General features: G+C 36.7%; 4 protein-coding genes across 9 annotated transcripts in view; 2 read left to right on the top strand and 2 right to left on the bottom strand.

The window, feature by feature from the left end:
• Positions 1 to 29,220, top strand: part of LOC127659061 (NGFI-A-binding protein 1-like) — a 29,638-nt gene extending 418 nt beyond the window's left edge. The window contains exons 2-8 of the mRNA XM_052148692.1: positions 6,789 to 7,594; positions 8,995 to 9,128; positions 11,891 to 11,942; positions 17,780 to 17,899; positions 20,606 to 20,771; positions 24,949 to 25,089; positions 26,556 to 29,220. Of these exons, the coding sequence (XP_052004652.1) occupies positions 6,791 to 7,594; positions 8,995 to 9,128; positions 11,891 to 11,942; positions 17,780 to 17,899; positions 20,606 to 20,771; positions 24,949 to 25,089; positions 26,556 to 26,638 (1,500 nt within the window). The 5' untranslated portion in view covers positions 6,789 to 6,790 and the 3' untranslated portion in view covers positions 26,639 to 29,220. The remainder of the gene's footprint in view (positions 1 to 6,788; positions 7,595 to 8,994; positions 9,129 to 11,890; positions 11,943 to 17,779; positions 17,900 to 20,605; positions 20,772 to 24,948; positions 25,090 to 26,555) is intronic.
• Positions 29,221 to 38,645: 9,425 nt separating this feature from the next.
• Positions 38,646 to 100,531, top strand: glsb (glutaminase b). Of its 3 annotated transcripts, XM_052147907.1 has the most exons (18): positions 38,646 to 39,037; positions 62,980 to 63,076; positions 63,448 to 63,569; positions 70,468 to 70,597; positions 70,729 to 70,808; positions 74,212 to 74,375; positions 74,759 to 74,817; positions 82,147 to 82,179; positions 82,279 to 82,337; positions 82,748 to 82,814; positions 82,985 to 83,035; positions 84,000 to 84,176; positions 84,321 to 84,452; positions 87,321 to 87,413; positions 96,374 to 96,435; positions 98,293 to 98,369; positions 98,827 to 98,890; positions 99,056 to 100,531. In XM_052147907.1, the coding sequence occupies exons 1-18, from the start codon at positions 38,745 to 38,747 to the stop codon at positions 99,210 to 99,212; spliced, it is 1,917 nt and encodes a 638-aa protein (XP_052003867.1). In that variant the 5' UTR covers positions 38,646 to 38,744; the 3' UTR covers positions 99,213 to 100,531. The 3 variants fall into 3 exon arrangements, with proteins under 3 accessions (XP_052003867.1, XP_052003870.1, XP_052003868.1); XM_052147910.1 differs by lacking the exons at positions 96,374 to 96,435; positions 98,293 to 98,369; positions 98,827 to 98,890; positions 99,056 to 100,531 and adding an exon at positions 88,840 to 91,664; XM_052147908.1 differs by lacking the exons at positions 96,374 to 96,435; positions 98,293 to 98,369; positions 98,827 to 98,890; positions 99,056 to 100,531 and adding an exon at positions 88,837 to 91,664.
• Positions 100,532 to 100,678: 147 nt separating this feature from the next.
• LOC127658559 (signal transducer and activator of transcription 1-like) lies at positions 100,679 to 118,401 on the bottom strand. 2 transcript variants are annotated; one of them, XM_052147912.1, is made up of 20 exons: positions 118,236 to 118,401; positions 117,910 to 118,125; positions 113,096 to 113,186; positions 112,943 to 113,021; positions 112,502 to 112,587; positions 112,188 to 112,339; positions 108,644 to 108,802; positions 108,284 to 108,376; positions 108,115 to 108,174; positions 107,898 to 107,927; positions 107,617 to 107,707; positions 107,445 to 107,483; positions 107,280 to 107,366; positions 107,046 to 107,144; positions 106,502 to 106,637; positions 106,050 to 106,105; positions 102,462 to 102,556; positions 102,022 to 102,161; positions 101,729 to 101,917; positions 100,679 to 101,242 (listed from the first exon to the last, which is right to left on the bottom strand). In XM_052147912.1, the coding sequence occupies exons 3-20, from the start codon at positions 113,153 to 113,155 to the stop codon at positions 101,193 to 101,195; spliced, it is 1,701 nt and encodes a 566-aa protein (XP_052003872.1). In that variant the 5' UTR covers positions 113,156 to 113,186; positions 117,910 to 118,125; positions 118,236 to 118,401; the 3' UTR covers positions 100,679 to 101,192. The 2 variants fall into 2 exon arrangements, with proteins under 2 accessions (XP_052003872.1, XP_052003871.1); XM_052147911.1 differs by lacking the exon at positions 117,910 to 118,125 and having other exon boundaries at positions 118,197 to 118,401.
• A 5,318-nt stretch (positions 118,402 to 123,719) lies between these two features.
• stat1b (signal transducer and activator of transcription 1b) lies at positions 123,720 to 140,113 on the bottom strand. Of its 3 annotated transcripts, XM_052147905.1 has the most exons (25): positions 140,012 to 140,106; positions 139,579 to 139,704; positions 137,728 to 137,855; positions 137,374 to 137,518; positions 137,192 to 137,287; positions 136,984 to 137,073; positions 135,864 to 135,942; positions 135,470 to 135,564; positions 133,370 to 133,521; positions 132,626 to 132,784; positions 132,292 to 132,384; positions 131,917 to 131,976; positions 131,790 to 131,819; positions 131,549 to 131,639; positions 131,391 to 131,429; positions 131,217 to 131,300; positions 129,556 to 129,654; positions 129,327 to 129,462; positions 129,156 to 129,211; positions 128,769 to 128,863; positions 128,037 to 128,176; positions 127,748 to 127,936; positions 124,660 to 124,750; positions 124,467 to 124,528; positions 123,720 to 124,312 (listed from the first exon to the last, which is right to left on the bottom strand). In XM_052147905.1, exons 3-24 carry the CDS (start codon positions 137,853 to 137,855, stop codon positions 124,498 to 124,500), a joined length of 2,178 nt encoding a protein of 725 aa, XP_052003865.1. In that variant the 5' UTR covers positions 139,579 to 139,704; positions 140,012 to 140,106; the 3' UTR covers positions 123,720 to 124,312; positions 124,467 to 124,497. The 3 variants fall into 3 exon arrangements, with proteins under 3 accessions (XP_052003865.1, XP_052003866.1, XP_052003864.1); XM_052147904.1 differs by lacking the exon at positions 139,579 to 139,704 and having other exon boundaries at positions 123,721 to 124,312; positions 140,012 to 140,113; XM_052147906.1 differs by lacking the exons at positions 139,579 to 139,704; positions 140,012 to 140,106 and having other exon boundaries at positions 137,374 to 137,531; positions 137,728 to 137,854.
• Between the last annotated feature and the right edge of the window lie 2,851 nt (positions 140,114 to 142,964).

The following is a 142,964-nucleotide window of genomic DNA, read 5'->3' as shown; positions in this document are numbered from 1 at the left end:
TTTGGATTGGTTTTGATCCATGTGGCGCGTCTTGCCGTGCAGACCGGACAGCGCTCGGTTCCGTATGTGAATGTGCCCCGTGGGCGTCTGTTCGTCGGCAGCTGTGCGGATAGGACAGCATCCTCAGCGTTTCCTCACTTCCAAATGAAGTATTCCCAATGGTTTCAGTTGTATTTGCTCTTGCAATAGCTTTTGAATGTGTGCTAATGATAGATGAATAGAAAAAAACATTGTCACGATATGTCAAAAGAATTACAAGGCATTTCTATAAATATTTTGAAAACAGTTTTAAAGCGTTTAAGTTATAAAGGATAATAATAATAATAATAATAATTATTATTATTATTATAGTAAAAATAATATGTGATAGACTGATACCCATCACATTATATATCGTTTACATCTTATATTAATATTAATTGGCTGCATTAGGTCATTTGTGAGTTTATCGGCATGTAAATGTGCACAATTGGCAGTAAAACAGAAGTGATCATTGCACCCAGTGTAAGTTTCCAAATATATATAAAGCCTTGGAAATGTGTAGTGCGCTATATATATATATATATATATATATATATATATATATATATATATATATATATATATATATTATTTTTTTTTATACATAAGCCATTACAACTCCATATCCATTCAACCTCTATATTTTAACTGGCTGATATTTGGCCATTTATGAGATGATTGGTACTTTGCCTGATTGGCAAACTTACAGAAGTTGTCATCGCACCTAGTGTCAGTTGGAAAACAATTCTGGAGTGGCTTGTAAATATATAATGTATATTTTCTGTTTTCTTTTTTAAGTATTGAGTAAAAGAAGTGTTTATTTAAATTAAGCAATTTTACACATATTGTACAACTAATCAACAACAATAATAGTCCCATAAATTCCCATAAACATTAGTAATAGTTGATGATGCATCGTGTTTGGGTCATTATTTGAATAATATTTTGAATGTGGTAATGGGACATTTTATTTTGAATTGTGTTTTCTGTATTGTGAAGATATGACTCATTGTTTGCCACCTCACTATATATACACTAAGCCCCCCAATATACCATCTCAGATGTTACTAATATTAAATGCAGGGTGGTGAACTTTGGTCATGCCTGTTTTCCTTCACTAATATTTTCCTTTACTCTTCAAAAGACCCTGCAATTAATCACATTTAGGTTAAAGGCACTGTCACCATTTAGAGTCTATTCGCACCCATCCGTTGAAGCGCTTTTAGACTTAAGAGTGAAAAGCATCAAGTCAATAGGTCTCATTAGGAAATGAAAGCATTGAAAAGGAAACATTGAAGACATCTGTATCTGTGAGAAGGCAGTGTGTGTAGGGGGAGCAGTTGTATTCTATTGGGATTTGTTGTATGCAGTTAAAATATTTTACACTTTGTGATAATCTGTAAGGAAGGAATCTTGATCTTGATCTTCTTTTTGGAGCTTCAAAGTTCTGGCCACCATACACGTGTATTAAATGGACCTATAGAACTTAGAAATTCTTCTAAAAATCTTTGTTTGTGTTCAGCAGAAGAAAGTCAAACACATCTTGGATGGTATAAGGGTGAGTAAAGGATGAGAGAATTTTTATTTTTGGGTGAACTATCCTTTAATTGGCCAACATTTAAAGCATTTTATTGTGTAGCCCTCTACTTAAATGGATAGTTTGCTCATAATTTACTTGCCCTTGTTCCAAACCTGCATGGCTTTCTTCTGTTGAAAACAAAATAAATTTTAATGAAAGTTATTGCCGCTCTTGTCAATACAATGAAAGTGAATAGCAAAATTCAGCATTTTGCCTGATAACATCTCAATGTGTGTTCCATGGCAGAAAGAAATTCAAATGGGGTTTGAACAACATGAAAGGGAGAAATAATGACAGAATGTTCATTTTTGGCCAAACTATTGGCCATACAATCCAAGTATGTAGATTGTATCCCTCCTAGTAGTGGTGCACGCAGTATGTTCATATGGAAAACAGCTGTCCTTCAAATATTTGGTTGCTATTTTAGCACAGGATGATAGGTTGCTTACACTTCAAGTTAAGCTCCTTGTTAATAGTTTCATCCCACGATATTGGACAGATCTCAATGTGAATCCATTATTCATTTAGATTGATAAGCGTCCGCTGTGGGGCACCATAAGTACATGCTGTGAGTGCTCTCAGCATGTTGCGTGAAGCCCTGGCCTTAGATCTCCAGCGTTAGGAGCCCAGCTTGCTGGGGGGAGCGATAGCTCTGGATAAATTGCTGCCTAAGTGCCATCCATGCTGACACTGAATTGTTTTCAACAAGGCACCCTTCACTTGGGCCTAGGCCTCAGTCATCCATTAGTGCTGTGCAGTGGGGCATGCTCATTAGAGTTCATACACTCACTCTTCAATACGTGCTCTCAGCCTAGCTGGGTGGCTGTTCTTACTCACTTCTAGTGCACTGACACTCATGAAGACTTAGCAGCATCTGTCATGATTTACTGCCACTAAAAGAATATTAATTGAGACCTGGCATTTACATTGTTTAAATGTTGAGTTTACGAATGTTCTCTGGAGTGTCACATAGCATAGATGTCATAAAAGACAATGTGTTTTAAAGGGAGAATGATCCTACACTGTAAAAAAAATCCTGTTAAATTGACGGTAAAAAAATTGGCAGCTGTGGTTGCCAGAAATTCACCGTAAAAAATACGGTAACCACGTTTCAGGCTTTACAGGATGTAATTTTGATGCCTGTATTTTACGGTGCATTTCTGTCGTTTATGTTATTAAATAATAAACTTAATATATTAACCTTCTGGAACTGTAAAAATTTGCTTTTCACTTAATGTATTGTTAATCACCATAGTTATTACTGAAGGGCACATGATGACATGTAGTTCATCAATAGAGGCACTTCCAGGAGAAATGACCAACAAACATGTAGAGACAGAGCTCAGTGTTACTCACACAATCACTAAACACCATCAGGGTAACACATGTGAAATTAAAATAATGTAATAAATATAAACTAAACTACATCAAATATAACACACAACACTGATAACTGATATTAAACATTTGAAGAAACATATCTATTCCCATAAAATATAATGAAATGAACCGGGTCAAGCAGGGAATTCTGGGAATGCCCTATTATTGTTTTTTACTGTAATTTTATCAATAATTTACCATAAAAAGTACATGTAGTCTCTTGTTAAACATAATATAATTGTTAATTAAACAGAAAATCATACTTTTTACATTAAAAAATATATATTTAAAAATGTTACTGTATATTTTAAGGTTACTCATTAATCAATTATTAGTTTTTTACTGTAGTTAATGGTGACTGAGGCGGTACAATACAATACAATGCAATACAATACAAGTTAAGCTCAATCAACAGCATTTGTGGCATAATAATGATTACCAAAAAAAAATATTTTGACTTCTTTAAAAAAAGCATGTGTAGGTTCCAGTGAGGCATTTACAATGGAAGTGAATGGGGCCAATTTATTAATAAGAAAATACTCACTTTTTCAAAAGTACTATAGCCACAAGACACTGCAAATGTGTGTGTTAACATGATTTTAGTGTGAAAACATCGCTTACTAACCTTTTCTGTGTAGTTATAGCCAGTTTTACAATTTCGTAGGAATGATGATTTGTGTCAACAAACCCTAAAACCCTAAAATTAAGATATAAACAACATTATAGCTCAAATAATACATTCGTTTTAACAGAAGAATTGATGGGAGTGCCTTTATAAAAATAATAAGCTTCACATTTCTGCCTTTAAACCCTCCAAAATTGGCCCCATTCACTTCCATTGTAAGTTCCTCACTGTATACTCGATTTTGCTTTTTTTTTTTTAAAGAAAAGGAGGATCGATATGAAATTATTTTTTTGTGGTAATAATCAATGTTGATTGAGCTTAACTTTTATTGAACCCAGAAAATTCCTTTAAATGAATTAATCCAGAAAAATGTATTTGGTTAATTTTAGTTTGTAAAAATGCAATTGTTCATTATCATTTCATGTATTAACTAATGTTAACACAATCACAGCTAATTTAAAAGAATATATATATAAAAAAAAAAAGAATAAAGAATAAAAACTGCTGTAAAACTAAAGTATTCATTGTTAGTTCATGTTAACTAATGTAGTTAACTAATGTTAAAGAAAACAACCATGTTGTAAAGTGTTAAAAAACAACAACATAAGCATTGTATGGATAAGCATGCTTTTAATGTAGAACACCTCAAAACATGACTCTCAAAACACATGTTCAATGAGATATCGTTAAGGTCAGAATGGTCTCAATATGAATATATTCACAAAATATGATTCACAAATGCGTAACATAATTCACATTAACAGAAAAATGTATATGTTAACAAAACACGAATCATATGCATAACCACATTCACATTCAAAAGATATGATTCACAAATGCAAAGTGCAATTCATAAATATACAAGCGTGTTCACACATTTTTTTTAATGTCTTTACATTTATCCATATTATACATTTGTGCAACCATCTTTTTTGGATCCCATAAATACGTCATGGAGATATATTTTTTATGTGAAATACTGTAGGTTACACATTTTTTAATGTTTATTTTGAGTCTATTTTAACCCCATAGATGTATAGACCCTCACATCAAATGTTTCTGTGGCTATGACATGTGGGCCTTTTCCCCATCTCAGGCTCATTATTCATAGAATTTCCAGACTGTCATCTCACATAACAGACAAATGAGCAAAGTGAGCTCGGTAACACATTAGTATGCATTACGGTGTCTCTGACAAAGTTTGCAAAAAACATTATGTGCGTGTGTGTTTGTGATCATCGTACATCCATAATCCTTGGATCCATTTAAGGAAGCAGTGGGTGAATTAAAGTGAAATGCAGAAGTAGATCTTCTAGCATGCACACCTACCATCCCACTCCCACACACAGCTCCATTACCCCACCTCCCTCCCTCCCCTGCAGCCAATCTGGCTTTTATCACTGCTGCTGCTGTGGATGCAGATCCTGACAGTGGCAGCTGTAAAGGCAGTATCCCGGCAGAAACAAATGAGGCCTGTGCTGTGAGAGGCCACCTACGCGTGCTGCAGAGGTGGAGTGTGGTATTTGACTCTCCCAGCAGCCCAGGAGCCTGACAGGCACTCTCTTATAGTCGCCAATCTTGGATCCAGCCACACATTTCTGTCTCCCCCTGCTGTGGCAACCAGTGTTGGGGAGTAACTAACTAAAAGTAGCCATGCTTCTAACTTCAAGAGATAGTTCACCTTTCCTCCGTGGAACACAAAAGGAGATGTTTGGCAGAATGTTCAGTCTCAGTCACCATTCACTTCTATTGCATTGTTTTTCCATATAATGAAAGTAAATGGTAACTAATGGTAAAATATTCTGCCTAGTGTCTGGTTTTTTGTTCCATAGAAGAATGGCATACATTTTTGGTGCAACATGAGGTACATGTTGAAAAAATCTTCATTTGTGGATCCCTTTTTCAGCGATTAGCTGTGCACTGTGACAAAAAAACTAAATCGCAGTTTTTTCATCACATTTTATTGCACCTACAGCTTTACAGCAAAGCAAAACTGAGATTAATAATCAAAAGCAATCACCTAAAATAAACACTCTCATGAAGCATTTGAAGGTCGTTTAGATGGCTAATTTCAATGAACCAGTTCAAAAAAACAATTTACAGATTCATTTGAGTTTCAGGACAGATGGCAGCACAACATTTTATGCCTTTTTTGTAGCACTATTCTAATAACTTTATTATAAAATTTAGTTAAATTATGTTTTTCATAACTATGTTTTCGACTCTATTTTATAAATGATATTGTCTATCAAAAGTGCCATGTAATGATGTCACTCTAGTTGAGATCCTCATTATTTTTGTGACAGATAAACACTGCTCTGATATGGTAGTTGCCGTTGTATAAATTCGCTATTCACAATCAGTCATGATTAATTTAATCCAAGAGTGAAAATGTGCAATAAAAAGATGGTTACTCAGATTAAGTGAGTAGTATTCTGCTGGTCATGTGATTCTAAAATGGCAGCACCCATGAGGGCGCCCCTCCCCCGTGTAGAATAAAGCAGCATTTGTAAGGTTACTGATATGACTAGAGTCCTCATCTCATGTGAGTGGTCACGATTTTATACATATGTTTTAAAATTACAAATAATTTCTTTAGGAGTAAAACTTTTTAATATTGAAAAAAATTGCTGAGTGCACCTTTAAAGCACCTTTTAATTTGCAGCTTGTGGTGTAGCTAACAGTTTGTGGCAGGGCAGAGGGCGGGGCCAGGTCGTGATCATACACACCCGGTCCTGTATTAGGCTAATTATGCCTCCGTGAGGGTTAAAGACTGACTGCAGAGTATCATGCGGGAGAGAGAGATCGTTTACGGGCATGTCCGTCATGTGTGTGTTTATGTTGTCTTTTAAGTTTACTATTAAAATATGATTTACATCGTCAAGCCGGTTCTCGCCTCCTCCTTTCCATTGAATACCTTTACACAGTTGTTTTTAAAGAGTAGTGTGACTGCAGTCACAACCATTTTAAATTATCAGTAAAGTAAAGGAATGTTCCGGGATCAATACAAGTTAAGCTCAATCGACAGCATTCGTGGCATGATTTTGATTACCACAAAAATTTATTTCCTAACAAGCTACAGTTTTTAAGTAGCTTCCCAATGTGCTCTCTTTCTCTCTAGTTCTTTTGATTCTGCCCTGTTTTATTTCCTGTAATTGCTTAGTTTGTTCCCTCCTTTCTCAGGTATGGCAGCGACTTTACCCAGAACCCTTGGGGAGTTGCAGCTCTACCGCATCCTTCAGAGAGCCAACCTGCTCTGCTACTACGACGCATTCATTCAGCAGGGTGGCGATGATGTTCAACAGCTCTGCGAGGCTGGCGAGGATGAGTTTCTTGAGATCATGGCACTCGTGGGCATGGCTAGCAAACCACTGCACGTCAGACGCCTACAGAAAGCTCTGCGCGACTGGGTCACAAACCCCGCCCTTTTCAATCAACCTCTCACTTCCCTGCCCGTCTGCAGTATCCCAGTCTACAAGCTGCCTGAGGGGTCACCTACATTGTTGCCAGGTAATGGTGCCCGGGGTGATACCCAAGTGAAAGTGCCCAAGTGTTTGGCAGCTGCTTGTGTGGACCCAGGAAAGGGAGAGCCAGGCAATGGGAGTTCTTCGGCTACTGTTTCACCCCTCCAAAGTGGCAGCGAGCCACGGTTTTGGGCCAGTCATGGTACGGAGAGCGAGCACAGTCTATCCCCGGCAGAACTGGGCTCCCCGTCTTCCCCTCGAGATGGGCTTGAGGCACTTGATGCGGCCGCTGTTCAGTCTGTGGCAGAGTGCGTAGAAAGAATTGCACAGACTTTGCCCAAAAGTGACCCAGGAGAGGTTAAAGAACAATTAAAGGGCAATAAAAAGCTAGCCAAAATGATCAGTCACATCTTTGATTTAAGTGAAGAGGATCCCCACAGAGAGGAGGAAATCCGCAAGTTTAGTGCCATATATGGCAGATTCGACTCTAAGAGAAAAGATGGAAAGCATCTGACTCTGCATGAGGTACGTAATATGGTGCTCTCACCTCTTTGAGTGGTTTTGGTGTTTAACCCTTATGCTGCATTTTTATTTTCGTTTTTTCTTAATCCAACTGGAATAAAATTCCTTGACTTTGTTCACATATGGTATCTGAAAACACACCAAAAAAAGAATCGGACCATTTTCTTTACATTAATTTGGTTATATTTTACTTTGTTACACTTGTTGTTTTCCCGGTCAAAAATTACCGGCCACTGGAAATGTATGGATTAGACTACGAAATACAGAAAATTTTTTGTTCAGGAGCATCCCAATCCTTTGGTTGAGCACATATGTGGATGTGTGTTTGCACACACAAAGTCCTCGAACATGTGCACATACACAACACACACACACATACACTCACACACACACACACACACACACACCCATTTGTTCATCGTCTTTCCATGTACACACTGAGGAATATTTCAAGATCTACTTATATTATGTTGTGTTTGGGCTCGTTTGAATCGGGATAGTCTGCTGTAAATTACAATATGTCATTGTCTATGTTATATATATGTTTCAGGAATAGTAAAGAAAACAAATAAGTGAAAACGAATTTGCAAATGATGAGAATGAAACAGCAAAACAGCTATATGCATTGAAAAAGTCCAGATTCTAAGCTTTAAAATGACACCTACATTGCTTAGATCAAGAATGTAGTTATTAATTTATTATTAAATTATTATTATTAAAAAAAATATTAATAATTGGGAGTGCCCCCCCACTGGCCCAGTATAAGCTCAGTTAAATGAATCCTTCTATCAATAAAAGTGTATATAAAAGAAAACACCTGTCATAATTACTAAAAAATACGTTGATAAAAAGATCTAATGCAATAGCTTGTGATAATATACGCAATATGAGAGATTTACAGTATAAACAATCTTTGTGGGCCGTTCATTTTTGACCGGGAATACAAAGTGTGCTGGCACACAACGAACGCAACACAAGGGTTAATAAATATTGGTCATTTTTTTTAATGTTAAAATACTTTCTCCTATACCAGCGTAATGTGCAGAGACATCTATATTACTTAAATATCAGATTTTTTTACTGAAAGCTTAGTGTAAAGAGTGCACTATAAAAACATTACTCACCTTATTTGAGCTTATCATGACCAGCCGAAACAGCAACATTGTCTCAACCAGTGGCATAACTTTGGGGTGGGACTATCTGTTTGTTTGGCCAATGGAAGATGGGGGGAGTTTCAAGCAAATCTGTTTGAAAATCATTATTTTTCCAAATCCATTGGCTGATGCTAGTGGTTCAGAAATGACACACTTCAGCTATCTTTTTAGCATTAAATTCTGTTGCGTGTAAATTACATTGCTGTGTGGCTTTATCAAATAAATACATGTCTCCTCCCATTTCTATAGCTGACAGTAAATGAGGCCGCAGCTCAGCTTTGCATGAAGGAGGTGGCATTGCTGACTCGCAGAGATGAGCTTTTTGGACTGGCACGTCAGGTTTCCAGAGAGGTCACCTATAAATACACTTACAGAACCAGCAAGTAAGAACTTTTTAAGAGTGACTCCTCAAATCATCTAAAACCTTCACTACTACTTTGGATATTTGGTTTAAACTAGACCCATAGAATTCTGCAGTAAGCTTAGCAGAATTGGAACGCTGTCATTCACAAAGATCTACATGTCCTCTGCAACTTGCATGTTCATTTATGAAATATTTTGGCTAATTTGATTATGCTTTCAGATAACAATAAGATTAGAGTGTTCTCAGCTCTTTCTACACATTTTACCATTCTGAAGAATTTTCTTCATAATCAGTGCAGAAAGTGTGATCAAAAAACTGCAGATTATTTTGGGGCCTTGAAATGAAGGTTTAAAAGATATGTTGAAAGGGAGGTTGTTTGTCTGTGTTGTTATAATGGATTAAAACTCTGCATGCAGCCTTTTCTACACCTCACATGTGACTGGAGTAATCAGTCATGATGTTTAACCTTTAAGCCAAGCAGAGAGATAGCTAATACTAATGCATTGTGAGCAGCTTAGTATATGCTCTCTGGTAGTCTGCTTTGAGCCAAGCCAAGATATCAAGTCGGCTTTGTGCGTGGCTTTTGTGTAGAGGTGTGAAGTACTGCACTGAAGTCTGTGGAGACATTAGAACACTCCCACTTCTTTGCATCTAAAGGCACACAGGCCTTATCACACAGTCAAAAGCTGGCATCCAAAGAGACCGTACAGGTGTCTCCTGGATAACCAGGCTTGCGTGTCAGAGGATGGAAAATTCCATCTGCCGTTACGTAATTGCAGTCACTCATTCAAACTTTTCAGACAAGATTGCATCACAGTCATGGACTATGTGTTTCAAATGTTATCTAGGTCAAGTTTTCCTACAATGCATCTTACGTCATAATGAGATTTGCTAAGGACACTCATGATTCAGTATGCAGGTGAAAAGCTACAATGATTTGAGAAACATGTTTTTACTATAAGGTTATTTTTCCTCCCATTGTTTTAGAGAAATTCAGCCTAGCAAATTTTTCCTAAAAAAGATAATTGTGAGTTTAGGGTTGCATCAAAAGTTTATTTAAATTCCTTCTTTTATGCTATTTAATGCAATTCATATCAATCCATACCGAGTAAATCTGACTTCAATCATTTGTCCATGATGATGATAATCTGATTATGCTCTCTGTTAGGTGGATATCAGACATCAATCTAATCACAGTATAAAATCAGCATCATGTTATGATTTTAAAATGTTTGTGAATAATTATGATGTGTGTAAATTCTTTCGATGTTACAATACTTTCCCCTATCCCAACTTAAAGGAATATTCTGGGTTCATTACAAGTTCAGCTCAATTAACAGCATTTATTGCATAATGTTTATTACCACAAAAGATAATTTCGACTTCTCTCTCTGAGGTTACAGTGAGGCACTTCTAATGAAAATTAATTTTTGGAGGGTTTAAAGGCAGAAAGTTAAAGCTTATAATTTTATAAAAACACTTACTTTAATTCCCTGTTTAAGGGATAGTTCACCCAAAAATTTAAATTCTCTTAATATTTACTCACCCTCTTGCCATCCCAGATGTATATGACTTTCTTTCAGCTTTGTAGCTCCAAAAATCACATATAGGAAACATAAATGTAATCCACATGACTCAAGTGGTTAAATACATATATTCAAACGCAACATAATATGTGTGGGTGAGAAACAGAACAATATTTCTTTTTTCACTCTAAATCTCCACTTTCACTTTTATATCTGAAAGTTATATGTGCTGCCTGTTTAGTTTCACTTTAAAATCTGAACGTTAAAGTGGATATTTAGTGTAAAAAAGGACTTAAATATTGTTATTTTTCTCACCCACACCTATTATGTTACTTCTGAATATATGGATTTAACCAGTGGAGTCATATGGATTACATTTATGTTTCCTTTATGTGATTTTTGGAGCTACAATCACCATTCACTTGCATTGTGGACTATGTCCTAGCTATAACCCTATCCCTATTGACCTACAGAGCTGAGAAATTTTTCAAAAAATCTTTGTTTGTGTTCTGCTAAAGGTAAACTATCCCTTAAAGACTTGTAAAGTTGTTTTACTCATAATTTTTTAGGGTCGTTTTAGGGTTTACCGTGTTACATGGCAACTATGTTGTAAAATTGGAAATAACGTTACACAGAAAAGTAAGCAATTTTATCTCACTAAAATCATGTTAACTCTATACTGGCTATACTTTTGAAACTGTATTTTAACGTTTATGGATTGGCCCAATTCACCTCCATTGGAAGTGCCTCTGTAATCCAGATCTTTGCTTTTTTTAAAGAAAAGGAGAGACAAGTCCAAATACATTTTTGTGGTAAACAACATTATGCTAAAAATGCTGCCGATTGAGCTTAACTTTTATTGAACCTGGAATATTCCTTTAATATGGATAGACAACTGCATGTAAGCAATTCGTAGGCTGAACTCCCCAAAATATCTAAACAGAGTGGTTCTGTAGCGCTTTTAAAAACATTGCTGTGTTTGTTTGAGTGTCCTGAGCGGCCTGATAAGGAAACATTGGTATAACCAATAATGTGAGGTTGGGGCAGAACAAGCTGTTTGTCCAGCAATAGAAGATGATGGGAGTATTCTAGAAACCTGTCTAAAAAAGTTATTTTGCATAAGCATTAAGGTTTTATTTATTCATGCTCTGTCAGGAAACATTGTTGTGAAAGAGTTAAAAATTTGTGTTGTTTCAGTGCTAGTGTTTTTTTCCCAGCTTGTTCAGAGCTAAATATTTCATTTCCTTTGTTACAGATCACGATGTGGCGAGAGAGACGAGTCCTCCCCTAAGAGAATCAAAACTGAGGTGAGAACAACTGCTTCATAATTTCTCAACGTGAACAGTCTCTTAATTTCAAATAATCAAATGGGGTAGATTTCTCTACAAAATTTAAGAAATAGGTTCACACTAAAATGAATATTATATCATTATTTACTCACTCTCAAACAGTGTACAGTTATTTTTCTGTGGAAAAGAGCTGCCTTTGTGTTGCTTAGACAAAATCAAAACATACGGGTTTGGAACAACATGAAGATGAGTAAATAATGTCAGAATTTTCACTTTTGGGTGAAATATTCCTTTAAGGTTCCAATGGAATCGCTCAAGTCTGTTACTGATGCACGCTGAATTGCAGTGTTAACACCAATATGCGAGGAAACAGTTGTAGGAGGCTGGATTGACACTGGGTGGGTCCAGTGGATTTTGTTTGCATAGCTGCCTGTCAGCATACTGAACTGTGTGGGAGGGCTTTGCAGGAGCGTGTGGGGTAGCTCCATCAGGACGGCATGTCATGATGTAGGGTAAAGGGCACTGTTCAGCATGCAGAAATTACAAAGGGCTAATATTCACGAGCCCATGCCTTCGATCACACCTTAAATTCATATTTAGCCGGCCCACAACCATTATCTTTCTACTGTATAACCTACGTGTATGTGATCTGCCCTACACATAGTGATCGCATTGATGTGGTCTGATGAAGAAGCCTTTGTGCTCTGCTTTTGTATCTATGGCAGCTGTCCATTCATAGCTCTCTGGTGACATATTTGATGATTGTCCAGTCGTTAGATATTCTGGAAACTTCTAATGTCCCACATCAATGCCATGGGCTAGGTTGATGTTTCAAGATGAGCAGGTGTTTGCCTGTCTCACTTCTGCCCTAGTTTCAGTCCACATATGCAGGCACAGACATGTGACCATCTTGGAAAATCAGTGGTCTTCACCCACACTAGCTCTAATGAGAAATGAGTATGTCTTTATATCATTATCAGGTAGTGGCAAATTACCAAGCACCTACTTTTCCCCCTAATTTGCATTGTTGCTCACTTAATTTCACATTTGACCTCACTTTGCGTCACGTTCCTACACTAGACCTATGAATGAATAGCAGTGATGGGAAAGCTATTATGAAGCTATAGCTTCTCATGCAACAAGCTACTCATAATTGACAAGATCTAAACTACAGTCAAACATCTTAGCCATACGTCAAGATGTTATATAACTACATTTAAGCTATTTAAGGGGGAAATATATATTTATTTGTAAATTTAGATAATAGATTTATTTTTACAGTCAGAGCAGGATTTATCTAGCGCAAAAACAATATGATTTTTGTCAATTAGAGTGACAGCATTAAACAAATGCACATTTACTCTATATATTAAATTACATTATATTACACATAAATGTTAAATTTCTTTTTTTAAATATTTCACTATAAAGAAATGGACCTAAATGCCACACATGAACTTTGCACAGTGCAGAGACTAAAATCAATCAGTGAATAATTTTATGAAACAAACAAACAGATTCACTAAAACGAATCAGACTTTTCACCGCTACATTAAAGAAGAGGGCATATTTATTAGACTGCATTTTATTGTTGCCTCAACTCAAAATGCAGCAAAATACATGCAACAAAATACAGCAATGGAGAATTTTGTCGTGCTAATCCGCTACTGGTTGTAAAAAGAAGCTTGTTTTTGGAAAAGTTAGTCTATTTGAAAACCAACTTAACTACTGTGATCCTACTGAAAATGTAGATACAGTTGTAGTTGCTACATAAGTAGTGTTAGTTACTCCTAACACTAAAGAACAGTTGCAACAGTATTCTTTAAATTGCTCATTTTTATGATGCAGTAAAGTGGACAGCACTCAACTCGCTCAGCTCTAGCATGGATTTTCCATGTTTAACCGTATCAAAGTGTCTCACGGTTAATAGCCTTGTGTCTCAAAGGCAAAAAACAAAAACTTCCCTTCCCACAAACCCCCTCGCTGTCCCTGTCTGGCCTCGACTCTACCCACACTACGCTCCCATCCACACCAATGAGAATAAGCCGTCCACCCACACGCACCCAGACAAGGTCCAAATGAGTTCAGTTGCGCGCCTACCTATATTCTTGAGGTAGAAGTGACATCATTATGTGGGTGCACTCGGAATCACCCACGCCTTTGCATTTGCGCAGATACCACAGCGTGAAAAGGGACAGTCTAGTCTAAAGGCACATGCGTATACATGCAGGCACACTGACATATGCACACACCTTCTTCATCTATAAGCCCTTTAAGACCAGTCTCTATTTCACAATCACAGCAGTATTTATCTGGAACAAAAACAATAAGGATTGCATTTAAAACAAAAACTTGAATTGAAAGCATGTTGATGGACCGCAAAATTTAATTACATATTTTGCTTTTAATATAAATTTAATATTTGCCGTATTTATCAGTTTATTGAGGATCTTAGAATACTTTCATACTAGCACTTTTGGTGCATACCCGAGTTCAAATGGCGTCAAAGTTTGGTTCGTTTGGGTGGTGTGAACGCTGTTTTCCGAACTCGGGTATGCACTCGCAAACCGCACCCGAGTCCGCTTGAGAAGGTGGTGTGTGGTACGGTTCATATAAACTCTGGTGCGCAAGCGTACCAAATCACAGAAGAGAACCGCTATTGATGACATATAATTTGTGTATTTGTAGGCTCCCTATCGCAATTATTATGTTTTCATAAATTTCCCATACCAGCTTGTGTCCAAATACTGCAAATCACCTTCAGAGAGCAGTTCGCATTCTTCAGATCTCTTGCAATGCATCCGTGGGCTCGTGGCAGACAAATGCTAATATTCTTAACAACATTGCACATTCAATGCATCCGTGGCAGACAAACATAACTGTTGTTTTGTGCATGTAAAGTTTTGGTGGTAAATCCAAAGAGATGAATACTTTAATAGCACAGCAAAGCTGATGTCTACTTGAGTAGACTAGTTACAGTGGTAAACAGCTGCCTCTTGTACGTTGATGACGTAATCGGACCATGGTTCGGACACAAAAAATATGATGTGTACAGAGACCAGGGGGCAGTGGGAAGGGGGAGGAAACAAACTCCGGTTTGGTCCAAGCAATTGAACCAAGTGTGAAAGCACCATTTATTAAACATATACATTTAATAGCACACTAACCAATCGTTAGATCTGAGTTGAAAACATAGTGATTGACAGCAAGATTTAACTGACTGTTTTGCTATAAAATAGAAGACCTAAAATACCACACAGGAACTTAGAACTGTGCTGAGACTTAAATGAATCAGTGAATATATATATATATTTTTTTTACTGAACATAGTGATTCACTTAAATTAATCGGACCTCTCAGGGTTACATTAGACAAAGAGCCTATTTAGCAGAGCGCAACAACCAAAAACACTTTAAAACACAGTTATGGACAGCAACATTTCATTTAAGTAATTCGCTTTAAAAAGAACTAAAATATTTTATAATTTTTTTAACTGTTAATTTAGTTTGTTTGATCGAAATGTCTCACTGAAAATAATCAAAATTCCCACTGCTATATATATATCATATGAGAGAGAAGGTGTGCTTAGCAGAGTGTATTTCATTGTTGCCTCAACATGCTGCATGCAAGATACAATGGGACATAAAACAGCATTGTACCGTTTTGTCGCAAAACTATGCTATTTGTTGGTAAATATGATCTTGTTACTGGAAAAGTTGCACTGTTTTGCTAAACATCTAATCTGAAAAATGTAATACGTTAATAGCATTGTTAGTTTTACTCAATTAATGTTCTCCCCAACACTGATGAACAGGTGTGCAAATTGAATTTGGTTCTACCCATATTCTTGAGGTAGAAGTGACATCATTATGTGGGTGCACTGAGAATCACTCACGCCCATGCATTTGCACAGATATCACAAAGTGAAAAGGTACAGAGTCTGAAGACACATGCGTATACATGCAGGCGCACAGACGTATGAACACACCTTTGTCTATAAGCTCAAAAAGTCATGGAAGAACGAGAGCTGTAATGATAGGAGTGGCTCAATGACCTCATTGCTGCTGCGTGAGCGTTGGCAAATTTGCGTCAGAACTGTTACCACTCCACCTCAAATCCAACACCCAACTAGTAGTGAAAAGAGTGGAATGTTTTGGTAGTATGTAGCCATGGAAACGTATGTAAACATTTAAAGTTTTGAAGCTCATCCTTCATCTAGTAATTTAAAACGTTGTGGCACATCAAACAAAATGTTCAGTTGTTTAATCTGTCTGTCCAGTGATTATACCTCGTTTTACGAGGTATAATTATATTTATATAATAATCCCGTTTTCATCCTCAGGGGATTCTTAAGCGGGATGTCATTTATTAAGTATTACCTGACCTTTTCAGTTTGGAGGAATTAAGCTTTTTCGGTCTCCATTATTAAAAATGTGTGCCTTTGTTTATGAGAAGTGTTTGAGATTTAGCTCATGGAATTGTTCAGGTTTTCTTCAAATGCCACTTTAAACTTAGCAAGCACCAATCTGAAAATATTGCTTAACATATCATATTTATACCTGATACCAGTTTTCTGACCATTACAAGCGTAGTTTGTGGACCCACTAGAGGCGGTCACATTTTCGGTAGTTATTACACATATAGTGCTGTCCAAAATTCTGAGATCACTAGTAAAAATGCTTCTATTTTTATTTAGCATTTTTTTCTATTTGAATGCAAAATGATTCATTAGACATTATGTTAGCTGCCTGAAAGTTTCAGTAAAAAATGTACATTCATTTTTGAATTTCTTATTATTGGAATGTGTCCCCTTTTGCTTTAAAGTGATAGTTCATCCAAAAATGAAATTTCTCTCATCATTTACTCTCCCTCATGTCATCCCAGATGTGTATGACTTTCTTTCTTCTGCTGAACACAAATTAATATTTTTAGAATCATATTTAAGCTCTTTTGGTCCATACAATGCAAGTGAATGTGTGCCAAAAGTTTGAAGCACCAAAAATCACATAAATCAGCATAAAAGTAATCCATAAGACTTCAATATCAATATCTTCAGAAGCGATATGATAGGTGTGGGTGAGAAACAGATCACTTTCACATTCTTCTTCTTGTGTTTTTGGTGATTCACATTCTTCATGCGTATCGCCCCCTACTGGGCAGGGAGAAGAATTCCATGAAAAAAAAACGTATTGCAATAATATTGATCTATTTCTCACCCACACCTATCATATCGCTTCAGAACATATGTATTAAAACACTGGAGTCTTATGGATTACTTTTATGATGTCTTTATGTGGCTTTTGGAGTGTCAAATTTTTGGCACCCATTCAATTGCATTGTATGGACCTACAGAGCTGAAATTTTCTTCTAAAAATCATTATTTGTGTTCTGCAGAAGAAAGAAAGTCATTCACATCTGAGATGTCATGAGGATGAGCAAATTATGGGAGAATTTTCATTTTTGGGTGAACTATCCCTTTATTGACAGCATGCACTTGAGCTGACATGGACTCCACAAGTTTGTGCAAAACCTGATAATACATGTTATTGATTTGAGAATTTTCGGAAGACCATTTTTTATTTTATTTTTTGCTTACACTTGCTTACACTTATTTAGTTACCTATAAATAGTGCACAATTGGAAATATTCATTTTTTATTTCACATCATAGTTTTTCTTTTCTAAAACTTTTATTTATTTCCAGGTTTAAATTTAAAATAATATATGATTATATTAATAATAAAATCCCAGATTTCCAATGTGGACACCACTGTATGATCTGTAAATTTACTGACTCCATATCTTTAACCTCAGATTTGATCAAAGAGAAATAACAATTGCATGTGATCTGTGCAGGAGGGCTGTTTTGACCTCCAGGAGGCGCTACAGGCCATTCACATGCGCCAGGAGACCCTTAAGGAGCAGCTAGCCCACGCCAGGTCCAAGGGTGAAGAGACAGTTGGGCGGAACATCCAGGTGACTAACAGCATTATTATAGTTAGTGTGTGTGTGTGTGTGTGTGTGTGTGTGGGGAGAGGAATGCTCATAGGCGCCAAGCTGACTCCGTCTTCATGTCTGACTGTCTACATTACACGACTCACTCTGGTATCCTATCACACAGGTTTTCAGGTCAGAGCTGCAAGTATTTCACCTGTCTGTCTCACCATACTGTGTGAACTGTTTTGGTTGTCTAATTAAATATATAAAGAGCCAATGGTTATACTATATTTTTTGAATGCATATGTCATGCCATAACTGATCAAAAAGAGATTGTTTTTTTAATGATCTGTCCTCCCATAAGAAGGAGAACTCACCAAGGAGATCTCTTTTGCATCTCAAATGATAGAGGTTAAAGGCACACTCTATAATTTTTTCCTCATTAAAAAAGTTGTACTACTAAAGAAATGGATAGTTTTACAATATGTGCATGAAATAATGTCCACCATGAGATTAAGACTCTAGTCTAATCAGTAACCTTACAAAAGCTGCTTTATTCTACATGGAGAGGGTCCCCTCTTGGGGGCTGCCATGTTAGGATCACATGACCAGCCAAATACTACTCATTTAATCTCAGTAACCGTCCATTGGACATTTTCACTCATGGAATAAATTAATCATGGCTGACTGGAAACAGTGAAACTATGGTGGCTGTCAATTCTACAATGGCATTGGTAACTGAAAACTATAGCTGCGTTCACACTGCCAGCTACTTTGTCATTGCATGTCGCCAGTGGCTGGCAGTTAGGTCGCTAGTGGTGTGTTTGGAGAGTCTAAACAGCACTGTTTCTTTACAATTAAAATTATTATTAAAATATTAGGATCACGTGAGCTCAACCATCTTCTCTCGTATTGGCTGTCGCTCCTGAAAGTCGCTCTTCATTTGCATAAAGTTAAACATTTAATTTGTCGTAGGACACGCCCACATCCGGTCGCCAACGGTCGCCGTTGCTCGTGTTGCCGGAAGTCACCAGCTCTCATTGAAAATGAATGAGATGAGGTTGTTTTGTCGCTGCGTGTCAATGGCAGTGTGAATGCAACTTATGGATTTTGAATGTTGCTTCCTCCAGGCCCCTAGGTGTCAGTGTTAGTATGAGATGACATAAACAAACGATTACTGAGTGCACCTTTAAAATGAGAACAAATGGAGACTTCTGCATATGTCTCAGGTTTTTCTCCTGAAGAAAAGACCTTAGCTATCTCTCACGTGTCTCCATTTTCAGATGGGATTTCAACAATAAGCTCTATATAATGAATAATAAGTTAAGTCACGATGCCAATAGGCTACGTTCTAATGGTTTTTCAAAATAGCGATTTACTATTTCGATTTAATTCAAAAACATATTCCAGAAAAATGCTAATCCTCTTTTTGCTGAACAAAGCTCTATGAAACTGAACAGCTCTATAAAACACTCTGTGATTTGCCAAGATACCAAACCTGCTACTAAAGATCTAAGATTATAAAATGAACTCTTATTTGAATATCAAGTTATGTGAGCTATACTATCCACTACTTTTGTAGCTCTACACTCTCTTTCAACAATTGTCACATTTGTGTCTATTTTTAATTAACTCCTAAGGAATTTTAAGAGAAGCATATGAGACCAAGTTGGTAATCAAATTGCTGAGCTATGAAAAAGCAACCTCTGAGCATTTAATATTCTCCAGACTGTCTGTTCTCTATAATCATTGTCTTGTCACTAGACAGACTGACACAATGCCTCCCAAATGTCGAATGGCGAATGTCTCAGAAACATCAGTTAATTGTGCCACTTTTGTGTTCTTTTATTTATAGTGAAAAAGTGTCATTTTGTAACTGTGAAAAACATCTTCCTGTGTAAAAACCACCAGTAAAAGTTTTGTTTGTTTGCCACTGTAGGTAGCATGCTATTGCACATGTAGGAGGGGTGTTAATAGAATGAATCAAGCTCCAAGCTTTGTGCTGTTTTTAATAATAATCTTGATCATCATTAGCAGAATCGTGTCACTTTTGGAAAAAAAGCAAGAACTGTTGGAAATGAGATCTTTTGTTTATTCTAGACTGCAATACGATTAAAGAGAGCAAATTGATATTGAAGTATTCAGATTTTCAGAGGAGATCTCAACAATTTCCCAAACTATGCTCAGATTTGCCAGGATACCAAAGTCTTCAATAACAATTCAGATATGTCAATATGAACTCAAACATTTCTTATCAAATTCGTCAAAGGCCAAATTGTCTAGGCTGTGCAATCCACATTCAATTTATCACCCTATACTTGGTGTTCTGGATGTCAAGTTGTCTCATTTGCACCTATTTTTATTTCTCCAAAGAATTTTAGAAGACACATATGAGAAAAAGTTACAACTTACTGTAAATGAAATATAGCCCAAGTGACTATTTAGCTATGAAAGTGCAGCCTCTGAGCAATAAAATGTTCCTCCTATTAATGTAGTCTATTCATAATGAAAAGTTTCTAGAAATTTCACACCCTGATTCACATTCAAATGTGAATGATGAACATTTAGAAATGAGATATTTAGACTGTAGGTTTAGGGATTTGTTTATGGTTAGTTTTGTTTTGTGTCACTAGAGTTGCGATATGTTTGTGAATGTTGAATATCTTAAATCATTTCTGTCACACTGTACTTATGACAGAATACACATCTGCCTGTCTGACTCCCTGCTGTCTGAACATCTTATAGATTCAGCTGGAGCGTCTGTTGGCAAAGCAGATGGAGATACTGCATGACGCTGCAGCACAGGACAGACTGCAGGCTCTAGAGTGGAGGGTCCCACCAGGTCCGTACAAACACAATGCGGACAGGCAAAAGAGCAATGGGGTTTCCACAGACAAAAGTGCTGAACATGGTGAGTTAGTGCTAGCAGATGCTTTTTATTCAAAGAATCTCACTGTACATTACTTGCAAGGATAGTCCTTGTAGAGTAATTCCCAGTGGACTATTCTTTATCCAGCAAAGCAATTTAAAGCAGTGGTTCTCAACTAGTAGGTTGCAATGCAAAAATGGGTCGTAGGTGTTTTCTGATAGCAATAGGTAGGAAAAATAACAGATGAGATCTCTTTAACATCTCAGTTATTTCTCTTAGACAGTAATGAGATTACATGAGGAGCAAATGGAGACTTTTGAGGGATACCTTTTCTCTTCCGGCAAGTCTGCATTCAAAAGTCTGCAACCAAAAGTCAAAGATTTCAGCATGAACTCAAAGGTTTATCAACATATTTGTCCAAAATCAAATTATCTGAGCTACGCTATCCAGATTAAATTATAGGTCTATTCTGGTTTCTTTAAACTACAATTGTCAAACAAAAGATTTACAATTTAAAAATTTGTAAGTTAATACACAAATGAAACTGAGATCCCCATTAATTCTCCTGAGATATGAAAGAGCTTTAGTTTTTAGGGAAGAGAAAACACTGCAGAAGTTTTTTATTATTATTATTATTGTTGACACCAAAGGCCTTCGTCAAATCAAACTCTTTGGAATTTTTGCACAAATTCAACTGTCACTTGGTAGAAGCTAGCAAAATTATGCAGATGCCAACAATGAGAGGTTGCGTGAAATGCCCACGTCCTCGAAATCCTATGCAAGGTACTGTAAAAGAAAGACTAGACTAGAATATACCAGACTATATTAAAGACAGATTCACTTGAAGCATGGATAATCATGGTTTGGGTAACCACTTGAAATCCAATGTAAAAATCTTGGTTCAACAGAAGCTAAACCACCAAAGAACCACTGGTTTATTACACACTATGTAAGAGTTGTTACATAGTGTAAAAAAAGCATTTTCATGATGATTTAAAAAAAAAAACACACAGCTATTATTACCACAAGAAAAGCAAACAAACTGTCATTCACGCTTGATTGACCATCCACATTATTTTTGTACTGCTTAAGCGTTTCAGTTGTTATTTCTCAGATAATTCAGTCACTTGCATCACCTGTTCCAGACTTCTTTTCTTTTTTCTCATTTCTTATTGGCACTCTCATTTCTGGGGCTCATCTGCAGCTGCAGGTGGAGGCTGGATGGTGGGTGTCAGGGAGGGGATGAGAGGGGGATGCAGAGCTCTGCGTTTTGCTGCTAATCTTGTGCCCTAGAATGCTGCCTCAGACTGTTTATTTTGACCCTTGTGCTGGTTGGTACATGAGAATAATTACTGCTTGTACACTGAATCTGAGCACTGATTATCCACATCACAGCACAGGTACAAATGTTTACAAATGTTCAAGGGTTTTTGCATTATAAAGTAGTTGCGGTTGACCAATATGCTTTTTTATTTGCATCTAGATAGCAGAGTGGCCGATGACCAATATATGCGTACAAGTAAGGGATAGTGTAGTCATTATCGCAAAATGAGGGCAATCGGGTCTTGCGTCACCCTTAAGGTTTTATTTTGCAATAATGTCCACACAACTGGTTGTAAAATATCCTGCTTATGAAATGGATAATTACCACATAAATAATAAATACTGATTTGAAAATATTTTGTTGTATTATGTTCATTTAAATGATTTAAATTATTATATTTTATTTATTTATCATGTGAAAAAGAAAGACCAATGAGTGATATGGGCATGAGCGTACTAGCAAAGCTATGTAGAAAATTGGTTGCCTTGACAACAGTCAATTATACAGTTTAGTGGTCATTATACACAAATATTTAGCTGAAGAATGCCACCAATTAAAATCAAGTGTTCCAGAGAGCAATGTAATAATACAATTAAATTAATTAAATTAATGCTTATTTTATACAATTTTTAATTTAATTGGCCAAATGGGCACAGTGATAATCTGCAAATATTGACCAATTGCTGGAAACTACATAATCAGCCTTTATTTCTCCAGTTTAATGTGACACTCTGCTCAGTATTTTTAATGATTATTTGTCATCCTGTTTTACGGTTTCATATTGCGCTAACAGAGTGCTCTCCCTCCCCATCTCTAAGAATAACTCCTTCATGAACTCTTTGAGTACATGATCTCTCTCAGCTCCCTAATATCCCATGTGTTCTCAAAACTCCAGAGTGGGCGTACAATAGCTGCAGAGAACAGTGGGAGAGATAGAGAGAGAGAGAGAGAGAAGGGCAGAGCAAAAGATATTCCTCTCTGGCAGGTAGGGTTTACCAAACTGTATCAATGTTGTTGTTAATTAAATAGTATCGGATTAAAGGGATATCTCACCCAAAAATGGAGATTCTATCATTTAATCACCCTCTTGTCGTTCCAAACTGGTTTATCCTGTTTTCATCAGCCACACTTAAGCCACACTTATAAATGCACAAATGTCTTTACATTATAAAACAAAATATAAAACCAGGTGGCATTTATTTTGACCAAAAGTGGCGCGAGAACACTTTTCAAGTATTAGATTTTTCTAAATAAAGTTTAGGCTGGCCCTTATACCATTCACTTTCATTATATAGAAAAGAGGAACTTGTACATTCAGCTAAATAACCCCACTTGTGTTACATGCAAGAAAGCAAGTCAAATGGGTTTGAAACATGACAACATCATGATGATTAAATTATTACAACATTTTTATTTTTAGGTGAATCTTTAAGGTAAAAAGCAAAGACTAATATTGACAGTGTGCTGTGCTGATGTTGTCGATAGACCCAAATTAGATCAGCCAGCCAGGGACAAAGGAGGTTAATGTGCTTTGTAAAGAAAGGAGGAGACAAACACAGAGGTGTAAGCACAGAATGTTACCAGCATTCAACGTGCTTTAAGCTACATCCGTTGTCCTCAAGGAGCTATTACGCCTTGTGCGTTGGCAGGCTGCAGTTGAAAAAAGGTGCATTCGTATTAAATGAAGATCAGTTGCTTGCATGAGTGAGAATATTGTGCTGAATGTTTCTGGTAGGCGGAATTCTTGTCTTGTAGCATTAGTTTGTTACGAGGCGTTCGGTAATGGACATAATGATTGAGGTTTGCATTTTGTTAACCGGCAATCATGAATACAGTAGCAAGGTGAAGAGAGTTAAAGATGCACTCAGTAATTAATTCCTCAATAAAAAAGTTTTACACATAAAGAAATGAATAGTACTTTTTATAACTGATGTACACATCAGATAAAGACTCCAATCATATCAGCACAGTCATGGAAAACCTGGAAATATCAGGCAATTTTTAAATTGTGATTTCCAGACCTGGAAAAGTCATGGAAATTGATACATGCTTGTGGAAAAGTTATGGAAATGTAAATATTGAATAGACATTTTTCTAGTCTTCCTCTGCTTAAAAATATCACAGCAGCTAGACAGTAGAGTAAAACTTACAAGCCATTTGTGAGAGAATCCTTCTTTTAAATCCTGTTTACATGCATTTAAGAAACTGCTTATTCCAAGGTTTTTGCAGAAAGCGGAATTCTGAAACAGTATATTTACACAAACAGCATTTTCCTCACGCTGTTTAAGAGATTAGGAGAAAGTGTTTTATCACACCTAGGTTTCTGCCGGAGAATGCTGCTTATGTGGCCATTTAAATGCATAAGCACCATTCTTGTAGGTTTTTAAAGAGTGTGCATGAGCGTATGCACTTAAGTGTATGGCAGAAGAGGGAAACTCCACTATTGCAGCACAAAGGCAATTAAAAGTTAAGGAAACAAACACGGCAGCAACTGGGACATCTGGAAATAAACCCTAGCGACCAAGAACAAAATATGGCAAAGTCATCCTCAGATGCCATGTTCGTTATTTAAACCAGCTCCCGGGAAATTGCCTTATTCCTAAAGCTGCTTTCTGACCGAGCCACATGTACTGTAAACAGGAATAAAGAGGAAAATATTTACACATTGCATTTTATTTTTTGCTCTTTTTAAAGAGAAGAAGAGTCAAGTCAAAATTATTTTTGTGGTAAATCAACATTATGCCACAAATGCTGTTGATTGAGCTTAACTTAAAAAACTAATATTCCTTTAACATGGAATGACTGCCTGCACCTTTAAAATGAGGGGTTTGTTTTTTGTATGTTGTGTTATCTGACATTGCTTACATATGTATGTGTGTGTGTGTGTCTTTGAAGGAGAGAGACCGCTGAATTTAAGGGTGACTAGCCAGAGAACATGTACATCAGAGGGGGAGACGCCTCTTGGAAAGCAGCTGGCCAATGAGTTGAAGAGGCACCACCAAGCTAATACAGAAAGCAAGACATCAGCAGCCACAGGTGTGTATTAAAAGGAACCTAGTGAAGTGCTGAGCTCATTTAGTACTGAAGAAATAATGATATCTGATTTAACCCTTGTGCGTCAATTTAAAAAATGTACTCTTAGAGGACAAAAATGTCAGTGTCAAAAAACTGCCTTTATAATGTTATAAATTAATATTATTTTCCACTTTCAATTAGTAAATTTGTTTTACCAACATCAGTCCTTATCATAACTACCAAATATTCATTAATTTTCAGAATTTTAACTCTTGTAAATGCCAGTTTGTTTACATAATGCCACTGTTGTTTTTTACACACACACGCACACGTACACACACACACATGTTGTGTTTCCATGTTTTATGGGGACTTTCCATAGACATAATGGTTTTTATACTGAACAAACTTTATATTCTATCCCCTAACCCTAAACCTAACCCTCAAAGACAACTTTATGCATTTTTACATTATAAAAAAAAATTATATAGTATGATCTAAAAGATGTTTTCCTCATGGGGACTGACAAAATGTCCCCACAAGGTCAAATATTTTGGGTTTTACTATCCTTATGGGGATATTTGGTCCCCACAAAGTGATAAATACACACTCACTCACACACACACACGCACACACACACTATTTCTCAATACACGCATACAAAACACACTCTGACATCCATACCAACACACCCACATAATTTTAGCTACATAATTTATTCAGTTGGCCTGCAGTGCTCTATAATACAGAAAACAGGAAAAAAGCATGCATTTGCTCCATAGGCTAAACATGAGAAAAATGCCGCCATCTGGTGGAAAATATATTTATTATAAATAAGAAAATAAAATATTGCAGTTTTAATGGGTTTCTTTTGGGACATTTTTGTCCTGAAGGTCCTGAGTGTAACTATTTTGTGTACACAGTGTATTATAGATGTATTATAGGAACTGAGGTTGAAATATCGCAATAAAATACAGACCTTTGACAAAATTAATGCCGTTGGCATTAACACAGCCAAAATGATCGAAAAACTAAAATGAAAAAGACAAAAATGTCCCGAAGGCCGCACAAGGGTTAATGCTTTTTAGAGCATCTCATTATTAGCATAGTAACATGCTAACGCCAAACTCTGTAGAAATTAATTGTGAGTCAGTCTCCTGTGTCTTCCTGTTGATGCTTTTATTGCACATTATCTCTCAAGCTTACACCCTGAAACCATAAACACAATAGTGCTCCATGGCCAACCAACTAGAAACTTGATTTTCATATATCGTATTTTCCATTGGCCACTTAAAGGGATAGTTCACCCAAAAATGAAAATTCTGTTATCTTTTACTCACCTGTATGACTTTCTTTTAAGGAACACAGAAAGAGATGTTAGGCAGTATGTTAGGGATTGACAACCTTAGTCACCATTTACTTTATTCATTGCATGGAATAAAAGGTGCTATTAAAGTGACTGAGGCTAACTCTTAATCTTTTTCCAGAAAATGGAGCTGACAAATCTTCACGAGCCCTCAACCTTTCCGAGAAGAAGATCATCAAATCAGAGCCGGAGGATTCCAGATAGCAGTCCGGAATTCTTTTTTGTTTTGCAACCTATAACAATTTACGTCCTCTGTCAGTGAATACTAAACAAGCACAACTACAGTAGAGCCTTAACAACCAATGTTGCCTCAAAAATAGTTTATTTTAGTTTCTCTCCATTTTTGTTTTTGCCAAAGCACCTAGAGCCCTTATTTCCATTCTCTTGAGTAGATTTACTCTGTTTGTGCTGTCACTGACTCTACTCACATGTTTTTTCTGTTCATGATTTCTATCTCCAGTTGGTGTGGACCACGATGTCCGGTATTTGTACATATATTTGTTCATACAAAGAAAATGTCTGTTTGAAAATGATGTTATTTAAATACAGTATGTGTTGTATGTATATATGAATGCATGTAAAATCAGAGAAGGGACGCAGTGTTGTTGTCTTAAAACGTTCAGTACGCAGCTGTTTATTGTCACCTATTTAAGTGAGCCTTCTGAATTGATTTTCTCGTTAAAGGAGAATAGCTAGTTGACTTTTCCTCTGTCAGGGTTTCTGATAGCAATGCTAATGAATCTGAATTTCAAAGTATACTATGGTGCTATGGTTGTATTTAATTACTCACAGAGAGAAACTGTGGTACTAACACATTGCTATTTAAACACTGAAATCTTTGAACACACAAAACAATATAATTTTCTTAATCAGTATTTTTGTCTTTTTTTCTGTAAAAAGAAGCTAAATTGTGTTAAGATAATAAGACTTGTTATTTTCCTTGTTTAAAGCTTAGACCTTGTGCTTAAAACAAGAAAAAACTATATGCAAGAAAGAAAAATAAGTCTTAATATTTAATGCACATTTTCTCAAGTATGTTTAAGGATGTTTAATTATTTTTACTGGAAAACAAGAACAAAATACTGAAATATACAATTATGATGAACCAGATATTTGGTTTCCTTGTTATCTTAAGTAGTAATGCTTGATTTATTCCTAATGTAAGATATTAAGCACAGTTAATATATTTCATCGTACTCTCTACATTCTTATGAGTGAAACCAACAAAATACTAAAATTGTAAAGCATGTCTGTGAAATAACAATTCCATTCCTTAACATTAGTAAAAATAGTAGTGTAAATAGGTTCAAATGACTGGATTTGAGAACAAGACACCATTTCTGTCTTTATCATAATCACGTAATCTATTGTAATTCTGAATATTTAGTAGTAGAGCAATACCGGGTAGCTGTTGTCATTCAACTCAGTGAAAGTGTCTAGGTGTCCCAATCTCAGAGGACATTCACTGTACAGTATTTCTACTCTGTTTATTAGTGTAGCTAACGTGCAAATGTATGTGAAACTGATATGCACTAGTGTTTTATTCTAAAGGCATTTTTAGAATTTGCATCCTTTTGCGCAACATTTCTCGTGTTTCTCAATGGTGATACATGTTTTTGTAGGACTCGTACAGTGATATCTGCCTATCATTGGTTTGGCCTTGATTCTCACTCTGTGTGTAGTTTTAGAGTACCACGTATGGTGACATAGACACAAGATAATCAGGTTTTCACAGTTATATGTCTGTAATGTACCGGTCAAGCTGTTATAAATAATCTGTATGCGTTGATGACAAATACCTCTTTCTATCTATTTAACATCCTGATCATACACTTCAGTATTTTGAGGGAATATGTGGAGTTGTTGTATTTGGTTTTTATTTTTTTAGGATTACTTTCAGAGACTAAAGAGACCTTAAGTATGCAAAATCTTTCTTAATTTAAGTGCCATTTTAAACCTGTTTCTGAAATTGTGGTTGGCATGTGATACATGTGGTGATATATTGGAGGATTACATTGCAAATGCTAAAGTCAAGCATTATTATGGTAGATTATATTACATTTCTGATGATTGTGTTAAGATTTATCTGCATTTTCAACATTTTGCCTTAGTTAAAGCATTCCACATTAAGATGTTCACTTAACGGAGTGCTGTTTCGCTGGACGTTTATTATGGATGTTTGTTTTAGGTGGAATGGACAATGAGAATTGGAAGTTGCATGACAATTGAGAGTTCAAGGGATAATTCACCCAAAAATGAAAAGTTTGCCATAATTTAGTCACCCTTATGTCCTTGTGGCAGTCTGTTTAATATCTCCTTTTATGTTCCGTGCAAGAAAGCGAGTTATACGTGTGAGTAAACAATGACTGAATTTTCATTTTTTGGGTGCTAAACCTTGGCAATATTAAGTTCTATGAAAAATCGAACAAATTTGATTGTTAAAAAAACTTTGCTCAGTTTCACAAAGAAGAAAGCTCATATCTGATTGGACCTCACTGATAACAACATTATAATGACCTATATAGCAAGACATATCTGGACGCCTACCTTTGTTCTTTGCTTGTTACTGTCTCTAAACACTCACAGAAAATGATCAGTCTTTCTCTTATCTTTGTATTGCTTTGTAAAATAGACTTATGCATCTTGGACTGTGGGATGAAACTGTGTTGTCAGTAGAACTTATTCTCATCACCTTTGAGTAGAGAGTACATTAGCATATGCATACAGTAGTCCCGCACATATTGTTTTGTACACTAATATATTTAATTTGTTATACAGCACATGAACATTAAACTCTATTTTTTTGAAATCTGATTGTGAAGTACTTCATTTTCACCTCCATCTGATACCTTCATCATGCAAAATGCTTTTAGACATTTAAGTGCGTACAAGTGCCTTATTATAATAGCTTTCACTAAATGTGCACACCAAAGCCTTTTTCGCCCTTTCCAGTGGCACAAAATTTTTATTTGGACACTTAATAATGGATAAATGTCATTTGCTTTAACTTATCAAAGCAAGTGGCATTTATTTTAAAGAAAGATGGTACACTTTTCAAGCGAAACATTTCACAAAAGTTTTAAAATTATAACAAAATATATATATAAAACTCCTGAAATTTAAGACAAAGTATTTGGACAATTTGTCAAAAGGTTAGTGGTTAATGTGATGGACTACATTTGTGGTTAATTTGCTAGGACACCTGTGTGAACTTGAGGTTAACTGACTAAAAATAAATCCACTAAAAATGGATGTTATGAGGCCTTTAGGCCAGTTGATTAAAAGTCATTTCAAAAAGGAAAATGAAGTTAGTTCAGAAAAAAGCTTTAGCATCATTTGTTTGTGGATGCCACTTGGATTTATATTTTGTTGACTTTTGTATTTTTGCATTTTCTTGTCTAATGCGATGATATTTTACATTTTTAAGTGTAATTTATGTGAACTTTTCAGTCTGTTTTATCTGAAAAAGTATGAAAAGGTCTATGTCCTTCTGTTCCTGTGGGCAGGAACAGATGCTAATGGACCAAATAAATTTACAGGATCACTATTAATATTTTTCAGATTTTAGAATAATAGTAAAGTCATCAAATGTAGCCAACAAAAATATTGGAAGTATGAGAGGTATGTTGAGACAGAAAGTTACATTTTGACTAGGAGTGTACAAGAAAAGGGGGTCACGCTTTATGTGACAGTTTTTATGTTACTGGTGTAATTTCTGAGTAATACTAATGGCCTATCATGTATTTACTCTGTAATTATTTTCTTTACTTACATATTGTATTGTTATTACTATAGTAATTAATATTATAAATAGTCATTTATTTGGCAAAATAAGCAAGTGTGGGCTAAAATAAATGATCATTTGCATCCTAATATTATGCATAGTACAATAAGTGCATCAGTGATCTTCTTTCAAGTAAGTGCCTTTGATGACATGCTTACAGGCAGATGACAGAGAGGGCAGTATGTGGGTCGATAAGTTTTCACCTCTATTCATTTGCATCTACATCATATTTACACATTTCGTAACTGCAGAATGACTCACACACATTCACTATTGTACTTCCATTCTGTTGTGCGTATGCAGTGACTCTGTGGGTCTAAACTTTGAGCTGATAAACACCCCACTGGTCGCCCACAGTCAGCCAAGACTGATGCCTTCCCCACAGGGATGATGCAGTAAGGTGCTGGTGTCTCACTGAATGACGTAATTCAAATCAACATGAAATCAAATGTGACCCTTGTTACTTTAAAACACATTCTTAGTCTTATTGTGAATGATTCTTTGGTGCACGTTATTTTCAAGAAAAAACATGTGGCTAATTAGCCTAAAAGTGGCTAATTAGGCTAATTTCACATTTGCAGTAAGTACAGTATGTGTCAGTGTGGTTTAATTGGGGCACTGTGAAAAAAGTCACATAGTTTTACTGCTTTAGTGTTTATTTTTATTTGATTTATTTTACAAATTTTATCATACAAGTATGATAATATACACACCACCCCATACAATGAAAAAAAATAATAATACATTGAGGAAAACAAACCATTTCCATTGTGGTCTTACATGAGCTTAAAAGATGGGAGCACAGGTGAGAGAGTCTAATAATAACATACTTTACTAAACAAATAATAAATACTTATTATGACCTATTATACAAAATTCACTTTTAAATAGTGTTTGAACATAAATGTGTGTTGGCAGTGTGTGTACAAAGCCACACTATAATGATAAAAATCCCCATCATAAGAACTGTCTCAGAACAAGCCGTTCACAGATTCTGTGCAATGTGATGTCACTTTGTACAGGCCCTGCCCACGACTGTTGACGGACACTGCCGATGGACATGTTTGTTTGTGTTGTTTCGTTGTATCGCATAGCGAACACTGTAACAGTATTTGTGTGTGTGTGTTGCTCATCCATCGTAGCAAAACTGCTGAAAATAATCTACAATAAATAAATTCATTTATCAAATAACCATTCGGAAACGTCCTGGTTCTTTCTCAAAGTTGTTACTTCTGAAGGAGTCTCTCCCTCATCAGTGTCTGACTCTGGTTCAAACATATAGGGCTGAACACCACTATTTATATATGCTGTCAGTCATATTGCTTATGATGTCTAGTTATCCAAAGCAGAGATATCCAAACTCCACCCTATTCTGGATACCGGGCTGGGAGCATTAGCTCATTTGCATTTAAAGACACACACACACAAACAGCTCATTTTTATTCCCACCCAAAAATTGGCATTTTCCACATGGTATAATAAATTATCTGTAGGGTATTTTGAGCTGAAACTTCATAGACACATTCTGGGGACACCAAAGATTAAAATTACATCTTGTCAAAAGGGGAATAATAGGTAACCTTTAAATTACCACTAAAAAAAATGTAAATAAAAAAATAAAAAGCCAGAAAGTCATTGTCATCGATTACAGACAATTGTACTTGCATTTTTCCCCACTGAACTCTGAAATCTACATAGATAAATATTTGTATTACTGCCTTTTGAGGCATATTTATGATGATCCCTTACCAAGTTAAATAGTTAGCCAAATACCTTGGAACAGAATTATTTATTTTGTTAAAATAACCTTAAAACAAAGATCCTTAAAACGTTTTGTACCATGATGAGTAACATTATGTGAGTTATGTTAAAGGGATAGTTCATCAGAAAATGAAAATTCTCTCTAAATGAAAAATAATTTACTCATAAGCAGATCTATATACTTTATTTTTTAACTATAAATCTCTAGTTTCACTTTCACGTGTTTCTTCTTTTGTTTTAGGAGATTCACAGTTTTCATGCATATCGCCACCTACTGGGCAGAGAGGCGAATTTGTAATAAAAAAGCATTTATTTTATATTTTTATCTGTTTCTAACCCAAACCTACAATATTGCTTCAGAAGACATGGAGTTAACCACTGGAGTCATATGGATTACTTTTATGCTGCCTTTATGTCATTTTTGGAGCTTAAATGTTCTGGCCACCATTCGCTTGCATTGTATGGACCTACAGAGCTGAAATATTCTTCTAAAAATCTTCATTTGTGTTCAGCAGAAGTCATACACAACTGGGGTTGCATGAGGGTGAGTAAATGATGAGAGAATTTTCATTTTTGGGTAAACAGCAAGATTGTGAATGCTGATTTCAGCAAAAGACTACATAACTTAACTGAGTCAATGCTTATTAGCAGACACAGATTAGTTCATTTTGTTCATGCAGTAAAGAGCACAGAAGAAAGTGTCTATTCTAGCAATCTTTGAAGTAAGGGGGCCACAGAGGGGCCAACATGTGCAGAAAGGGTTTCTATTGAAATGAGAACGTAAGACCTAGTACAAAATGAATGTAAAAACAAACTTGTTAAAATATACTTGCATTGTTCTTTTATATATTCTTTTACATTGATTAACTCGTTGAATAATGAACACAAATTCTAAAAAGGTTATCAGGAGTGGATCGTTGAGAACAATTGTCATGAAATCTAATTTACATGAAGAGGTGGATCACATTTACATCCAAATGGTAAGTAATTCACACAGTGGGTCTGTGCAACCTGGATGTTATTCTTTCAAGCACTGCAGTATTGCAGAAGTGCTACTTTTGTGTGCAACATGAAACAGGCATGTTGAACGTAGGGGTCTCGAGAGGTGTTTTTAAAAGCTGAACTGCTTTTAGCTTGACGAAGTGCTCCTGGCACAAATTATTTTTTGATGCTGTGCTGTTGATGTTCGCACTGAGCACTAATGCCAAAAATGACAATTCTCTCATTATTTACACACCCTTATGATATCCCAGGTGAGTATGACATTCTTTCTTCAGCAGAACACATTTTAAGAAAAACAGACAAACATCTCAGCTCAGTAGGTCCTTAAAATGCAAGTGGATGGTGATACGACTTTTGAAGCTCCAAAAAGAACAGACAGTCAGCATAAACGTCATTTATACTACTTCAATGGTTAAATGTATGTCTTCTAAAGTGATACTGTCACTTTTGGTGTGAAAAAAGATAAATATTGAAGTACTTTTGAACTATAATCCAATGCTTCTGGTAAGTTTAAGACGTGATGCAATAGTGTACTGAATTACTGTTCATTTATACTGTTGTTATTTACGTTTAACAAATACTTAATTAAGTGGTTAAAAGTATATTTCACCCACAAATGACAATTCTGTCATCAATTATTCACCCTCATGTTGTTGCCATCTTGTATGACTTTCTTTGTACTTTGGAACTCAAAAGGAGATGTTTGGTAGAATGTTAGTTTCAAGTCACCATTCACATTGGCTGCATCTTTCTCCATACAATGAAAGGAAATGGTGAATGAGACTAACATTTTGCCAATGTTATAATTTCAATCAACGATCCAATGACTCACTCATTCACAAACGAGGCTCATTTTACTTCTACCACCTATTGATGTTAAAAATGCAATCTGCAGAAATGGTGAATGAACGTCAGTGAACAATTCGGAATAAATCACATGAGTGAACAGATTCAGAAGACTCGAGTCAGTGTGATGAATCAAAATCCCAGAGAATCTAAAACACCATAATCTTGCCTTCACAGAAAAAGGGAGGCATCAAAGGCATTATTTATGCCTGGAACGGGTGGGACATTTCCCAACCACTTTTTGCCTTGACTAGTTTTGTCCACACCACTTTTTGAAAAAGCTTTCGTCATACGTGTCTAATACAGAAGTTTCCATTTCGTTCGTGTGTATTATAATAATTTGAGATCCGGTGCTGGATTGTGTTATTTTGTATGTTATGATGAATGATCATAAGTGACATTGTTTGACAGGTGACAGTGGCAATGTTCTCTTGTGCACACAGATGCGTGTTCTATTCTCGCTTCCTCAACTCATGCTCCTTTCCAGTTAAATTGCAAAGAAGAAGAAATAAAAGCCTCCCCGCTCACATCCACTGTCGAACAGATGCTGTCTTGGTTTATGAAAAGACAAAATTATATTAGGGCAGAATAGAACCGGGGACTCCTTATATTTGAGAGGAAAGTTTAAGCACAATACCAATCAGTCACCATGTATAACAGTTTGTTGATCCTTGCATTTATCCACTGACTAACAAATCCCAAAATTAATTACACTGGCAGCTAAAGGTTTGGAATAATGTACAGATTTTGCTCTTATAAAGAAATTGGTATTTTTATTCACCATAGTGGGATTCAACTTATCACAATGTATATTCAGCACAAAAATAACATGAAAAATTAAACTACTTTAAAGTTTTCTCATCAAAAAATCCTCCATGTGCAGCAATGACAACTTTGCAGATCCTTCACATTCTATATGCCAGTTTGTCCAGATACTCAGGTGACATTTTATCCCACTCTTCCTGTAACACTTGTCATAGATATGACTGTCTTGTCGGGCACTTCTCACGCACATAACAGTCTAACTGATCACACAAAAGCTCAATGGAGTTAAGATCCATAACACTCTTTTCCAATTATCTGTTGTCCAATGTCTGTGTTTCTTTGCCCACTCTAACCTTTTCTTTTTGTTTTTCTGTTTCAAAAGTGGAAGCCACTTTTAAGGCCTGCATCCATGAGTCTTCTCTTTACTGTTGTACATGAAACTGGTGTTGAGCAGGTAGAATTCAATGAAGCTGTCAGCTGAGGACATGTGAGGCATATATTTCTCAAACTAGAGACTCTGATGTACTTATCCTCTTGTTTAGTTGTACATCTGGCCTTCCACATCTCATTCTGTCCTTGTTAGAGCCAGTTGTCATTTGTCTTTGAAGACTGTAGTAGTGTACACCTTTGTATTAAATCTTTTTTTCAAGCATTGTATAGTCTTCATTCCTAAAAACAATGATTGACTGATGAGTTTCAAGAGAAGCTTTTTACCTAATATTGACCTTAAGACCTGCCAGTCTCTTGCATACTGTGGCAATTAAAGAAAAACCAAAAACAAACAACAGCAAGAAAAACTCAAAGACAATGGTAAGCTTTATTTAATTAACCAAATAGCTATCAGCTGTGTTCGATATAATGGCAAGTGGTTTTCTAGTACCAAATTATCAATTTAGCATGATTACTCAAAGGATAATGTGTTGGAGTGATGGCTGCTGGAAATGGGGCCTCTCTAGATTTGATCAAAAATTACTTTTTTCAAATAGTGACAGTGCTGTTTTTTACATCAGTAATGTCCTGAATATACTTTGTGTTCAGTTGAATGCAACTTTGGTGAATTAAATTACAGATTTCCTTCAGAAACAGAAACAGCCAAATATGTACATTATTCCAAACTTTTGGGTGCCAGTGTGTGTGAAATATTAATTTGAGTGCTTGAATTTCTCATTAAAAATTACTATTAACAATTATTTGACATTATCTTTGACATAATTTATATTAGTTTATGCACAGATAGTGCGGGACTAATGAAATGTTCCACAAAGTCGTCACTGCTGTATACACATTTTCCACAAGATGGCAGCAACACACTCTCTAAACAACAAACATCTGGCTTATATTCCAAAAGCTCACTGGACACATTTTAAAAACAACGTCTCACCTTTGGTAGTCTTGGAAACAGCTCTCACACGTCTCTACAGGATCCAAAGATACATGGTCCCTCAGAAATATGTCCTGCATTTATTAACCTCATACCTGTCTGAGCAAGAACAGAGTTCCTCACTGCACACTATATAAAGGCATGGTGAAATGTCATGTCATTCCTCCTATATAGTTACAGAAAAACCTAAACCAAACAAATACAATTAGTATGTTTTATTTTAAAGCATTAGCATTTACAAAACATTTCCACTCTCTCAAACATTTCTTTTGCGAATCAAGGGAAATATTTTAACAGATCTCATGTGCAATACCACTCTGTGATGGTAGGGGGTTTGAAACATTACATTTTGCTTTAGTTTTAGCCACAGCTGAACTAAAGAGAAGTTTCCAGAATGGGGAGGCTCTTGGTTGATGACTCATATAATAACTCATTATTTCTCTCAAATGCTAAAGGCACGTGATATAAAAATAATTGCCATACAGGAAATAAAAACTATTCTGTTACTGAACAAAATGTACAATTAAAGTTCTTGCATAGGCCATCATATATAAACTGAACATGTGTTCTTTGTCTGACTTAATGATTCAAACAGACATTTCTCACTTAAAAATAAATAAATAAACAAAATCAGTTTATTGGAGTTTAATCTCCAATTTGGTGGCCTTTAACTTCTGACAATAACAGTTGGCCATTTCAACCGGGTGGCTCCACCCCAATGTTAATAAACAGAAATATATTTTAACAGATCAATCCCAAAATCCCAGAGTGAAGATTTCTAATTAGCAGAGGAAGGTCAAACCCACACCTAAATTGATTGGAACAGCTGAATCCTTCTCTATTATCTTCTAGTTCACATATGGGGGCACAGGGCTATCAGCTGAGAGAATTTTATCATGTGCTCTATGCAGGCCTGACCTCTTTACTTTAGAGCCATTAGAGATAAGCAGCTTTCTCTGAAGCATCCGACAATCCAAAAACAAGCTTCTCTTACATTGACATACAGTATGGCCCTAAATTCAAAAGTAGAGTTCATAATGACATAATTGCATCAAGCACATTTTTTTAAAGAATGCTACCCACACTCTGCAACAATTCCTAGTTTTATTTTTTATTTTTTACAAAAGTGACTGGAGATATAACATCTCATCAAATTTGTCCACAAAGATTCTTCTCATGACTCTTCAATTAGAATGTTTCCATTGAAGTCAGGCTGTTTCAATTGAACAAGCCCACAGAAAGTGATATGGTATGTTAAATGACAAATTGAGGAGCATAAATGACTTCCAGGCTTATATTACCATCAATAAATGTAATTCAAGAAAAACTCCAAAAGTAGTTTGCCTTACCATGAGCTTCTATATACTTATTATGCACTCAAAAATGTTTTAACATATTATTCAGATTTATACATTTCAATTTCATAAAACAATTCCAGCAATTTGAATTGAGTGATGTTTAACAAAATTAAATTAATTAAAATAAAATAAATGTTTTTATTTTATTAAAGATTACATAATTCAGTTTTATGGAATTTTGTTATTAAATTGAAATGCATTAGAGTACATTTGCAAAATAGAGACTACAGAGTTAAAACTGACATTAGATTAAACAGTATTGCATTAGACAGTTATTACATTTTATTTAGACTCTTTCTTATTTAAGAAAGCATTGCAAGAATAATTATTTCTGCTCAAAACAACAATTACTCAACAATTACTTATTATTTAAATCTAATTAGTACCTAATTTTGTACTTAGAAATTAGTGGTTATAAATGGCGGTGGTTGTTATTGTTGTTATTGTGTGTGTGTGTGTGTGTGTGTGTGTGTGTGTGTGTGTGTGTGTGTGTGTGTGTGTACACATACTTAATGTTTTAGGCTACATTACAGTTTTTTTTATGTAGTTTAAATGTCTTAAAGGGATAGTTCACCCAAAATTAAAATTCTCTCATGATTTATTCACCCTCATGCCATCCCAGATGGGCATTACTCTTTCTTCTGAATATTTCAGCTCTGTTGGTCCATTCAGTTCAAGTGAATGGTGGCCAGAACTTTGAAGCTCCAATAAGGACATAAAGGCAGCAAAAAGTAATCCATAAGACTCTAATGGTTTAATCCATGTCTTCAGAAGAAATAGTACAGGTGTGGGTGAGAAACAGATCAACATTTAAGTCCTTTATTTTACAAGAAATCTTCATCATTTTCACTTCCACATTCTTCTTTTCTTTTTTCTTTTTTACGATTCACATTCTTTGTGCAACTACTGGTCAAAGGTTGAGGTTTATAGTAAAAAATGACTTTTAACATTTTTTGTATCTGTTTCTCACCCATGGCTATCATATCTCTTCATTTCTGTTCTGCAGAATAAAGAAAGTCAAACACATCTGGAATGGCATGATGATGAGGAAATAATGAGACAATTTTAATTTTTGGGTGAACTATCCCTTTAATCAAATGTATGCGCTAAATGAATGGATCTCTTGAGTTTACAGGAACATGTGGATCATACATAGGCCTACTGTGAGTCATGCTTCAAGAATGAAACATGATGTTTCCAGCCAATAATTGGAAGAATGTTTTTTAACAGTTTTCACTTTGTCCAATAGGACGTTAAGTGGGCGTGTACGTAGGCATTTTACCCGGTGAGCCTCTCCAGTCAGAGATCATAATCACAAAGTGCGCAGAAAGAACGGTATTTGACTCTGCTGTAGCTTTCAGAAGTACTATTAAAACAAAAGAGATTCAACTCAATTAGCTCGACACGACTGAGATGTTACAGTTTAGGGCTTCATTTGTGCTGAAGGAGTTGATTCATACCAGCCCTAAGCGTTCGCTGTCTGACATTTTAAGGCATAAAAAGACTTTACCAAACGCGTACTGCTTTGCCACTACTTATCCGGATAGTAAAATATCTAAGTTAAAAACTGTCCACAATGGAATACATCTGCCTTTCATGCGACCTTCACCTGGGAGAAGATTCCTATGTACAAAGACCGAGGGAGCGATTGAACCTACAGAGCCAGCGAAAAAAGATGAAACCGTCCAGGAAGCCGCGCCAGACAAGTACGATATTTACATATGCCGTTTGGTCACGACTCGTGTGTTTACTGATCATAAATGTACAGCATGTGTTCAGGTTAAGCGCCAAAATACTCCTGAATGAGGTCGACTCTCTCGAGCAGGAACGCCGCTGCGTGTAGCGGTTTTTAGCGAATACACGCGTTCGGTGTGAACTAAGTTTTGTTATGTCAAATAGTAGAATAGATCGTTATGCGTATTGACCTAGGCCAAATAGACAGTGTTTCTTCTGGCAGTCTAACACTGTTAAACGTGTCATTTGAAGAAGACTTGAAGTGCAGCATGCTGTGGTGGTGTAGATCCACGTTTCCTGAGTGGAAGCTGAATAGGGGAGGGCGCCATCTAGCGGTCTAATATCTCTGCGTAACAACCGCACATCTGTGAATTAAGATGTATCAAACCACTCATCCGTGTATTGCAAGTCATCTTTCCTGCTTCTCGGATCACTGTGCAATCTCTACAAGCAAGTCAGTAAAATTCTCAAATCAATGTTATCAGCTGCTGTATTATGACACCATACGTATGATAGCTGTGGAATGTCAATAACCTAGATCCTCATAGCGTTGGGAGACCATTAAAATACTACAGTTGGATTTGTTTCAAAATATGGGTGTTTTTCCCATGTAACAGAACTTACATGAATGTATTATATATTTGTAGATAGAGATATAAATGCTTTCTCGTGTTTTTAGAATGGAAAATAACTTGCTGTTTCTCTCACGCTCTTCTGTTTCCTGCGGTTCACATGGTGCGCGTGATTCATCGCTCGTCTGTCCACATGGATTATTTATAAGATGAGGCAGGAGGTTTGTGCTGTGCCTGCAGAGAGACTTTAATCGAGAGCTTGATCCTCATACTCATTTTTTTTGGTTGGTTTGCCAGGCATTTCTCAGGTATGGATGAGGTGATTGTCATGTTCCAGATGGTCACCTGGGACAAAGTGTAGCCTAAAATTAAGGGCAGTTTTCTGTAAAGTTCTTGGCAATCTCTTGAATTTGTACCTATGACCAGGTAAAAGTAGCTAATAACCTCTCCATTTAACTTAATTTTTTTAAAGTTATGTTTTGGGGTGTATGTTTTTATTACTATAAGTGAAAAACTGGGCATTTGTTAAACTGGGTTAAATACTTCAATGTATAATACTGTTTAGGGATTACTAAAGAGTAAAATGTTCCTTTACAGCATACAGTCTGGTCCAATTTGCTGCTTATTTTGGCCAAGCACAAGACCATTCAGAACTTTTACGTGCACGTTATAAAGGCCAAATTATATTGCGGCTGTCCGTGTTGCTGATCAGAAAGCACACAGAATGTGTGACGGAAATTTAATCGTCAGCACAGTCTGTCCCACATCTGACAGTGGACAGACAGTCCACATTTGTTTGCAAACAGTGCATGTGTCGAACATATTCGCTTGTGGTCAAAAGAGTATACTTTGAAGGGAAACGTGGTCGGCCGAGTGCAATCTGATCCGGAACACAGAAAAAAGTATGTTTGATTTCAGTTGGACTGAAACAATTTTGTCTTTTTTTAAATGTTTTGTCCGACTTTAATCTGACCACTAGAATATTTTCTTCTTTGATTTTTGCCCTATTGGAGGCCATTTACACAGAACGCCATCTGCGCTTATATTTCCAATATATTTGTATATTTCAGCATCTTACGTAGAAGCACCTCGTAGTTGGTTTATCAAACCTATATAATGGGATTGTAGCTTGGCTTCGTCCAGCATGTTTAAACGTTAATCAGACCCCTTTTTGTGCACAACATGCAAGAATGACGCTTTTGTCATTCTTATCAAATATGACATGCAGAAATGGCTATAGTTAAACGTAAAGATGCATCATCTTATTTTCAGGTTACTCTCTCAAAGTACCTCTGTAATAAGATCATTTTCGCTGAGCCTGACTTCTGTGAATGACCTTGCATTGTTCACTCCTCTTATTACAGGGCTTGATACAGTGAAAGAGAGAAGCCGAGGGCTACCATGACTTGGCTAGTTTAAAGCAGTCAAGTTTATATACCTATGGAAATGAGATATTGAAATTCATATTGTTGTGTTGCCAAGGGGAGATATTATGTGTGTTCCCAGTGTTCAGCTGTGTTTAAACCAGTCTGTTGATGTTATGGGTGAAATTGAGGAAGCTGAACATAGACACCAGATTGCATGCTGACTCAGAAGCTGAGAGCCACACTGATGTTACCTTGACAACAAGACTATCAGGTCATAATGAGAGAAGGAGAACTGTGAGAATTATTTGTAGAATTGCTCTCTGATGTTCGAACCTTTATGTAGTGGTTGACTGATATGGGTTTTTAATGGCTTATACTGATAAGGATTTGTATCTTGACATATATTGGCCACTGAATGCTGATATAAAATGAATAATACAATTTAATGACAGCTAGTGAGATGTACACAAAAAGCATACAGTGTATCTACTTGACAAGGCTGATAACGATATTAAGCTCATAATATATTATATATTATAGGCTTAAACAGTTTAAAGCCATAAGCACACTTAAAATTAAGCATTTCAGTGTATTTACTCAAAATTCTAAAAATATTTGAAAACATAATATGTCCATTTTTCATTGCCGTTGATGTATTCTGGTGGATTTTGGAACTTCTAACACTTCTGTTAATCGGCCAAGTGGAAAAGGTCATTGGCCGATATGTTCATTTCAAAATGGCCAAATATCAGCTTATTTATCAGCCTGGCTCGCACTATGCTGAACCTACATTTATTTTAGTTAGTATCGTTTGCATATTGTCAGCAAAACATTTAGGAGTTTAGTTCATTTAGTTCAAGTTGAGATTGAATGGCTCTATTCCTAAACCTTGTGAGCTACCCACGAGTAGCATTTTATGGAATCGTAGGTGCACTTGGTAGGCAGCATTATGTTGCATTCTAAGCTACCTTCTTTCGAAGGTAGCATTGTTTTATGCATGTCCTTCATGGAAAAGGCAATCCAGTAACACAGTACATTGCGACAAGCTCTTTAATAACAATACATCAATGATGATGCGTGAAACAAGAGAAAAATTGATTTTACATTTAATTCATTCGTATAATGAGAAGTATAAAAATCAAATGTAATATTTTAGCCACTATTTGTGTGCTATGCATTTTATGCTTATAAGAGTATCTCGTTGTAAGCTTAGCAACATGCTATACATACAACTCGATTTAAATCAGTTGTTAATCTCTGTGTGCCTCCCCTAAGAAACACTATTTATATGTCGTTTTGATGTCATTGATTCTAGTAAATGGTTTTGGAGTGGGAGCGGTTCAAAATATAATATTCTCCAATTAAAACTTGTTATAACACCCTATAATGCTAAAACAAATGCTATAAAATTGCTATAAAAGGCATTGATCAGAGCTGTGCATTTACTGACATTCACAGCTTTGTTATATTTAACATATTTTAACACATGTTGACTGCAACCAGTTATTCATACATTTCGAAATTTTATAAACAGTAATTGAAATATTTTTATGAACATAAGATTTAGGCAAGATTTATGATCATAAAATAAATAACATAAAAAAACTGTCCATGTGAAAGCCTGAGCTCCTGAAATAACAGCATACCAAAGTATTAGCTAGTATTAGTATTAGCGTTTTAGAACTTTTATAAATTTTCTGTGTTTTTATGGAAACAGCGTTCACAATGCATTCTAATTTAGTTCAAGTTCACCTGTGTATTTTCTTCTCTGTTTGTGCAGATGTACGTTGTTTTAATTGTATATACAGGTAGATTGTAACAGTATTGGCTAGAAGCTAAATTTCAACCGCAGTCCCTCGGTGGCAGTTGCAGTACTGCCCTGGAAAGCCATGTGTATCCCTAAGGCCTCAATGGCGGGACTTCCTTTTCTACATCCACCACACTGAGCATTCCAATTTCTCCCATTAGTTTTAAGAAGTGCTCTGTCTTGGGCTAAATAGTCTCTGCCTAAAAAAACAACAGAAGGATGGAGAATTCCTGGTATGAAAAATACGGCCTGTGCCAACCCACTGACTGGTGGAAAGTCTACCAATGAAGAGTTTGACAGCATACTTCCTGTCTAATGAGTTAGACAGGTACGCATGAGCTCTCTCCAAAGGTTCAGCTAATTGTGTCCAAGGTGACAGAGTGTGAAAAATTGACTGAGCCCTTTTCTTTGTCTGCCAGGGCACTTGTTTTCCAAATCAATGAAGATATTGCTAAAAGCTGTCAAACATAGCTCCATCTGGCCACAGAGGACATTTAGCTTCAGTTCACAGACTATTCATGATTGTCATCATTGTTAGCTGTTGATGGTAATAGATGGACACATTTATACACGTAAACTAGATTTGAAGGTTTCTGAAGAAAATGTGAATGGTGCTTACTCGTGCAAAACACGTCATCACAATGCTCTTGGTGGTTGCTAGGTTATATGTGATTAGAGGTCATCTGATATATAGCATTTACAGATTAATAGTTGCCGATAGTTGCGTTTTTTTAATCGGCTGTCGAAAAAACAACTCTGCTTGTTTCAAATAGAAAAGAAAAAAAATGTCACTTATGAATTTGTGCAGATCCGTTGAGTTTTTTTTCCCCGGGGTTGAAGGGTGTCCAAATTGTTCTAGTTAGATTATAAACATGAGTGCCCTGAAGAGTTTTTTTTCTAAGTTAACTTATAAGTTAATTATCAGTATAGTAAATCAATCATTAATGACAGCCCTATATGAATATGTTGCGTTTTTGCCTTTGCTTGGCCAATCGCATGCTTCAAAAGACCAAGCGCAAGCACCGTTCATTGTGTGAATGCATGCGCACAGGTACAGTTTTAAAGTTTTCCATTTTTCAATTATCCATTTTCTCTGTTCTCACAAAATTTACTTATGTCCAAGCTTCCTAATTTTATGACGTAGTTATGTACAAAAAACTCAAGAACATGGCAAAATACATCCATCTGAAATAAATGTGATTTGAGTGGAAAGTTTTCATTCACATACATTTTTAAACTATCGGCCGCCGATTAATCGGCTATCGTCCCCTTTCCCACCTTAGTTATCGGTATCTGCAAAACCCACTATTGGTCGACTTCTCTTAGTGATAGCCTGATATATTGGCCAGATGGATTAATCAGCCGATGTTTGGCCATAACGGTGTTCGCTGACTTTATCAAGTGCAAATGCATTTCTCTGCAAGCAATTAGGTAGCACATATTTTCTGAATCAGTCAGACTGGTTAGTCTGCAGTTTGCTTAAAGTTTTCCTCTGTTGCAATACATTTGATACCTTTTCTTGCTGGTTTTCTGGCCTGTCATTAAACTTAATCCCTTAATCACAGAAGATGTTCAGATAAACAAATTGCTGCATATAAAAGGTGAATAAACATGAAGATATGATACCTGGAATTAAAGTCTTTATGTTGAGTTGATCCACCAGCTCTCTCTCTAACTGGTGGGTAGAATAAAGTTATGTGATACCTGAAACCTTCACTGTTTGTTCCCCTGAGCAGTTTGCGCAGCAGTGCGTGGTTTCTTACCCCCAAGGGCCCCACAGAGGTGCAACAAAAGTTGCCACAATCCTGTGGTGAGCTTCACTGACAGGCACATGGCACTTTATAGTTAGTACAATACTGTAAAATGTTTATTAAAATAAAATAATGTATATAGGAAGGGTAAATTTGGAAAAAAAAACTCTTACATGCACAAGTAATAGTATGCAATGTTGTATTGTTGTACTAAAAATGATCTCAATAAGTGGTCAACCGATATATCGCAGAAGCCAATAAATTGTCAGATATTCTGACTTTTTTCATTATCGGCGGGTACATTTTCCTGTTTAGCCATTTTTTTTTTTCTTTTCTTGAGGGTGCTGAAAATGTCCTGCTTGGATGTGAAAGGAATGAAACATCTAAACGACCAGTCACGGTTCGTTTTGTTGTTACGTGCCATCGTGTTATTAAAATAATAGACCAGTGTGCAACACCGTCTCATTTAAACGGTCTGCATATCAGAGACACGACAGATGCGTTTGAGCTCATAATGTTAAAGTGCTCACTTGTTTCATTCCCCCTCTCTCTCTTCAACAGTTCCCTGTAACTTTTAACTGTCTTATCTAATGATAAAAATACAAATATAAATAAAAGTAATATCATATACCGTCTGCAACTATGCACACATCTCGTTTTAACAGATGTAATAAACCAACCTCACACAACTTCAGCAGATCCAGCATCCTGTGGAGGGCTCATAAATCTTCCTCTGAAGCATGTATTCTATAACGTTTCTAGTGATAACAGGCAAAAATAAATATATGCAGATATCTCGTTTAAACAGATGTCAATCATGAACTTCATGAAAATCCAGCGTTTTGTTCCCGTTGAGCGCTGCTCTAATATCTTCCTCTGAAGTGCATATTCTATCAGCCAGAAACAAAAACTTCAGGATCAGGATCAAAAGTTCCTCTGATTCACAAATCATGATGACAATCCAAGCAGACAATCCAGGCTGTTTAAACTGTCAGGAGATTGAGGCTCACACTGGAACTGCACAAGCGCATGAGTGCAACTTCAAGGCTGTGTCCGAAACCAGGAAAATGCTGCCGCCGGAGACTGTATATATAGGTACGATGAAAGTAACGTGCTTATCAAACTTCATCCAAAACAGATGTCAGTTATGCAAATAACTGATTAGGCAGCAAAGTAGCAAGTCATCTGCCTAAGTTTTCAGATGCAGCCCAAGGTAAAATCTGTGCTATAAGTAAATGCCTTATTCACTATGCACTGTACAGTTTTGAAGACAGAAGTCTACATACACCTTAGCCAAATACATTTTTGCAATTCCTGACATATGATCTTAGAAAACATTCCCTATCTTAGGTCAGTTAGGGTCACTACTTTATTTTAAGAATGTGAAATGTCAAACAGAGCGTATCCAAACTATGATCTGTAATAATTTAATTTACAATTAGAGCTTTGGTTGAAAGAGATATAATGGTTAGGATCCCTACCTTTATATGATGTTTATCTTCAATTTAAAATGTTTTTCAAAGTTTAACCTTTTTTCTGAATTATATTGTGAGGGATTTGTATTTGGTAGTTTGGAGAACAGACACAGTATCTATATGATATCTCGGTGATACAGTATCTATGTGTTGCAATTTGTGTAAACTGTTTGACGTTTCAAGACAGCTAGCAGACGCTCAGATTAACCAGTTTGTCTGCTTCCTGACCTGGGCCCCAGTTAGTCAAATACTATCACTATTAAGACTATGATTACTAGAGAGGAGAGTGGCACCTTCCCTGGAGGGATGGAGTCGTTCTCTCTTTAGCAGGTCAGGTCTAATCAAGGAAATTGAATCCAAGACATCAAGGGAATTACAAGAACATGTAATTGACACATCGCTGATCCCGCCTTAAGTGTTTCTGACCAATCCTGGCTTAGCAACTGTTGCCATCCGCCATTTCTCTGACGTTTGCTGTTTTCCAATGAGAGCCTGTGGGATTAATGTGGGTTGGAGTAGTTTTAAGCAGTATCTTAATGAAATTATAAAAAAAACAATGAAAACACTTGTAAAGTGACACGAGAGAGGATACATGCATGTTTTTACTTTCTTTTAAAAAACATCTTAGGGATGTAGATGCACAATATATCGGTGGCCAATACATTATTGGTCGATAACTGGGAAAATCTGAATATTACTATCACGCCGATTAGGGTTGCGATGTTTACCGGTACTAACGAAGTATCGCAATAACAAAAAAATATAAATGGTATGATATCATCTTGTTCCTAATTTCAGTACCATATTACAGTATGCTGTCATTAGCAGACTGATATGAGATGTGACAAATTTGAGATGAAATCAATGGCAATTTGAAAATAAAAAAAAGCTCTGGTTATGGCCAAGTGTGACCTTTAAACAGTAGAAGGGTGTCATTTAATTAAATAATATACAGTCACATGCGCTGCACACTACAGAATGAACTGCTCTGCTCTGCCATATGATTTCCACACACATGCGCATGCATGCGCACTCTCTCACACAAACACAACACACACAGCTGGTGCTTCACTTTCATGCAGTATGTTTAGAGTATAAATGGTTAACACTTAAATGAATTCCTCGAGTCGCAAAGGGAGTATCCCTGCATTAATGGGAAGCTTTATATAACTAACCCGTAAAAACAGGAAGAACTCAAAGGTCTGTCAAAATAAAAGTTCTGCTAACATGAAAGCTCTATTCATTTTTTGAAGACAGAAAAATATAATAACTTCTGTATAAAATATGTGTATTCAAAAAGTAGCAATAATACTCATTATATGTAATACTAAATGGTTGTATTATTATTATCTGTAAGCAATATCACAAATGCAATCAGTCTTGTGCTACAGTTAATCGTATTTTTTTCATTAATGTTTTTGTTAATACTGTGAATCTCTGCTGTGCAGCATTTTATTTGACCAAAAAATAAAACCGGCATTTTTTGTAAAATAAGAATAATTATGATATTTTTATTTGATTAAAACAGCATGTATAATTTGATTAAACAACAATTGATCATAACATTTAATTAAAACATTTAACATAGAATCCAGAAAAAATCTAACGGAAAACGCATCATTTTAATGTGTAAAACTTTATGCAAAACATTTATCCTGTAATTTTCTGTGTAATTTCATTAAAATCTAAGGCTTTTTATTTATTGATTATAGTATTGGTTTAGTATTGATACCAAGGTACCAGGGCTGGTATCATACCGAAGCCAAAATATTGGTATCGAAGCAACCTTAGCTCCGATAATGGAAATGCAACCGATATTTTTGCTGATAATTTGTTACGGTTTATTTACTCAAGGCTGAAATTTTCGGACGGCCTGCGGCATCTTTCTTTCAGGCAGTATCGAGCGACAGTGCACGTGTTGTGAGTGAAAGCCAAGCTTATGTTGCTCATTTCTGCACCTTGTTAGGTTATTTTGGGGCTGGTTTTAGTCATCTGCTGTAAGGATGGAATTTTCCATATTCTGTTTGTTTCATGAGGCAATAAACGAAACGTGACAAAAACATGTATGATTGTTACTTGGGGGATATACTTATACTTCATGAAACATAAACAGAATGTGGGAAATAGCACATCGTTACATACATGGCAGCATTGTGATTAAAACAAGTCAAAGCACAACCTAAAATGGCACATTAAATAAGTTCTAAAGTGGAACTGTCACAGATGAGCACTGTAGCAAACGTTTGTGAGTGGGACGTGCATCAGCACAAGCATGCGTATTCATAACACACTCATACCACCACTGTACTTGCAGACTGGCTGCCGACATTAATTATACACAATGTATACAGAGATTAGGGTTTGTTTTGTGTCTTTTTGCCATTTAATATTCATTACATGTAGTTTATTGCCTCATTTTGGTTTAATGCATTATTACAGCAGTTTGAAGTTCAATATTCTCTCTCTGTGAGCAAGTCACCTGGATCACCGTAAACACCTATATACAGTTGAAGTCAGAAGTTTACATACACCTTAGCTAAATTACATTTAATCGTAGAAAACATTCCCTGTCTTAGGTCAGTTAGGATCACTGTTTTAAGAATGTGAAATGTCAGAATAATAGTAGAGAGAATGATTTATTTCAGCTTTTATTTCTTTCATCACATTCCCAGTGGGTCTGAAGTTTACATACACTTTGTTAGTATTTGGTAGCATTGCCTTTAAATTGTTTAACTTGGGTCAGACATTTTGAGATCAGAATGCATCTCTTTCCTGAGCGGTATGATGGCTGCGTGGTCCCATGGCGTTTATAATAAAAAGGAAAATGTATCGGCCGATGTGATAAATAAAAAAGGCTGATTTATTGGCCTCGGCAATATATCGGTTGACCACAACCAAACAGTCATTAGCTGAGCGTGTATTTTCAGTTCATTCCTATGGAAATGGAGTGACACTCTCGCAAGGTGGATTGTGGGATTGACAGCGGAGTGGGGCAAGCGTGGAAAGCAGCCAAGGACATCAAAAAGTTGAGAAATGCTCGGGTTTAATCAAATGAAAGAAAAGCGGCAGGCGGCCGCCAGTCACTGTAAGCTGAAAGCAGTGACGTCTGTCATAAGCACTCCAACATGTGAAGATAATGCTTAAGTTTCTGCTGGATTCAGTGCTTTAATCACAAAGAGACTGCATGCATTAATTGTGAAAATACCCTGGCTGGATGAAAGGGAGGGTTCAGCGGTAGATAGATGCGTCGCCGGACCCCCGGTGTGAATCAGATTCGACTACGTGAAATGGAGCATGCGTCGCGGCCAACGAGCTGGGATGCTGGGCTGGCACTCCCCTACCACGCCACGGCACAGGGAAGCCGGGTCGCTCCTAAGAAGACGCCACCACTCATGATCAAGCAACCAAAGAGGGGGGGCTCGCGTTGCGGCTGCCGGACCTCACCCATGTTAACTGGACATTACCCTCTCATCACTACCCATCCTTCAGATAAACCCATTCACCGCGAGGACGCCAGATTCCCATTTGTTATGTACACTAGCCCCATGGACACTTTATTCCCCCTTCTCTGTTTAGTATTATCTCAAATATATGCCTCTACACTATCCAGAATAGATATTTCCACTTGGCACATGGACAAAATAAAGTGCTGTATCAGCAGCACTAATTGTAGAATACAGTTAGTCCTATCCTCCACTCCATGTACTCTGAAGAACAAACACTTAACCATAAGCTTAGACAGCTGGATTTACAAACGGCTAATGCATTAGGTTCATTTTAGTCTTCACTGAGAGCTGTCAGCTGAAGATAATTTAGATAGCAGCTTCAGGTTGTAGCATCTGTCAATGGAAAGAGAGTACCTGAACTTAAAGAATTTTTAGGGATATTTTTTGCAAGAAAATTATTAAGAATACTAGTTATGTAAAGAAAATAACTGTCCAAATATTTTTTTTTTTTAAAAGCTCATACATTTGCAAGACTTTGCATTTAGACTTTATGCCTGATATCAACATGCAGTGAAGCAGATCATGTGAATCAAAGCATGGACATTGACTAAAACAACAATGAACATTCCGCTTAAAGCGCCATGTTTGCAATGTGAGATTAAAATTAAAAAGTATATTTGAGAACAACAGTGTGCAGACTTTTTTGTCATTTTTGTTCTTGATCAGCATTTAACAACACACTGATTTAGTGATACATGTAGCACACAATCAGAAAACCACCCCTTGAAGAAATCCAGTTAAAAATGGTCACAGGAGACGCATGTGAATACCAGTTTTAAATTACAATCTATCTTAGCTAACCACTTGTGACCAGATCTTTCGAAGCAGAGGTTTATACCAGGTGAAAATGGGGCTGTGGTCTTTGGAAGAAGCAATTAATCATGGGTTGACTAACTTGTGTCTACCAAATGTTGAGGCATTATTAACACTTCCTATACAGCAACTGGGCTGAAAGGATCACTCTCTTAAGGACCGTAACACTACCAGCAGCACGTAACTCATGGAAATGGGGGTTACTCATCAGGGGGTTTGGACCATTCATTTCTAAATGACATCCTGCTGTTCAAAGGAAAACACTCTGTTTCTTGGCAACTAAACAAGTGTATTCTCCACTTGGTCAATATACTTTTAATTCACCTGATCTCACCTGATCTCAATTTTGACATGAACTTGTCAACATCTAAAAAAATATGTGGCAATAATGGCCAGCTATATAGTTTTTTCTTCACTCAATTAACATAGACTTTCCCGTGTTTTTTTTGTTTGTTTGCTTTGTGTCACTGCTAAAGCAAACATTGCTTATTCTGATGTCACAATAGTCCTCTCAACTTTATTGTCAACCAGATCCAGGCCTGCATCAAAATCTCTAGCAACATAAAATGTGAAACCACTTAACAATTTAATGGATGCAATGCATCTTCAAACCGTAAACTTTTAGTGCAGCATTTCTTTAACTATGGGTCACAACGTATTTTAATATATATGTAATTAATTCCTTAGTAAGAGTAACTGAAATTGCTAAGAGCAAATGCGCTTTGTTCAGCACAATTTTTTAAGTTGTCGCGCTAGCCGGGACTGCCTTTCGGCTGTTTTCCAAAATATCATTTGATAGGCAGTCTCTCCTCTGCAATTTGAAGTGAGGTGATGGCACTGTCAGGTGCTGAGGTGATGTGATCAACGGGCTGGAGAGTTTAAAATTTTTCATGGCGCCAGTAACCAGTGGTGGACAGTAACGAAGTAAATGTAATTCGTTACTGTACTTAAGTAGCTTTTTTGTGTATCTGTACTTTACTGAAGTATTTAAATTTGGGGAGACTTTTACTTTAACTCCACTACATTTCAAAGTCAAATATCTTACTTTTTACTCTACTACATTTTCAAAATCAGTCGTTCCTTTTTATTTATGAGTGGATAAAAATGTAACTGGTCAAACGAGCCACCAATCACAGTACAGCGGCGCTTTGTTTTGAACTTGCCTTGGCGGCATCTACTAAGCCTGAACCAGGGGTGCGTTTCCCAAAAGCATCGTTAGCCAACTATGGTAGCAAGTTCCGTCGTTATCATCATAGTTCAACGAGTCGGTGTTTCCCGAAACCATCGTTCCAACGAACATTCGCAAACAGCATCGCAGAGTTGTGTGGTTGGAACGACAGCTCTCGACCTGTGGTTAGAAGCAGAGTTTCTTGTTATTATAACATGTGGGCTTAATAAATTATTATCTTGAGCCAAATAAGCAAGATGACATTCAGTAAAATCAGTATCTTTTATTTAGAAGACATACAAATGTCCTTTATGTCTTTTAGTTTGTCAATAGATTTAAAGCACCGTTTTTGAAGAGTGCGCATGTGTGAACGTGCTCTAGTGCGTAAGAACGAGCCTATGATTGAATCTGGAAATAAAGCAAATAACTGAGAAAAATATGAGAGAGTCCTCAGATGACATGTCCGTAATTTATAGCAAAACATCTAGCATTAATTCGATCATTAATTCGAACAGATTCATTAAAAGTAGTTTTTAATCCACCACATGTGTGACATCATTAACCAATGTGGTTGAACAACCAATTTGCGACAATACGGTTTTGGGAAACAGTCGTGACTAGCAAGTTGATTTCTTCAACAGTGCATCGTACTACGGTAGTGGAGCAGCAAGTTACGTTGTTGTACGGGAAATGCACCCCAGAGCCGTTAAATATGAGAGTTGCGAACACGTTTTTGTGTTTAATTTTGGAGGAAAATTGGCTGCTCCCATAACATAGAATATATATATATATTCTATGTATGTGTGTGTGCGTGCGTGTGTGTGTGTGTGTGTGTGTGTGTGTGTATATATATTTATATTTAATGGCATTGTGCAGGTTTATATGAATGTATCATAACATTAGGATGTTAATAATTATGACCATAGACGCTCGAGAAAAATATATACAGTAAATACTGTAAATGTATTATACCTTATGGGAACAGTCCCTTCCCTCCAAAATTAAACACACAAAAAATGTATTCAATTCAAATATATATATATATATATATATATATATATATATATATATATATATATATATATATATATATATACACACACACACACACATATATATATATATATTAGTAGTATATATATATATACACACATCTGACTAATTAATGTCATATTATTAATAGATTGGTGTGCCAAGAGTGACATTAGTCTTCATGTAGACTGAGTTAAGCAAGAGCCTTGTGACAAATTATAATAGGACATTATGGCCATAAAAAATCTTGAGTACTTGGTACTAGTACTTGGATACTTAAGTACATTTGAAGGCAAATACTTTTGTACTTTTACTCAAGTGAATTTTTAAAGGCAGCACTTCTACTTTTACTTAAGTAATATTTTACCTTGAGTATCTTTACTTTAACTCAAGTACATGGTATGTGTACTTCGTCCACCACTGTCTATGTTATACTGATTTACTAGATCTCAATATTTCCAAGCAATGCATGGCTTACACTATTTTTCTACAAAATGCAATACAATCAGATTTTACTTTCGCAACGTATATACATATTTATTTTGTAGTCTGTATGCTACTAAACATTTTCAAATAGCCTACAATGTGTTGTGTTTAGGCTAAATGTATGTAGGCTAAGTTGTATACAATAACTTGGCATTATCATGGATGAAGCTTATCATATTACACCTTGATTAAGAATGCAAACTTTTGTTGAATTTTATGAGAAATCTACAGACGCAAACAGACGAAGTGTAGTAAAATAAAGACCTAAATGTGTATTTCGGACTTTTTTCACCACAAGTCTGAAAGAAGACATGTTATTGAAGACAAATATCCAAAAATCTCAAAATTGACCAGTAAAAAAAACCTATGTTTTTGCCTGCCGTGTCTCGCCTTAATATAAACACACACTGTTATCAGTAGCCTATTATTTTGGACAAAGTTTTGCACATTTCACTTCAATGTACACTTAAGCATGCGTCGTGAATTAGCAATGTGGAAACGGTGGTTTGTTACTGCAGTAATATCACGTTCAGTGCTATAAATCTCTCCGTTCCAGAATATTTGGTTCATAACATCAATCTTTGATTCAGGTGTTTGTGCAACCGTGCCCTGAAGATTTAACAAAAGTCTGGGTAGGCCTAAGTTAAGAAAAAAGTAAGTAGGAATTAGGAAAGTATGTGAGAAGTGAGATCAAAATTACCTTGCTTGCTTCTTTCCGCCATTTCACCTCAGTGCGAGAAAAACATGCATCGCTTCTTCTGTACGGAAAACGAGCAATTTTAATTGGTCGTCAATTCACTGTGAGTCTGTGTATCGTAGCAACGGGCACAAGACTGCGCTGTTATGAATCCAGTGGGAAAATAGATCTCGTGTATTGTTTATATATTTCGTGTGTGTATGTCTCTATGTGATATAATTATTATTTGATGCAAATAATTCTAGCCGGCTCAGCCAAACTTTATCAGATGGTGGCTCAATTTGGCTTACGAAATTATTGGCTGGCGGCGGCTGACATTCTAAATGGCGCAAATGGCGGCGCCTGGCGGCGGCTTCGGGGTCTACTGTGTACACAAGACAAACAAAAAGATGACAAATCCTTACTCAAAAAAACATCAAACACAACATTTCTATTTTGGTTGCTGGGGTGAGAAAGTTTAAGAAACCCTGCTTTAGAATCCATCCATCCATCCATCTTCAACCGCTTATCCGAAGTCGGGTCGCGGGGGCAGCTGCTCCAGCAGGGGGCCCCAAACTTCCCTATCCCGAGCCACATTAACCAGCTCTGACTGGGCGACCCCGAGGCGTTCCCAGGCCAGTGTGGAGATGTAATCTCTCCACCTAGCCCTGGGTCTTCCCCGAGGCCTCCTCCCAGCTGGACGTGCCTGAAACACCTCCCTAGGGAGGCGGCCAGGGGGCATCCTTACCAGATGCCCAAACCACCTCAACTGACTCCTTTCAACGCAAAGGAGCAGCGGCTCTACTCTGAGCTCCTCACGGATGACTGAGCTCCTCACCCTATCTCTAAGGGAGAAGCCCGCCACCCTTCTGAGGAAGCCCATTTCGGCCCCTTGTACTCGCGACCTAGTTCTTTCGGTCATGACCCAACCTTCATGACCATAGGTGAGGGTAGGAACAAAAATTGACCGGTAGATCGAGAGCTTTGCCTTTCGGCTCAGCTCCCTTTTCGTGACAACGGTGCGATAGAGCGAGTGCAATACCGCCCCTGCTGCCCCGACTCTCCGGCCAACCTCCCGCTCCATTGTCCCCTCACTCGTGAACAAGACCCCGAGGTACTTGAACTCCTTCACTTGAGGCAAAACCTCATTCCCTACCTGGAGTACGCACTCCATCGGTTTCCTGCTGAGAACCATGGCCTCAGATTTAGAGGTGCTATTCCTCATCCCAGCTGCTTCACACTCGACTGCCAAGCGATCCAGTGAGAGCTGAAGGTCACGGACCGATGATGACATGAAGACAACATCATCTGCAAAAAGCAGCGATGAGATCCCCAGCCCACCGAACCGCACACCTTCCCCACCCCGACTACGCCTCGATATCCTGTCCATGAATATCACAAACAGGATTGGTGACAAAGCGCAGCCTTGGCGGAGACCAACCCCCACATGGAATGAACTCGACTTTGTGCCGAGGACCCGGACACAGCCCTCGCTTTGGACGTACAGGGATTGGATCGCCCTAAGAAGGGACCCCCCCACCCCGTACTCCCGCAGCACCTCCCACAGTCTCTCCCGGGGGACCCGGTCATACGCCTTCTCCAGATCCACAAAACACATGTAGACCGGATGGGCATACTCCCAGGCCCCCTCCAGGATCCTTGCGAGAGTAAAGATCTGGTCCGTCGTTCCACGGCCAGGACGAAAACCGCATTGTTCCTCTTCAATCTGAGGTTCGACAATCGGCCGAACCCTCCTCTCCAGCACCTTGGAGTAAACTTTACCAGGGAGGCTGAGAAGTGTGATACCCCTGTAGTTGGCACACACTCTCTGATCCCCCTTTTTGAAGAGGGGAACCACCATCCCGTTCTGCCACTCCTTAGGCACTGTCCCAGATTTCCACGCAATGTTGAAGAGGCATGTCATCCATGACACCCCCTCCACATCCAGAGCTTTCAGCATTTCTGGTCGGATCTCATCAATCCCCGGGGCTTTGCCACTGCGGAGTTGTTTGACTACCTCAGTGACCTCCCCCAGGGAAATAGAATCTGATCCCCCATCATCCTCCGGCTCTGCCTCTACCATAGAGGGCGTGTTGGGATTTAGGAGTTCTTCAAAGTGTTCCTTCCACCGCCCAATAACCTCCTCGGTTGAGGTCAATAGCGTCCCATCTTTGCTGTATACAGCTTGAATGGTTCCCCGTTTCCCCCTCCTAAGGTGGCGGACGGTTTTCCAGAAGCACTTTGGTGCGGACCGAAAGTCCTTCTCCATGGCTTCTCCGAACTTTTCCCACACCCACTGCTTTGCCTCCCTCACGGCCGAGGCCGCAGCCCTTGGGCCTGTCGGTACCTTGCAACTGCCTCCGGAGACCTCCGGGACAACAAATCCCGGAAGGCCTCTTTCTTCAGTCGGACGGCTTCCCTGACCACCAGTGTCCACCATGGTGTTCGAGGGTTACCACCCCTTGCGGCACCTAAAACCTTGAGGCCGCAGCTCTCCACCGCGGCTTTGGCAATGGAAGCTTTGAACATTGCCCACTCCGGTTCAATGTCCCCAACCTCCGCAGGGATGCCTGAAAAGCTCCGCCGGAGGTGTGAGTTGAAGATCTCGCGGACAGGGACCTCCTCCAAACGTTCCCAGTTCACCCGCACTACTCGCTTGGGCTTCCCAGATCTGTCCATAGTCTTTCCCCACCCCCTGACCCAACTCACCACCAGATGGTGATCGGTTGACAGCTCTGCCCCTCTCTTTACCCGAGTGTCCAAAACATATGGCCTCAGATCCGACGACACGATTACAAAATCGATCATCGACCTTCGGCCTAGGGTGCTCTGGTACCACGTACACTTATGAGCATCCTTATGTTCGAACATGGTGTTTAGAATCCAGTTGCGATTAAATTCAGAATATACAATGATTGATAGTCTTTGACCACCACATTAGGAACAGATTGTTTTTGTTTCTATTTAATTGTATATCTTTTTATGCAATACACTGTTTTTACTGTTTTCTTTTTTTACAATGTCATCCGTCTGATTAGACCATTAGAGGGAATAGATAGCAGTACTGTAGGGTGTATTAAGTTCTACCAGAAAGACTCGGATACAGGATTGCATGTAAAAAGTTTATTATACATTAATAAAACATAATATGAGAAAGTTCTTTGGCATAAGCCTCCGTCCATTGGTCAATGAGAGAATCTTGAGATAACCGTCAAAACCTGCCTGGAGAATGGCAGGGGTGAGGAGCCTACCCCCCCGCAGAAGGACAGGGACTCAACTGGTGGTGGAAGGGGTGGAGGAGATTGCCCCGTAGGCACACTGTAGGCAGCAGTATGGTAAGCTGTTCATGGATCTATAAAGTGAGAGATGCGATATGATTGGTTGAACAAAATTCTGAATGGCAGAATGATGTGCTCAACTACTACATCTTCATGCTAGAATTACCGCTCTGCTTTCATTTCTAATTCTGATAGTATAGTCTTTTTCTTTTATTTAAAAAATACATAGGTTTAGGATGCCATCATATCAGTTATAAGCAATAACATAATGGATTTTTGGATCTGCCAAAATATCTACTAGGAATGACCAAAACGACCTATTTTCATAATCTACTTGGTCGGTTGTTTGAATGACTATTGGACGAGTTGGTGTTTAAGACAATAATGTATAATTAGGTTCTGTTATTTTCATGTGAGCATGATCAGACCCATTACAGTGGGATATATGCACGCTAATCAAAGAACATGGTAACTAACTAACTGATATTGAACAAATAAATAGGCTAAATAGCAATAACATTAATTTAACAAACATTACTCACAGCTGAGGGTTTAACGTCCAACAGTTATCGTCTTGAAATGTATTGTTGATGCGGCGCTTTGCTGTAACAACTGTGCATAAAAAGGCTAAACCTAAAGCATTAAAGAAACTAAATGTCTTGCAGAGGGTTTTATTGTACTTTTTCGACCACCCTGGCACATCCCTAATTTCTACAGTTTAATTTTTTAATTTTAAATTTTTTAGATTGGCCAATTAATTGTAAAAGTAAATTTTACACTGTCCTAATTAGTAGCAAAGTCCATTATTGGTCTTCCTCTAGTGTGAACTTTGTGAAGCACTGACAACAAAGGCTTCTATTGGTCTATTAAGAGAAGCTTTTGATTAGGGACCAAAAGGGAAATGTGTTGAGGGAAGTATCGCCCTTTCCTGTACAAGTTCATGGACAGGATGTCAAGAAGAATCATAAAAGAAATAGCAGCAAGTGTACCTTAATAGTGCATGGAAGTTTAACACTCTTGCGCCCAGGGTTGTTGTCTCGACTTGAATGGTTGTTTGAAACATGCTTACTAACAATAAAGAGGACATTATCATATTTAATAAATACCTCTAAATGACATTCTATGAATTACAAGGGAAAACATTTTTTATTAAAGATTATGAAAGATTTTATTTATTAATTAATATAAAAATTCACTGCAAAAAAAATTGTTTGTTATCAGGTGTTTTTGATCTAAAAATGTAAATGATTTAAAAATCCTTTAAACAAGATACATTTTTCTGAGATGCAACATATATGATATTCAGAGTAGCTTTCAGAGAATATATCTTCTTTTTATATAATTTCTTTTTATTTTCTCCCCAATTTGGCATGTCCAATTCCCAATGCACTCTAGGTCCTCATGGTGTTGTAGTGATTCGCCTCAATCCGGGTGGTGGCAGACGAATCTTTGCCTCCACGTCTGAGACCGTCAACCCCCACGCATCTTATCACGTGGCTCGTTGAGTGGTTTACTGCGGAGAGCTAGAAGGCTCACTCTATTCCCTTGCGGCATTTGTGCACAACTCACCATGCACCCCACCGAGAGCGAGAACCACATATTGACCACAAGAAGGTTAACCCAACTTCCAAGGCCCCTTTCAGAGAATGCATCTTGAATATGTGCATTTTGTATATGTGTATTGTTTTCACTTGTTCATACTTCTGATAGTGCAGCAAAGACAACATATTATTATATTTAATATATATTCTCTGAAAGTCTAAAAATCTTATGTTGCTTCTCAGGAAAATGCATCTTATTAAAATATATAGAATATTATATTCAGCATTCTCCAATAAAAAATAATTCTGCTGCAGTATAGCTTCTAAAGTAAATATATTTAAATATCTATATTGGAAAACAAACCAAAACAGACGTAATTTTTTCTTTTCTGCATTGTATAATGGTCCAAGTTTAAGACTACACTCTCTCACCTTTTTATTAACTTCAGTCCATCTTTAACTTAATAGTGCTGTGTATCGATGATTTTATTTACAATAAGATACACAGTGTCAGCGACACATTTATGTTATGATTCACAAGGTCACGAGCCATCATGTTATAATCTAGCTGCAGCAAGGAGGGATGAGCATTTCCGCGCATGAGGGTGTATCAGCTAGGACAAGTTTGACTCTCTCTCGCTATGAGCAGCTCTGACCACACAGACAAATTTTAGACTTTGTGCTTATTTACACAACCTGCTTCATTATTATTTGAACTTTAATAAAGAATGCATTAAAGATATAATGATGTTTTCTTCTTCTCCTTGTAGGATATTTGGTATGCGACATCTAGAAGGGAACTGTTAAAGTGCCCTCATTTTCACACCATTATATGTAGGATATTTGGTACTGATGAATTTAGATGAGAACCTTCTAACACCAATATATGTAAGGGAATATAGGGTCTCGAAAATGTGAGCTATAAACTAAATTAAACTGTCCTGATTCTACATTACTAGGTAATGAAATGTATAATGGAATTAGTCACGTTCGACAACCATTATAAATTAGGTAAATGACAAATAACTAGATTATTTGTCTGAATAAATTCTCCACCATTAACATCGTAAAACAATGCCTCGTTGTATCTGCTCACAATTTCTACTGTAAGGAATTAGCTTTAATAAGTGAATTATGATGAATTCACTTATTGGAGTGATATTATTGAAAATAATATCACACGTATTTAGGTACAGCGAAATCTTTTAAAAACAGGGATGAGATTATTTATCAAAATATACATCTTTGAAAACAGACAAACTTTATTGCTATTCTAAACATAAATCTAACACATATGTATATAAGACAGGTTGGTGAGAAGAGTGACAAAATGTGAAATAAATTATCAATACAGTGAAAATGAACTTAATGGAGTCTGTTGACAATGCCTTATAAACCATTTAACCTTATTTGAGTCTACATTTGAATTGAAAACGTTCGATTTGCTATCATTTGATTTGCTATCGGATTACCCGAAGTATTTAACAAATACACCAGCACTTTGAGCACAATATTGGAGATGTACTTGCATGTTGTGGTGTTTCCTTGCGTTCTTTTGTTGCTTAGTTCTTGGCTCTTGGTCGAAAGTTCGTTTCGTCTATGTTTTGGACCTCTGTAAGATCGGAGTTATTGTCTGTATGAATGATGAGGTTGGCTTTGAAGCGAGGCCTTCCCATGGACCATAGAGAGTGAGAGGCCTCCTCGGGACTTTGAGTCCCGTGCTTCCTTGGACCTCACATGGCATGGATCTGGTTCCGACGAGATCCAGATAAGACCACGAGGGAAGAGTCAGAGCGAAGTCTGAGCAGTCAGCGGAGCAGGAGATACAAGCAGAGAGGGAAGACGATAAGAGAAGAGAGCGTGTTCTTCCTGTTTGGAAACATTTGAACTGAAATTGGCCGCATCACCAAAGATGTCCTGCGCCAATCAGAAGTGACTTTTCAGAGTCACATGGACAACTGGGCTGTCTTTTCCGACAGTTGATTTATGGTCCTTTGTTTCAGATTCTTTTACAAAATTCCCACTCAAAATAGTGCATATTTAATCATGAACTTTTAAATCTTGTGAAAGGTACAAGAGACATGATATTCGTTGTCATGAGCTCCATGTAACCAACCAAGCAAGTGTTTGCATACTAAACTTGACATTCTATTGGTATCTTTTAATATTGTACATGTAGGTAACAAAATGTGCAAATCCCTGGTTACAAATCATACTGGTTAATTCCTTGGTTATACAACATGGATAAAACATTCCACACATTTTAAAGAGGTACATCAGGCTATAATCATTCATTTGTCAGTTATACAAGTTACCACAGCTCAATTCAATTGTCAGAATTACCTAGCAAGCCTAGGTATTGTATAACTTATTTTATTATATGACCCAAGCTAAATTTGTATAAATGAAGCACACATAGTGAGTTTGTATGGTAATTAATCATCATATTCGTGAAACACCTAAAACGGACAATTAATCATCATAGTCCTAAAACAGTAATCATAGTCATAATCACAATTATTTGTTTGACAATTAATTGTCAGCCAAATTTCACAATCGTGTGTGGTGGTGGCGTAGTGGCTAAAGTACAGGGCTGTTAATCAGAAGGTCATTGTAAATGTAATCGTGACCCCTAATTTTCATTATTAGGTTCCTACCTTGTGAATTTTGTTACAAATATTTATTTTACTGAGAGTTGATTAAAAATGCACAAGTTTTAGTTATTCCTGTTAGAAAAACATTTAAGTTGCTCTAATTTTACTGTAAAATAATTATATGTTGGACTGCTAAACTCGAGGTCGCACAATGTTTTTATATTCCCCCTGAAATTGACTTGAATTTTACATTTTGTTTCATTTATTTTGTTGTTGGATTGCTAAATGTAGATTGCACTTTCCTTTTACTCGAATTGAACAAGTTCTTACTTAAAATCACTCCAAAATAAATTTTAAGTAATCTACATTTAGCAATCTCCAGTTTAGCAGTCCAACATAAAATCTCTCCAAAATAAAATTAATGTTGGACTGTAAAATGGAGATTACCAGTTAAAACAGGGCTATTTTTGTGGCAGAATAATGCCCTGCAGTGCACACTTTGTTTCTTGTACATTTGTTTGTTTTTAAGAGAATATAATTTATTAAAATATTGATATATTAATGCGACAAGGTTTTTATATTTATTTTGGGTTAATTAATTGTTATATTAATCAAGAAATAATAATACAAAATCTTTAGAAAAATTGGCAAATTAGTCGTTATATTAATCGACTAATCGATAAAAAAATAATCGTTAGGTGCAGCCCTAGTATTCGAGTCGCGCAAATCTGATGGTCTTTTGGAAACCTTTCAAAGAGAAGTCTGCTTTAACTCTGTGTGGAAGATCAGAAGGTCGTGCTGAGGGGCCTTTCTGAGCAATGTTGATGCCTGGGCCGTTTAATTTTTGATGGTGATGAATTCCAGGATTGCAAATGTAGGGTTTTTCCTAGATTCAAATCATGTCATTTCAATTCTTCTGCATGTATAATAGTACATCCTCAATCAGGCTCAAGCTGAGGTGCTGTTCTCATGCATCATCATTAGCATTTCAAATGATCTCATGTTGAGTTAAATGAGATTGAACTACTATTTGGCAACTAAAAATGTTTTTAAAATTTAATGTCAACGTTGTCGATAACGTTGACTAATTGTTTCAGCCCTACCCTGTATATTACGTGATTTGATTAGGTCTTATTTGAATGCAGGTAGAATGTGAACAGAAATAGACAAAAAAGTGTTTATCATATTTGAGGATTCAGTTTTGAAAATTATTTAACACAGAAATGGAAACTGTTTAACAGTTTAATAGAATTAGAATACCTTTATTGTCATTGCACAACGAAATGTAGTGCTTCTCCTCAGTGGTACACACATACATACAACAAATAATGTACAACCTCAAAATGAAAATTCTGTCCCAAATGTTTCCCACACTTTCTCAAAAGTGAAAAGTCAAACCATTTCTTCTGTGAAACATAAAAAGAGATGTTAGGCAGAATGTTGGCAAGAGTCACCATTCACTTTCATTGCATCTATTTTCCATTTAAAGGAAAGTAAATGGTGACTAAAGCTCCTTTTGTGTTCTACTGAATCAAGAAAGTCAAATGGGGTTTGATGGACATGAGGGTGAGTAAAAATGAAAAAATGAAATCAAGATCCTGAACAATGCCAAAGTCTCCCTGAATCATGATGACCAGTGACTCAGGAAAGGAAGGAATGGCCAATCCATTAGATTGTTGATCTTGCATTGGTCACATTTAAGTCAAAACAAACCCCAGCTATTAGGCAATCTAAATTGGAAATCAGTATTCAAACTACTGTAGTTTGCGTAATTGTTTCTATTACATAAGCAGTCATTGATTAAGGTCAACTCACTTAATGTCAATGCACTTTTCTGTCTTTTTCCAGGAGAAGGAAGGCTGGCATCATGCCCAGTTTGGAGGACCTGCTCTTTTACAGTATTGCAGAAGGCCAGGAGAGGATCCCAGCTCACAAATTCATTACCGTGAGTGACAGCACTTATTATACACCGCTATTATTGGCCACAGGATGTTTTGTTTACGTTTTGTGGGTCAATGTATCTGTGTGATAGTATGACTGAAGGTCTGTGATGGGGCCAGGGTGTACTGTTACCGCTTTGTTGTTGTTATTATCAGCACCACTAAATTTGGCACCAAGCCATGTTTTATTACGCCATGGCTATCTTATCTAACCTGGCCGACATAGCAAGTAAAACCCAGATAAGATTACTGTCACTGATGATATTAATGAGTAATGCACTGAGATTTGTTTGCATTTGAAAACAAGCTGTGTTAACTCTGACAGTTTGAATTTTGATTCATGGAAATTCATTGTTTTGTGTGTGTGTACAAACAGGCACTGAAGGCCACTGGACTTCGAACAGGAGATCCACGGCTGAAGGAATGTATGGACATGTTAAAAGTCACCCTTAAGTCCACATCAGATGGTGTAATGCTGGACCGGCACCTTTTCAAAAAGTAAGTTTCAAATGTATTTTAGGCTCTTATTTATTTTATTCTTTTAAGAGTTCCCAATAGTCATGAAAAAGCTCATTTTAAAATTGCTATTTCCAGACCTGGAAAAGCCATGGAAGTTACTGGGCCCTATTTTAAGAACGCTAGTGCCATAAGACATAAGTGCAAAGTCAGTGGGCATGGCTGTGAAGTTGAGGTATTTTTGTGCAAATATGCGCTAAGTCTAGACACAAGTGGGTTTGGCCAAATTGCCCATGCAACTTGCAAATGAGGAGGGTCAAGTGCAATTTATTTCTGAGGTTCTTCTCCGGTTATTGCAGCATCTGCGTCTTATTATATAGTCCATTCCCTCAAGCACCGGCAATATAAACAGAAACGGCACATTCATTTATCACAGAAATATTTCTATAATAATGACACAATCCTTTTATATGCTTAAATATTGTCATCAGAATTTGGATGTATGCTCAGTTAAATTTTAGGAAATGCAAGTATTATGAATAATTTTCATCTACTGACACACAAATCATGGCTAGTATTAATAGTGATCTACTGGTCAGTTTTGAACAGTTAAATTAATTTATTGAAACATGAAGAAATTAAAGAAAAAATATTTCTAAATTCATATTACACGTCAAACGAAATGAAAATAGAATCAAAATAACGAACTGGTTAAAAAAATCATCAGTCATCCAAACATTTTATCCTGTCCAAATTCTTTCACCGGCACCTTTTGCAGTGACTTAAAAATCACTATGACAACAGGCAGAAAAGTACCAATACAAATTAAATCATAAATGAAATTGTAAATCTAAGCATAATAATAAGAATTGAAAAATAAACAATGACAAATAGATAATTTAACACAAATCGCATACTTTTTCTTTTTTTTCATAAGATGACTACAACTCTGATCATCAGGGACCTATTTTGATGTTCCACTATATTTTTAGGGTTTGGACATGAACTTTATTACCACTGGCTGGTGGTGAGTCTAACAGGGTTTACCAGGGTTTCTCAACGGGGGCGTTCAAAGTATGCCAGGGGGCGCTGAGAACAAATTAGTAGAGAGAGGGGCATTAGGTTACAAATGGAGGGTCCATGTGCTTTCTTAATATGGTCTTGTTACAAATACCACTGTTAAAACTATAAGCAATATATAATTAATTAATAAAATACAATTTTCAAAAGGGCAAATGCAAAATATGCAAAAGAAAATTTAAAGATTGAAATGGAAATGTGTAAATCCTAAAATAATATGCAAAAATATGTTTTAAAACTGTTTTACTTTTTATAGATGTTATAGATAACATTACTGTTATTAATACGAGTAAATTTACATCTGCATCCAACTCAAAATCAATGCTGTAATATAGAATGAGCATTTCAGTGGGACAAAATATGTAATATTATTGGTTATTTATTTTACTTTTTTTTTTAAATATATGAACAATATCACTTTTATTAGTAGTTTCTGTCATCGCATTTTCATTTTATAGGCCCCAGAGAAAGCCCTCCATCTGTTTGAATTCAAGAAACGCAAGGTTTGATGTTACATGAAGCGTAAGCCTGCTGAACAAAACTTTAAAATTATGCAATGCATCAAAGTTGCATCAAGCAAATAACACAAATATTGAGTTGTGTATGTCAACACACAATCAAACACGTTTCATGACATTTGTGATTGGTGTGTGGCACTCTGCGTCTTATGTATAGTAAGTAGTCCCCGTCATTTGGCCACACATCAGCGAATCCCACACAGTCTGCTTCTTCTAATTGTGCATCACTCCCCAGACATAATCCATAAAACGTCTCCACATAACCAGCCTGATAAATGTCTATTTTTTTTTTAGCTTGCCTTGTACGTGACTGTTGCTGGTGCTGTGTTCACTGAAAGTTTCATTACTGGCTAAGAGATGGATACAGTGGGTTTGTGTCAGCTTGTAGAGGCTTGATAGGTGATGGCAGGCAGCGACCTTGCATGAGAGTCAGGGTCATAAAGAGAGAGAGAGAGAGAGAGAGAGAGTGTAATGGAAAACCAGTGTACTGCTTGATGCATACAGATCAGAATACAGTATACTGAAAAGTCATTGAAATGTCTATAATGAATATACATTTTTCGAATTATGAGAAAATATTTAATTGATTAGAAATTGCTTTGAGATTGCAACATCTATTAAATTACTTTATACAAAAATAGAGAAGTCGTGGAAAATGTGATTCAGTGTAGCATCCAGTTAACATCTTGGAAACATATTTGCAAATTTAATACAATTTTCTATAAAAATGTCTTCACATGACAGTTTATGGTAATTTAATAAAAAATGTCACCAAGGTCACAAGTGCATTGCATTGTGGGATACAGTACCCAGCACAGTGTGCTCTGTTGTATGCTGTACATTTTGGCAAATGTAGAATGTTATCCAGGTTATTTGCACACTTTGCACTGTATACATACTGCAAAAATAGTATGAGTACTCTGTTGCAAGGTATTCTGTACCTGTTCCTTTTTCTGAGCAAAAGATAACCTCTGTCAATAATTCACATCCACTTAAATTTATAGGCCAGCACTGTGTGTGGCTATTTTGAGCTTCTCTGCCCCATCAGGAACCTTGGTGAAACAACTGGACCAATATTTTAGACACAATAATAAAAACTTTCCTCTAGATCAGAGGGGAGGTTTTCTGTTTAGCACCATGTACATGCCTCTTCTGTTGTGGAAATGAATTACACAGACTTGGTTTCCTCTCTCACGCCGTAGACGTTTTGATATTTTACAATGAATTGCATATTTTTCTGTGGGAAATGTGTTGGTTCAGATCTCGCTGCCATCTGCTCTTACTGTATCTACCTTTGATCAGTGTTGCTTTGAAATAAGAGAATGAACAGAGTGTGCAGAGCTATAGTATATGCAAAAGGCTGACTACTTTGAAGCTAAAATGTAAGATAGTTTTGATTTGTTTAACAGTATTTGGGTCAATACTAAAGATCTTTCTACCTAAAATGCACATATTCTTTAAAATAAGAATAAGTTGTCATATTCCTGCCAGGGGCATTGGACCGAAGGTAATGGTGGACCTGAGTAACAGAAAATCAAAAAGAGAAAGTATAGAATCTAGAGTTTCTTACAGTAGGAAGGTCAGTTATATGTGTCAGCATAGCTACTTAGGTAAATATTTGTTAAATATCCCTGTAAATATGGTACAAAATGAACACGGCATGTAGGGATGCTCGATTATTATAATCATAATCACAATTATTTTAGTCAATATTGAGATCACGATTATTTAACATGATTACTCATTGACTTTGGAAATGTCATGCATTTATTGAACTTTTTAAAAACTTGTCTTTTTAGCAGTGGATTTCCTTGAACTTGAAATGTGAACTGCACTGAGTAGGGGAGGAGGCTGTTGTCATATGATAAATATTTTCTGTAACGTATGGTTGTCTCATAGGTCTATTGAATGAGATCATTTTCATCATGTTACTGCAGCAAGATCTACCATGTACAATAAAGGCTATCCATTATCACAAAACCAACATTTCAGGTGTCGGTAGTGAAATTTGACTATTCTCAACTCCAGCTTCAAAACCACAACAAATAATAAAACTAATATGTTAATTATGGAAGAATGGTTTCAAGTTCTTAAGTAATTATTCAAGACTAGTAAACAGTCGGTAATAAAATAACAATAAAAAATTGCAATGAATAGAACTAGATTAAAAATAATAGAACAAATTAAGAAACTTCAGTGCTTTTTAACAGCTTTGAAGAATGAAATACAACATAAAACTACTACTGGTCTTCACTGTATGATTATAATATATTAATACTTTTTAAAGCTACTAAATTTACTTAGTCAAGGGCAGTGAGTGTATTCTCGTTCTCTTGTTCTGGTTGTTTGATTATTATAATGGCACATTAGACAGCAGCAGGTCCATTAGCTTACATTTATACTTACACGTCCGGCATTTTAATACAAATACGCTTTTTTTCTCCGCTGTTTACATTCACTTTAGACATCACTCTCTGTTTTTACATGAAAACCTCACCAAGAATGTTGAAATGTATTTGATGCGTATTAGCTTGAGCATGTTCAGCACCCACAGGGCTCAATCAAACAGGACACTGCTGTTACCTCGATCTGTAGCTAATTATACAATTAAATGCTCTGGATTACTTTCAACAGTTGATTAAGAATATTAACTTGCTAATAAGTGACACGGGCCTAGGCTATCACAAATATTGCTGATTATTTTTTCATTATTGACGTTTTAATCAGTCTACTTGTCCGGTCGGGCAAGTGAAATTATCTTTAAAAATTCACTTGTCCAGGCCAACGTTAATGTTGAGCCCTGCTTAAATATTGTATTCAACATTCTCAGATAACTTTTTTCTTCTGCAGTATAGCTCCTAAAGTAAATAAGGGTTCGTATAAGGTGTTTGAAGTATTTGAATTTGGCTTTTTCAAATTTAAGTCCTGCAAAACCCTTGAAAATAGCAATTTTTACTAATAGGTGCTTTTCAGAAAAAAACACAACGACAGACCACTGGAGAATCAGGTAGCGCATATACGGCGCTGTCACTTGGCACCTGTTACTTTTGGCAGCGCTGTTGCGTATAGGCCAATCACAATCAAGTGTTACTATTTAAAAAAATATATATTTTATATACTGCTGTTGCGGATTTAACAAGTATGAATCCTTGCTACTATCCGTTTTAATGACAATTTACTCTCCAGAGTGAAAAAAATTATAAGAGATGTAAAACGTTTTGAATGATTTGAATGCAGATCAATGGAGGATTCAGTTTTGTGAGCTGTCTAGTGCCCCCTACTGTAAAAGAAAATAAAATAAAGCTTTGCGTCTCACAAAGATTTTTTCTGACAACATTTGGGTCAATTTCAAAATATGTTGACAAACATGTCCCTTGACTTTTTTTTTGTCATGAAAAAGCTTTCATATAGCGGAAGTATATGTATATATATATATATATATATATATATATATATATATATATATATATATATATATATAAAATATAAAAATATATAATTTTATAATCTTTTCATCATTTTTAGAAAATGTTATTTGAAATTGTTAATTGCCTGAAAAAAATAATTGTTCCCTTCATCTGGTACACCACTTCTATGACACAAAGTTATTTTGTGTATCTATTTTGTACTTATTTTTAATAAAACATTAGTGCAAGGCCGAACAAGTGTGCAAAAAAGCAAAACAAAATGTAATATTTGGAAAAGAATGTTTGTCCCTTGATTTCATGTTATTGGTTTTTAATCAATGTTAAAACCTTTTTTATAAATGTTTTAAAAAAATTTAATTATAAAAAGTTGTAAAATATAATTTAAGGTTTAATTTCAGAGGCTGCTTAAGTATGCATATAGTGATTTTTCCCAGCATGTTTAAAAGTTATTCACATTTTAAATAATATTTTCACACACACAAATTATTTTTTTTTTAAATGAAATATTTTGGAAAATAAGCCAAAAAAGACTAATAAAACATGTATTTTGTTCTAGTGTATAATGGGCTAAGACTACTCTCTCTCACCTGTTATGTTCACTTCGATCCATCTTTAACTCACAAAAATAAAATGTATTTTCTTAATAGAGCTCTGTATCACCAAGTTTCTTCATGATAAGATACCCGCAGTGAACGTGACATATATTAAGATTCACTACATTGCGAGCCATCATGTTATAATCTAGCTGCAGCGTGCGCGTGACGAGCGTCCCCGCACCAGTGTGTGCATCCACCGAGTGAAGATTCAGTCTCTTCCCCGGCCACTTCATGCAACTCATAGATGCGGTACTGACCGAAAAGAGAAATGCCGTTTTCTAAATAACCTGAGAACAATAATGCCTCAAAATAGACGGAACAACCTGGCACTCCTCTCATTTCATACACGTTATCTTGATTTGTTTTCAACAAGAATCATTTCTAATATAATAAGAATAATAATTATTTTTTTTTAGTAGACAGTGTTTTTGTTTTTTTTAATTTATTGCTTAAGCCAAAGTTTATTTTATTTATTTATTTTGAAAATAAAAGGTTGTGAACTACTTGTACATAATATCAGGGATGCACACTACTCACCTTTCAGCTAAAGTCACCTTTTCTGAAGCTAATTTGTCAACATTGTGTGGTAAAATATTCAGCATTTTACATGAAAGGGTTACTGTAAAGGTGCACTCAGTAACTTTTTGTTCATGTCATCTTGAACTTAGTGACACCTAGTGTTGTGGATGCAACGTCATTCAAAATCAATAGTTTTCAGTTACAGATGCCATTGTATAAATTCACTATTCACAATCAGCCATGCTAATTTAATCCAAGAGTGAAAGTGTCCAATAACAAGACGGTAATTGACATTAGAGTAGTTTTCAGCTGGTCATGTGATTCTAAAATGGCAGCCCCCATGAGGGCGCCCCTCCCCCATGTAGAATAAAGCAGCTTTTATAAGGTTACTGATATGACTAGAGTCCTCATCTCATGTGAGTGGTCATGATTTTATACACATGTTTAAAAATTACAACTCATTTCTTTGGGAGTAAAATGTTTTATTGGAGGAAATAAATACTGAGTGCATAATTAAGCTTAAACACTTACAAAAAGCTTTAAATACAACAAACACCTGCTAAATCACATTTTTCACCTCTCATGAGCAACACTGTAATTAAGCACTGTTTTTTTTCCATCTAAAAAATGGTCATATATTTCCCCCACTGCACTCAAATTGTTTAGGTGGCCCTAAAATAGTGCTGTGCCCTGGGCCCAACATTTGGTGCTACGCCTCTGTTTTTGCCCTTTAAAAAATATCAGAGTTATCAAACCAATTCTATATGAGAAAATTTCTTAAGGCTTTTTCTATCTTCAGGTGTGTCCAGAGCAACATTGTGCTCCTCACCCAGGCCTTCCGCAAGAAATTTGCTATCCCTGATTTTCACACATTTGCTTCTCACATTGATACTCTCTATGAGAAAGGCCGAAATCTTTCTGGGGGGCAGGTAAGAAGACAAACGTAGACATTTTAAATCTCATTCGTTCAACTCAAATCGATTATATATATTTTTTTGCTTGATAATAGTTTTGTTTCTTTAAAGAACTGTGATTAAATATCTCTTTCTTTTGCTTTCAGGTTGCTGACTACATTCCACAACTTGCCAAATTTAGCCCTGACCTGTGGGCTGTGTCCCTTTGCACAGTAGATGGACAAAGGTGTGAAGGAGCTCCTAGTGAATGCCCAACTCATTATACTAATAATTAAATTTAACAAACTCTTTAAGTAGACCAAACAATTTTCTGTGCATTCGTTCTTGGACTTGTCTTGAATGTCCTATTTAGTTAGTGGCTCAATTCAGTTTCCATTCACATGGATGTTGTTTTTTGGAGCCAAGATTAGGCTGCTCCTAAAGTTGTTGTGTAAGGTTTCCACTCTTGCTTCTCTTTGAAAATACTAGAAAAGAAATAAAGAATACCAAAAAGTATTCTAACAAGCTTTAATTGTCATTTTGGATATTTATTAACCAGAACACTTGAGCGTTAAGTGTTAAAAAGTGTTATAAAGCGTTATCACTGGCCATTCACTGTACCTTTTTGTCAAGTACCGGAAATGTATCATACAGTTAATGTTGGTCAAACAACCATTTGATAAAATGCCAGCTAATCTTATCATTCGATATCAGTACACTTTTCCCCTGGAGATAAACACATAGGGTAGAGCAAAGGGGATGTTCTAATCTGCTAGTCATGTGAGGATGATTGATAACAAGACCATAAAATAATAGTAATTTAAGTGTCCGTCAATACAGTATTCAGAACCATATGCCATGGCACATTCTTTTATCCCTGATAACAAAGATATATGTTTTACATTTACATTTATGCATTTGGCAGACGCTTTTATCCAAAGCGACTTACAGTGCACTTATTACAGGAACAATCACCCCGGAGCAATCTGGATTTAAGTGCCTTGCTCAAGGACACAATGGTGGTGGCTGTGGGGAGCGAACCAGCAACCATCCGATTACCAGTTATGTGCTTTAGCCCACTACGCCACCACCATTCCACTAACTCCTTGCTGTAAAATTTGTTTTAAAGATACATTGAGCACCTGCATACAGTACATACTGTACATTGCCAAAACCTGAACCATCGAAAGGCCCATATAGAAACTGCTGACTGTTTTTACATTCTCTGATCTGATTTTTGGGGAGAAATCAGTGGAATTATGCGGAACGTATTTAAATGGATAGTTCACCCAACAATGAAATCTCTGACGTTATTTCCTCACACTAAGGTTGCACCAAACCTGTTTGACTTACTGTCTACTGTCAAACACAAAAGGTGAATTTAAAAAAAGTCTTCACACAGTTGTCCTAATGACAGTAAATAGTGATTCGGGTCTGTCAATCTCTAAAAAGGACAAAAAAACGCAATAAACCACCGTAAAAGTATATGAAACAACTCGCATCTCACACTTTACGCATATACCTCATATTTTTTGACGTTGCTTTAACTTTTGTTTTTAAACTGTAAAGACAAAATGGCTAAGATCTTTCCACTGAAAGCCTAAATAATTCATGAGGCCCACACTTTTTTCCATTATTGTTTTAACATCTGCAAATCATTCGCAGCTTTTAGGGTCTGCTGACTTGGTTTATGATTGTCCATTTGATAAATGGAACATCGGTTCATTAACTTTATTCTCCACAATGTGGAAATTTGTCTTTGGCTTCACCATAAACACCAACACATCGACATAAAACAGTATACAAAAAACATGCAGGCATATTCGCATACCCACACAAATATATGCAAACATATACAGCTACATATTTAATATTCTGACAGCATTTGGCACAAATGACATCTGATACATATACTTGATGGCCCGTGGTTGCCTAAAACGCTTCGCTGAGGGCAATAACTGAAAGTGACAGTGCAGAGGATGGGAAAAGATCCTTTATGATGACCAAAGCTTTTTGTTTTGCTTTTGAGCTATATATATATATATATATTTACAGCATATATTGTTTGAGTATATCTGTAACTGCTGATCTCCTGGAATTTTCACACAGTCTCTAGAGTTTACTCAGAATTGTGCCAAAAACAAAAAAACTTCTAGTGAGTGGCAGTTCTGTGGAAAGAAACGCCTTGTTGATGAGAGAGGTCAACAGAGATTGGTCAGATTGGTTCGAGCTGACAGAAAGGCTACTTTATCTCAGATAACCACTGATCAATTGTAGTAAGCAGAATAGCATCTCAGAATGCACAACACGGTGAACCTTGAGGCAAATGGGCTACAGCAGCATAAGGCCACGTTGGGTTCCACTTCTGTCAGCCAAGAACAGAAAACTGAGGCTGCAGTGGGCCTACCATCTGTGTAGTTCAGCGGAAATCGAGATTCATCAGATCAGGCAATGTTTTTCCAGTCTTTATCTGGACGGTTTTTAGTGAGCCTGTGCCCACTGCAGCCTCAGCTTTCTTTTTCTGCTGCTGCCACACAATTGGCTGATAATAATCGCATGAATAAGTAGGTGTACAGGTGTACCTAATAAAGTGGTCTGTAAGAGTGTCTATAAATGTTCCCAGATATTTAAAACTACAAACCATTTCAACAGGGTGCAAACAAAGTATTAAAAGGTTGCACTTGTTCAGGAGTTTCCCGGATGTTGCTGGTAACAACCAGTACTTTGGTTTTATTCAAATTAATCTTATGCACTCAGTCGACATCAGTTCTGAAGGGCAATAACATGTTTATAATAAATATTATCCCTTTCTGTTTCAAGTGCCATTGCACATGAGTATTTAAAAAAGACGTAAATGTGGGGGCCTGGGTAGCTCAGGGAGTATTGACACTGACTACCAACCCTGGAGTCACAAGTTAGAATCCAGAGTGTGCTGGGTGACTCCAGCCAGGTATCCTAAGCAACCAAATTGGCCCAGTTGCTAGGGAGGGTAGTCACATGGGGTAACCTCATCGTGGTCGCGATTAGTGTTTCTCGCTATCAATGAGGCGTGTGGTAAGCTGTGCATGTATGACAGAGGGTAGCAAGAGCCTCCACATGCTGGGAGTCTCCGCAGTGTCATGCACAATGAGCCACGTAATAAGATGCGTGGATTGACAGTCTCAGAAGCGAAGGCAACTGAGACTTGTCCTCCAGCACCCAGATTGAGGAGAGTAAACACGCCACCACGAGGTCCTACTAAGTAGTGGGAATTGGGTATTCCAAATTTGGGGAGAAAAAGTGACAAAAAATAAATAATTATCCCTTTAATTTTAATTCATTATTATACAAAGACAATAGTAACATATAGTTCCTTGTGGTGTTCCAGTGTTTAAAATAGTTGTCTTTGACACTTTACCATTAACGAACATTCGTTGTGGACTAATGGAAAGTAAATCTCTGATCCACCAGATGAGGAAACCATTATCTCTAAGATTAAGTGATCTCTGTAAGAGAATGTCTATCTTCATTGTATTAAAGGCTGAACTACAATCTTTAAATACAATTCTAGCATAGTGTGGTCTACTGTAAATGTTCACCAACTGAATTACATACCATGTATTGTACGAACGGGTCACTGGTATTGATCAATGTTCTCTCATTTTGCTCAGGCACACAGTTGGTGACACTAAAGTGCCATTTTGTCTGCAGTCGTGCGTGAAGCCGCTCAAGTATGCTATTGCCGTGCATGACTACGGCACTGAGTATGTGCACAGGTTCATTGGGAAAGAGCCCAGCGGCTTACGCTTCAACAAGCTCTTCCTGGATGAGGACGGTAAGGATTTTCACCATCAGAAAAAGTGTTGACTTTTGTAAAGAAATAAATAGCAAATTATGTTTTGCATTAAGGATAGCCATTGGCATTCCAGTATAAAGTTATTTTCATGACAATTAACAGCTTTTAATTTGTTGTAGTCTTAAAGCATATATCGTTACTGTGATATATAATTACCAGCACAGCCACAGTTTGCTGTTGACCTGAAATCCATGAGTGGCTTCAGTCCTAGTTCAGCATTCATACCTGAAAGTAGTATTTGGACTTCATCGAGAACAGAGATTACTGGTCTCTCCAATTTCTGCCACGCAAAACAATAAATGGACTACACATGTTGCCTATGCACTAACACATGCATTTTGTTTTTGTGTTGGGGACCACAGGTAAACCCCATAATCCAATGGTGAATGCTGGTGCAATTGTGTGTTCTTCCCTAATTAAGGTAAGCATCTTAATTCCACTTGTTTTCCTGTTTTCTTTTTTAAATGTTAGAAATTTTTTTTAACTACTCTTAACTGTACACACATTTACTTAATTTAAATTAGCCAGAATAGACTACTTGGTATTGGCTGAATATTCTTCCAAAAGCTTTTTGTTGCATTTATAGTAATCATAATTAGAAGTTTTGTCTCTAATGTATTTTTAAACTTTGCAAGGGAGTCTGAGAAGTGATCATCATTGCATATTATTGGTGCTTCCTGTCCTTGTTTTATTACTGTACACAGTCTGTCTATAAATATCTAACACACCTACTCAAGGTCTTCATTATCATAATAAAATAAAACATGAAGATCATGCCATTTTGAAGACCATTATTTTTAAAAGTCTGTTTGCTATGAATTTTCAGTGAAATTCATTCAGACTTTTGTTCTCCAAACATTTCCCTTCCACCCTCTGTTGTGACAAGGGCTGGGCAATATAACTAAAAAATACATAACCCCATTTTCCATTATTATTTATATATCAATATATATTTGTTCTAAAATGATTTAAAGTTATATACACTACCGGTCAAAAGTTTTGAAACACTTGACTGAAATGTTTCTCATGATCTTAAAATCTTAATTTTTTGATCCGAAGGTGTATGCTTAAATGTTTGAAATTAGTTTTGTAGACAAAATATAAATTGTGCCACTATATTAAGTTCATTATAAAACCCAAAAAAAAATTAAATTGATGACTTGGACCAAATAATAAAGAAAAACTGCCAATAAGTGCCCAAAATAGATGGGAACTCCAATATGGTTTAAAATGCATCCCAGGGTGATGCTTCAAAGTTGCTTCAAGAGTACATGTCTGCAAATTCTAGGCAAAGGGTGACCACTTTGAAGATGCTAAAATAAACCGTTTTGATATATTTTAGATTTAACATTTCCCATAGTTCCATTTATGTTATGCCATAGTTTTTATGTCTTCAATTTGTCACATTTTAGAATAGTATAAGAATGCGTATGTTTAAATTTTTTAACAGTAGTGCATGTATATAGTTACAAACGTATTAAAGGTCTAGCGGAAATGAACGCAACTCATTTTACATTAATGCTGGTTGCAAGCAGAGAATCAGGTGTGTCAAATGATGTTAGATTTATTACAACAAGCCAAACCAACTAGAATGAGGTGCAGGATGAGCCATTTACAGTGTAATTAGTAAAAAAAAAAAAAAAAACACGAAAGGAACCTGAGTGTCGCTAAATCAAAACAAAAATAATTCCATTAAAATCTAAATTCACAAGGCCTCTAATCTACCTACGAAAACAAAAATGTAAAAAAACAAAGAAACCTGAATTCTTTAGGGTACATGACCCTCTAAATTACATAGTCAAGGAGAAGAAGAAAAAAGGATGGCGAGCACACTCCTTATCTAATGTGTCTATGGCACATTTCCACTACACGCTATGGTTCGACTTGACTCGCTTTACTTTTCTGAGCTTGCTTTTCCACTGCAGTTTAGTGCCGCCTCAACGTGGGTGGGGTTATAGGCTGATCGTCATAGTTGCGCTGCATCTACTGCTGTGATATCATTTTAAACGCGACACAAACATTACGGACCATAAACACAAACACGACCGCTAGCTGTTAGCTCATTGTGCTGCACAAAGCAGTTGTTGCAAGGTGATTTTACACAGGTGTAACAGTTAAATTAGCCTGGTTGTTTTAGAAGCAAGCTTTCCAGTAGCTGGTCAACTAAATAAAAGTGAAGCTTTCAAGGAGAATATAGTGTTAACGTAACAAAACGTACCATCCTCCATGTGGACTTCAACAACGCCGTAGCCGAGTCGCGGGCACTCTCCCACCCATAACAATCAAACATCACTACATGTACCATGTATATCGTGCCACCTGCTTACCTGTTCTCTTCTCCCCAAACTAAATGAACATCAAGCTCCATTGAACAGCGGCATAAGGCACAGATAACAAAGTAACAGATTGAACAAGTAGATTTCAAAGAAACAAATAATTACAACAAAGGTAATTATCTCAAACAAAATAAAACACATACTGCACGTCTCTCTAAGCAAACGCGCCGGATGGCTTTTTAAACAGGCGGGGCGGCAGCGGATTGGGTGATGTCAAAACGCCCTGATGATGATTGGCAGGTGACCTATCCTATAGGCAGAAGCCTGAGAGCGAGATAGCAGAGTGAAAAGAAATAGAATTAGTGAGAGAAAAAACAAAAAGGAACACCGAAACATGCGTGGAACGTAACAATATACTGTGTATATACTGTGTATGTATATATATATATATATATATATATATTTTTTTTTAAATCAGAGAAACCAACATTTCCATCAAAGGGCCATTGATGACAAGTAGATTCAAAATGTTTAATGTAAGCACCTTAAAATATTCAAGGCATGTTTCCCACTAAATGATCACAAGAACTATATTTAATCATTTTCATTCAGAAGCACCGATATAACAACACTAATCAAACAGTAATGAACAGCAAAATTTACTAAATATATATTTTACTAAAACATTTTACTACTGCATGAAAAATGACATCAATAAGATATCCATGAACATTTTATAAATGATGACGCTAACAAATTTTTAAATCTTGAGTTTTGAATCGATTCAATGAAATTATAATTTTTAACTGTTTAACGGAAATGTTAGAAAATCATTAATATTCACAATGTACCTTAATTTTATATTGTCAGCAAATATTAAATAATTGAATATATTGTGAATATTTGACATATCACCCAGCCCAACTTGTGCCTTATTAAAAAAATAAAATCACCATAGACCATAAAATAATTATATTGTATTTAATGTTATATTTACACATTTTGCTGTGTGCATATATAGTGGGTTTATTAAGCCTGGCTGGTATTTCTTGGAGTTGTTTGCACCTTTTATTTTTGTTTGTGTGTGATGCAGTCGAGTTATATCCATGTGCAAGCACACAAGAGAGTAAAAACACTCCAGCTGGCTTAATGGTGGTTTTGTAATGTAAGGTTTAGATTAAAGTGTTCTGATGGCCTTACATAAAGATGGCACAGTACTATATGCCCACAGTTGTGCCCTTGTAGAGAGTGTGCATGTGTACGTTTTTATCAGAAAACCAAAAGTGATTCATTTCTGTACAAACACACACATTTTCAGCAGGCTTTTCTGAGCTGGGCCAGCAGAAACAAAGTCTGCTGTGACAGGCTCATATAAGTAGGGATGGGAATCATTAGCAAATTATAAATTACTAAACAAAATAATTATATTTTTTGTAACATATTTTGTTAAGTATCATTTATTACAACAAAACTCTGTTCCATTGTGAACAACGAGCGATAATGAGTTATCTCATTGATATAAGTTTTACACCGTCTACACTGGGCATGTACATTTACGCAAAACACCGCAACGGCTTGAGGCTTTCTACACTTGATGCGTTGAAGCAAACATTCCAAACCTTTTATTTGTTTTGTTGGCAGGAGTAGCAGCAGTGTGTGCAGCAATAAATGGAACGAGACATCCATTTACTGTCTGCACAACACTGCATCGTACGCTTCCAGTAAAGACAGCTTCATTGATTATAATGGGATCTATTTGCTGTGACGTGACGTGACGTGCCATTCGCATCTGGAGTAGACAGGGTGTTACAAGCCTTAAGTACAGCATAACTCAGTTCTTATTGTCTTGGTCACAAGTAATGACTTAATTATTAATAATTCATAATTGAGTCAGATGTTAATTCAGTAATCGGTCCAACTGATTCAATGAGTGAGTTTGTAGCCCTATTCAGACGGGACTAGTTTTTCCTCGGTAGGTCAAGGATATCAGTTTCACAGGCGTACTTTGTGATTTTAATTGGGTCCAAGTATGACAAGTCTGTGTTTTTCTCTCACAACCTCTGTACAAATTGCAGAGCAAATTACCTACTGTTTTTTGGCTAACTCAAGGGTCCTATGAGAAATCTAATCCCATCCAAATGCGAAAGTCTGTGATTGCTGATATTGAATTTTCCCAACGCTCCTCCTCATGTATTTTGACCTGCATGAACTACCGTTAAGATCGTACTTACAGTATGTGTGCCAATCTACTGACTGCTGTGTGCTTTTCAATAGGTATGTAGATTTGTTTTGCCATCCGACAAAAAAGTAAGAAAATCAAATCAATAATGCTCAGACTGGCCAGCGTAAAATCAGCATCAGGCAAGATTTTCTCTGCTCAATTACTTAATGTCATAATTATATAATTAACAGAAAAGACTTGTTTATTTCAGTGGGTTTGTTAAAAGCAGCCACTTCTATAGACACTTGTGAAGTTTATTTAAATAGGCTTTTTAAAATAAGTAATTTATAATGTAAAATGTATCGATTAAAATGAAATCAATAAATTAAATAATTAGTTATTTAAAATGTTGTTTTAAAATGATAACACATTTTAAACTTAAACAGATCAAGTTTTAAATATAAGTTAATTTTATCACCTCAACTATGTGTTCAACCTTCTGTAACAGCCATATCTAGAAATCACACACTCCCACCTCCTGTAATAGAAACAGAGATAGTCCCTTTCAAATCAGTACACGAAATCACAGACATCGGGTGATAATAATTGTTACTCAAATGTTGTTTAGAAAACTAGTCCTGTCCGAATAAGGCTTATGACTCTTATGACGACACTTACGATGTGAGTTTATCATTTTGACTAATCATTTAGTCATTCATTCGAGCATCAGACTTCACTATTTGCCCTGTTTGTTGTTATCTGAAACCAGTGTGGACAACACAATAGAATAGATGTGTGGTCTATTTATCTTTTTCATAGAAAGACCTTTCTCTTGCGGTGGTGCTATAGATTCAGCAGCGCAGCAGCCATTGAATAGTGGTGCAGAAAACCATATTTTAGTATGGTATTCCATATGCACTGGCAAAATAATGCAGACATTACATAACTATAAACAGAGCTGAGCATTGTAAAAAATCTTTCACTTCTGGTATTTTTTATCAAATGAAGCTGGTTCTGAATAAGAACCGATTCTTGATTCCCAACCCTACACATAAGAAAAACTATCCATATTTTTTTATGTATTTGTTTTAACCTTGCGCAAATCCACATGAAAGGATGCACCGTCACCCTCTGTAATGAATGTTTAGCATCCTGTGAACAACACATCCATGAAGTTTAAGCTCATTTAATTTCCCATCACACCCTAAACTCAACCATTATATTCTTATATTGTTCTCTTGTGAATGGTATTGGTGTAACGTAAATTGTCTTTTACCTCTTTGATGTGTTGACCAGTAGGTCAGTGCTAAATGTAAGTTGTGCCTGTCGGTTTCCTTTGCACTTTAGTAGCGCATGACGTCATTTCCTCCCTTTGTGCCCAAGAGTCCTTGAGCAGTGCCATGAGCATATACTAAAGCGTATGATATGCTGTTGAAGGCTCTTTGTTTGCTGTTTGTGTTGTTGCATATTTTACAGACGTAGGATCTGTGGGATTTTTTACCACTGCTGCAGGTCAAAGACGTTGGTAATTTTTCCTTTCCATTTTTCCTCCCTCCCCATGAACAAGCCTGGATACTAAAATATCAGTAGTGTCATTGTGCTCTTTTATAAGGCGATGAAATAGGGATCACAGTAGAGCATCTATGCAGGATAAAATGCTCTTTTTGATGTAAACTACTGGAGCCAAAAGAGGCCATGCATATTATTGTATTCTGTCTTGCTTTCTTAAAATCACAACCTATTTTTCTTGTGAAACATGACAAAAAACACTGCAAAAGGTTTTAAGGATTGGATTGCATTTGATTGGATCGGACAGACAGACTTATTGACATTGATTGATTGATCGATTGATCGATTGATTGATCGAACTTAGGTAGTTAGTTACTTTCAGATTTAAATCATAAAGAGTCAAAGCCAGACACTGAAAGTTTTGTCTGTGTCTGCTATGGGAAATCTGATATGGTAAATAAATAAAGATTACTGTGTCAAAACAGGCAGCAGGACTGCACAGAGCAGGGCTGTCACGATTATGAAATTTGGCTGATGATTAATTGTCAAACAAATAATTGGATTACGTTGATTAATTGGCTGTTTTAGGGGTTTAAAGGTTGAGATAATTAATTGTCTGTTTTAGGGCTTTCACGATAATGATGTTAATTGTCATAGAAATTATCATACTTCTTAAGTTGTCATACTGCTTCATACACCTTAATAATTAATTTATTCATATTTAACTTATAATGTATAAAATAGAGATATTGGATTTCCATTAAGGCTCTAAAAACGTGGAAAATATTGTACTGAGGTAATGGCATGAAAAATTATATTTTAATTATTAAAATCTTTCCAAATACTTCTCTTATTTGGAATGTAAAATATGATTGAAATTTGAAGTGCACGTGCACAATAATCATAGTTAGATTAAATAATCGAGACCACACAATTATTTGATAATTGTGACAGGCCTAGTGCCGAGTTTGGTGGACATAGCTTTAAAGTATCAAAGGAGGAGTTTCGTTTAAATATTGTGATTTCGAATTTTGAAAAATCCCTCTCCCCACTTTGTGTAATAAAAGTATGTTGGCCTTATCAAGCCATCATATAATAATGCATGGTCTCTGTGGGCTTCCATGGTAAATTGGGCATGTAGTACAAGCATATTTCTACATACATTTTTCCCTTTTGCATAAATGTTCAACGATCTTAATTTTTAACAAACACACAAATTAGCCATTGTTGATTTAGAAAGATAATCCAATGAGGCAGTGCTAAAAGTTGTAGGTTAATGGGTACTGATCCATACAGTTGTCCAGATGATGCACATGTGTTAGCCTTAATTTGAACTCATTCTTAAACAACCCGTTTCATACCTCTCCACACACTCATAAATGCATCAACACACAATGCACAGATCCTCACAAGTACCTGTAACATCTTAAAATGTTATCAAACATACTGATTTACAGCCACTTTTTTTTTTTACCCACTTCTCTGTTTGGCCTGCAGGTTTTACTCTTTCCACAATAGCAGTTCATCATCATTTCCTTTGTAGAGCATAACAGTACTTTACTGTAGTCAATATATTAAATCTTGATCTTACTGATTTCTAACAGCAGACTACCAACCAATTTTAGTGTTGTACTGAATTGATTTTTACCTTGATATTACATTCAAACTGATTTGATATAGAATATAATATGCTCTATTTTTGTTTGTGTATTTTATAATGAGAGCATTGTGAACACTTGATGAACAGAGAATTTATTTCCATGTAAGATTCGTATTTCCCTTAATCTCTTTCTTTGTCTTTCAGCAAGGGGCAGGCAATGCCGAGAAGTTTGATTATGTGAGTGAATAATTAGTAGATTACAATACAACTCTTCTAAGGAACTGTTTTCTTTTGGTTCTGTTTTATTTACCTGTCGTGATATGTGCTCTCCTGCAGGTGATGAACTTCTTGAAGAAGATGGCAGGAAACGAATATGTTGGTTTCAGCAATGCTACGTATGTGGAAATCCCAGTTCTGTGCTTTTATTTGAACCATCACTCATGTCAATCTTTTCACTGTCCCACTTCTTAAAAAGCCCTGATCAAACATTGATAAAGTTTGGTTGCATCGGAATAAGAATAATTGATTCTTTTATGATTTTAGGTTAGAATTTAAAAGAATGTATAAAGGAAGGTGTGTATTTTAGGAACTGTAACAGGCCACCCAATTTGTATTAAAAAAAATGTTTTCCCTGTTTGGCCTTCACTATAGTATAGTATGTCAACGACCCAAATGCAAAGTTCATCATTGAAGAAGATGAAAAAGGGAGAAAAAAGCAAAAGATGAATAGCAAGTGAAATTTAGACTGTACTGTATGTGTTGGGTTCAATTGAGCTCTCTGAATGTTTGCTGTTTCTTGGTCTAGATTCCAGTCAGAGCGTGAATCAGGAGACAGGAATTTCGCTATTGGCTACTACCTGAAAGAAAAGAAGGTTGCTAAATTAGGATGCTTTTGCGTTCCTGTCACCTTTGATTTATAGCATCCAATGATCTAGAAATATTTATTTTGTTTGGAATGATTTCTTGACAGCTTAATAGAAATACTGTTCTAGGCTAACCTTTATGAATTTAAACCTTAACCCTTCATTCTCTTTCTATGTAGTGCTTTCCAGAGGGCACAGACATGACTGCAGTTCTGGACTTTTACTTTCAGGTGTGTCTGACTCGTTTCTGAGTTAGATTTTTCAGATTTTGGTTAACAGATAATACAACAGTTGCAACAAAAGGTGTTCTCCAAAGCCACATCTCTTATTTTGAAATCCATGAATAGAATTAATTTTTTTATTATCCAGCCAGCACAAGTTTAAGTGTAAAATATTTAAACACCTTACAACACAATGATGCAACTGGAAGGTCAATATAATCAAATCAAATTTTTTTATCTGGTACCAATACTAGTGAAATTTCACAATTCTTGTTATTTGAAATTCAATACCACAGTAAAAAAAATAGATAATATGCTATTATGGTATGTAAATATAAACATATTAAATACAAACAATGGCATGTTGCATTAGCATTTCTCAATTAAGTGAACACTTTTTCATTTTTTTTAATAAATAACAATAATAATAAAAAAAGAAGTAGCCTAAGTATTAAGTAAATTAAGAACATGTTAGGCTGGTAAAAATAAATAAATATAGAGCAGTCAGTGGCTTTCTTTTCAGTATTGTTGTTTGATTCATATTAACAATATAATAGACAGCGACAGATCTATTAGGCTGCATTATTGCATTTACACTGCAAAGTCTTACAAATGTCTGACATGAGTGGCTTTGGCTTACTTTGACATTGCAAAGGCATGAAATGACTGTGGTCTGGTGACTGTCCCTTGACTCCTCTCATGTGCATCTGATATCATACGCATCTGAAATAGGATAGCCCAACTGATGGCTCTCTCACACTCACACATTCAAGTGCTCATTTTTGAACAAGAAAATAGAAGATTGACCAATCAGAATTTTGTTTTACAATTGACAAACGTAGATCGCTATTTAGTGGAATCGCCCTCATGCAGTTGTGCTGGACTGGTAATACAGTGTTTTAATTGTGATTTGAATTTATTGTCGTGTTGTAATCATTATTCATACTGTATGTGTTTGTGTTGATATATGCAGCTGTGCTCCATCGAGGTAACATGTGAGAGCGCCAGCGTCATGGCTGCCACGCTGGCCAATGGCGGCTTCTGTCCAATTACAGGCGAGCGTGTGCTGAGCCCTGAGGCCGTACGAGACACTCTTAGCCTCATGCACTCCTGCGGCATGTATGACTTCTCTGGACAGTTCGCCTTCCATGTAAGTCTTTGTGTGCATTTTCTAGGAGCAGTAATTCATTAAATGATAATCAAATAATAATCACTATAACCGCACCTGCAGAATATCCAGAAATGCAGTGTAGTTTCTCTTTAATTTAAAGTTATTTATTTGTTGTTTGTTCAGGTGGGTCTTCCGGCCAAGTCTGGTGTGGCTGGTGGCATTCTGCTTGTTGTGCCCAATGTGATGGGCATCATGTGCTGGTCTCCGCCATTGGACAAACTGGGAAACAGTGTTCGGGGCATCCAGTTCTGCACAGTATGTGAATGTTCTTCTTTGCAGACACAACCACCCACACACACAAACAAAAACACTTTCATTTCTTAAAATGTTACACCCATGTTCTTGCTACTTCATGAAATATATTTAATGATTAACCAAGACAGGAGGCGACGAGAAACCTTCTTGTGTGTAGAGATGTTGGGTACGGTATGTACTTTTCACACACGTGAATCACATACAGTACTGTGCAAAAATTTTAGGCACTTGTGCAATGTTGCATAGTGTGGATGTCTTCAAAAATAATGACATAAATAGTTTTCATTTATCACTTAATATCATTCAAAGTCCAGTAAACATAAAACAAAAGCTAAATCAATATTCGGTGTGACTACTTATGTCTTTAAAACAGCACCAATTATACTAAGTACAACTGGACACAGTTTTTCTTGGTTGTTGGCAGATAGGATGTTCCAAGCTTCTTGGAGAATTCGCCACAGTTCTTCTATCTATTTAAGCTGTCTCAATTGCTTCTGTCTCTTTATGTAATCTCAGACTGACACGATGTTCAGTGGGGGGCTCTGTGGGGGCAATGACATCTGTTGCAGGGCTATCTATTTGCAAAAGTAATGTTTGGGAGTCTAACATTTATATTTCCTATTGACACACTAAAGCTGAAGATATAAATAACCAAATGCTTTTGTGAATCATATTATGTGCCTACGATATTTGCACAGTACTCTATGTGATACATGTAGGGGCATATAGGGTTTTTATTATAGTTACAATGTATTAGTAATGATTTTGCTGGTGATATGAAATTAAACAATATCAGGGTGATTTTAATGTGCTTTTATGCATAAATAAATATATTATTGGTTGATAAATATTGTTTTATTAAATAGGTGCATCTAAAGTTCAATTATTAAATACAATTACCAGTATTGTGTTAATTTAGCCATTTTAAAAAATCAAGCAATATCCCTGTGATTTTAATATGCTTTTATAGGTAAATATATATATTGTTGGTTGGTAAATGTTGCTGTATTAAATGGGTACTTGTACATTTAAATTATTAAATAGAATTACCGGTATTTATCAATTTTATATTTTACACATTTATTTTTTAAATACATATACAGTATATTGAATATCACAACATCGAATAATATTGTGAATTGTTCAATATTTCAAGAATTGGGGCAGATTACTTTTTTAAAGATGCCACTTTTGTGCTGTTTAGTAGAATGTTTTTCCCCCTCCCCTTTTTCTCCCCAAATTGTAATAGCCAAACCCCAATGTGCTCTATGTCCTCATGGTGGTGTAGTGACTCACCTTAATCCGGGTGGTGGAGGACAAATCTCAGTTGCCTCCACTTCTGAGACAGCCAATCCACGCATCTTATCACATGGCTTGTTGAACACGTTACCACAGAGGCATAGTACATGTGGAGGCTTCACGCTATTCTCTGCGGCTATTCATCACACGCCCCACAGAACGAACCACATTATAGGGACCACAAGGAGGTTACCCCATGTGACTCTACCCTCCCTAGCAACCAGGCCAATTTGGTTGCTTAGGAGACCTGGCTGGAGTCACTCAGCATGCCCTGGATTCAAACTCACGACTCCAGGAGTGGTAGTCAGCGTCTTAACTTGCTAAGCAATCCAGGCCCTCTGTTTGCAGAATTTGAATCCCACGATGCAGTTCTCATTAGTGCTTTTCATCTTGTAGCTGTGAAGTGATGAAAACCAGTCAGTGTTATTTTAGATCTCCCTTAGAAACAGCCCTTGTTAATTTCTGAATATCTACGAAGCATTCTCTAGAGTCTCTCAGAACCTTGTTTAAGGTCAGGAAGTCTATAATTACTGCCTGAATCTCCTATGTTGGGTACACATGAGTGTGGGCGTATTCTGTCTCTTCAATCTATATTCAATTTGAAAGTGTATGTTTTCTTTCCACTTGTAGTGTTCTTCTGTTCACCTTCTGTGTTCATTCACCTTAGTGTTTCTTTGCCAGAGGACAGTAACAACTGTCAAATCAGGCAGTAACCAGACAGGAAATGTGCTTATTATTAGACATTCAGACATTCCTGCCAACGGTCATATTTCCAACAAAATTCAGGGAGACTTCATAAAGTTCTAGGTCAGGGTAAAGGGTTCATATGATCAATGTCACAAATCTGATTAGTGACCTTGAAATGCATAATTTTAATTATATCCTATTCATTTGATGTCATTAGATTTCTTTGTTTTACATTTGTCAAAATTCTACAGGGGGCGGCTGTGGCTCAGGTGGTAGAGCGGGTCGGCTGCCAATTGCAGGGTTGGCGGTTCAATTCCCGGCCCACATGACTCCACATGCCGAAGTGTCCTTGGGCAAGACACTGAACCCCAAGTTGCTCCCAATGGGAGGCTAGCACCTTGCATGGCAGCTCTGCAGCCATTGGTGTATTAGTGTGTGTGTGAATGGGTGATTGGGACACAGTGTAAAGCGCTTTGGTAACCTCTAAGGTTAAAATAAGTGCTATATAAGTGCAGACCATTTACAATTTTCTGTTTATTTCCAGATTGAAATTAGACTTTGAATCCCAGATTTGTAATGTCTGTTTATCTTGTGCTATTCTGTTCTTTTAGGTATAATCACCTTTAAAGACCATTACATTTATAACTCGGGCTAAACCTCAGTGAACTTAAGAATCAATTAATGACATTGTGAAGAAAACTCATTTCAGCATTATCATTGTATAAAGGGCTCCTCTGTGCATGACACAGTCTACTGTCACTAGCAGACCACCTTGAGACATTCAACACGAGCATAACCGGCCCTTGAGCAATTTGTGTTTGTGTGTGTGATTTATGACATTGCCATCTTGGACTGACTCCTATTGCCTCTTCTTTGTTTTAGGATCTGGTGTCCTTGTTCAACTTTCACAACTATGACAACCTTAGGCACTTCGCCAAGAAGCTCGATCCTCGCCGAGAGGGAGGGGACCAGCGGGTGAGTACCCTCTTCCCTACCCATATGGCCCATTGTGCATTACCTCATGTCTTATATGAATGAATGCACATTTACTGAAGGGTGAATTATAGTTATATACTAAAAACTCTGAAGTTTGATTTTGATATTCTGAAGAATATTGCAGAGGAAGCTTATTTCCACACAACAACTGTAGAGAAACATTGTGCTCCCTACAGGACCATTTTGAAACTACAAAACTGCCAGTTGGGAAGCTAAACTAAAACGAGAGTAATTTTTGGTGTTCTGTGGTCTCCGTGAAGTAGGATAGCTAAAGTAGTTAGAAAGAGCAACAGTTAGTTCTTCAGAACTTCTCAGCTGTGCATGTGATTCTAATCCTGCATGCCAAATGCCACCTCTTATTTTGCCCTTTTTCATGCAGTTTATCTGAAAGAGATTTTTCATTTTGCTTGCTTCCATTTTCATTTGCAGGCCCAGATGGGATCTAATGTAAACACCACTTGCACTTAAGAAAACAATTTATTTCAGCGTTTTTAAAGAAAGCGGCATTCTGAAACATCATGTAATATAGAACACTGATTTCCTTTTGACGTTTAAGGGATCAAGAGAAAGCGGTTTAATGCACCTAGGTTTCTATTGAAAGAAAATGAAAGAAACAAACACAGCAAAAACTCTGGAATATCTGAAAATAAATGTGTGTGAAAAAAAAAGCGGTGAAGAAAATAGTCTTCCTCGGACCCCATGTTTGCTATCTATAGAAGCATCGGGGAGAAATTAAGTTGCTGTGGAGGAAGCTGCGGGAGTAAAGCGTATGCCGCTTATACATTGCATGTAAATAGGAACACATTTTTTATCACAATAAGCCGCCTTCTGGTGTTGATGTAACATAGTCATTGGCTAAACCAATGCTGTGAGTTTGGAGTGGAACTATGTTTTTGTACAACCAATGGCTGACAAGGAAGTATTCCGAAAATTTTGGAAAACAGTCGTTATTTTCGCCATTCAGTTTGGTACAGTAAGTGGCACAAAAATTACACACATCACCTTTAATAAACGATCATGCCAGCGGCCTGGGGATTTGTAGAACTTACGATCGTTGTAGTTCTGCGGAAATCAGAACTGTAACGGAGTTCTGCACGCATTGTTTCCGTGTGGGTCGTTTAGCTATTAGTAATAATCATGACATCAATGAGTCTTTTGCAACCTAAATGAGGCGTGTGTGATTAATGTTTTAGGAGACAATTGTTTCTATAGTAAGATTTTGTTTTTAAATTTGTGTGCATTGTGAATAGGGGGTTCTCTCTATGTTTGTTTTTGTTGACTTCAAAATCTTAAGTCTATTAATTGAACAATGTGAGTCATCTAGACATCAACACACACACTAACAGCAGCCTTTTCCTAAAAGCCCACAAAACTAATATGTTCTCCGTGTTGCTCAACACAGCAGTACACCTTTGGACCCATGGATTATGAGAGCCTTCAGAAAGAGCTTGCTCTCAAAGACACTGTATGGACAAAAGTGTCTGCTACAGAGTGCAATGAGGACAGCTCCACCACTGTAGTCTATAGGATGGAGAATATCGGAGATCACAACTAAGATGGACCAGACTCATCTGTTTTGACGTGATATATTTATGTAAATTATCAACAGTTATTTATATTCAAAGAACCTCAATGGATTATAATTTTGGTCACATGTATGTGGTTCTTCTCTTGAGTCACTGTATCTTTCCCTCTCTCTTGGTAAACACCCTACTGGAAAATTTATCTTACGTTAATAGCTGTGTTTTGGAACGTGGTAGCTGGTCTGAACTGGTTATTAGCTAGTCCAAACTGGTCATTAGCTGTTTCATGCTAGTCGTTAGCTTGCACAAACTGGTCATTTGCTAGTCCAAGCTGGTTGTAAGATAGTTCAAGCTGTTCATTAGCTGGTTCAAACTGGGCATTTGCTGGTCCAAGATGGTCATTAGTTGGTCCAACCTGGTCATTAGCTGGTCCAAGGTAGTCATTAGCTCATCAAAAACTGGTCATTAACTGCGCCACACTGGCCGTTGTCTGGTCCAAGCTGGTCATTAGTTGGTACAAATTGGTTGTTAGGTAGTCAAAGTTGGTCCTGTGGTCATTAGCTGGTCCAAGCTGGTCGTTAACTGGTCCAAACTGATTGTTAGTTGGTCCAAACTGGTAATTTGCTGCTCCAAGCTTGTAGTTAGCTAGTCCACACTGGTCATTGGCTGGTCCAAGCTAGTCATTTGCTGGTCCATGCTGGTGGTTAGCTGTTCCAAACTGGCCGAAAGCTGGTCCAAACTGGTCATCAGTTGGTCTAAACTGGTTGTTAGCTGGCCCAAGCTGGTCCTTTGGTCATTAGCTGGTCAAAGCTGGTGGTTAGTTGATCCAGCTGGTCCATAATGATCTTTAGTTACTCCAAGCTTGTCGTTAGCTGATCCACACTGGTTATTGGCTGGTTGACCAGCCATCATGTTCCAATCATGTACTGTACCAACCTGACCAACTCGTAGCTAGTTTGTTGCTGGTCTAGGATCATCTACCAGCTTTAACTAGCTAATAACTAGATTTGACCTGCAATGACCAACGTAGACCAGCTTGAAACCAGCTACCACTTTCTTAAAACACAGCTACCAGCTTGAGCTTGAATCTTCAGCAGGGTATGATTGAGTACAGTAGAGGATGTGGTTGTAGCTTGTGTCTGGGACAGCTTGGTTCTCTTTTAGTTGTCTGGGATTTATTAATTACATCAGACAACACATTTATATTCAGTGCAGTAGGCAGGCAGTACAATTTATTCTGTATATTCATTCATAGACAATCAAGTGTTATTGGTGAAAGTCAAGGACTGGTACGGTCAGACTGGCTGCTAAACAGACTGCAGGTGCTTGTCTTTTGCACTACGATTAAATGTTTGGTCATACATCTCACCACACATAGGGCCTCGAGAAAACCAAACTTGTGTAAATTGTTTGTAATACCATTTTTACATAAATTGTCTCATTAAATTCAATGCAACAATTTATGCAGGAATGTTTAAAAAATATTTTTTACAGAGACAACAATTGATTTACTCATTGAGCGTACAATAATATCAGTGTCATCATAATTTTATGGCAAGACAAACATAAAATCACATTGATGGACCCAACCAATTCTCTAAAACGGGTATCGTAGTTGGTGCTGAATTGGGAGGATTGAGTTTTTTGCCAGATGTCAGGGACTTAATTCTCACCTTAACATTACAGTGTTCAATTCTACAATTTCAACACTAGCCCTTAGAACATAATGTGATTTAAATGCAACCTAGCAGTCCTAAGCAAGGTTAAAACACATACATTTGTAAATTAATGTATCATGCTGTTACTAATTAGCTTTTGGTCAGGTTTAGTTGTTCATTTACAGATTAGTTACAATATGTTCCTAATGAATTGTTCTGAGAAAACTTCTGCCATGTTTTTGTATCACAGAGCTCTGTTAGTACTGCTCAGCAGCCAGTTTAAACCTGCTGTCACTTGATCTTTGCGGTCTTTTATAAGGTGAAATCAATAACTTTACAAACACTCCGATCTTGTGTCTGCCCTCACTTGGATGTCTATCTCTACATATTTTCAGATTATATTGCTGGAATTACTGTCAAAGTTTATGCACCTTATTGATGGTTCAAGATTTCGGGTTCATATCAGATAACACTTTGATTAGATTTTTTTAATGAGTGGAAAGATACTGCCCTCATCAGACAGTTTTGTATATTTATGATTTTATGTTTGTTCTGAAAACCCACATTTTTTATTATATATTCATTCTGTATGAATTATATATATATTAATTCAAATTCTCATAATATATTAAATACAAGCTTGAATATTTATGCTAAGACAGGAATCTAATATGGGTTTTGTTTTGCCTAGGTTCATGTTTTTTGTCATTTTCGTGTATTATAACATGTTTTTGTGCTGTTACAGTGTTATCAGTCTTGCTATTGAGCTGATGTGATTCACATGTGCTTACAGTTTTAACAGTATCACAGCAGAATTCCGATGTTCAAACACTTGCTTACACTACAGTGTAAAGTTTCCAGTGTAATAGAAATGCAGTCTATTTTTCCAACACATCACAATTTGTCATCATCTGATTTCATTTGTAATGTATCTCTCCCACAGTTTTGAATTCATTCTGTTTATCTTCTCATGTTTTTTCTTTTTTGTTTATGTAAAAGTCCTGCTTTCCTGTTCATCCATTTTTGTGTTTCATTAATAAATGTATTTAATCCCATTCCACTGTGACCTGAAATGATTCTTTTTTTCCTTTGTTTTTCTACAGATACAGATGAAACAGTAACAAACTAACAAAAATATCTGCATGCTCATTTATCATACATTGTTCATTTTCTGTCATTGTTTGTCTCGAAGTGGCTTAAAAAGTCTTGTGAGATGCAGTTAGTTGGTGTTTGGCCTCAACCTGAATGAAAACCAAAAGTTTATAGTGACTCCCACAAAAATATCACAAGAAATTTGAAGATTATTCTCATTTGAATTCTAATTATTTTATTAAAAGAGCTACCATTCAGCATTACAGCTCTGGCTAAATTAAAATAATGTATTAATGAGATACAGTTGAATTGCAAATTAATGATTATAAGATAAATATTATAATTGATATGCTTTGGCATGAATCTGCCTCTTAAAGGATCATTTCGGGTTCAATACAAGTTAAGTTCAATCGATAGCATTTGTGACAATGTTGATTACCACAAAAATTTGTTTCGACTCATCTCTCCTTTTCTTTAAAACAATTAGAAATTGAGGTTACAGCAAGGTGCTTGCAATGGAAATGAATGGGGCCAGTTTTTGGAGGGTTAAAAAGCAGAAATGTGAAGCTTATAATTTTATAAAAGCACTTACATTAATTATTCAGTTAAAACTCATGTATTATTTGAGCTGTAAAGTTGTTTAAATTGTCATTTTTAAAGTAATTTTAGGGTTGACATTACATCGTCATAGCAACAAAGTTGTAAAATTGGCTATAACTTTACACAGAAAAGTTTAGTAAGTGATTTTATCATACTTAAATCATGTTTACACACATATTGTTTATGTCTAGTGTCTATACTTGACAGTGAGTATTTTAATGTTAAAATATTGGCCCCATTTACTTTCGTTGTAAGTGCCTCCCTGTAACCCAGATTTTTACTTATTTTAAAGAAAAGGAGGGTTGAGTCAAAATACATTTTTGTGTTAAATATTATGCCAAAAATGCTGTCAATTGAGTTTAACTTGTATTGAACACAGAATATTCCTTTAACAGTGAACATAAACATTCACTCAATATGGATGCATCTCTCACGCTATGTGGTCCACATGATGTTTAGCACAATGTACCTTGATCCAAAAACTAAAGACTAACTCCACAAACCAAACTATTGATCTATCGTACGACCGACCGACCGTTTGGTCTATCTCTCTCTGTCAATCTTGCAACAGTCTAGCAATAGGTTGACCAGATTTCTGCTTGTGGAAAACAGGACAGCCCCCTCCCAGCAAAAATGTAATTGATGTATCTTAGGGTGAATGCACATCTGTAACTGTTGTCACCTTATACTTTTCGCTGGCAGCAATTTTTCTCAGTGTGCGCTTGACTTTCAAAGAGTTTATCGTAAAATGCAGAGCAGTCCAAAATTAAGAAGTATGAAAAGCATTGCCTTCATGACTGTTACACTGAGTCGAGATTCATCTGGTGTCCATGCTGCGTTCATTTATGAGAACACACGCTCCACAGATGCAGATGTCCCAGGCAGGCATAAAACAAACTCCACAACCTTGGCTAAGACTCCGAATTTGATGGTCTTGCGCTCGAGCTCACGAAAAACATCTGTCCATCTCTCAGACATGGCCGTCTTGTTCATGTTCCACCAGTGATGCGACGAGTGACAATGATTTTTGTGCAAGCCCACTCATCAAAGAGCGTAGTTTCGTCAATCAAACTGAGAGCGGGATTCTGGAGTAGAAGAGTTCAAGGCTGCTCTGAATGTCTTTCCACTCTTGGATGTCTCTCAGTATAGGGCCCACTCAAGTTTTTCTGTGTTCTCCAATGAGCGGCTCCAATTTTGGAGGTACTCCACCGATGCTGAAAAGTTTCTCACTGCTCAAAAGAAATCATCCACTCGCATGTCACCAGCTTCAGCCAGGCCATCAAACTGCTTTTTAATGACAGAGGGTATGAATGATTCCTACAGCCTTGCCTGCAAGACTTTTCTCAGGTCATGAATGTGCAAAGCCACTTGTGGCTGATACTCTACTGTCTCCAGTGCACAGTTAAATGTGTCTGTTTGCTTGAGTGCAAAGCCAATCCAAAGTTTAGGGCAAGGATCGCTGAAATGTCCCTTAGCATCTTTGGGCATTTGTCTTGAGAAAGAAAGTATGCACGCAGACCATTGAAAATGTGTAGTATTCTTTCAAGAGCTGGACCAAGAGAGAGGAAATGTGTGTTGCCATGCTGTAGTAATTTCTGATAGTCCAGCTGCACAAAAGCGAGTACGTTGCATATGACAGCTTCAGATTTGGTGCGGGCTGATTTCGGATCATACAATTTCTTGATCAGTTTCACAGTGCAGTCAGCCGACTGTAAACAATGGCGATGCACAACAAAATGATGAGTAAAAAGTCCTTCACTTGCATGCACCTTGACAGATTCTGAAATTTGCTTCATAAAAAAAAAATAAATCGCTAACACTTGGTGTGGCACACTTACTTTTAGCAGCATCCACATGCTTTTTTGTATGAACATGCTGCATGATGTCGGTGTGGCCTCCATGGGCGATGTAAAAGCGAGCTCCACAAATCTCACACCTCACTTTACTAGGCTCCGTCTGTGACTCCTTTTTTAAGAAATGTTTAGGACATTATGGGATAAAACTAAACGGGATGTCTGGTCACCCTATCTAGCAACCATCCATATTGATTGCGAAAATGGGGCGTGACAGTGAAGCATTGAGAAAAATCAAAGGCAGTCGTTAAGTGTGACACCGTCCTGTTTTTAATTGGTAAATGTGACAGGCTCACTGACTAGAAGGGCAAGATCAGTGAAAACAGTCATTAAGTGTGACACCCCCCACCCAATTGGAGTCTGTTAGTGTAGAGCCAGCTTTAGCAATGTTATAACAACCACTCAGAATACCTTAGTAACCACCTAACAAAGACTGCATCTCTTTAAATGTAAAATCTCACTTTCAATTGCCAAAATATTCAAAATACGCCAGACTTCTATAAACTATAAACTTTCATATCTCTCTTCAAACTGCCACAGTATTAAAATTCCAATGCCTATATAACCTTCAAACTAACCCTGAAACTATTTTAGACTTCCAGGAAAGCTTTCTCTAGCCATAATGCTAAGTGTGACTTGAACCTTCTATTTCTAGTAGTAGCTTATTTGTTATCTCAAATTAACCTGCACATAACACACAGACAGGAATAGTGCTTCCCAATTATTTTTAAGACGTTATACATGTACTTGTTGATACAGTTTATAATTAAAACACTCACTCAAGGAGACACTGTCATTTCTGTGATGATCTGTACCAACCAAATGTTGAAATGAGAAATGGTTGGAGCAGGTGAGAAAAAGCACTAGGTCTTGCATCTGTGCATGAATGTTAAGGATTAATGTTAATGTCACCTTTATATAAAATTGTCCATTTTTATCTAATGTTACAGTTCAAATGTTTATGCACTGTAATACTGATTGAATACTGATCAGTACCTCTGAATTTATTTGCAGTTGTTTTTCTAGTTTGTGATTACATCTTCTTTTTTGCCATTTGTACAAAACTTAATTTCATGTTTAGTTAAGTAATCCATAAGAATTTACAAAGGTGAACTGCATTGTGACAACATGGGCAATGTTTCTGTTTTTGCTGTCTTGGAGTTTAGGGATTGCTTATGCCTTTCTGTCCCTTACCAGAACTTGCCTCAGCACAGCAGTCAGCATTACAATAAAGTGCATGACTTTCTTTGCATGGCTTGCTTGGCTTAATACCATTTTTTTTTGTTTGTTTTTTAATAACCTTTCAAGAATGTTCCAAGTTTTAGCTGACTCGGTACATGACATCATAAATGGTTATAATAATAACTTTAGCTGGCATTTATCTTGCTATTCTCTTCAAGATCAGGCTATTTATGATACAAGATATTTTCGGCAAGTTGACATATTCTGCAGTGCGACATACTATAAAGGTGGTAGTGGTGTTGGCATAGTGGGCTAAAGCACACAACTGGTAATCAGAAGGTTGCTGGTTTGATCCCCACAGCCACCACCATTGTGTCCTTGAGCAAGGCACTTAACTCCAGATTGCTCTGGGGGGATTGTCCCTGTAATAAGTGCACTGTAAGTCGTTTTGGATAAAAGCGTCTGCCAAATGCATAAATGTAAACTATATTCCATCTAAAACATGCATACAATATCGTGCTAATTTTTAAAGAACTATTATGCATGTATATTTTATGACCCTGTATTAATGGCAAGACTACATACAATATTTCTACTTTAAAAAAAAAAAATGTTCACATCACAAGATCATTTTAAATGACATAGTAAAGGCTTTTAATAGGGTTATAATAAATGGTGAAATACTACACAGAAATAGTGATCAGTGACATCATTTAAAAACACTTTAAAAACAAAAATTTCCCTATACAGTCTACATAATAATTTTAAACTTAAATCTTTATAATGATTTTTAAAAAAAAACATCCATGGAAAAGTTGTTAACTGCCCACAAGCACATGTTGGTTAAAATGTAAAATAAAAATTAAACAAAATTAACTTGCCAGTTTGATATTTGACTCTTGCCATTTCTCTATTAACATCCATCCATTTAGACCTAAAGTAACGAAGAAACTTTGGAGGCCACCACCTATCTGCCATCTCTCCATCTTAACTTATTACTGTTCCACAAAGGTTCTTTTCTATCATTCCAGGTGAAATCTGTCATCAATCTGCTCTTTGCTGCCTACACAGGAGATGTGTCTGCTCTGAGAAGGTACAGAGTTGTTAATTCTCTGCAAGTCTTTTAGACATACATTGCTGTGAAAAATTATTTGCCCCTTCCTGATTTCTTATTTTTGTGTATTTTTCATACTAAATTGTTTTAGAACTTGAAATGAGATATAACATAAGGTAACCTGAGTAAATACAAAATACAGTTTTAAAATATATATATTTTTTATTGAAACAAAAAAAGTTATCCAACACCTATATCACCCATGTGAAATACTAACTGCCCCCTTAAACTTAGTAGCTGGTTGTGCCGGGGCCTGGGTAGCTCAGAGAGTATTGAAGCTGACTACCACCACTGGAGTCGTGAGTTCAAATCCAGGGTGTGCTGAGTGACTCCAGCCATGTCTCCTAAGCAACCAAATTGGCCCTCACATTGCTACGGCGGTTAGAGTCACATAGGGTAACCTCCTCGTGGTCACGATTAGTGGTTCTTGTTCTCAATGGGGCATGTGGTAAGTTGTGTGTGGATCACAGAGTGTAGCATGAGCCTCCACATGCGGAGTCTCCGCGGAGTCAAGCACGATGAGCCACGTGATAAGATTGACAGTCTCAGAAGCGGAGGCAACTGAGACTTGTCCTCTGCCACCCGAATTGAGGACAGTAACTGCACCTCCATGAGGACCTATTAAGTAGTGGGAACTGGGCATTCCAAATTGGGAGAAAAGGGGATACACTGGAGATCAGTCTTTCACAAGGCTGTGGTGGAATTTTGGCCCAATCTTCTTTGCAGAATTGCTTTAGTTCAGCCAGTTTTCCGAGGATGAACTGCCCTTTTAAGGTTCTGCCACAGCATCTCAATCGGGTTCAAGTCAGGACTTTGACTAGGCCACTACAAAACTTTAATTTTGCTTATTTTGAGCCATTCAGAGGTGGACTTACTCCTATTCTTTGGATCATTGTCTTATTGCATAATCCAATTGTGCTTGCGCTTCAACTCACGGACTGATGACCGGACTTTCTCCTTCAGGATTTTCTGGTAAAGAGCAGAATTCATGTTTTCCTCAATTATTGCAAGTCGCCCTAGTCCTGAAGCTGCTTGACCGTAGTATGGTGTTCTTCTTGTGGAATCTATGTTTGATTTTTGCCAAACAGTTCCACTTTCAACTCATCAGTCCACAGAACATTCTCCCAAAAGCTTTGAGGATCATCAAGGTGTGTTTTGGTCAAATTAATGGTCTTCTTGGTTAGCTGTGGTTTTCGCCTTGCTTTGTGGCCAGTTTTGATAGTGGAGTCATGTACGGTGACCTTCATTGATGCGAGAGAGTCCTGCAGTTACTTGGCTTTTTTGTGACTTCATGGATGAGTCGTCACTGTGCATGCTCTTGAGGGAATTTTGGAAGATCGGCCACTTCTGGGCAGGTTCACTACTGTGCCAAGTTTTCTCCATTTGGAGATAATGGCTCTCACTGTGGTTCTTTGGTGTCCCAGAGCCTTTGAAATGGCTTTGTAACCCTTCCCAGACTGATGTATTTCAATCACCTTTTTCCTCATCATTTTCTAGAATTTCTTTCGACCTTGGCCTGGGTGTGTTGAGTCCAGCTGAACCCCATTTTGAATGCAGTTTCATACATTTAGGGATTAAGTAACTAAGGGGCAAATACTTTTTCATAAAGACTCAGTTGATATTGGATAAATGTTTTACTTCAAAAAAAATAAATCAAATTATCATTTAAAAACTGTATTTTGTGTTTACTCAGATTGCCTTTGTTTTATGTTAGATTTTGTTTGAATTGTTTTAAACAATTTAGTATATCTCATGCACATAATGGGGCAAATTCACAAATTCACAGCACTTTATTGTATTCTATTTCAATAACATTTTCATTAAATGTGACTGCAGGTTTGCATTGTCCTCAATTGACATGGAACAGAGGGACTATGACTCCAGGACTGCATTGCATGTAGCTGCTGCTGAGGGTAAAACATGCTTTTCCACTACTGTCACTGTAGATTGACACTGAAAGTATGTTGGCACCAGTGGGAGCTGGTGCCTGCCAAAAGTAGGGAAGCAAAGACTATTGTTTTCAGAATCTTCTATGCTGCTCGCAAAAGCTGCTGATACTGGTACTTACTGTATACAGTGTATTTTGTTAATAAACATAATTAACTAAGCTTAAAACTCTGATTTTGAAGCAAAATACAAAAATCAGATGATGAAAGCTAAACTAAATGCGTTAAGTCAAACATATATTGACATTTGCTGGGGAATAAGACACACATTTAGACTGATTGACAGGCAGATGATGCATGTTAGCATTGTCAGTGTCATCACTCATTTTCTGTGCACTGCAGTTTATCTAAAAGCAGTCTACAGCTTGCTTGAATGTTTACTGCATTATAGAGCCTGTGAATATTATATTCCCTGTGATTCTAGGACATGTTGAGGTAGTGCGATATTTGCTGGAGGCCTGCAAGGTGAACCCTGTTCCCAAGGACAGGTGAGCAAACACCCTAAACCATACCAGCATCAATGTCTGCTTCATTCACTTTTGATTAAAAATGAATATTCACTTCCTTAGTCTTAGTAATAAGAAATTAATGGAAATTCATTGGTCAAAATGTGTGGGATCCCTGAAAATAAATGAAAGATTATTTTCCTCCAGGTGGGGTAACACGCCAATTGACGAGGCAGAACACCTTGGTCATCATGAGGTTCTTGCACTTCTGCAGGAGTACAAAAATAAGTACAATCCTCCGGTGAACGCTGTTGCAGACAAAAAGAGCACTGAAAAAAACCTGGATGGGATGCTGGAGACATAACCATTCCTACCATTAGAGGACACTCTTCTTGAACATTATTTCCTTACTAGTGTGCTGTTTGCATTATATCCTGTGGTTTTTATATTATTTCATGAGACACTTTGGCTTGTTCTCAATTTTCAAAAGGGTGTGAGAAATTATCTCAATATGAAAAGGTGCAATCAGAAACAGTTAAACACACCTAATATTGTATGTTTGCATGTCAGTGTTGTAAAAGTTGCATAACCTGTTCACTTAACTGAGATGGCACTGTTTTCCTGAGGGCAAACGACTACATTCTTGTTGAGTAGTGACAAAGGGGCTGTTCACACAGAATGTATTCTTGCATTTAAAAGTACCAAGCTGGAACATAACAGAGTGGAACCAAATGCAGGGATCTCGAGACTCGTTTTTCTAAGCTGAAATCATGTCTTAAAAATGCAATGCTCGTGGTGCAAGACATAACGCAACAGCCAAAGAAGTCCAAATGAAAAAATAGACCAAATATAAAAAATGGCAAGAACGTGTGCTGACTAAACAGCCATTTTATTTTCATAATGTAGTGTTAACTTCGCGTGTACTCTTGGCAGAGAATAAAAACTATAACTGTTACACATTTTTTGTTACACATTTAAAATTTATATTTTATTTCATTATACTTAAATATTTGAACATGTTCAAACACTGCCAAAGACATGATGTTATTTCTGCTAGTCTTGATAAGCATTCATTAGAACACACACATACATAAAGATGGTATTATTATTTGTTGTCCTTTACAGTGTTGGCTGCTTTTTGAAATAGTTTATGATGCTGTTTGCAATTTGAGCATAATAAATAGTTAAAAAAGAAAACATCACAAAGGGATCACATTACAATTTCTGTTTAGAAAAAGCTCTTCTACATATAAATCTATTACTCCATGTACCGTTTGTGCTCTAACTTATAAAAGATTTAGTCTTAAATTACTGTAAATGTGGATTTACGTGATGAGAGTGTGTAAACAGTTCAAATGTGTTGGAGAAACACTTAGAATAACAAAGAAGCAGTTGGAAGGATGAAATTGAAAAGTTGATGATAAATTAGCAAATTCAATGAATGTTAACTATTCAAAGAGTCTTTACATTATCTAACATTATTCAGTGTTTAGCTAGATACAAACTTACTGAAGCAGATGGGTGTTTATTTCTTTCTGATCTCTACAATCTGATTGTATCTGACTGACTGATGTCAAAGTTGTGTGTACATGTGCAACTATAGCAATGGCATATAAATATTTATTTTGAAGTGCAATAGTAAAAGTTGTGTAAGTAAATAAAAGTGTCCTTTTATTATAAAAATTCACAGAAGATTTTTTTTCAGACTGATCTCGTGAAATGTATGTGAATATGCGTGCTGTATAGCACCTTTGGTTGCAGGTTTTCAGTTAAATGTCCAGCTGGGGGCGCCAAAAGCAAGTAAAATGGTGTATTCAGAAACGGTTTTAAGGTGAATTTATATATATATATATATATAAAATTCATAATTATATATATATATATAAAATTCACCTTAAATCCGTGTTGGAATCACATGATCAGACGAATACTACTTGCTTAATCTCGGTAACCATTCTGTTATTTGAGACGTTAACTCACTGATTAAAGTAATCATGGCTGACTCTGAATACTACATCTCTACAATGGCATCTGAAAATGAAAACTATTGATTTTAAATGATGCTGCATCCAAGCCACTAGGTGTCATTGTAAGTCCAATATGACACTAAGCCAAAAGTTACTAAATGCACCTTTAAGTCATGATTTGAGTAAAAAAAAAAACGGCAGTTGTTGTAGCACCTGTAGTGTTCATTTTACCTGGAAACTGCAGGGAATTGTACCTGGAGTCACGTATAACAAGTTTTGCAAAAATGTATATAGAGTCACATTTTGACTACGAGAGCAGGTCTAAAGCCTAAGCAAGCACCCCCCACTAACAAGATGATTTACTTCTTCCTAAATCCTTATGGGTCAGAAACACCAGGAAGTCTGTCTACGTCCATCTCTCTTTTAGCTGAGGGGAGAAAGGGAAAATAACTTTATTTTATTTCATATGTCCTGATGGTGTGAACATACAACACCCATGGACAGGAAATCTAACACACAAAATAATTTCATTAGAGTATTGTTATATAAAACAATATATTGTGGTATAATCACATTTTCTATGTATTTCACATTTGTTTTTATATAAAAGCAAATTTGTTTGAAATAATAAGTCTTGTTTTCAAAGAATAAACAGTATATTTTAAATTAAGTTTATTTTTCTTATTCCACATCTGCAATTTTTTACTTGTTCTTCGTGTAAACTTCATTATATTTTCTTCAAATTCATGCATAAAACTAGCAAAAATGTTGTCACTAAAACATAAACTATTTTGTAGTGTTCATCATCCTAACATCCTAATATCTTATGCTTATCTTACAACTTGGTCCGATAAATATCTCATTATTAAAGAATCTACCAAGTGTATAAATATTAATGTAAAGCAGTATCTACCATCAGAGGGGCTGGTAAAGTAACGACCAAAGGCGACGTCCCTTGGGATGTCTGGATAAAGGTAGATGAGGGGGTTCACTGGAACCTTCTCCACAGAGGTGAGGTGATAGTCACGGATGATGTTCGGTAAAGAGATGATCACCAGATCTGACCTAGTGAAGGTCTTCGTGGAATGCATGACAGGTTCACCTGTGCTTACATGAAAACACTCTCATATGACACTGCTAGACACACCAGGATATTGCTTTTGGAAAAACATCTATTAAAACATTCCAAATTAAAACAACACACACCATTCTGTGAGTGCTCCACCCATGTGATGGTGATTCCTCCATCTCGACAGGTTTCACTGAAGCGCAGAAGGAAAGTGCCTGGGAGTTTGTCTTTTAGCAAAGCCTTCTCTTGCTCTTTACTCAAAAAACCCATAATGTACCTGAATATGCATGAGAGAGTAAAAACCTTATGAAGTAAACAGAATTATTTTTCTTAGTGGTTTTTCAATTGGCACAGCCCAAATGAATAAACAGAATTAATGGTTGTCCCGTTGAATAATAATTATATATATTAAATAAATCAGTCAGTCAGATAATGTTTAACAAATTTCCTTTTTATTTACATTAATGAAACATTAGTTGATCATTCACAAATCATCAAGAACAGATTCTAATATTTAGTACACCTTCAACTCATTTGTACACTTTTTGTTCAGTGTCTGTAACTTTGGATATCTTACCCATCATTCCAGATGTTAAGCAAGTACTTTTTAATTAAGTCCAAATTTCCATATATCCACTGCCAGATTGGATCGCTTTGCTCATTAACAGACGTCTAGGTGAAAACATACAAGTTATTCTAAACAATTTATTTATTTTCATAATAAAAATGCTTAATTCTGTTATGTGATTTATAAAGCCTGCAGAATATGACTAGGGCTAATTTATTTATAATTCAATCCATCTGGGACGTTTAACAAGTGTTAAGTTGTTTGCAATTGTTGCATAGTGGAATTTAATGTTGAAGCTCAACAGGTATGAAATATTATCATTGAATGAAACATGCATTAACGAGACGGCTAGACTGCTGCAGGTTATATACATTTTTGATGGATTATTCAGGAGATGAGTGCAGCTACATTTGGAAAGGAAAAAGGTAAATATAGTGGCACATTTCAGCAAATTATACATAATATTTGAGACGTCACATTAGTGCCAAGAAACATGATTTATTGTTTTAATTAATTGACAGTCATAAAAAATGTATAATCTTTCCTCCCATGAATACATTTCTGTATGTAGGCGTGCTGAACCAGAGAGTATTTAGAAGAGACTGTCCACTTCTATTAAAATGAATGATGTAAATTGGAACGCCCAACCAAGTAGCACTGAGCACCCAACGGTCAATGGATGTAGAAAGGAAGTCCCGCCTTACAGGTAAAAGAGCCAAGCACCTTTTAGATACAGACCTTGCTTGTCAATAAATTCAAGAACGTGAATTGATCGTAATCTTGACCAACCATTTTTTAGATTTCGGTGTTCTCCAATTCAAGTAGATAGAAGCTGCACTGACAATGACTGCAAATAGCCTCCCGGGAACGTTCCAAAGATGGCCGACAGTGGACTGTCTTGCGAAAGAGATTTTGGCTGAATGCTGTAACCAGGGTTGGGGAGTAATGAAATTCATGTAATAGGATTACATATTTAAAATACAAAATATTACTGTATTCCACTACAGTTACAATTTATATCATTGTAATCAGAATAAAGTTACATTCAAAAAGTATTATGATTACTGAAGAGATTACTTTGCATTTTATTGTCATTTGTTTAATTGAATATTTAGTCTACTCAGTTGGAAAACATTAATACATAGAAATGATGCGATCCAAAGTGCATTTGAACAGCAGTGAAACACTTTCTTATGATGTGTCACATTCATACGAGCAGACAGAGAAGAACGTTTGAAGTTTGGAGCAGAAGAAATAGAAATAAACCTTGTGTAAATTGTCAGCTTTATGCTAAGCTAAAATGCTATTTCTAGCCATTTTACATGCACGTGTTCCCAAGCATGGTCGTATTGTTTTTTGCAAGAAATTAAAAGTTAGATCATATTTTATTCTTTCTAGTAAGACCTTTCACACTAGGACAAAAACCGTATTCTATGAGAATCCATAAAACAAGATCAATGTGATTTATCTTGTTTTAGAAACAACACAGCATAAGATATTTAGGTTTTTAAGAGAATGTATTTTAACATGTGTATTTTGTCTGACTGTACTGGCAGAGTTTTTATAGTATAAACAAGTGGAAAAAAATCAACCAGAGCTGAAGACGTAATCCATAGTATTTAGATTACGTTACTGACCTTGAGTAATCTAACGAAATACATTACAAATTACATTTTACCCTGGCTGTAACCGGAAATGCCTGAGAAGCACTGAAGCAGTTGTGCAAGTAGTTCATTGCATTATTGGATACTAGAAAACTATGCCTTAAAGGGATAATTCACCCAAAAATGAAAATTCTCTCATTATTTACTCACCCTCATGATATCCCAGGTGTGTATGACTTTCTTTCTTCACCAGAACACATTTGAAGAAAATTAGAAATATATCTTAGATCAAATAGGTCCTTAAAATGCAAGTGGATAGTGATCTGACTTTTGAAGCTCCAAATATCCCAGACAGTCAGCATAAACACAATCAACATGGCTCAATTTTCTTCTGTTACAACACGAACATTTTTGGTGTGAAAAAAATTAATCTATATTTAAGCACTTCTTAACTATAAATCATAACTTCCGGTAAGAATTACGAGAGGGTGGACACAGTGATGTAACTAACAGCAGTGTGAGCTGGGCAGCGGCACCGCGCCCACGATCAAAGGTGGCAGTCCCGAACTAGTTTCTCCCTTCCCGAGAAACCGTCATCTCTACCATACATTATGTGAGTAAAGAGCTGGCAAGTATCGATGATGCAGTGTCATGGTCAAAGAAATAATATATTTAATGATAGTACTTAGCAGAGAGAGTTGTTCTGAGAAAGAGCATGAAGCAACAGGGATACTATTAGGGAATCTCCAGCATGAAAGTTCAGCTGATTAAGCACATGTTTATGATGTCAGATAAACTTAAAGTGTCTTGTCATTTTGTTCAGGAGAAAACTGATAAAAGTGTCAAAGAAACTGACAGTAAATTAATCTAGTCCCCAAAACATGGCTATGAACAGCTGGATTACTGGTATAATATTTTTAATTTTAAATGTAGCTTTTTTAAGTAAAATGCACCCTTACAGAATAAATAGCACAACACATTTGTGGAATTCCATTTTAATAATTTAAGAAAGATATTTTAAAATAAATAATATAATTTATGAAAAGGTGCCTTGAGACATTTAGTTTCAATATTGCACAAAAAAAAAACAAAAAAAAAAACAAACATTATAATGTCATATATTTTATGTTAATTCTTGTTGGCTATGAGTGGGTGGGGGTGGAAGGGGGCCCCATTGTGTTTTTTGCACTGGGGCCCACAATATCCAAGTTATGCCACTGGGTGGAGATCATGCGGTCTCTCATGTGACATATTACCGTTGCCATAATATGGACATAATCTCACGTTCTCTGCTCAGTTGAGACATCAGGATAACATTACTCACACCATTGTGAGTAAAGAAACAGATAAATAGAGATCAAAACCAAAACCAACGAAGCTTCTGTACAGCCTTCCTCCTTCTCACTTGTAAACAGCACTGCTCTTCCAGCTGTGTCGCATGTGCATCAGTCCTTGCGTGTTTCAAATATCAATGTAATTACATCAAACACGTTTACCGCTGCAAAAAGTTAAAAAAGTACTTAAAGATTGAAATTTCTGCACCAAAAGCGATCGTGTCACTTTAGAAGACATTAATTTAACAGCTGGAGACGTATGGATGACGTTTATGCTGACTGTCTGTGCTTTTTGGAGCTTCAAAAATGTGATCACCATCCACTTACATTTTAAGGACCTACTGAGATAAGATATTTTTCAAATTTTCTTCAAATGTGTTCTGGTGAAGAAAGAAAGTCAAACACATCTGGGATATCATAAAGGTGAGTAAATAATGAGAGAATTTAAATTTTTGGGTGAACTATCCCTTTAACTTGTCATTTATCAAGTTATTTTACATCTAATAACATTATTATAAAAATCATTTAAATGAAGTACAGAGGGCCCAACTGTTTTGGCAAATTAAACATGATCTTTCAATTTATTGTTCATGAATCGTGTGATGACACTGGAGAAGCAAACAGTAATGTGTCTCAGTAATTTCCATAAACAAACCCACCTCCCAAATTCTTTTCCAAGAGATGAGTCCCTCAGGGTCACCTTGGGTTTCACAACCTAAAAACCAGAGTGAAACGTACAAGAGATTTAACATCTACTACATCTTGTAAAGGAAAGTGGGGGAAAACATGTTTACACTTTATTTTCGGTGTCATTAACTACTATGTACTGTAGTAATTAACTACTATGTAACATTAAAATACATGCGATACAATGCACTTGTTGTCTGTAACTAGTTGTTGTTTAGCAAAATTCTCACAAGTTTCACATTGGCTGCTACTGAGGTAGGTTTAGGGTAAGGGTTGGGTTAGGGTTTAGGGTAAGGTTAAACGTGTAAACAAAGATATCGTTATATACAGGCACTTTAAATGTAAGTACAATGCAACAGCAAGTATATAATAAGTACATTGTATCAAATGCTTAAGTAATAGAAAATGGGTCCAAAAAACTCACCAAGAAGTTTGTCGGCCAGCATTCTAAGCTGCTCAGAGTTCAGCGCTCGTTTAGTAAAAGAAGAAAACTGCCAACTGATCACCTTTGAAAGCAGCCCCCATTTGACTGGTGGGGGATTCAGGAAAAATGCCAGATTCTGAGACAGCGACAGGGACAGCAAGAGTCAGAATGGAAACACTAGTGGATGATATAAATATTTTTGGACACAGAACCAACTGGACCAACACATACTAGATAGGCATTAGTTTACCCTCAACTTGTGACTTCGTTCCTCTGTGGAACACAAAACAAGATGTTGTGCAGAGTATTTGGCTCAGTCGCCATGCCTTTCTCCTTTTGAGCTCCACATTAGAAAGCAAGTCATACTAGTGTGGAACAATATGAGGGTGAGTAAATGTTTACTTAATTTCCATTTTTGGGTGAGTTATCAATTTTGGTCATTACTTCTCTAGAGGACCAAAATCACCACTAGATTCCACATTTAGCTCATAGTTATATTATATAAGCTTAAGTTGATTTATATATTCAGGTAAAACAGGCATACTTGGGGTTCCCTGCAAAGCATGTTGTACCACAGGACGGAGGCCCAGGCTAAAGACAGCGGACATATCGAATTGATCACCACAACTGGCAGAGATGTGATCTGTTTGAACATAATAGAACAGTCTAAGTGCAAAACCATGACCGATCGGATCTTCAGTCTGTAGGCTTTTATCTGTTTGAATGAAATACAATATTTCAATATTTTCTACATGCAGAGTAGAACAAATCACATTACCGATAGATCAATGCAAAGTTCAGGCAGAGTGATCTGAGTATCAAAGCTAAGCAAGTGCAGCTCTTCAAACATACGGAGAGGAGAATGCTGGAAAAAAGAAAGCCATTTAAATACCAATAATCCTTTCAGTAGTTCATTTTAAGGGACTTTTACATTTTGCCCTACCTCCTTTGATCTGTCGCTAGTCTTTTTCTCTCTTAATGACTGTGGAAAAATCAGAGGCATAAACAAAAAATGAAAGAAGAAATGTTATATTGCTAATTATAAATATCCATACATGTATAATTGTAATTGTAGAGTTGTAATGTCTGCCATGATCTGAGTTTTAACATAATACCATAAAAGGGTATTCAGCTGCTAGGCATCCACTGGACTCCTTAAAGTTCATAACTTTAATAACATTACATAGCAAAAGGAATTTATGAAATCTAGAACATAAACAGGCATTTGCGTCAGTAAACACTTGTGACATGCATAAAAAGTATTGCTCTATACTATACACATATATAGAAATTTGTCTATTAGGCTATTAATTACTAATGACTATGTAATTCAAAACATCAATTTAATTAACAAATGTGCTCTTTTATTTAATGTAACGTATTCAATATACAGTACCTTTTCACTGTGTCCATCTCTGATAAATCTCTACAGGATAAAAGTACATATGAATACATGCACAGTATTTATATATACACAGATACACACACAATATATATATATATATATATATATATATATATATATATATATATATATATACACATACATACATACATACAGAGCATATTTTTATTTGTACATTGTATTTTATTTGTTATGTATTTTTACTTACTTGTCTATTGACATTTTGACTTTGGGTTGACAGATCAGTTCTGGGAGTTTGACAAGTAATCTGTGACAGAATAATATTTATTTTTTAAGCTTTATGAGACATTTCCTGTATTAAAATGAGTGCCATTGCTCTGTTTGATAGATAACAGAGATTCAAGTAAGGAACTTACTTGATCTTGACTTTGAATCGTACTCCAATTTTTATTACCAAGGGTCTCTGTGGGTGTGTCGGCATGCACGGCTGTCTCTCCACCACAAGGGAACTGATAGATACATCACAACCACTTGCATACAGTTCAAGTCATAATCTTTTAGAAGTGACATACCACAAAAGTCAAATCCCCCTGTGAACCAGTTTAAAACCACAAATTTTCCCTCTTTGATAAAAAAATTGGTGTTTATAAAACTTTTTCTGAAATCAAAGGAATATTTTTGAAACTTTTACTCGCCATCACATCATTTTAAAACTATTATTTTAAGACTGTTAAAACAACAATGTACAGGATGGAATAATTACATGAGAAGCTCACTTTAATATGAGGTTTTTGAAGAGAGAAAGGGCCTGTTCATCCAGCTGGACCTTGCCAAGAGTTAGTGGGTCATTGTCGTAGGTGAATTTTTGCACCAGTTCTTGCACTTTCTTCAGCTGCTGACGGATCTGCTGCAAACATTCTGCCACCACAGTGAACCTGTAGCACAATTCATGCATTTAATTAACATTCACACATTTAACACACACAAAATATATATATACAGTGCACACTGGCGGCCAAAAGTCTGGAACAATGTACAGATTTTGATGTTTCGGAAGGAAATTGTTACTTCAATTCACCAAAGTGGCATTCAACTGATCACAAAGTATAGTCAGGACATTACTGATGTAAAAACAGCACCATCACTTTTTGAAAAAAGTTATTTATCAAATCTAGACAGGCCCCATTTCCAGCAGCCATCACGTCAACACCTTATCCTTGAGTAGTCATGCTAAATTGCTAATTTGGTACTAGAAAATCGCTTGCCAATATATCAAACATAGCTGAAAGCTATTTGGTTCATTAAATGAAACTTATCTTTGTCTTTGTGTTTGTTTTTGAGTTGCCACAGTTAATGTTATAGTATCAATTATGCAATTATAATATTGCACAGTTGCAATAGACTGGGTCAATATTAGGTCAAAAATGGCAACAAAAAAAAACAAAAAGCTTTCTCTAGAAACTTAGTCAATCACTGTTTTGAAGAATGAAGGCTATACATTCGATGAAGGCTTGAATGAAGGCTTGAAATTGCCAAAAAACTGAAGATTTAATACAAAGGTGTACACTATAATCTTCAAAGATAAAGGACAACTGGCTCTAACAAGGACAGAATGAGATGTGGATGGCCAGATGTACAACTAAACAAGAGGATAAGTACATCAGAGTCTCTAGTTTGACAAATAGATGCCTCACATGTCCTCAGCTGACAGCTTCATTGAATTCTACCCGCTCAACACCAGTTTCATGTACAACAGTAAAGAGAAGACTCAGGTGTGCAGGCCTTATGGGAAGAATTGCAAAGAAAAAGGCACTTTTGAAACAGAAAAACTAAAAGTAAAGGTTAGAGTGGGCAAAGAAACACAGACAATGGACAACAGATAATTGGAAAAGAGTGTTATGGATCTTAACCCCACTGAGCTTTTGTGGGATCAGCTAGACTGTAAGGTGCGTGAGAAGTGCCCAACAAGACAGCCACATTTATGGCAAGTGCTACAAGAAGCGTGGGGATGAAATGTCACCTGAGTATCTGGATAAACTGACATCTAGAATGCCAAGGATCTGCAAAGCTGTCATTGCTGTACATGGAGGGTTTTTTGATGAGAACACTTTGAAATAGTTTAAGTTGGAATAGTAATTTTTCATGTTATTAATGTCCTGACTATACATTGTGATCAATAGAACGCCACTTTGTTGAATAAAAGTACCAATTTCTTTCCATAAGAGTAAAATCTCTAAATTATTCCAAACTTTTGGCCACCACTATATGTGTGTGTGTGTGTGTGATATATATATATATATTTAACTTGACACAGTGACCTAAAAATGTTATGTTTATGACGCAACGCATCCAAGACGCTACACAAGCATGTCTGATGCAGCTGTTCATTGACGGATCCTTAAACAAGCGCTCATAATAAATCTCGAATTGATTGACAAATTCACTTGTGAAATGGATTGCTGTGAACTGTGTACCAATAATTGACTTGTGATCAATAATATGGTAGTAAACAATACATTGTATTCTAAAACCACTTTTTGTATTGTCTTATTAATGATGAACTCTTCTGCCACAAGAATGTAATGCACTTTAATTATCTGAATATGTTTTTATTTTATTTAAATATGTATATATAAAATATATAATTTTAAATATTTAAATATTATTTCATCATTATATATTCAATTATTGTTATATGAGGCGCTTTCTCACCAAATATTTGTATATGCGATTAATCACGATTAATTAATCGGGACACCATGTAATTAATTTGATAAAAAATTGTAATCGATTGACAGCCCTAATATATATATATATATATATATATATATATATATATATATATATATATATTTACAACTGCTAGTTCCAGTCCCTGAATCTGATTGGACGAGAGATGTTCCATGAGCACCGATGGTCTGACAATATCAGCACTCAGACGCTTCACTGTATCACTCCGCTTGTGTTCATGCCATTCTAAGCTAAAGTGTTAGAGCAGTGCATATGTGTTAAGAGCTACTGTTTGTCTTTTTTTTTTACATTACATATGTTAGCCAGCAGGTGGTGGCAAAAGATCATTTTTGTGTGTAATATGAGCCATTTAGGTGACGTGAAGTCAGTTTACATACAACACGCTCCGTGATCGCTGGAATTACTACTACAATACTAAAGCTAGGAAATAGCTTTAAACGGCATTAAGCGAACAACTTACAGCATACATTCAACTACAGCTCATCACAGCTGAGAGACACAACAGACTGATTGATTACACAATGCATGCTGTTTAAAATGGTGGAGGACATTGCGGTTTCAATAGTTTCTATAGTGATCGATTCCTGCGGCCGAATCAAATCAGTGCTGATATAGGGCCAAATCACAATCTTGCTCATGTGATATTGCTTAAATAAATAATATACACTATATATATCCTGTGTACTGAGGGACTGTTCACACAGGACTAAAGTTGCAAACCTTTTGCCACATAAATATGCTTCAGCATCGGCGTCAGTCTTGAGCATTTTGGGGCAATACAGGATAATAGAAATTCAGCCAAAATAAGGTCCCCAATAATACGATCATCTGCATTGTTTTGGAACTGTTTGTCTATGAACAGAGCTAGGGCGATCGACTGGACACGTCTCACTGCTTTTGTCCTGAGCGCAATATATGTAAGGGAACACTCACACAAAGCGTGTTATGTCCGTCCACACTGCAGTGTTGGGGAAACTTTGAAACTGTAGTTTCCCAAGCTAAGTTACTGATAACTGAAAGTAGTTAAATTATATTCAAGCTACTCTTTTAAAATAGTAGATAGCTACACTACAAGTTACTAAAAAAGTAGCTAATTACATTAGTTACTCAAAAATTACAATATTTTTAAATATGTAACATTAATCATATTTAATTCTGCCATTTTCATGTCATTAAATTGAACTTGAACTTATAAAACTATAAACCACTCAACCCCAAGTTGCTCCCAATAGCAGGCTGGCGCTATGCATGGCAGCTCTGCCGCCATTGGTGTATGAATGTTTGGATCACATGACCAGCTGAATACTACTGTTACCAGCCAATATTACACCTTCACTCATGAATTAAATGAATCATGTTGGACTGTGAATAGGGAATTTCTACAAGGGCATAGGCAACTGAAAACTATACTGTGCTTGATGCTGCATCCAGGCCCCTAGGTGTCAGTGTTAGTTCAAGACAACATAAACTAAATAATTACTTAGTGCAACTTTAAACAGTACATTTTTGCATCTTGCATGCATTTTGAATCATTTTGGGGCATAAACAGCATAACCTAGCCATTCTCACCAGCTCTGCAGTTGGTCCAGGCAAGGATTGGGTGTGCTTCTAATTAATGCCAGTTGTTGCTGTTCCTTCCACTCAGGTACCTCACCTGATATAAGTGTGTGCTGGATCTGCTCTGCTAGAGTCAGTACATTAGCTATATCTTTTATTACCACCTGCAAACACACACACACACACACACACACACACACACACACACACACACACACACACACACCCAAACAGTAATACTGTATAACTTTTAGAACATTTACAACAAATATATTTATATATACCTATTAATATTCACATGCTCACACTTAAGGATCTTTGCTTACCTCTCGCTTTTCATTTAGCCCAATAAACATTTGTCTGATGGCCATTTCTTCCTGTTGTGTTGTTTGACCTATTGTTTCTACTTCCACTGAAAATGTTTAAAAGAGCCAAATTTTCAGGTTGTAATATAAATTTGAATTCAAAATTCAAAAAGGAAAGGGCACATTCATTATTTATTGACAAGGCTGTTGGTAGATCTTGGAATTCTCAAAAAGAGTGGACTAGTGGGCAGATTTCGGCCAATGAATCAGCCATCACCAATATATCAGTCTATTGCTACTGTGTATTAATTAGAATTACTGTTCACATTCTTTACCTTTTCCTAATGTAAGTAATAGAGAACACATTTGCAATATAAATTTTATCTAACCAAATACAGATAACATGGCCACTATCATAAAGAAAAACAAAGTTTTTTTCCAGAGCAGAAATTATATTCTTACCTCCACATGGCCAAGTCTTTCTCTTGATGTCATACTCGTCTTGCTGTTCTTCCAGAACCTGAATGACCTGTTCTGTTTTCTGAAAAAAAAAAAAAAATTAAATTCCTGATATTTCAAACATGAGTAAAGTTGATTTCCGTTAAGATAATTTACCTGCACACTCTTCTGAAACTTGTGGATTTTATAGTCCAGCTCATTGTATTGTTCCATCATAAAAAACTCCCTGTGATGAATTAGTTTTGCCCTGTACGAAAACACAAGAAAGAATGAATGCCTTATTGAGAAGTGCCGTTTCTTCATCCAGTGTGTTGGATATATTTATACTGTATGATTCCCATGGAAGTGCTCCCAAAGGGCTACAATATACCAAAGCAAGAAAAAGTAGAAGGAAGTTACACCTGTTGTACCTGTATTCTATTCTTGTCTTTGAGGATATTATACATTACCAGGAAGGGCCTCATTTGTAGTACATCTGGGTATACTAGTTAATGTCATGTGATTGGAGGCGTGTTCTGGACATGGGGAATGTGTATGTGAACGTGTGCATAATGGAAGTATAAAGTGTTATGTAGTTCAACACGGCTTTCTTGTGTGTTTATTATTTTCACCACACAAACCCAAAGTACAACAGCATTAACCCAATGGGCAACATGGGCTGCAGCCCCGGGCCCCACCACTAGGGGGGTCCTGGGTACACGAGATCAAATATGAATTTTAAAACTAATTGTGTAATTTTAGCACCAGCGCACCAAAATCTGTAAAAACATTATTATTATTTCTAAACATTTTTTCTGAACATTCTTGCCACTCTTGGACTGCTATTGTTTGCAAAAATGCAAACAGCTAAACAGTGTATTACAGGTAATCACACCCCAAAGTCACACAATTGGTTTAGCCAGAAGTTGACATGTCACTCAAACTACATTTTGAATGCGCTATAGAGCCAGTGTTTACATTCTTCAGGGGAAATCAACCTACAAATGGCTTACTTACTGTAGGCTATAATTGTCTCTGCAATAAGAGACATTATTTTAACATCCGGAGTGAGTTTGTTTTCGGAAACCAGCCTAATCAAAATCAGCTTAATCAAAATCAGCTGAGGTCATCAGTGAATTGTAAAAGACTGAACTGTTCGATGACAATGTAAACAGAGCACGACGATCTCCTGCACCTTTAGGGTTTCAAATATTTATTTGAGAGCTTGCTTTCAAGAAGACCATGAAGAGGGTACTTTAATAGGTTTGATGATAATATGAGTGTCATTAAATTTTATGTAGATCGCTGCTTTATTGTTTTAGTAGTTTTAACATGATTGCTTGGTAAATGTATCTATCCTCACAAGTGTAGGCTATTTTTGTATGTATTCCGCAGTCTAAACAAAATTATTTCTGTCTGTGTTACATTCATACTAACAGCCATTCAAAGGCTGATGTATTTACTATTTGTTCTTTATTGGACAAGCTTTGACATAATGTCATTGCCGAGTCTTCTGTGATCAAATACTGTATGTTTATTATGACGGTGGTTAACCTGTGTAGAGCTGTAGATCACGTGACCTAATTAATATTCATGAGCTAGCCCAGGGCCCCTGGGAGGCTTAATCCAGCCCTGATACCAGGAAGTCACTTAAGTGTATGAGCAATACATTGTGATGTGTTCAGAATAACATGCTTTCATACTACTTCTACAAGAAATGCAGTATTAGTAAATATAGCATGCATTGAAAAAAGTGATAACCTGAAAATTGATACCTCAAGGATCTATTTCTGCTTGAGTCAGCCCATAAGAACTTTTACCTTATTTATCGAGTTAAATTTAAGTCAGAATAAATAAAAAATTTAATAAAATAAAACCAGTTAATTTAGATGTTACCACATGAAGCACATTTACAGGTTTTCATAAAAAAAATTTTTTATCATGAAGTCAATTGCATAACTTGGCAAAGCACCTCTCACTCCTATTGTGGCTGGACACCCTGCACTTACCTGTTGTTACGAGTGTAGTCACAGTTTTTCAGTGTCCATAAAATTTCGGCAAAAATAAATTTTCTGGAGGGTCATGTAACGCTATGCGAGGAGCGGACGTGTGAACGGCGAGCTCTGTGTAGTTTTTGGTTTTTAATAATGTCATAAACCGGTGAGATTCGATACACCCTTATTCTTAACTGCGTTATGATTATGTCAAAGAATTCAACATTCTCGGGCTCTGGAGATATTAAAAGACAAATAAGTGCTCAAGCTGATACCCCAGACAGGGCCACAGACCAGGGACTCGGTTTGGACGGTGCGGCGGGAGAATTCAGTGGCAACTGGCGAGCATGTCTGCAATGCTGGCCGAAAGTTGTCGCAGACTTGGAGGATCGATTGATCACTTCCATGGAGTAGAAATTCACTGAATTGGTTACAAGAATGTCAGATGTCGAAAAATGGAGTCTGGAGTCATCAGAGAGGAAATTAGCTACTAATCCGCTAGCGACCAGTCTTTCAGTGCATTTGGAAAAAACAGGATCTGGAGAATTGTAATCGACGGAACAACGTCCGAATTGTTGGAATTCCTGAGCATGAGGAAGGTCGAGATATGGTAACATTTTTAGATAAGCTCTTTCCGAGTCTGCTCGACATAACAGGCCATAAGCTGGAGATGGAGCGAGCTCACAGGGTCCCGGTTCAGAGATCCGCTGAGGGAGACCGATCAATTCTGGCCAAATTTCTGAGATCATCCAATAAAGATCTCATGTAATGTGAGGCGAGGAGCAAAGGAAAGCTTTATTGGAAGAACCACAACATTTTCTTGTTCCCAGACTTTGTGAAGTTGACAAGAGAAACGTGATCGATTCAAGGAATGCAAGAATCAACGAAAGATCGTTTTTGCACTGATGTTTTCGGCCAAATTGAGAATATATATTAAGAATGGCCGCAAAATATTTACATGCCCACAGCAAGCAATGTCTTTCATAAAGACATTGGAGTGAGTAAGCCATTTGGTGATTTTCATGTTGCTGTTTAGTGGACTTGTCTCACTGAACAAACACTCGACTGTCCGATGAATCTGGGTGCATTCTTTGTTTCTTTTCGTACTGGTTAAGCATAGCGGCTGGAGTTTGTTTTGTGTAATATCATTTCTTCAGGACAACTTGTGGATAAATCTGCATGTTTTTGATGCTTATGCCTCCTGTGGCCTGGAGTTTGTTTTGTGGAATATCTCTTGCAGGACATTGGAGTGATTGGGTCTTTTGTTGCACTCATGTATTGGTCGAATGGGCCGGCTTACTGAACATTCATTTGACTCCCCAAAGAACTGAACTTTTTTTGTTTTTATTTGTTGTTATTTTTTTTATGGGTATATGGGGTGGACATGTTTTCTTTAGTATGGGCTCAAGTAAGAGCATGGGAGTCATTACATGGATAAGTAAGCATCTACAATTCAAATGTCTCAAACAGATTAAAGATAAATTAGGAAGAGTCATTATTGTGTTAGCAGAAGTTTTTATTGATCTTGAATGGATGTTGCAAGCCGCTGGCACCCCTCATGATATAATATTGGGAGGAGACTGTCATACATATTGTGTATATGCTTATGTTGCAATATTGGAATGAACACTGAGGCGCTACTGCATTATTGTATTGATATAGCATAGACAAATAAGTAAAGCAGTTCAGTTCAACCACATGCAGTCTCCTCATTATATATATTACATGGTGTCAGAAGTGACAAAATTGATAAATAATGGAGCAGTTGATACCCCGGGAGCTCTGAGCCAATAAGGATATCTAGCCGAGAAATGGAGTTGTATCTTATTGCGAGTGGAGTATCAGAGAAATCTGAGAAAATACATAATTTTTGCTAAATACTGTGAACCACGAAAGAATCTGACATATCTGAGACATAAATTCTTTACAAGATCACAAGGCCAAACCAAGTCTATTGATGCTTATGTGATGGATTTAAATAATAAAGCTCAGGATTGTCATTGATAAGAGTCCGAATTGTATGTGGTATTACAAATGATCAGATTAGAGGCAGACTGTTACAAGAACATGATTGAACTCTACAGAGAGCAGTGGACATTCAGAGTCGCTGAAGTGAGTCATAACCAACTGAAAACACTGCAAGAAGAAATGGAAGTGCCCTTGCATAAAACAGATTGATCATACAGGATTAAGTGGTGAGGAAATGTTCCTTGGAACCACTGAGATGAAAGAGACTGAGCTGTACCAAATTGATGAAAGAAAAGAACTGCAAACACGACAGGAACCATGAATGGAAACTCTCAAAGTAAACAAAAAGATACTGGTTGTAAAGCTAGATACAGGTGGTGGAGATTGTAATGTCATATCTCAAAGAGATCTGGATGCTTTGAAGCTTGACAGAAATTAGATTTGTAAGTCACGATGCAAACTAGTAACGTATTCACGCCACAAGATGTCGCCATTAGGTCAGCAATGCCTTGAATGCCAATACAAACACAAGTATTACACTCTGGAATTTCAAGTCATAGAGCAAAGTGCATGTGCAATTCTGGGAAGAGATTCGTGCAACATCTTGGGTTTAATAAAAAGTACTGTGATGAAAGCCAGTTAGGTCCGGGTATCGTTCGTTCATTTGTTTTTGCTTTCATATATAAAAACGAAAAACGAGAAAACTAAATTACTTTATCAGTAGATGCATGTTCACAAGGTCTGGAAGCAGTGATCCCTCAAGAGGGTCAACCAGTAACCTACGGTTCAAGAGCACTAACAGACTGTGAACAGAATTATGCACAAATAGAGAAAGAGTTGTTGGCAATTATGCATGGATGTGAGAAATGTCATCAATAAATGTATGGATGCTGTGTTCAGGTTGAAGCCCCTCCATGAAGCTATGTCCAGACTACAGAAAATGCTGATGAGACTACAAAAATATAGCCTCGGGGTGAGATATGTTGCAGGAAAGACGTTACACATACAGATGCATTGAGCAGAGCTTACCTGCAAAAGCACAGTCAAAACAGCAAAGAAGAAGATGAGTTTGATGTGAGTTTAAGGGGGCTTTCACACTTGGTTCGATTGCCTGTTCCGAACCCGAGTTCGATTGCTTCCCCCCTCCCCCCGATGGACTGTGTTCACATTATATATTTGTATCCGAACCGCGGTACGCTTGCGTCATCAAGCTGCAGCTGGTGCGTAATCGTGTTGCTTGATAACCTAGAAATGAAAAGGCGTCAAAATTCAATGAATAGACTTGCTCGGTTCACATTTGTTATTCTTTTTTTTACCTTTGGTTTTGTTTTCATCATCAAGATACAGAAACACACTTGCGTCTGTCTTCCGCAAAAATACTGAAATCGTTCAAAAGACAGCGGGCTGTCCGCCGAAGACAATTTTTGCGAAGAAATCATCTCTCTGCTTGCAGTGCGTGTGCGTCAATCCCGCTTTTCGTCAAGGTAAGTGTATACGCACGAAAGTAAACCCTTTCCGCTCATTTTGAAAGTGACGCGTGTGAGACTGACGACCACATTATACGTCATCAATAGTGGTTCACTTCCGCGGTTTGGTTCGATTGCGTTCATATCAGCAGCGAACCGTACTGGAGTTCACATGATCCGTACCCCAGACCACCTTTTTAAGCGGACTCGAGTACGGTTCGCGGGTGCGCACCCGAGTTCGGAAGACAGCGTTCACATCATCCAAACGAACCGAACTCTGACGTCATTCGAACCGGGGTGCGCACCAAAAGTGTTAGTGTGAAAGCCCCCTTATATAGTGCACCAGCTACCTGTTTCAGAGAAAATGTAAACATTTTCAGTCAGCAACTGCAGATGATGAGGAATTGAGATTAGTCATAGAAGCAGTTCAAAAAGCATGGCCAAACTCAAGGAGCCAAGTACCAAAACCCATTCAGCAATACTGGATATTTAGAGAGGAACTGACTTTTACAGATGGATTGTTGTTCAATAATGCAAAACTGATAGTACCAAACAAGATGAGAAGTGAACTGCTAGAAAGAATCCATGAAGCACACATGGGTATTGTAAAGTGCAAGGAACAAGATAGAGATGTCTTGTTCTGGCCTGGAATGGCAAAGCAAATTCAGGAAGATGGGAGTAAATGATGTATGCAATAACAACAGAAACAGCAATCCCAGAGAACCTCTTGTGTAACATCCTGTTCCTGAAAGAGCAGGGTCAAAGTTAGGAGTGGATTTATTTCACTACAGAGATGCTGAATATCTTCTCTGTGTGGACTATTATTCCAAGTACCCTGAAATTGCATAGTTAAGTGATATGGTGAGTAAGAAAGTAATTGCTGTTCTAAAGTAAATTTTCACCAGACATGGAGTGCCAGATGAGCTCTTTTCAGACAATGGTATAGAACTTGTAAGTGCTGAAATGAATGCATTTTCTGCCAGCTGGGAGTTACATACATACAGTACCACCTCAAACCCTGGATTTCCACAGTCAAATGGTCAAGTACAACTGTAAAAAACTTGTTGAAGAAAGCACGATAGTGGCAGAGATCTGTACATTGCTTTACAGTACAGAAATATACTGTTAGATGGAGTAGGATTTTCACCTACACAGTTACTCATGGAAAGAAGACTGAAGTCAAAGTTACCCGTGTCAAGTAAACTACTGATGCCAAGAGTTTTCAAACCGGTGCGTAGAAGACTGAGAAACAGACAAGTCAAACAAAAACAACATTTTGATCGTGGGACAAGAAAACTACCTGAAATGAAGAAAGGAGCAAGAGTGAGAACTAGACAGGATAACAAGTGGCAACCTGCAGTGATTCTTGATAAATATGAACAGCCAAGGTCATACCTTGTTCAAACACCAGACAAGCAAATCTTCAGAAGGAATCAAAGAGACTTACTGAAGACAGAGACAATGTATCCTTCAACAACTGAAACTGTTGAGGACCTACCTGTTTCATCAGGGGTAGAGTTGAATTCAGAGCAAGAAAACAATGTTGACAATAATGCCAGTGAAAGCACGTCAGCTTATATGAATGCAAATAATTCGCCAGTGAAAAATTTACAGTTTTTCACAAGTGATGAGAGAGTGGCAACTTTTGGTAGACCTATCAGAGTGCCTAGTAGGTAAATTATAGGTAAATGTCAATATTGTCAATACTGTAAATAAGTCTTGAGAATAACTGAAGTTAGTTGTTTATGTTATTTACGTCTTATATTGTAAGCATTTACTAGTTTATATTAATGTAAAAAGGGGGGGGGGATGTCATGTACAGTATATTGTGTATATGCTTATGTTGCAGTATTGGAGTGAACACTGTGAGGCGCAAATGCGTTATTGTGTTGATATAGCACAGACAGAAGTAAAGCAGTTCAGTTCAACCACATGTGGTCTTGTCATTATATACATTACAGGGACTTTAATCTTATAAACTTATCTTCTCATAGTGAAGCAAAAGTGTGCAAGCCCCGTAGAGCAACATTGACACTTCACAGGATGTGTAAAAACTTTTGTTGATTGCTCAATTGGAAACATCTTCCTGCACTGGTGTGTTTAGAGGTGTTGCCACATACAGAGAAAAATAAATCATATAGGTGGTGCTTTATTGTATCCCTTTTGCAAAATCCTGAACTTCAACAAGTGTTAAAGGCTGAAATTAATGTTTATATGGAGACCAACTGGTCCTCTGTATCCATTGTGGGCATGGCTTGGGAGGCACTTAAGGCAGTTCGTAGGGGTCGGATCATACAGTATGCATCATTCACCAAAACATCCAAAGCACAAGAACTTGTAGAGTTGGAAGGGAATATTAAAAGTGCCGAGGCAGAGCTGAAGCGCTGATTGTCGTCTGATGGCCTCAGAGAATTGACCCGATTGAAATACAGATATAATACTATTTTGTCGTGGAAGGTGGAGTTTTGGCTATTCAGGGCAAGACAGTCATACTCGTGGGACAAAGCAGGGAAGCTTTTGGCTAGATACATAAAGCAGAGAGAGTCTTTTTCTACCATTCCCTCAGTGAAATATTTACCTCGGCCATTGAGCAAAAACACTCTCTTGATTCTGAGATAAACTTGGAGGAGCTTGACGAGGTAATAAAGGCCTTACCCACAGGAAAGGCTCCAGGGCCAGATGGTATTGCTGCTGAATTTTTTAGATCTTATGCTACAGAATTCGCTCCACTTTTGTTATAAGTTTATACGGAATCATTAAAGAATGGAAAACATCCCCCAACTTTGACACAAGCCCGGATCAGTCTGATTCTTAACCCTCTATGGTACACAATATGATATCAATGAGGAAAAAAATATTTGTGATGCTTTTCCTGCTTAAAATTGGACACTATAACAATATCAATAAACATTTTCATTATTTTGAAATGTATTTATTTATTAAGTTTGTTGCCTCAAGGCAACATTGTATCACAATAGACAAATTGAAACATTTGTCATTTTCATGCAGAAAAAATATATTTATTGAAACATCAATTTCTTTAAACACTTGAACAAACAGGTTTATCTAGTTTCAGATGTATTAAACATTTCATATTTTATAAAAAGTAACATTTCATATTGAGCTGTTGCTCTCAAGCAACATTGTACCATCGTGGTAAGTAATCATATCATCAATTTATCATTTCAAAACATTACAATCAGTGTTGTTTCAAGATAAAACAATAAAAAAAATCACCATAAGCTTATCCTAATATACACCTTATCCTTACAAGCATGCACATACACACAAAATGTCCTTCCTCACAAATGGTACCTCACCGCTTGTGAAAGTTGATGAAGCAATTCCTCTCAACAGAAAAACACAGATAGGTAGCACATTTTGAGCACTGCACTTTTACAATGTCTGAACATCCTGGGTATTTGCATAACCCTTGTCTGATCAAAGCGAACTAGCGTTGATGGTCGTGGTTCTACAGGGGTTTTTGGATGCTTTTCAGGCTGTTCTTCCTCACTGTGCTGTGATGGTCTCCCCCTTCTCTTCAAGGCCTTCCTCTCCATAGAGAGACATGCTGCAACTTCAGCTTTGAATTTTGCAAGGCTGCACACACCCTTTGGGGGGATGTCACAGTCACTGCTGTCTCTCCGGTAGAGGAGCCAGGCCTCAACAACAGTCAGATCAAACATGTAGAAGACCACTCGGTGATACCACTTTTTGGATTGAATCTTTGTTCTGTAGAACACGGTACCATAGAGGGTTAAAAAGGACAAAGATCCAAGCGTGTGTAATAGTTACCATCCAATTTCCCTGATCCAGCTAGATGTAAAAATGTAGTCCAAAATTCTGGCTAACTGGTTAAGTAAAGTTATGACATCTCTTATACATATAAATCAGGTGGGGTTTATTCGGGGCAGTTAGCTCTTTGGATAACATTAGGTGTTTCCGCAATATCATGTGGTCAGTGGACTCCGGCCGCTGCCATCTCACTTGATGCTGAAAAGGCGTTTGATATGGTAGAATGGGATTATCTTTTTAAGATTTTGGAAATATATGGGTTGGGGAGAACTTTTATTGGATGAATTAAGTTACTTTATAGACACCCGGTAGCAGCGGTACTAACAAATTTATTAATTTCAGATTATTTTACTTTGAACAGGGGCACCCAACAGGGTTGCCCTCTTTGCCACTTATTGTTCTGTCTTGTACTGGAATCATTAGCAGCCACGATAAGAAAGGAGGAGGATTTTCCAGGGGTGACGGCAGGAGGTATGGCGCATAAACTTCTGCTTTACACAGATTATATTTTATTATTAGTCTCCGACCCTACTAGATCTATGTCTTGCCTCCACAGAATTATTAATTCCTTTTCTAAGTTCTCCGGATTTGGCTAAGACAGCATTCTGCCCAGAAACGGCTTTCCAGCTGGGCGCCTTCCAGTGTCCCGAATTTGGGCATTTTATACCCAGCAGTATGATTTAGTTTGGGTTCATTTGACCCCTTAATAAAAAGGTTTTGAGCCATGTGGACAGATGGGCTTCATTACATTTATCTCTGATTGGGAAGGTTAATGTTATTAAAATTAATTGTATTCCAAAATGTAACTACCTGCTACTGTCCCCCTCTCTTATTTCAAGCAATTTGATAGCATAGCAAAGTCCTTCATTTGGAATGTTAAATGACACAGATTACACTTCAGTAAGTTACATAGGCCGATTGACAAATGTGGGCAAGGCCTACGCAAGATTTTGTTTTATTATTATGCATTCAGTCTCAGACATTTGGCTCATTGGTCGCTTCCATCTGAGAGAGCCCCTCCCTGTTTTTGTATTGGACAGGAATTTCTTACCCCTATTTGCAAAGCCTTTCTATCAAACTAATTGGAGAGTATAAGGTACACTTCGCATTTGCTCTAAAGATGGATAAAAGTGTTTAATTCGGATATTTATTTAAATGTCCGAAATAAGCATATGGTGGAACCCTAAATTATGTATTAATAAGTCCCCTTTGTGCTGGTCAGACTGGATTGTGATGGGGGTTACTACACTTGGTGACCTATATGAGAATGAAGTATTGAGATCTTTAGAAGATTTGGTTTAACATTTTGGGATCCCCAGATCTCAATTCTATAGGTATTTACAGCTGTGCCACCTGCTCTGTATTGTTTTTTTTGTTTTGTTTTTGTACTGTATAAATGCACAGCATTTCCTAAAAAATACTGAAATATTTGATTGCCTCATTCTCAGACCATTTGTGTCCCCATGACTTACCATTGTAATTAACAGCTGAATGAAAGATGGATAACAAAATGCGCCGATGGGATAACAAACTGCGCCATTTATTGGATTGCAATTTTGCCTCCTGGGGAAGTCTGAAGTACACTTTAAGTACTACTGAAAAATATGCAAACTAAATGAATACACACATTTAAAAGCTTTTATTGGAACTGCACATTATATAACATTGTCCAATGGTAAAGAATAGATACAAATTAGAATAGATACCATTTCAAATTGGATTTGAAATGGTATCTCTGACTGTACAATGCAGGTTGAGGTCTATTGCAAAATGATTTCTATTAGAATGTATCTTGCTGTGTAAATCCAGTGGTTTGAACATGTTTAATTAAGACAGTGGTATACATTTATAAATATATTTTGATGTGCAGTTATAAATAAGTGCTTCACAAGATGGATGATCTTCTTTTTGCAAACAAATGACTTCACAGAAGCAGAATTTCAGAGTTTTTGTATGTATCCACTTTTGCAGCACACAAATTCACAACAAAATAATTATTAAAATTAATTCTTAGTAACAAAATGCAGGTTTGTTGTAAACATATTTTTACATTTGAATGTAAACAACAAAGATAGTATAGGATTAAAAAGTTTTAACAGGAAATGTCTTCTCTTCTTTAACAGTGAGAATCATGGCTCCGCCTCTGAAAGGTGGTGAATAGAGCTGAAATCCTAATATGGCACAAAGGGAACCTTGGTAAATATTTTGGATATCATCAGTCATGTCCATTGCACATTAGTGTAATATATGTTTGATATACAGTATTTTTAGAACAGAATCATTGTCCTTTAGATTTAAATTAGGTTGCTCAGTGGGGTGAAGTACCTGTGTGTCCAACCTGTGTTCTTGATGTGTTTTAGTACTGCCTTGGGAGTCTTGATCCAGAACTAAGAAATGTGGATAAATCAAGTGTGAGAAATGTATTTCCATGATACAGTATGAACCATATTTGCTGATGTTGCTCAATTTGCTGGCATGTGGTTTATATTTTGTCATTGCAAGAAAAGTAATTGCTTACACTTCTGACACAGGAATCATTCGTCTGCCCATATACTCGTCAGTAGTACGGGGGGTGTGTTTTGGTCTGTCTATTTCCATCTCTTCTGGATCTGAGGAATGCAATAATATTAACCCATAAAAGTCCAGATTTCTCAGGGATATCTATTTTTTGTATTATGTATTTATACTTTTACAAGGATTTGCATCTTTCAAATGAACATATTGTGCAGTTCTTTTGCAAATGTTAAATGCATTTTTATATGTAAATGTGAAATGGCATCTTTGTGACTGGTGGGCACATTTCTCTATATTCCTTTATGGTATAGTGTAGCCAAATGGCAACAATGAATTTTCTTTCACTTTCTCTATCAGAAAAACTACAACATACTGCTTTGTTGGAAATGAAAGGGCAGTCTAATGCTGTTTTTAAGCCTCATGATATTTGATTTTGTCTCAAAAGGGTCACCATTTGTTCTCCACAAATTGCTTTAATAAACAAGTTCATTAGATGGTGTTATTTACTGATTCAACATAGTTTTACAGAAAACATGAATGTTGACATATGGCCACCCTGTACCACAATGGAATTTTACTTCTGCATTTTCTCCTTGGGAATGTTTTATAGATAGTGTCATCACATATATTATTTCAATTATTCACTTATTTTTTCAGACAAAAATAAACATGGCAATCTTTTTTAGAAAGTGTAAGAGTGCAATAGACAACACTACTTCCAATAGACAACAGTGTGGATAAGCTAGGCTTTAGTGACAATACTTGATCATATTGAAGAACACATGATAATGATTCTGAATGATCTAGAATTTTGGTTTGTAGGAGTTTCAAGTGTATTAATGCACCAGTTAATTAAAGAATTCTTCATTTAATTCAAGAAAATATTTATATATTTTTAAGAAATATTTGAGCAAGAACAATGACTTTAGTATTTGAGTCTGTCACATCTTTAGAATTAAATACTTTAGTCATTGTTCTAGCTCCACACAGAGTTGCAATATGGCAAAATGCATGCAGCATGCCTAAGGCATTTGCTTGAAATTTTCTTTAAAAAAATGTTTTAATTATTATTATTATTAGAGCTATTTTATGTAAAACAAAAATAAATAAAAAAGGGGTAAAATAACATTAAACCATTATAACACATTGCAGGGATATCAAAAATCCCATAAAACAAATGCAAAGATTTCTTCACCGGTCACTAAAGTTTTAGGTGAAAATCTCATCCTAAGATTGTCTACTATATGCTTGCTGTAAAAACATCTAAACTCCGCAAAGAAGAAACTTCCTCACTTTCAACTGCTTTTATTTTCAGCAAACTTAACGTGAAAATATTTGTATGAACATAAAAAGATTAAGCTACAGCTAACAACTAAGACATAAACTGAACAAGTTTCACTTACAGAAATGGAATAATGTGTCCCTATACAAAGGAGGGGGGTCAAAATCACAAGTAACAGTCAGTATCTGTTGTGGCCACCAGCTGAATTAAGTGCTGCAGTGCATCTCCTCCTCATGGACTGCACCAGATTTGCCAGTTCTTGCTGTGAGATGTTACCCCACTCTTCCACCAAGACACTTGCAAGTTCTGCTCACTCTCTGAACCAACAGGTCCAAGACGTGCTCAATGGGAATGATATCTGGGCTCTTCGCTGGCCATGGCAGAACACTGACATTCCTGTCTTGCAGGAAGTCATGCACAGAATGAGCAGTATGGCTGGTGGCATTGTCATGCTGGAGGGTCATGTCAGGATGAGCACTACAGGAAGGGTACCACATGAGGGAGGATGATGTTTTCTCTAAAATGCACAGGTTTGAGATTACCTGCAATGACAACAAGCTCAGTCCGATGATGCTGTGACACACCGCCCCAGACCACGACGGACCCTCAACCTCCAAATAAATCCCGCTCCAGATTACAGGCCTTGGTGTAACGCTCATTCCTTCAATGATAAATGCGAGTCCGGCCATCACCCCTGGTGAGACAAAACCAGGACTCGTCAATGAAGAGCACCTTTTGCCAGTCCAGCGAAGGTGGGTTTGTGCCCATAGGCGACGTTGTTGCTGGTGATGTCTGGTAAGGACCTGCCTTAAAACAGGCCTAAAAGCCCTCAGTCCAGCCTCTCTCAACCTATTGCAGACAGTCTGAGCACTGATGGAGGGATTGTTCATTCCTGGTGTAACTTGGGCAGTAGTTGTTGCCATAACTGTATCCGTTATATTCGGAAGTACCGATCCTGTGCAGGTGTTGTTACAAGTGGTCTGTGCGAGGACAATCAGCTGTCCTTCCTGTCTCCCTGTAGTGCTGTCTTAGGCGTCTCACAGTACGGACATTGCAATTTATTGCCTTGGCCACATCTGCAGTCCTCATGCGTCATGCCTCAAAGGCACGTTCACGCAGTTGAGTAGGGACCATGGGCATCTTTCTTTTGGTGTTTTTCAGAGTCAGTAGAAAGGTCACTTTAGTGTCCTAAGTTTTATAACTGTGACCTCAATTGCCTACCATCCATAAGCTGTTAGTGTCATAATGACTGGAAAACATTCTTTAAACACTTTGCAATAAAGATCTGTAAAGTTATTTGTATTTGTAAAAAAAATTATTTCAAATACAGTGTCCTGAAAAAGGGAAGTTTCTTTTTTTGCTGAGTTTATGTTCATCAAAACATATTTACACATGGATAGGTCCCAACTCCCAGCAGGCTTAAATGTTTTACCTTCTCAATTGTTCTGATTGTACTTCAACATTCACAATCCATACAAACAGGATATCCAACATATAAGAAAATATTAGAATCACAGAAGAGAAATGTGCCAGCTATAGGGTGCACTGAAATTGCAATGTGATACATTGTATTACACTGCATAATTCATTTTTGTGGCACTCATAAGATATACATCATACTCTTTTGGAGCAGGATGTAGACCTACTTCTAGAATTATTGTTTCAGTTATATACTTAAATCTTATCCTTTGTTTATTTGTTTGTTTGTTTACTTGCAAGTCAGTTCAAGCGATTGAATCAACTGTCAGATCAACAATCATATAAAAGGGATCTACTGTGTGTATAAACATAATTGTAAAGGAGTATCTACCATCAGAGGGGCTGGTATAGTAACGACCAAAGGCGACGTCCCTTGGGATGTCTGGATAAAGATAGATGAGGGGGTTCACTGGAACCTTCTCTGCAGAGGTGAGGTGATAGTCACGGATGATGTTCGGTAAAGAGATGGTCACCAGATCTGACCTGGTGTAGGGCTTCACCGAATGCATCTTAGGTTTACCTGTATTTCACGCACATTATGATACTCTCGTAAGGAATACAGCAAGATACTGTTTTTGTGTTTCTTTTCATCTAGCATTCCAATTCAAACCAACACGCACCATTCTGTGAGTGCTCCACCCATGTGATGGTGATTCCTCCATCTCGACAGGTTTCACTGAAGCGCAGAAGGAAAGTGCCTGGGAGTTTGTCTTTTAGCAAAGCCTTTTCTTGCTCTTTACTCAAAAAACCCATAATGTACCTGAATATGAGTGAGAACGAGAGTGAAAACCTTGATTTATGTCCCATTTGATATAAAATGTTTAACTAATGCCAGTGTTATTAATTTTGTGGCAACACTGTACATCTCTACACAGCTTCAGAGAACAAGAATGAACAAGAAGTCTTGTTTGACCTTAAAGTCAACATGAAATGTCAACATTTTAAAAAGACTGCATTGCCTTCTGCAACATTAGCCTAAAATAATGCCCAAGTAGTTATTTGGCTATTGGTTAATATTAACCAATTTAGGTCTAGGAAATGTCAACCAAAAACAGAGCAAGTTATTAAGTTTTGAGAGACTTTTTTTCATTGTAATAGTGTGCATTGTTAAAAAATCTTACAATAAGATCAATAGGGTCATGTTGACATAAAAGTTGGAATTGGCTCATTTAAAATCAGTTAAATGTATTTTTATTTATTATTATTTATTTTTAGTATTTCTAGGAAACTTTACAGAATTATCGGTACAATGAACAAACAACAGCTGATCTACACATCTAAAATGATAACAGATTCTAATATAGCAGACAGATCATTATTTGTTCCTGTGTCTGCAACTAAGTATTACTTACCCATCGTTCCAGATGTTAAGCAAGTGTCTTTTAATAAGGTCCAAAATGCCATCTATCCACTGCCAGAAAGGTACACCCCTCTCATTAGGCGACATCTAAGTGAAAACACATTAATTTGATGAGCTCAGGCTAAAGGATATGCAATAGCCTTGCTGTACCTTGTCTTTTATCAAGTTACCATATTTCACATCTCACAGCATCACAGCGTTGAGTAGTGAGGGCCCGACTGTTTTGCCAAACTTAGGGCCTATTATAGTCATGTCTGCTCTTTGTGGTTTGGTTTCAACCAGTTAATTATGTGATGACAGCAAAAACGAACAGAAGTGTTTGCTAAAGAAAGCGAAAGCAACTTTCCTGTTTTTGTTTCGGTCATTTCTATAAACCCACCTTGCAAAATGTATTCCAAAAGATGAGTCCCTCAGGGTCACTTTGGGCTTCACAACCTGAAAAGAGATGCGAGTTCCAAAACAACATTTTCAAATGGTGCAATGCGTTTAACTATGAACATTTACTCTAAACTGTTTCTAGCGGTGATATACAGTAGGAAGAAAAGCTTACCAAGAAGTTTGTTGGCCAGCATTCTGAGCTGCTCAGAGTTCAGCACTCGTTTGGTGACAGAAGAAAATTGATAACTGATAACCTTTGATAGCAGCCCCCATTTCACTGGTGGTGGATTCAAGAAGAATTCCAGATTCTGAGAATGAGACAACGAGAGGGGAAAAAAGGCAACATAAATTGGGAAGAAAATTTTTTTTCTGGATACAACAATGATGAAAAACAGCCTTACTTGGGGTTCACTGCAAAGCATGTTGTACCACAGGATGGATGCCCAAGCAGTAGGTAATTGATTCACATGAGAGATCACCACAATAGGCAGTGATGTGATCTGTTTTAACACAATAAAATGTTAATAGTGAAACGTAGTTAAATGCAATAGATCTCAGGGTTCTGCTTTATTCAGAATTTGATTAAGGATGCCTTTTAAATTCCAATCAAATATTTACATTTGAATTGAGTTAGCAAACAGAATGCAGAATTGTCATTTGAATATATGGAAGTACCATTTAAATGTAATTAAATTCAAAGAACTTTATGTAACTATGTGGCCTAAGCTGATAGGTCTTTGAACTTTTTATCTGTTAACCAATCTGATCACTTACATGCAAAATGTTAACCAAATCGTCTCCCCTGGTGTATGATCTTTGGTCTTTTGACATGTATTCGGGTAACCAATCAACTTGCATCTCTCTTTGTCTAACATTTAAATTGCCATTTTGCAGTTAAGCCGGTTTCACTGCAGCACGATGCAAGAATTTTTCACTGAAAATGCTATTTGCTCAGGTGATTGCTGGGGCTTTTCTTCTATCAACTATGGTAAGGTCTGCTTTTGGTCATGACATGTAGAAGCGCGTCTTTAACAAGTTCATCTTAGCCAAATCTGGCTAGCACGCATTGCTATTAATAGTTATTAGATTATATAAATACACACATAGCTAGTCTAAGTCACTAGTTAAATAAGCTCTGGGCTTTTTCTGGTTCAGATACACATTATGAATTAGGTCACTAGCTGTTTAAGATTTTCAACAAGGAGGCCGGGGCACACATCGAAATGTAGTTAATTAACGTTGTGCCATTTGGCCAGTTGCCAAGGTACACCTAGCTAGAATACACTCAGTGCACATGGCTCTTCAGAGCAGCAGCAGTACATAAGTCTTGGTGATAGATATTTTTGGGATTGTTTGTAATGACTATTTGTGCAGCAGCATGTCATACATGCTTGATGTAGTCAGTTTATCATTTTGTCTAATTGTTTAGCTGCATCAGCATGTCCATATGCTAACTCAATATGTATATGTTTTTTTCTAAGAACAGCAAGTCTCTGCATTTGCTCTGCAGCAGCACCAGCAGAGTAGCATATCTAGTCCACCAAGATCAAAATCCTACAAATATGAAATACACACATTAACATGCTAAATCTTTCCGAAAGTTGTCATGACTGAACTGCTGTAATTGTAGTTTGTAATAATGCATTTTATTTTGCAGTATGAAGATAACATGCAGAGTGTATTAACTAAATGTATTAACTTTGGGTTTATGGACAAAAGTTAGGTTATTCCACTAAGTTCACTCCTCTAGATGGCAGCAATTTTCCTCTGTTACTTCACATATCAATTTAGCCAAACTGCATGAAGCAGGTTTAAAAGGAACAATTAAGAAGTTAACTCTTGTTGAACCAACACAATTTGTTGAATTTCTTTCAATTCCAAGTCAGTAAATTCCTCTTCCTGTCATTTCAAATTCCAATTCAACATCCTGTGGGGCATGGCCAATTCAATTCAAATTCTAACACATGGATTGAAATTCAGAATTTTGGTCAACCCTGATTAGTTTGGTTCCACTTTAAGAAATTCTATATTTTAGATTTCTCTACAAAATTAGTCACTTTACCGATAAATCAATAGATAGTTCCTGCTGAACAAACTGAGTTTCAAAGCTAATTAAGTGCAACTCTTCAGAAATTATGAGGGGAGTCTGTAATAAAAGAAAACAAAATTACTAACAACAAACAATTCCTTAAGGATTTCATCATTTTATGTGACTGTTAATTTTTTTTATCCCTACCTCATTGGTTCTCTTGCTAATTTTCTTCTCTTTTAATTGCTGTGGAAATCAGAGGGAAAGAAGTAACATTAAATTGACAATTAGACATTATCATGTATTTATTATGTGCTGTCATTTCTGTGCCTTATCTGTTTTGTCCTGCATTTTTCACGTCATACCAAATGACGGAATTCTGCTGCTAGGCATCCACTGGATTCCTCTAAGTTCATCATTTTAGAAGCCGTCCCTAAAATGGTGAATATCCTGGTTCTAGGACATTACACAACAGACAACTGCATCACTTGATGGACGGTGACATGTATAAAAATGTTAAAGGCTCTACAGTATGTAATTCAAAACATGATATTGTTGTAATGAATAATGCCTTTGTGCTTAGTTTCTATGTGAAATGTTACACACCCTTTCAATGTGTCCCTCTCTGTTAAATCTCTACAAGAGAAAAAATTCATATTAATACATATATAGTATGTAGTATATATGGACACACATACTGAGAGTCGATAGGTAGGTAGGTCTTTTTACTTACTTGTCAATGGAGACTTTTACTTTGAGTTGACAGTTCAATTCAGACAGTTTGACTAGTGATCTACAAAATGATAGAAAATAAATGAAATGGGTTTTACCTGAAAAAATATTAAAAGACATTTTAATTATGAATTAGAGGTGTAGAATTAATTAGTATTTATCACTGCAGGATGTATTGCTGTTATCTGTGTACCACTTAGCAACACATCCAACAGCACTCGCCTCTTAGACAGCAAAGACTGATATCGTAGAGTTACAGAGTCTACAAAGGCGCTAAACCTCAAATAAAAATAAAAAAATGGAGCAGTTTTCCTCTGAGCGACACTGCATTATAGTGTCTGAAAAACTTAATGATGGAAACGTCAAAGGAACCTACCTGATCTTAACTGTAAATTGCACTCCCGTTTTTATTACCAAGGGTCTCTGTGGGTGTGTGGGCATGCACGGCTGTCTCTCCACCACAAGGGAACTGAAAGACACCACAACCGCATTCATCCTGTTAAAGTCTATGAAACATCAAAAGTGACGTATACCACAAATTATAATCAAAGTCCCGATGTGAACTTTTAAACCCAAAAATGCTCCCACTCTAATCAAGATTGCCAGAAACTTACCAACCCTTTTTCTTTATTCAACTTGGGCTTTGAATATAAAGCCAAAATGTAAAGGAGGGAATGATATAATGTTATATAGTGAGTGTTATATCTCACTTTAATATGAAGTTTTTGAAGAGAGAAAGGGCCTGTTCATCCAGCTGACTCTTGCCAAGAGTTAGTGGGTCATTGTCGTAGGTGAATTTTTGCACCAGTTCTTGCACTTTCTTCAGCTGCTGACGGATCTGCTGCAAACATTCTGCCACCACAGTGAACCTGTAGCACAATTCAGGCATTACCTGATTAATATAGTACATTAGCTGTGCCAATTCCCACATACACATCAACTCCATCAGTTATCTCTTTTTCTGTGTTAAAATACTTAACACACTTCTCCTATCCTAGCTTAATATGCAGAGACAGACAATAATAAGTAAGGGCCAAATGTTGACGGGGTGAATTGGGTGGAGGATACCGTGAATGAGGCCCCTCATGGGAGCTGGCGGCCCCCCAGCAGCCACGGGCCCCATGGCTAATTGGTTTATATTAGCCGGTTGTTAATATATCCCTGTAATAAAGTTTGGTTCGAGGGACCCCTCCATACTGACACGACAACATAGACCCAACCAATGGCGGAACTATCAGTTTGTTAGGTCAATGGCAGATGGAGGGGGTAATTAAGAAAACTGTTTGAAAACAAAGTAAATTTTTGCAATTCCGTTCGGTGGTGCTAGTAGCACAGAAATTACACACTTTAGCTTTAAAGGAGTAACAACTGCATTCTAGAAGTTCACACACTTAAGAGCTTTATGACAGTTCTGGGTTCAGTAGGTATAAACAGCACTCCCTTGAGGTACTCACCATCTCTGCAGTTGGTCCAGGCAAGCGTTGGGCGGTCCTCCAATTAAAGCCATTTGTTGCCGTTGTTTCCACTCAGGTACTTCATCTGATATGAGTGTGTGCTGGATCTGCTCTGCTAGAGTCAGTACATTAGCTATTTCTTTTATCACCACCTACACACATATACAGCGGCCTCAAAAGGTATTTCGAAACTTTAGCCACTCTTAAAACTGCAGGAGTGTTATCATGTTAGATAAAAACAAAATAACTAAGTGGTATTTATTTTATAGAAAGAAAACACAAGCACAGTTTTCAAGCAATGCATTCACAAAAGATGTGTTAAGTTTGAAATGATAAAACAATAGCTATACTAAGAACAATATTGGCACTTTCTCATTGTCAAATGTTCAAAGTGTGTGTAGAACCCGTGACTACTATCCTAGTGTAACCAGTCCTTCTCAGTCAGCTCAGAGGATTTGAACTAGCATCAGCTGGCATGGGACAGGAGATTTCATTTGATATAGAACTTGTCTATTTGAGTGCAATTTGAAAAAAAATGTATATTCATATACTTCATAAATCCATCCACTCTATATGTAATATTTAACTATAAGGAATGTTGCTGAAGAGATATACATGCCAAACAAGAAAACTGTGCACCACATATAGCTATGAGCAAGTGTATTTTATCATGACCTACATATACATATATATATATATATATATATATATATATATATACATACAATCAACATTTCAATTTGAGATTTCAATTTGGGATTGAGATCTGGGGATCCTAAAATGTTGAACCAAATTTTCAAACGATCTCAACACTCCTATCTCATATAGGTCACCGAGTGTACAGTAGTAACCCCACCCCACAATCCCCTCTGACCAGCAGAAAGGGGACTTACAATACTCAAACTTGGGTTCTGCCATATGCTCAAGCCAACATTTAAATAAATGTCTGATTTAAACATTCTGGACACTTTTGTCCATACGGAGTGCAACTTAACTTCTCTGATTAGTTTGATAGAGAGGCTTTGCAATGGTGAAATAGAGGCAAGAACTTCCTGTTTAATACCAAACCATGGAGGGGCTCTCTCAGGTTGAAGTGACCAACGAGCCAAATGTCTCAGACTGGACGCATAGTAATAAAACAAAATCTTGGGTAGGCCTAGCCCACCTTTGTCAATCGGCCTATGTAGTTTATTGAAATGCAATCTGGGACGCTTATCATTCCAAATGAAGGACTTCGCTATGCTGTCAAATTGCTTGAAATAAGAGAGGGGGACATCTACAGGCAGAGACAGTAGCAGGTAGTTACATTTTGCAATACAATTCATTTTAATAACATTAACCTTCCCAAATGATCAATAAAAACGATGATAAAAATATTTTATTAAAGGGTCAAAATTAACACAAATTAAATCAGACAAATTTGCTGGGAATAAAATCCCCAAATACTAAATGCCCTGTTTGGGCCACTGGCAGGAGCCTGGCTGGAAAACAGTTACTGGACGGTACGCTGCCAGAGCCAAAGCTTCAGATTTAGACCAATTGACTTTGTATCCTGAGAACTTGGAAAATAAATTAATAATTCTGTGGAAGCAAGGCATAGATCTAGTAGGGTCAGAGACAAATAATAAAATATAATCTGCATAAAGCAGAAGCTTATGCGCCATGCCTCCTGCCGTCACCCCTGGAAAAATCAACCTTCTTTCTTATCGTGGCTGCTAATGGTTCCAGGGCAAGACAGAATAATAATGAGAAAAGAGGGCAACCCTGCCGGGTGTCTCTATCCAGATAAGAAAATCTGAATTTAATCAATTGTTTGTACCGCTGCTACAGAGTGTCTGTAAAGTAACTTAATCCAACCAATAAATGTACTCCCGAACCCATACATTTCCAAAATCTTAAAAAGATAATCCCATTCTACCACATCAAACGCCTTTTCAGCATCAAGTGAGATGGCATCGACCAGAGTCCACTGACCACATGATATTGAGGAAACGCCTAATGTTATCAGAAGAGCTATAGCCCAAATAAACCCCACCTGATTTATATGTATTAGAGATGTCATAACTTTACATAATCTGTTAGCCAAAGGTTTTGACCTACCTCTCTTTTTATATTCAGACCAATAAACAATTGTCTAATAACCATTTCCTCCTGCTGGATCTCTTTAGTTATCTTGGCATTCATTTCAACCTCCACTGAAAATATAACAAAACATTCATGGCAGTTTTTTCATTTATATGTATTTATTTTTATCCAGGATTGTTATACACTCTCATTTGTAATTGATTGCATAGAACTCATCTGTACATTTTTAAATGCAATGCAAATTACTGTGATTGTCACCCCAACACTTTAGATCAACAAATGAGACTATGCTACATCATGCGACCCAGCTAGAACATGGTAATGCTAATACAGACTTACAAAATGCCCCAGATAACCATAATTCACCCTAATACACTTTCCTTACAGTAAAGAATTGCAGAATACTTACCTCGACTCTGCAAGGTCTTTCTCTTAAAGTCATACTCATCTTGCACATCCTCCAGGATCTGAATGTCATTTTCTGTTTGCTGAAAGAAAATACAAATTGCGGTCAGTTAAAACAAAATGTAAGTTAAAGATCTGTCTTGGCCTAATTCAAGGTAAAAAAAGGAAATTCTGTTTGGTTGTTTAAAGCAGATCCAAAAGAGCACATCAGATCCATATGATAACAGTAACACTGTGTAACACAATGTTTGATCCTGGGCAGTAAGTGTTATTTCCTAATTGTTTATTACTCAAAAGTAGAAAAAAATGGCTATTATTCCCCACAATCTTTGCTTTTGTGACCAGGTCAGTGATATTTTGTAATGTACCTATTTCCAATGAGAAAACGGGCACATATAGTCCCAAAAAACTTTCACATGTAGTCCGAAAAAAACAACATATGAATCCAAATGAACATGTATTTATACTAAAGTAATACAAAAATGACTGCAAAAGATATAGAAGTGAGTACTTTTTTTTTTATTTACGTTTGTACTGTAAATCACTTTCACGAATCAGCCCCCAAATGTAGTCTCCCATCATGTTCTCGTTATACTGTCAATTCAAAGTCCAGTATATCCTGATGGAAGTGCCCGCCTTGCTCCGCCGCGTACACTCCCATGATCTCCTTGAATTTATTTCGGACTTTATGTGAACGAATAGACACAAATTCGCCTGTTTTCTCATTGTAAATAGGTACATTTCAAAATATCACTGTCCTTGTCACAAAAGCAAAGTTTGTGGGGAATAATAGCCAAGTTCTATAGTTATACTTCCTACTTACAATTAGGAAATAACACTTACAACCCAGGATTTTTTTTTTTATTGTTACACAGTGTAATTAAGGAAAAGCAGTATAGTGATATCAAAATCAATATGCAACTCAAATTTTGAAAGTGAAGGTGATCCTGAAAATCTATTGTTCAGGCAACTATAACATTATTTCCTTTTTTTTTTTGGTTACAGCTCTTATGCAGGATTCTATTCCTGTATGTAGAAAATAAGTAGGTGAAATGTCTAGAGAAACTATTGCTAACCTCTTTTCTCTCGAACCTAAAACTGTATTATTCATTAAGATGGTTTACCTGCACGCTCTTCTTCAAATTGTTGACCTTATTGTCCAAGTCATTGTGTTGTTCCATCATAATACCCCCCTGTGAGGAGTTAGATTGACCCTGAACACAAAATCAGGTGTGTAAATAACGTAGACTAATGAAAACAAAAGCACTTAGTAAAAGTCTGTTTTAAATGCCAGCAGGATGCGTCAATGTGACTCAATAAGGAATGTCTTACTTGAGTATTAACTGCAATTTCCAGTATTTTTCTCTCTTCGTTCAGAGTGTTGGATATGATCATAGCCATGTGAACAGGATCTTCCTGGAAGTGCTCCTAATGGGAGACGGATATTTTTTGGAGTCAGAATTTATCTTGGAATTAATAATGTTAGAAAAACAGTGCAGGGAGAAATTGTGCACCTGTACGCTGCGCTTGATTTTGCGTATATTATGTTGCAACAGGAAGTTGTTTCCCAGGCTGAAACGGCTGTACTGCTCATCTAGTTCATTTAGGAGCTCATGGAAGCGCAGGGTTGCCAAGGACTCATTACTTGCAACCGATTCCCTGCAACCAACAACTGGGTGTCAAAGAAATTAGGATTTAAAGCGCTGATGCAGAAATTCTTATAGAAAAGAATAGAAAATATGTTATGTTTATGACTGTATTTATTTCTTTTAAAATATAAGTGATGCAGAAATTATATTACATTTTAAAATAAATGATTCAATTCTCATCCAAAAGGGGGTAAAAGGTTAATGCAGATCAAATCTCACCAGTCATGACCCTCAATCCATTGACTGAGATACTGACGAATTTCCATAGGGAAAAAGTCATTGTAAAGCTGGTCCACTTGCTCTAAATACCAAGAGTCCAGCAGCTGCAGCTGTTGCCACAGTGTCATCTAGTTAGCAGAAACATGCAATCCGTTATTTCACATGAGCCTTTAATGACAACTTCCTGTCTGTGTTGACATATCTCACTCAGTATTGTATTTTGTGCTTACCAGGCAATGAGTTAGAATAAATAAAATAAACTAAATAAAAATGCAATAGCAATATAAAAGGTTAATAAACATAAAAAATAAACTATTATTATAATTATTGTAAATCTGTGCTGACCTATTAAAATAATGGCAAATTGGTTCAAGATGTTTGATTATCCTAAAACATCCTATTCATATAAATTGATACTATTCAGTCAGATAATTAGTCGTATTGAAATTGTCTATGGCAGATCAAGACATAACAGGGCAAGTGGCGCGTGCAGCATATGGCCGTACACTCTGTGAGCGCACCGAATGACCTGAGAAATATTTACTCCAAGGTAATTGCATCCAAAATTTCTAATCTCATTGGTTGGATCTTTTGTAACTTATTATCAAGGATTGGTCAGTTTACATGTCAATTTGCAGGCTACTTCTTGTCTGATTGGGCGGTTATTGTCAAGGGTGAATGAAGAAACTGTTTGACGCTCACTGAGAAGAATTTTTAGTACGCGCATGAAAACTCGGTGATTAGTAAACGGTTATAAAAACATTTGGGGCTTTTGCTGAAAGATCCGGGGCTTAAGCCCGGTAAACCAACCCCTAGCGCCGCGCTTGCTCGAGACACCAGGGGCTGGTTGCACCAGCTATACCTATATGTTACAACTTAGCCTAGTTGTAGAGTAACTGGGCACTAAGTCAAAATGTACACACTACTAAATATTTGAGCGTTGCCCCTTTAAATTTAGGTATAGGCTAACCGGTATAAACTAAATATTTACGGAAGCCTCCGACGACCAGAAGTAATGGATAAAGGGCTGAAGCCTGTCAAACAAAACATGAGCTCATTGATATCTTTAAACGAGTCTGCGTTTTTATTCCATTTATCATATATAAATGCCAATATCATCATATATGTATGCACTTACTTCTTCAGCATGATCATATTATGAGACTACGCATTAGGCTACTTTACGGAGAGTTTACGACCGACTGGTTAAGTCTTGCCTAAAGCTTTAGATAATCTTATCATAATTATAGCCAAATTGCATATCCATAAATCAAAACGTATCAGCGTAAAACCCAACTTTATGGTTTTGTTAAGTGAAATCAAGATGTACATTGACAATGTTAGAGACTCTTTCAACAAGAAAGCATTAAAAATGGAGTATTTGAGAGCTGTACAAAATATTTATTTAAATATTCTTATGGCAATTTTATGTTTTCTTTCATTCTTGGCTTTTTCTTTTCAGTTGTTTACTTATTTTGTGTTATTGTCTCCCTTTCTATATATTTCTGTTGTCAAATGCATATCTTATTTATATAATACTAAAAAAATATATAGTTAGGAGCCGTTCACACCGAACGTGTTTTTGCACACCACAGTTCTGTTTTCTTATTGTTTTAACACTTGCTGGACGAATGTCTTTGACATCTACACCGCGTCTCGCTTTTTCTTCAGCGTCTCGCGCTGGACTGCTCTGTTTCATTCTTTGCGCTGCGTCTAGATAGTTTTTAGCACAGTTGTCACGAAGATTAAAAAAATCTGAAGTTCTGGCTGCATAGAGGGAACTGTTGCATTGTTTCATATTGTTCCAGATTGTTCTGCACCAATTGTAAACGGTAAGTCAGTAACACCCACCACACGGTATAGGGTTCGGGTCGGGTTTCACTTAAGGCCCGTGCACACCTCTTGGCAGATTTTTGTGCGTAGGCCTACCCTCAGATTAAATCCTGCAGGCGCCCATCCCGTCAACACTAAGCATGCCTAAATTAAATTATTTCCGTGTCATTAATACCATATTTGACATACACATTATTTTCAACTGTAGGCCCTAAATGTCTTGAAATATATGTCATTTCATTACAAACATATAGCAAACTGCATTAAATAGCATTCTTGTTCTGTTTATTCCTTAGCTTTTAACATGAGCAAACACCATAAGATAATATTACATTTGATCAGACATTTACGTTATAATGACTAAATCTTTCAATTGTCAGTGCCAACAATCCTGTTGTGAATTTCTATTGGAAATTAGAGTTCTAAAACTACCAGCATAACAGAAAATTACCTTTCACAAAAGAAGAGGACTCAAGACACAAAAGTATTTCTCAGGCTGAGGAGGAAAGCTAAGCACAGACTAAACTGTCTCTTCTCCAACTTCAGACTTTTATTCTCCCAAATGACCCCAAAATTGTAAAACATGACCTATTGACGCGGGTTACAGCCCACTTTGGCATTCTGAGCCAATCGAAACTATGTATTTATAATATTTAAGTAGCTCGCAGATGACAGCTAATCATCTCTGGGTGCGTGTTTAAAACCACGCCCATTTTTGAACGGCTGTTCTGGGTAAATGCATCCCTCCCTTGACCATTGTCACAATGATTTCAGAAGTGCAACTGATGAAAAAACAGAAACTTATGTGAACAGTGCAACTTAAAGAATGCAACCATACAATCCAGTTTGGCATGGGTTTGATTATGATAATGAGCTAAGATGCATTGCTTTAAAGCTTTACTATCAGTTGAAATTTAGTGGAGGTCACAAAGACAGTAGCACTCTGCAACAGTAGGCCTATGTTACAGTTGACCACTGTGCAACACGGTGTTAGATTACACGATCAGATGCCCTAGGTTGATAGCAGAGCCGTTCATGCTGTGGTAGAGGGAGTAAGTGAAACTGATGGAACAGCCTGCGGGCGGCCACGCGTTTTCTGAGAAAGCGAGAGTAGAGGCGACGCAGGAACGAAACTAAGAAACGAAACTTGGGAGTGCGTTGATTCCTTTTAATTTTACTCCAATGTACAGGATGTATTTTGAAGAGTTGTGCATATGTTTTCTATTTCAAAGCATGAGGCACAGAGAGGAATAGATACAGCACGAGTTTCTTTTATGGGGAAAGTGATAAGTAGATCAGACTACGTTTAAAGGGACAGTTCATCCAAAAACGAAAATTCTTTCATTATTTGCTCACCCTCATGCCATCCCAGATGTGTATGTCTTTCTTTCTACTGCAGAACACAAATTAAGATTTATAGAAGATTTAGAAAAGAATATCTCTGCTCTGTAGGTTCAGTCCATAAAGTAAATGGAGCAAGAACTTTGAATCTCCCAAAAACAAAACAAAAATCAACGTAAAAGTAATCCATATGACTCCAGTGGTTAAATCCATGTCTTCTATAGTGATATTATAGGTGTGAGAAACAGATCTATATTTAAGTCCTTTTTTACTTTAAATCTCCACCTTTGACCAGCCCTGACCTGAAGGTGGCTTTATGCACAATGAAAATCGACAAAAAACAAAAGAAGAATGTGGAAGTGAAAGTGGAGATTTGTAGTTAAAAAGGACTTAAATATTGACCTGTTTCTCACCCACACCTATCATATCACTTCAGAAGATATGGATTAAACCACTGGAGTTGTATGGATTACTTTTATGCAGCCTTTATGTGATTTTAAAAGATTCAAAGTTACTGACCACAATTCAGTTGAATTGTGAGGACCAACAGAGCAGAAATATTCTTCTAAAAATCTTCATTTGGGTTGCAGAAGAAAGTCATACACATCTAGCATGGTATGGTTATTTTTGGGTGAACTAACCTTTGAAGTCATACTGTTAAACCGAAACCTATAAATTGGATTCACATTCCATCATAAACTGTTTGTATATGTGTGTGTGTACAAACATGTCACACCTAATATAATATTTTTTTAATAATATTATTATTGATATGAGGGTTAATTTTACATTATTTACCATGTACTTTTCATTAATTAATATAATTAACCTATGATTAAATTTGTAGCATTATCACAAATGTGCAATGATTTTCTTCTATTACTACTACTACCATTTACAGTATAGTAATAATAATAATTTAAAATTACTATAAAAAAAAAGGCCATAATATTCTTGATTAAAAAAATACTAGGGCTGTCGATTTAACGCGCTAATTCAATAAAATAAAAAAAAGTGTTAAAAAAATTAACACAATTAAATCGCACCATAATAAGGAAGATTCCTGAACTTGTAGTACCACCTGTTTACTCTAGTGGGCAGTAAGTGAAATTTCAGCGGTATGAGCAACGCACAGTTTATACAGTGAAGAAAACACTTCAGTAGGCAGAACAACATAAACATGCTTTATGTTCTTGTGTTCAAAACACTTGATGGAGCGCAAATGCGATCTAAGGGATCTAAAGATGAGTTTAAAGATTAAACTATATTTAACTTGACACAGTGACCTAAACATTTTATGTTTATGAGGCAACGCACCCGAGACACTACACAAGCATGTCTGACACAGGTGTAGATTGACGGGCTCTTAAACAAGCACTCATAGTAAATCTGCAACTGATTGACAAATTCACTTGTGTAATGGATTGCTGTGAACTGTGTGCCAATGATTGACTTATGATCAGTAATATGGTAGTAAACAATACATTGTATTCTAAAACCACTTTTTGTATTGTCTTATCAATGCCTTATGATTAAAGGGGTCATGACATGGGTTTTTTTATTGTATTATTATGTTCCCTTAGGTGCAATTATAGTATTAATATATTTTTTTTTAAGAAAAACTTTTAAAATCTAGTGATTTATGACCTTTTCCCACCCTGTTTCTCATCCTCTGATTCAAACAGTCTGTTTTGGGGGCGTTTTCCATTTAAGACTTCAGTGTTAACGCCCACTGTTATGATTGGCTAACGTCAGTACCTATGTATCAATTATTGACGCCCCCAGCCAGAACAATATGCAAGTAAACTAAATAAAAACCCTGTGATTATTCATAATGAATGAAATTGCGCTTTAAAAAGTAGTTTAAAGTTTAAAATAGATTACTTACAGTTTGCGTCGTCGTTGTTCCCAGAATAGTCGGCACGGACTTATCTTTGAGCAACAGTTTTCTGGCAAAGCCAGCATCATATTGAGATTTGTTCTCAAAACAGTCATCCTTAAAATGTACAGAACAAACGCTTAAGTTAACACTGCCGTGACTGGGACGTCCGCAAAAAATAAAC

Source organism: Xyrauchen texanus, chromosome 18 (genome assembly GCF_025860055.1).
Source record: "Xyrauchen texanus isolate HMW12.3.18 chromosome 18, RBS_HiC_50CHRs, whole genome shotgun sequence".
Taxonomy (NCBI): Eukaryota; Metazoa; Chordata; class Actinopteri; order Cypriniformes; family Catostomidae; genus Xyrauchen; species Xyrauchen texanus.
The sequence above is the reverse complement of the archived record's forward strand: the minus strand, read 5'-3'. Positions and strand labels throughout refer to the sequence as shown.

Excerpts from the sequence above, each read along its gene's own strand:
- stat1b (XM_052147904.1), bottom strand. The coding sequence starts at position 137,855 with ATGACACTGTGGCAACAGCTGCAGCTGCTGGACTCTTGGTATTTAGAG. Across the intron at positions 131,820-131,916 it reads GTAAAAGTCTCCATTGACAA|AGATTTAACAGAGAGGGACA; the intron begins GTAAGTAAAAAG and ends TTTCTCTTGTAG. Across the intron at positions 131,640-131,789 it reads GAGAGGGACACATTGAAAGG|AACCAGGATATTCACCATTT; the intron begins GTGTGTAACATT and ends GTAATGTCCTAG.
- glsb (XM_052147907.1), top strand. The coding sequence starts at position 38,745 with ATGTTACAGTTTAGGGCTTCATTTGTGCTGAAGGAGTTGATTCATACC. Across the intron at positions 87,414-96,373 it reads GAGAGGGAGGGGACCAGCGG|GTGAAATCTGTCATCAATCT; the intron begins GTGAGTACCCTC and ends CTATCATTCCAG. Across the intron at positions 96,436-98,292 it reads GATGTGTCTGCTCTGAGAAG|GTTTGCATTGTCCTCAATTG; the intron begins GTACAGAGTTGT and ends ATGTGACTGCAG.
- LOC127658559 (XM_052147911.1), bottom strand. The coding sequence starts at position 113,155 with ATGATGGAACAATACAATGAGCTGGACTATAAAATCCACAAGTTTCAG. Across the intron at positions 108,377-108,643 it reads TTCAAAAACCTCATATTAAA|TTCCCTTGTGGTGGAGAGAC; the intron begins GTGAGCTTCTCA and ends TGTATCTATCAG. Across the intron at positions 102,162-102,461 it reads CTTAACATCTGGAATGATGG|GTACATTATGGGTTTTTTGA; the intron begins GTAAGATATCCA and ends ATGCATATTCAG.